Genomic DNA, 103,847 nt, shown 5'->3' with positions numbered 1-103,847 from the left:
CTGGTCCTGCTCAGAGAAGCAAGAAATTAATGGGGACCTTCCTTTCCCTTTCTCTGTTAAAACTCTGATACAAATTTCAACTTTTTTTTTTTTTTTTTCTTTTTTAAAGTGCAGTCCTGACAGCTGTGCAAACATGATGTGCTTACTTTCAGCTCAAGAGGAGAGAGCTCTAGACGGGCTTTCCAACATTCATAGCCGGTCTGCATCAAACTTCTCTCTGAAGAGCAGCGCTGTCTCCAGACGTGTTTGCAGGGAGGTCTCTGCTGAGACATCTCCTGAAGGTTGCACTTATTATCTGCAGTGTTGGTAGGTGTGTGTTTGGCAGGTAGCGGACTGCATCCACTGACTCCCTAAACAGCTTTCAGCATGACAGCAGCTTCAGGTTACTTCTACCTCAGCTTCTTAGAAAAGAGACTTCATTTCTTGGAAAATACCTAAAAACAATCACAACAGCTTTAATAGAAAAATTGTTAAAATGTGTAAGAAAGGTGTTGTGGTGTTTTGTTTTGTCTAAAATTATAGTTTTAAACCTGTATTCCTGCAAATGGCTAACATATAGAAGAATTGTTCATGAGCTGAAGCAGTCCAAAAATCCTGGTAGCCGCTGGTATGGTCCTGTAGCCTCTCCAGTGCTCTCCTTATGCACCACAACATTATGCTACCAGACTTACCAGGAGCAGGCTCAAGACACCCCTTTGGTCACTCTGGGCAAAGGTATAGGACCTTTATAACCCACAAGGTAACTAAGGGGGCTTCTGGGATGCATTCCACATTGGGAGTTGAGGGCATAACACCTTCTTACAGCCGCTGTCCTAAGTGCTCACAATAGCAAACCCCAACCTCTTGGCTCTATTATAGGGTGCAACACGTGACGCACTTGGCTCATGTTCTGAGCTTGTATTTGGTATGTTAACAGTAGAAATGGATAACCCACAGAAATACACTGGAGAAACCCCAGGAAGAGAGCTTCTTGTGTTGCACCAGTGAAATAGTGCCCAGGTCTTTAAGGGAACTGGCCAAACAAGCTGAATTTGCATGTGCTTACAGCAGGCAGAAAAGAGGTGCTGAACACATGCTGCCTGCTATCAGCAGCCCTGTGGTTGCCAAGAATTGCAGCTACACCATTACGTAAACCATCACACAGTACACATTGTGCAGACAGACATCTTGTTTGTGTGTGAATGGATCTGCGTAGGTATGTGGGGAAGTTCACACATTTTAACAGGTTCATGATTTAAATTTAGTACGAAAAGTTAGGCTCTTTTATAGCTGAAGTTGTCACCGACAGACAGTATTCACTTGTTTTGAAATGGAGGAAGAGAAATGGAGACACCATGCAGCATGAAATAGCAAATTCATCTTGTTAAGAGGAGGCTCAAGTACATCTTGTCTTTTTGACATACTCTGTGCTAACAAGGCCAAAGAGCAGCTCTGGTTCTCCTACCACACTAGCAGGCATTTCACTCATTTAACCCTTAAGAACACTGGCTGGTTCAGGAAAATTATATCTTTCCAAACCATAATAAGCTCTGCAAATGTGATAATTTAGTTTAAACAGAGTAAGGCAATTATACTGTATAAAGAACTTAAAAAACACCAAGTTGCCTTTTTTTTTTAAGCAGCTACTTCTAGTTTATTAAGCAGAAGAACCCTTTACACTCAGCCTTTTGACTGTACTCCTTCAACTCAGCCCAATCAACCGAGATTTTCTCAATCTAGAAATAAAGTGAAATAAAGCAAGAGAAATGAAACAGTAAGTAGATTGGTCATTTCTGCTCATCTTTTATATATATATACACTGGGGTTTTTTTCTATACTGTTTTTTTTTTTTTTCAGTTATAACATGCTGAAAACAATAAGCCACCTGAAAACTCTGGCTGTGATTTTAACAGATGAATTATTTTCAAGAAAACTGGAAATTCTGTTATAAAATGAAACTTTCTCAGACTCTTTTGTGTGTATATATCTTCAGACCTAACATGATATTCTGCTCATAATTGGTAAAAAAAAAAAAAAGGGTTCATTATTCGATTAAAAAAAGAGGCAGCCCTCCCAGCATTGAGCCATCCTCAATTGGCTGAGGAATAGCCTGGCACATTGTAGTCAGCACAAAAGACTAAAACACCTGCTCGCAGTCATTCCACAGTGTTTATTTCATTATCTATTATTTGAGATAAAGTATATGCTCCTACTGACCCTGGGGGTACATTAAAATATTTCATTGTTATGGCTATTTCGCCACATATCTTTTTTAATAGTGCTGAGCAGTGCTAAGGTGGTTGGACTCTAAGAGCAGGCAGGATGGATGAAATGAAATATATTACCCCCCATATGTCTTTAAGCAAATGGATGGATTTCCTTTGTTGTGGGCAAAGTGCACTTTCTGCATGGCTGGGGACAGTGGCAGATTTTTTTAATTAACATTTGAATCTATTATTTATGAGTGCATTCCCTGATGTCTAAATCCAAGGACAAGCCCTGCCATGCTTGAGTCGGTGTCTCAGGAGAGGACTTGAACTACTCCGCGGCAAGCAGGGAGAGCCAAGACTTTCTGCTTGATTGCTCCTGCCTGTCAGGCAAGGACAAGCATTTGGGGCCTAAAGAATTGCCAATTCTAAATGTCCTTGCCCCAAACATCATTTTCTAAGAAGAGAACCATGTGTTAGCTCACTGCTCTGTTGTGACTCGTTATCCAAAATCTGCAGATATTAACAAAAGACCTTGTTAAGGCAGGCCTTTTTGACACCACATACGGCCTAAAGCAATGAATTTCCAACAAGCTGCATTGTACTTAGGGTAACAAGCACGTTGAGCCGAGGACTGTGAAAACCACTCTGGAGTTGTTCACCTTCCTCCACGACAGACCTGTCACCAGCAGCAGTACTTCTGACTGCGTGGTGCTAATAGGGCTTGAAAGTCTAGTGATCCAGTTGGCCAGAAGGCAGCTCTCTCCACACCCTGCTTTCCTTCTACACAGTAAAGGAGGAAACAATTACAGCTGTTTGCACCTTAATTTTATCCTGAGTGAGTATGAGAACTCAGGCATACATTAAGCATGCCAAATGGCCTATGTTTTCTGTGGACAGAAGACTTTTAAATTTACAACTCAGAAAAGGTGTTTTGTGTGGTGAGTGTTTAAAAATGTTTTAAAGAAGTACAGCTAATGTCACAGGCTTTATATTTTAAAAGTCTCTCTGTAATTTATTTGAATTTCTGTTCTCTTGTCCTGTTTTCTACAGCGTAGTTGCGTCTTTGTACATCTGAGATATTATTATGGTGTTTTACCATCATTTAAGAACTGTATGAAAATGGTAACATCTGGCTTTTAGGCATGGAAGTCAAAAACTAAGTCATTGTGTGAGACTGACATCTTTTAGCAATGAATGTGACCACTGTATAACAGCAAGCTACGGAAATGGCATAATAGTTTCACACAGCCACAAGAAAGATCAAAGGGCTTACAAAAATACTTTACTGAATATATTATTTTTCAAGCGGTACCATTAAATTGAATGTAAACATGAAAAGGGAAGGGATTGGTTAACATTAATAAACTAGAACAGTTGATTAGTAACTTATTTTTGGTAGGAGATATACTGCTTTCTTCCGAACCTTAAGAATTAGATGCAGTCTTCTCAATAAACAGTTATTTTGCACAGTCCTCAAGCAGGCAGTGCAATCTGCACACTGCAGTTTGTTACAGACAAGTGGACTGGCACTGGATGTTTCAAAGTATATGCATGTTGGCATTCAAGGTCATTTGAACTATTTCTATTCAAATTTCAGAAATTTCTAGGAAGAACTGCAGTTTCCCATAGGCTTTACATGTTACATGGGTGACCAAATACTTTGGCCTTTTCAAAGTGACTTCTGAAAAACACATGGGGAGCTTCACCCATCAAATGTGCTCGCTGTTCAAGGTTTGCAGCCAAACTCAATACCCTTTTTCACCTCTGAAGACCAGTTTTTCATCAATTTATGAATGATGATGATTCAAGGTAATTTGGGGTAATTGTTTAGTTGAGAAAAGTGACTTGAAGAGGCACAGGTCTGTTTCCTTCATATTAGTCTCAGTTTGGTTTTTTTTTAATAAAAAATAAAAGCTATTAAACACCCCCAAATGTTTGCAAAAGCTTGTCTGAGCACTTTATCAAATTTACAGAAGTGGTTATAATTATTCTATCAATAATCAATGAAAGTGTAACTCCTGGGTTTCACATAATCATTGCATATGTAATTTTGACTGCTGGATTAATAACCAGTGTTTTGGTGTTCATGTACTTTTTATTGTGTTGAATGATAAAGTATACCTACGATTATAAAATAAATTCACTTTTCTCAAAACCAGTTATTGATTCTTTTGTCCTGTAGGCAAAAAAGACTGCTGAAGAGAAGTACAAAGGGAAGAGAAGTAAGCAATTATGGAGATAAAAAAAGAACTGTTCAGAGAAGTAACATTTGTAAAGTCACAACTGTTCCATATCCAAATAGCTGATTTCCAGTAGTTCTTTACTTAGGGTAAACCATTCTGTTCAGAGTAACTCTTGCTGATAAGTTGTCTTACAAATTCTTAATTCAGGAAATAGGGTTTGTTCTTTTCTACTGACTGTCTTTCTGATCAGCTTTAGTGACCCTGAAATTAAAGAGCTCAAGGACTATTTACACTTGTATTCAGCTACAGGGCACTAAATTACCCTGCACAGATCCTCAAAACTGAGCTCAGAGTTTTCATTTGCACACAACACATAGTATTAAGGCTGAGTCCACCCAGATTCCAGGATGTGGCTTTATTCATGGACTGGTTTTGATATCAAGTACTTCTACATGTGAAAGCTTCTTAGATGAATGTAAGAATACTTGGAATTGTTCCTGTCCAAGAAGGTCAGCTAGATATACAGTGTTATGTCCTTCTGGTAACTAAAAGAGCTTGTGTTTTTGTTCTTTGTGTTTGTGCTAGTGGAGATGTGATGGTATGAAGATAAAGCTGGAATGTTTCATTTGATGAACTGTTGGAATACGAACAGGAGGAATCAAAACATCACATCTGAATCTGGTTTCTTTTGGCCCATACTTGGAAAGGTTTGTACTCTAACAATCCAGAGGTAAATTTGCCTTGTGTTCATTAGGCATCTCTTACACCTTCGGTCCTTCACTTTAATCTCTCATGTCCTTGTAGCAGTTCAGTCATGTCACCTAAATCCAGAATAACTCACAACAGTTGGTCCTAAAATTTAATTTACACTACTGTTAAGGCCGTCGGTCAAGAGTCTGTGCACAGCAAAAGACAGTTACTGCTGTCTTCAAACTATTTAATGATTATGGTCATAAGCATCATAAATGACTAGTGGGTAGATATTTCGAGAGCTTCTCTGTCCTAGATTTTTGTTAAAACAGAGTAGAGACTTGCATTCCTCAAGCAAGTCTGAACTAATCAAAGCTGAACAAGCTTTCATAAAGCTTGTTTAAAATAAATACTTTTTATTAACAAAATATAAACAAATAGAATGCAATTCTGTCATGTTTGCTCACTGATTGCCTTTTGCAGTCCTGAAAACAGTGGTACTCTGGAATGGGTTGCCCAGGGAGGTTGTGGATGCTCCATCCCTGGCGGTGTTCAAGGCCAGGTTGGACAGAGCCTTGGACCACATGGTTTAAGGCAAGGTGTCTCTGCCCATGGCAGGGGGGTTGGAACTAGATGATCTTAAGGTCCTTTCCAACCCTTACTATTCTATGATTCTATGATTCTATGATTCTTAATTAAATACAGTGCTCCCTAGTCATATAAAGGTTGCCCATTTGCTAAGTTCAAGTACTTATTTAGAGAGGATGTAGTTTTTGTAAAAGATTGAATCATTGGTGTCAGTAATGTTTTAAAGATAGGTAAAATGGTCACATCCTTGAACTAAAATTTTAACAAATGAAATATGAAGAATACTTAAATGATTTTATTAAGAAATATGTTTTATTTAACATGTTACGGCATAAGATTAAACTCAAAATTAATAAAGTATATGCTTTTGCAGATATAAGACGACCAAAAAAATAGTATTTTAAAAGTACCAAAAGCCCCTCAACAAGTTGTTATGTTCTCTGTGCTTTCATTATTATTCTTTCAAACATGGTGTTTATTCACTGTATTTCATCTGTAATGCTTCTGCTTTCACCTCCGGCTCACTTAAGAATCTATTATTATTTCCTTTAAAACATGCAAAAAATATGACTTCCAAGAAGAACTGCCACATAGCCATAGAGCTACAGAACTCGCTGCAAGAATACAGATAAATAAGATACCAGTTAACATCAGTCAGTTTAAGGCTAGATCCTCGGCTGGTGGAAATGGGCAGACACTGATTGCAACAGAACCCAGATGCAGCAGTCAACTGCCAGCTTCCAAGTTCCAAGTCATGGCAAGTCACTTTGTCTCTCCATAAAGCAGAGTATTGTGTATCTCCATAATGTTTCATTATAATTCTTACACATCTCTAGGACAGTTACATTTTCAAAGGCAATATGTTGATTTTGAGTCCACTCCAATACATACATTTGAAAATAGGTTTCTTTGAACAGTTAAAGGAAACCTTGGGTCTAATTCTTGCATTACATGAAAAAAAAAAACCCACAAAAGTGCATATACATATGTATGTATACATGCAGAAGGAAGCCACATTGCCACTTGCAGCATGGCCAGCTGCAGCTATCTGCCATTTACTGCTTCGGACATGGGCCTGTGTGACAGAGTACATATACATGAATGTAAACTTTATTCCTTGGTTCAAAAGACCCTACTAAGGGAAGTCTTCCTGTTAGGGAAAGGACTAAGTCCAGGGACTGTCTGGAAGTGGAGTTTTATTTCAGGCATCTGTATGTGGACCTGCTTCACTGAAGTTGCAGCGTGAAAGCTTTATTGCAAAAAGAACAGACTATTTTACACCAAACTGTAACTAAGTATATCAACTTTATGGACTTTTGTAGAAAAGATATTAAATGATTTTTCCATTTCCCACCAAGTAGATCTGGTAGAAACACCACCATACTTTCCATTAGCATCTATAATTTTGAAGTGGCCAAGCTTAGAATGGCAACTGACCACACTAGAAGGCATCAGCACTGGGAGTGAAATGCTAACTCCCAGCTCCTAGAAGTAGCTCTCAATGACACTTCTTCAGCAGATGAAGAGTAATATTTTTAACTGCAAGCATGGTCTCTGTGCAGGTTGGTTTGATCAGCGTCTCAGGAAGTAAGAATCCAAAATGGCCAGTGTCACGCAGCTCAAATGCAAACGCATAGGGGATGCCATTTTTGTAGGCCCAGTCCATAGAGCTACCCGAACTCACATCTGAGAGAGGGAATTGAGAGAAGATTAAAAGAAAAAGATTAAATGCAGGTCATGTTGAAAGCACCAGAGGGTTCATGTGGCGTTTTTTCTCCGGGACTCAGTGAATATACTTGCAACTCCAGCTGTTGCTTGCCCTGATCCTGAACACCCTTCAGAGAAGGGCATGGGTACCCAGCACCTGGTGAAAGGTACTCAGCACAATATGGATTAGACCCTTGATTTTCACAGGAAAAAAATTAATAACTGGCTTTTTTTGTGTGTAAAGCAAAACTTTAATAAAAAAGAACATATAGAATAAAACCTCAAACTGTTCTTGTTCCCAGGTGAATACAGTCTAAAGCTTTGCTTCCACAAAGATCTTCCAGCTGGATGGGAGCTCTGCATACTGCTAGGTTTAACCTGGGGTTTTTAGGCAATTCCTTTGCAGGGAGAAAGGAGAAAGCTGATAAAGTAATCTACATTCTCCTTTTCAAAGTGCTTTTCAAATTATTTTCTCTTCATTTCTGTCTTGTTTTCTCACTGTTTCTTTACAGCATAAGAGCATTTGCATAGGTGGTGTCTAATATTAACAAACCTTCCCGAGGAAGTGTGCTTCTTATGCTTTCCTTATCTCCATATGTTGATTACCCAAGACACTTATATTTATATAAAGATCCATCTTTCATGTGGCCTGCTGTCTTCCGTGCAATTCTGGCATTAATTCACACTGCTCTTGCTTTGACATAGTGACTGACTGCACTGTAATGAACACAAGATAACGACCGTGCTGTGAGATGGAGGCCCAGAATAAAGTGGAGCTCTAGCCAAAACACAGCAACAGCAGAGGAGATGCAAGAGATTACTTTGAAAAATCTTGCTATTTACTGAATGTCTGTTATCATCACTGAGTGCACTCAGGCCTCATACATTCAGTAAAAAAAAAAAAAAGTGTCTTGCTGAAACCTGTTGAACTTCTGTTTCTCTTACCTGTCTATATGGCGAGCTTGACTGACAAATGTTACATATTTAAAACAAATATTTTAAAGATACTTTGTTATAGGCAAAAATGCACTTGAAATTGCTCTCTGAAAAATGGAAGATGTCCAAATAAAGATACTGTTGTTATCACTTATCATCATCTAGACACAGAGACATCTGAAACTTAGCTTTTAAAGACATCACCCTAAATTTCAGAATTAGTTCTATGAATAGCTGTATCTATCACAATTGCATAGAAGAAAGGTAAATAATAGTGAAAAATTAAACCTACTTTGACTTATTTCCTCCTGTCGTGGTTTAAACCCAGCTGGCAAATAAGCACCACCCTGCTGCTTGGTCCCTTCCCCCATCCACAGTGGGATGAGGGAAAGAATTGGAAGAATAAAAGTGAGAAAACTCATGGGTTGAAATAAAGACAGTTTAATGGACAGAAAAGGAAGAAAATAATGGTAATAATCATAGAATCATAGAATAGTTAGGGTTGGAAAGGACCTTAAGATCATCTAGTTCCAACTCCCTGTTGGAGCAAGTCCAGAGGAGGGCCGTAAGGATGATGAGGGGGCTGGAGCACCTCCCGTATGAAGACAGGCTGAGGAAGTTGGGGCTATTCAGCCTGGAGAAGAGAAGGCTGCATGGAGACCTCAGAGCAGCCGTCCAGTATCTGAAGGGGGCCTGCAAGGATGCTGGGGAGGGACTCTTCATTAGGGACTATAATGATAGGGCAAGGGGTGATGGGTTCAAACTTAAACAGGGGAAGTTCAGGTTAGATATAAGGAAGAAGTTCTTTACTGTGAGGGTGGTGAGGCACTGGAATGGGTTGCCCAAAAAAGAATTGGAATATACAAAACAAGTGATGCACAATTGCGCACCACTTACTGACTGATGCCCAGCAGTTCCTGAGCAGCAGCCCTCGGCCGGCTTTCGCCTAGTTTATATACTGAGTATGATGTCATATGGTATGGAATATCCCTGTGGTCAGTTGGGGTCAGCTGTGTCCCCTCCCAACAACTTGTGCCCCTCCAGCCTTCTCACTGAATGAATTAATGAATTCAGCATGAGAAACTGAAAAGTCCTTGACTTAGTATAAACACTACTTAGCCACAACTAAAACATCGGTGTGTTATCAACATTATTCTCATACTAAATCCAAAACACAGCACTGTACCAGCTAAGAAGAAAATTAACTCTATCCCAGCCAAAACCAGGACACCTCCCAAATATTTTATAAATTAGTACATTTACAATATCTGTTAAAGATATGCTTTTTAACATCTTGTTTTGTCTATTTTTATTTTTTTTATATCTGGTATTATATGTTCTGAACATGTTATTTGCTGGCTTTCACCTTTCAAATGCATTGCTTTTAGATCTCTTTTATTGCACCAATTTAATCTTACTGCAATCAACTGACTGAATCAGTTATAGAACTTCATCTTCCGCCTTCCTCACCATTCACAAGTGGAACAAAGTTCACTTTCAACAGTTTTGCTTTCTTTGTTATAATAAGGGTAATTTCCTTCTTACTATAGGTAGGTCAAAGTCACAAACCTGTGCCAGAGGAAAACTTACACAAAGTGCTAGATGCAGGACCATATCTGTATCTTATACCATAGGCTGACTGAAGAGCGTTAACAGCATTATAGGCGGCTGATTCCTGTGTGGGGGAGAAAAACAAATACATAAATTAGACTTTGAATTAAATACTGTAATAGGATGGGAACCTGATCATTGACTTCTGGCTCGGTGCTGTGTTCCGTGGCAGCTAATGTAAAATTATTTCAAAGGATAAATGCATTATTTATTTTTATTGACAGCAATTCCCTAATTCCCTGAAAAACTTGGTTCAGTATTTTCATGGCATGAAGAAGCTTACTGCACTGTGAATGGTCAGCCATTAAGTGTTTGTAATTGTATGTCTGTATACCAGATTGTTTGCATATATATAAACAACAAAATGAGGCAATACGTGAGATCATGAGATGAAATAATCTCTTTTTTATGCAGTTTAAAAGCCATACATGCATTTTCTGCCAATACGTTGGATGCATTTCCAAGTCCACTAAACCTCATCTCTGCTGGGCTTGTGAAGAAGAAATGATCTCTTGGTGATACTCCACAGTGGTTCAGTGAGCAAGAGTGGGAAGAAGGAAGGAGGCAAATTTCGCTCCTGAATCTGTGATGGACAGGTGAATGTTCACTGCTGGTCTGACTTTCGCTGGGGACAGATGATGTAGGCTTGGAGAAATCTTTCCACTATTGCAGAAATGTGATTTCAGTACTGTATGGGGAAAATCAGCATCTACAGTTCAACATCCACATGCATGCAGTCTGTTTAGGAGATTCATGATATCCTGTGAGGTGGGGTGAGAAAGGCCTGGCCCATGGCAAATTCTGAGGGTCACATGTAGCTAGTGCATCCAAACAGAGAGAAAGGACACGTGTATTCAAAAGAAAAAGGAATATTATGATCCTAAAGAAATGGATTGTGGAGAGTATACAGCGAAGGCTTGGAATATCTAGGAAAGCACAGAACCATCTCCCTATAGAGAGTAGGAAATGCCTATCTTAGGAGCTGGAAACTTATGGACTTTGAGCCACTGAGTAAAGCTGCAATGGTTGTTTTAGTTGTTTCAATTCTGTGAACTGAAGAGCTGTAGGTTTCAGTTTATGCAAGTCTTCATGCGCTTGGTCCTTACCTTGTTATCATGAGGCACTAGATGAATGCACTGGGGAAGGATTACTCTATACGTGCCTTCCCATTTATACATTTTCACTAATCTTCCACTTGTTTGCCATTGTCAGAAACTGTGATTCTGGCTTAATCCTTGGTCTGACCCCATTCCTGCTGTGGGTCTTTGCCCAGGTAGAGAAGCCAGAGAAAACTGCTTTAAAATGTCATTCCAGGAAAAAAAAATATTTTCACTTACAACAAGTACAGCTTTGGAGAGTTTATTTTATACTGAGAACAGCTCTTAGCAAATGGAAGGACACTTTTAAACTCCATTATATAAATCCATTAGGCACAACTAGAGTTTTTGTTACTCAGCACAGTGATGACAGTGCTGGAGACTGACATCTTCAGCTTGCCCCTTCTCTTCCTCTTGCCATCTCTGTGAGAGAGTGCATGGCGGCAGGGACCGCTGAAGTCAGTGCTGCTGGGAACTTCTGCTGGGTTGGGATGTGGTGACCAGATGGTGTGAGGGTTAACCTCTGAATTACCTAACACCAAAGATGAGGAGGTCGGAGGAGGTCTGAGGACAGGGGAAGTGCTGTCACTTGGGACTGTTCCTCCTATAACAGATGCCTCAACTTCTGCGAGTCATGACACACAAGACCCATAATGGAGTCAGTGTTGGGTGTTGGTGGTGGGGTGGTCACCGCTGTGAACAAGGGAGCAGGAGACAGGGCTCAGCTGAGGGAGCTGAGATGGGTGGAGAGCAATGTCCTGGTAAATGCACCATGGAAAAGAGAACATAGCCACAAAGGAGAAGACTCCCCATGCATGGGTTATGTATTGTACAGCAATGAGACAACAGAAGCAAGCCCTGTTGAAATCTTACTGATGAAATAGTTTGACAATGCCCATTTAAAACCAGCACAACAGTTCTGTGCAGAGGCAGCAAACATCTAGCGGTCAGACTGGAAGTGTCCCAAGTCCATGTCGACCTTGTAGGCAGATGTCCTTGGGCACTGTGAACTTGATGCTCTTAGCCTTGACAGGTACTACTTGTTTCCATTGTTGGAGTTATGTACCCAAACAAGGGGACAGTTTTCAACTGCATCATACTGTGCAGGCTGGACACTGAATAAGTCCAGGTAACCAGTCTTTGAACACCTTTCAGGAGAAAGCTTCACATAAAATTACCAGATTTTTGCAAAGACATATACAAACTTAGTCATGCCATGCAAGTTCACTGCAAACACTAAGGCAAACGAGTGTACAGGAAGAAAAGGGATAAAAGGTAGGTGAAATTTAAAACTCTTGAGATGGATGAATGTTTCCGCTGTTTGTTTTTTCGGTTTTTGTTTTCAATTTAAAAGTGCACTTTCATTTTGATTATCTTAAAAGAACAGATTTCAGGAGAGTGTTAATAAGAGAGTTGTGCCTAAATTAGAACAGAATATGCATGTTGTGATCAGTACACAGCTCTCCAGTTTCAAAGCAGCTCTGAATAATTGAACACTTTAATCGAAATGGTAACTGACAGCTCACTAGAAAGATATGACCCAGACAGAAACATCCTTTCTTCTGCTCAGGATTAATTGTGGCCCCCTGTTAGCACCAAATGTTATTTATCTGCTATGCAAGTGGAGGCCTACAGTTGTCCAGTGTACACAGTCTGTTTAGACCAACAAAGCTTGTTCCATCAGCAGGAGGAAAGAGAGATCTGCTGCTTTCCAGCTCCCTGTAATATCTAAGAGAACTGGAGAATCTGAAACCTCAGCCTAAGTCACCATTTTAGACACTTCAAATATTAAAGGCTATTCATTTAGGAGCCATCAGATGATGGAGCCTTTGGCTGTAGGCAAATATTAAAGCACACAAATAAATAACCACCAATATTCCATTCATTTTCACTATGATCCCCATAATGAGCCTTCTAAATAACAGGAAATTACTTCAGTTTTTTATTCCAACCTCCCTGTTCTTTTTGACCCACTCCAATAAAAAGTAGCATAGAGTCCAAATACTGGCAAAATATTTAGAATTGGGATTTGGCTTCTGTTTGTCCAGGGCTGTTGTCTAAAACAGTGTCCTTCTTTGTCCCTTTAGGTCTGTGCTCCACTCTGAAGAGAAGCCTGATCCAAGGTCTCCCAATCCTGGGGAACGCCTACCACACATCAAAAACTCAAATTCCTTTGGTCTAAAAGCTGTGCGTGGAAACATAAGAGTGTGTGTGCTGAGGGCCAGCTACTCCCTGTCTCAGAATGGAAATAACCCTTGAGCAACAAGAACAACATGTACTGAAGATTTACTGGCATGTGTGAAAACTCTCAGTTAGAGACTTCTTTTCCTTACAATGACAGTGTCTGCTGTTGCCTTACATTACTCTGGGTATTTTCATCAGATACTTGATAATCATCGGCTTGCAGAGGAGATGCTGATTCTTCCTAACACCATGTCTTTACCTTCTGCTGTGTTGTCTGTTCTTAAAACTATATTCTTGCACCTGCTGGTGCAAGGAATGAGATCCTGTGGTTTTAAATTCCCAGTCGATGTTTTCTGGTAAGTGATAGTTACCAATTAACTCGGGGACCTCCTTTTTCTTTGCCACTCCCCAAAAGAGGGTGAAGATAGAATAAAAAGAAGATTCATGGATTTGTTCGCAGTCAATGCAGGGCTGGTTAGTCAGTCCCCACAAGTCTTGTATTTTTAGCTCCTTCCTTTGGCTGCTTAGTTAACTTCTAATTTGCTGTGTCACAGGAATGACATCAGACAGGAGAATTTTTAGTAGCTGTTGAAATTAAGTGTCTTAACAGAAATAAACCCACAAAGAGAGTTTAGTTTGTGGTGTGCTGGCTGCTCCTTGAGAGGGCAGCCGAGTGAAGCTTCAGTGAAGCTCCAGGGACTGACAACATCATTCATCCCACACAGGATAAATCTAAGGTGCAGCTAAGCTCCTTTGGAGTAAACTAGCTCAAACTGGGAAGTTAAAAGTCACTGCAACTTTCAAGGCCTAAAAGGAAGATACCTGGACAACGTAAATTTACTGGGATCTGGGAGAAAGAGGCTCACAACTGGTTGGTGCAATGTGTATCTGCGAGCAGGAGCAAACAGAAAGTAAAGCTTAGCCATGTTTCCCTAGGAGAACAAACCATAGAGACGGTTTTATGCACAGAAGACTGGCTAAAAACAGATGTCAGCCTGTGAGCAGAGGGAATAGTTCTGCATTTGGATGAGCATGAAATGTACATATCTGTAAATCAATAGGCTTGCATAATGGCCCTGTATTCTCATTAATTTATTTTTCTAATAGACAAAAGCTCCGGATGTTAATTAACTGCTTGTCTTAAAAGGTTAAAAATACTGTGTCTGAGCAGGATCATATATAAAGCAATCCAAGCTTTACTTTTGGTAAAATCTACGACATTTCTTCTCTAACTGATAAACATAAACCATTTCAATTTTATTTTGGTTCTAACAGTGAAGATGATCTTTGTGCTCCCGGTGCTTAAGTTCTGAGCACAGAGGGACAGAAATTTCAGCTAGATGCCCAAGAACTTAACTACATAATTCCCATTACAGTTAATTAAATAAAATGATAATAACTATAATTAAAACCCAGGGATTTATCCTATAAAGTAATTTAAAGGGACTGATGGGTGGAAGGCACTACACCATTTTAATCAAATTACCGCTGACTCACTATGACTGAAGGTTATATAACCAGAAATGTGATTGCAAGCAGATGCAGAATAAATACTGCTCAATATTAAATATGTGCAAAGTATTGAAGAAACAAGTCTCCTCTCAAAACAAAAGAATATTATATAGGGAAGCATATTCTCTCAAGTTTTAATGTACTTACCACACAGCTGAAGTTTGGAATAGTTGCATATTTGTAAGAGTAAGGGTACAGCAGCATCTGTGCGTAAGCATGGAAGGACAAATAGGCTTTTATTTGTTTCCGATGTTTGCGGAGAAAATGAGCAACAGCCTTTACTTCAGGCTCAGACTCAGGAAAGGGACCACAGTAGGTGTCATCACATGGGTGAAATGAAGCACCTTCATCTAGAGATCGAAAGAGAAAGTTGATGGAGAATGGTTACAGAGAGTTTCCCAAGGGTCAGCTTCTGGCTCACCCTGTGTGGGCCCCTGTGCACAAGTGTGAAAAGCAATAAACAAATTCCTTTCTCGTGACTGATGGGCATGAGCCAGTGGTACCTCAGTACAGCAAATCTGCTTGTTCATGTAGTACACATACCAAATTGCCAATTGGCCAGCTACATGCAGTTCTTCCCAGAGGACATATTTTTAACCCAAAGGAAAAAGAGAGCCTGACTTCACTGTATTTTCTTCTCTGGCTTTCCATATGAGTGGCACATTTTATGGTGGCATTCCAGCATTAAAACTATTGAAAGGTCTCAGTGGGTCTATTTGAAATCAGAAAGGTATATCTCTTTCACTAGTCACTGCCAAGACTTTAAGAGCATTTTAATGTACTAGCTATTACAGTAGTGGTTACAATGCTAGGTAGATAACCACAAAAGGCATTAACTTAGAGACTGGTTTAAAACATGAGAATAGTTCCTGACTGCTGCCTAGTTTTACTCTTGCAAATCTTATGGGAAAAAAATGACAGGACAATGAGATGATTGCTCAGTTAGCTAAAATAGAAATAATTTCAGTTTGTACAGGGCTTAATTTTCCTTCAAGTTTGGGGCTGGGTTTCAGTTGTGAGGGTATCTTTCACTATGTCAACCTGCTTATGTGGCAGTAAGCTACAGAAGTGTAGCTTGCCTGTAATATCCCATGAGGTACTGAAAGATGAAACTCAGAAAAGGAGATGTGGCAGTGGCTGCTTTATCATTCAGCAATTCTGGATGTAAGCCACCATCTCATTTACAGCTTAGGGCCTGAGCCTAAAAGGACAATATCTATGTAAATCTACTCCAATCTTTCATCCACTGTGATTTTAAAATGCCATATGTTTTACACTGACCCACAGAATAATAATAGTTTGTTTGTGACATTCCCTGGTGTCATCAGGGACTTACAAAAGCAGTGTTTTATTAGCTTTCCTTTGTATATAAAGTACTGCCATCTTCAAATAAGAAGAGCAGTGTGTGAGAAGGCATAATAATATGAACTACAACAGGTTTATGCAATCAATGTAATGCCAAAAAATTCAAAAGTGGAAGAATTTAATGCTGCAGCTTCATTTGTAATAAGAAAATTGAGGCTACCATTCAATGGCCACAGGTGGGGATTTCAAAAGGTATTAGTGCTTAGATTGCAGTGCATATGGAGGGGTTATATAGAGGGCAGATGGTCTCCTCCCTACAGAACAGATGGCCACCAAGGCGTCTAGATCCCAAGAGCACTCTGCCTTGATATCTTGTCAGTTATGATTGCTAAAGAAGAGCTATTTAACAGACCCTCCGGAGCCTTTGCATTTTTTAATGGATACTTCATCTCCTGTAGCAGGGTTATATACTGATTCATGAAAATGGACGTCACTGTTAATAAACAGCAGAATCCTACAAGCTAATGGTAAAGTGACCCAATGGTAAAATATGACTCAGTTTAATGACTTTCAGTGAAGAAAAAACTCTCTAAACTGTCCAGCCTACTGTTGTGAGCCATTTGCAATCCTAGCTGGTAGTAAAAAGAGAGGTCTTCCATGATGGCCTTGGATAATGTAAGGATATCCTCAATTTTCGTACTGCAAGTTCTTTTAAAGTAACACAAGAAAGAAAAAAACCAATACAGTACATACCAACTTCTGTGAAATTTCTGAGTTACAGTCATGAGAAGAAAATGGAATTGCATAAAATGATACCATGCTGCTTTGTTTTTGTACCTGATTGATAGCATATCGGGGGAGGATAAGTATCCTCCAACATCCATCATGAGATCAAATGTACAAAGGAAGTGTGTGCAGAGACTGATAAAACCAGTGCTTTGGTACAGAAGGAAGACAGGGAGGGTGATTCTCAAACTTCCTTGCAGCCCCTTCTTCTGCCAATATGGGGTAGTGTCCTCAGTGAGTAATGGGGTACACTGGAAATTGGGATGAACTGGAAATTTTAACTCCCACTGCTGCTTTCCTGGGGGCTTTGGATGCAACCCCTTTAACTCAGTTTGCCCCATGACATGATTTAGTTCTAAGTACCTCATTATTGGCTGTAAAGTTGCTATTTATTTCATGAACATTAAACCATTGTGCTAGTTATTGCACATATATATGTATATATATATTGCAAGGAGCATTTCTACTCAGAGATCTTGCTGTCATTATTCACCTGGGCTGTGTACAATTTCTGTGCACTATTTCGAGTGCAGGGCACTGCAAGGTGAAATCTACCACAATCAGTGATATCGCCTTTTCTTAGTCCCTAGAAAATACAGAAGCAACATCATAAAGCTTACATCAAAGTCAAGTCCTACACTAGAAGGGAAGAGGAAAGCAGAAAGGATGCTGTGTCTTTACCAACTAGCGCACTGCTGCTAGCATTCAGCGGCTTTGCTGGGGCTGGATTCTGCCAAAACACACCAGCCTGGAAGCCCCACAGTGAAGTTCAAGCCTGTCTGCAAACTCTAAGTGTGACTGAACTGAATTAAAAGGTTTTTACAAGCATGTGCAGTATTAAATGTTAAACACACCATAATTATACAAGCCTCAAAGTGTGATATGATCCAGATTATTCTCTGCCTCATTTAGTGTCAGATTAATGAGAACATGGGGCGCTGGGTGAGGATCTTCTGAGCACCAGTCAGCTCAGTTCATGAAAGAGCTCTTTATTCTCTGGCAAAATAGAGAATCAGACAGAGTTTGGAGTCTGGTGAGGGAAGCAGAGCATGTGCTTGGTGGGATTATGAGCAACCTTGGAGGAATTTTTATTTTTTTAAACCTGGGGCGGGGACTTGTCTTTCATGTTCGGTGCAGGGGAGAAATGCAGCAAGTGATGTATTGCAACGCGCAACATGTGTGTGTGTGTTGTTATACTTTCACTCAGCCTAGAAAAAATGTTTTTTTCCTGGAAACTAAGCAAACATTTTCAGGACTGAGTAATAAGTGTGCTTTGTACAGCGGTTAGTGAGCACAAGGAGCAAGGAGCAGAGTGATTTGAACCCAAGAAAGATCAATTAGGACTAGAAAGAAAATGTCCTGTGTCAGTAGTATTATTGCACTGATAGGTACCTGCAAAAGGGCTCTGAAGACTTTGTAAGAGAACTGTTCGTTCCAGCTATGCTGGTGGCTATCTTGTGAACAGTAAATGTATTAACCCCAAACACCTGCAGCCCTGACTTACACACGTAAGTAAAAGATGGTAACAGCGATGCAGGACTTTGGTTCATTTTTACATTATTTTTGCAGCATAAAATTGCCTTAAAGATCATGTTAGCAGCCCTGGGACTGTCTTCTGTAGTGGAGGGGTTCTCAGCTAACATAGGCTTTCTGTAATTGCTTCTGTGCCAGTCCTCTCCTAACTGCAAGTAGAGCCGAAAAAACCTGGAAGCATATTTCACAGGTCCATACTATATTGAATGTATGCTTTTGTTCACTCTCACCTCATTTGTAATCTCCCCTGGCAGATTATTCACACTCACTTTTATCCTTACAGTCCTACTTAAAGAATCCAGTCGTTGCAAGCCAGACCGTACAGTGCAAGTAATCAGAGTATTGCGGAAACATCTAGAGACTTCCAGTGGAAGAGGGATGGGCTGAAGGGAGTGCTAGCTTTATGCAAACACTATTTCTGTCTTTACAAGTTTATAATATAAATAAGGAAGGTGGATGAATGCTGGAGGAGAAAACAGCTGCACAGAGAGTTGGACAAAGTTGCTCAAGATGGGAGAGCAGATCAACAGAAGAACCAGGTATGTATATCAACATAGTTCACAACAAACTGCTATTACTTTCTGCTGCACCAGAACTCGTATGTCTGCTTACTCCTGTGTAAGTTGCACTGGCTTGCTGTAAGATTTAATAAAAACCCCTTTCCTATTCAGTGGACCCATTCCAAATCTTCTGCTAGTATTTCATTACTGCTGAATTCTCTATGCAAAATTGAGGTCAATTTTTACGAAAGTACTTACAGAAGAGCTGGGAGTTTTAAATTGGATCTTCATGCATTTAGAAGCACCTTCTTTCTTTAGGAAATCACTAATAATAATGGTCTTAAGATATTCTCAGACATTTCTCTGTGAGGCAAACAAAGCAAGTCTGACATTTCCAAAGCTAAACCCATTTCAGAGAAATGACTAATTAAAATAAAATCAACTTTGAAATGTTTCCTAAAACTGTAAGTCAGTTAAATCCTGAAATATGATGGGCCAGGCTCAATACTGTGCTTCAAGTTATTTACATGATTGCAGAAATACAGAACAGCTGTATGTCTGGTTTTATACATTTGTCACACTCACCATGAAAACCTTTTACTTGTGATGAGAGGTGTTTTTCAAAAGTTCAGGACATTTATTTTTCTAGAAGCTGGAAGGAAGATTTGAGTCCTGGCTTGTGGTTTTATGGGAAACTACCTCCAACTTTAACTATGGAAAAGAGAACACTTCATGACAGATGTGACCTAACCTACTTACTCTGTTGGATAATTAAATACAGGGTAATCTGAACTGGTGGACCAAAGTATCTCCAGACTTACCACACCATTTCACTTTCCAGTTGCGATTAGCATCAACACCATGACACCGAAACCTGGTGTTCTTTGATCTTGTTTTTCTCCAAAATCGATCCTAACGTAAGGTATAAAATAGTTAAATAGCAATATCACTATCTTTTGGCAAGAATCTATTTGTACACACAACAAACCAACCCTGCTAAACATATTCAGTACTGTATTTTAACTGGAGTAATTTACTTCCATTTTGTGTGCCACAAGGTGATAGACCAGATTATACAGAAAGTCCCCTCTGAATGATGCAACAACCATTCCATCTTTCCAGAAAAATTTTTTCAGTAATACTACTGATACTACTCACATTTGTCCAGCTAAAATGATATCCATCCACATTAAACACAGGCATGATGTAGAAATACAGCTGAGTTAGCATCTTTCTCATGGCAGGATCAGTCTGGTATGTCTGAAGAGCCTAAAGCAAAAAAGCCAAAGAAAGTAGTTTCTATAATAGAAATAATTTCCCGATTAAATGCTGTGACAGGCTAAGACAGTCATGTGGCCTTTGGCAGTAGAGAGACCTGAACTCTCTATGGCACCACTGACATCCTTAGAGCTGTACTTGAAAGGCTGATATCTTCCTGCAAATGTGGTTAAAGGCAGAATGTGAACATGTGAAAAAGGTGTTTAAAAGACCCTATTCTCTCTGCTTCTCTTTTCTATCAATAGCCAAGAAAATACAACTGACATTAAAGAGAAGCAAATACATGCAAAGTGTTTCTTGACATAGGAGCTGAAAGTCAATGGATAGATTCCTAGTTGAGGAAATGACTTTAGCTCCTGTAAGACAATGGACTGCTATTGTTTCTACCAGGTGGTGATTTGGTGAGGTCAGAGCAAGTCTTGAAGTGTTTAAGGCTCACATTACGCAAGCTTTTTTTGTATTCAAAGTAATTTACTATATGCACAATCATCAATACAGGCAACTTTTTCCTTTATAAGTTAGAATACCCTCTACTTTTGGAGAACCTCAAGTATAAAGATTAGTAGAGGAAGTCTAGGTAGGGAAAGTATTTTCTTTTACATTCTATATCTTAGAAAAACACAGCAAACCAGAGGCTTCTCAGCAATTCTGTTTGTTAGTATCAATCAGAGATGCTCTTTTACCAGTTTCAGGAAGCTTGGACACCACATGCTGTAGAAAAAACTGTCCTTCGTCATAACTGGGCATCAAATCTGCAACCTTCAAAGTTTAAGTCTTGATTCTGTACGAGGAGGAATCAAGTGCTTCACCTGGCAGGCAGAGAATATATCACACTGACACTGGGTTCAGAGGGATGCCTTAGGCTGGCTCCTCTCCTCCTATTGCTGTGATTACAGCTTCTGCTCTGTAGTGTTTCTGGCCCTTCAGATCCAAGAAGTAACATATGTTTGAGAGGACAAAGGGAAATGTTTGCTCTGAAATAAACTAAGCTAAAAGCTTTTCAATTGAGAAATGCCAGGGATCAGTGTGAAGTACAGGAATTCGATACTTCTGGGCTCTTAAGCATGCAGCTGTTTGAATTACTAAAGCTGCCACAGGGGCTCACAAATCCTTTTTGTAGAATACCGGTAAGAAACACCCATACAATTGGACATGTCTGGGGCTGAAATTTACTCATGGAGGAGTCTGAACACTTTTTCTTTACTGAGGGCCTAGTGAGACTTCTAAATACTTTTTCTAAGCTGTTCATTAACTACCTCTGTCATGCAATGCTTTCCCCTCACGCATCCTCAGCTTCCCTCCCAGCAGTGCTCTGCACATACAGGTCCTTCATCAGATCCAAAGCATCATGTCATCCCTGTGCAAAGCCACTGAGCTGCCCAGTGCTGCTACTCCACGCTGAGCTCCTCTTCTGTTTCAGCCAGGCAAGAGGAGGGGAAGGTGAGCAATAGAGTGCAAAGGGGGAACAGCACAGAATGAAATGAGGCTGGGGCAGAAGCTGGGACAGCACAGAGTGGAGCACCGAAAGGCGGGATGAGATGCTGAAACAGGGTAGGATTATCACAGGGGAGAAGAGGATGACAGTGGAGTTTTGAGGGGAAGCTTGGTGAAGCCATGAGCTGCCTGGGAGAAAGTCACTGGCCGATGCAGAAGTCCCAGGTCTCCTGGCCCACGTGCCAGAAATTCCCCAAGGATTCTTAGCTGGAATGGTATTGCATTTAAATTTGATTTACTTGTATTAGGAGGCCACATCAAGGCTACAAATATATTTGGATAAAAGTGTTGGTATTCAGGGAACTGCAGCTATAGTAAAAAGTAATTTTGTCAAAACAGAAAGGAATGGTTACTCAAAAATAATGATTGTGACAACAAGGGCTCTGTTTCATTGATGTTCCATGTGCAGAAAACACATACTTGAAGTAAGTAAGGCTACTCTGTGCATTAAGATAGCCCTGCACTTAAATCTGCACAGGATTAAGAGCCTATATGGTAAGTATGGATGTTAAATCTGTAAAACTGTTCTTACAGTGGAAACAAAACAAAAAGTCATCCTCCAAAATATGAGTCAAGGAAAAATAACATTTTTATTATGCTTATTTCAGGGAGGAGTAATTTGGCTGGGGAAGAAATAATGCACCACACACCACTTCATTGAGTTTTTAATGCTTTTCTCTTTTTAGACAGTTTCAACAAATTAAGCTCAGGCTGTGTCTCCATAGTGGGTATTTCCATATCAGTGATAATGAAACTGGCCTATTTGATTTTATCTGTATTTATGTATGCCATTCTATTGCTGTCAGTTACATCTGTAATTATGCATTTTGTTACCCCGTAGTGTTATATTCTGTATATATATTTTATTTTGTATATATATTTTATCTGTATATATATTTTATACTGCAATGCTGTAAGATTAAATTCTTTAAAACACTTTAAAAATTATCTCCTTAAAATAATTACAGATAAGTAACTAAAGTAATACCCTTCTTAAAAATTGCATGGATGAGCTTTGCAAATTTTTCAGAACCTTTCAGAATTTGCAAAAAGTGATGTAATGAAAATATTTGAATTAAGATTTTTTAATGTTCAATATGTTTTAAATCCTACGAAGAATATATTTTTCTTTCTAGGTAAAAGCACCACCATTTAAAAACAGAAATAAAACATACACTGAAAAATGCCAAGTACCCTTTCATTTTTTAAAGCTACTCTCTGTTATTTTAATATCTGCTGTCATTGACAAAATAGTAAGAGAGACTTTAGAAAGCATTGTAGTCCCCAGTAATACTCTTCAAAATTTTAAGTTGACTTAGAGCCAAATATAGAATCATGGAATCATAGAAGGGTTTAAGTTGGAAGGGACCTTAAAGATCATCTAGTTCCAACCCCTCTGCCACAGGCAGGGACACCCTCCACTAGACCCAGTTGCTCTATCATTCAGTTCTGTTCTTTAAAGCATCTATGTTTTTTCTTAATAATTTGGTTACTCTTTTAAAGTAGCATTTCATTAAAATGTAATGGACCTGGTGTGATCTTCTTCTTGAAGGAAAGCCAGAGTGCAGATGGTATAACCTGGCATAAGTGAGATCATATTCACTCTTTCTGCTGAAAATATTCTGCCCTTCCTACTGTTTTTTATCTGATGCTTTTATTTGATATATGTAATCAGAAAACACAGACTGCATAATCATACCTCCCTTAACAGGGAGGTCTTTGGCAATGTGCCTTACAGTTACTAAGGTGTGTCCTTGCTGGAGCAAAGCCCACAACTTGCCTTTTGTGACGTGACTCTCAAATCCTCCGAAAAATGATCATGCAAACCACCCACCCCCGCAGTGCTGAAACATTTTCTCTTCACTATGACACAAGCAAGATGAATATAAACTATTAGTGAATTAACTGCCATGTTGTTTGCACAGAGCTCTCAGAATACAAAGTAATGTGACTTTATATGGCTTGATTCTGCTTCCTCGTCACGCAATCAATAGCAGCTTCACTGCTGAATTTGCAGAGAGCTAGACTAGCCCAATAAATGCTGAATAGTGTTATTAGTGAATGAACAGATGATACAGGAACCCTGCCAACACCATGCAAGCAATCTGCCTGGGGGATGGGGGAAAGAACCAATGATTAATAGGAGGGGGCTCGATGATCTGGATCAGCAGAGTGATGGTTGTTGATAGCACTACACCAGCTTAGGCTGGCTGAGGATCTGGTCCATAGGAAATTTAATTTGGGGGATGAAGTGAACTAAAGAGCTATATTGTACACTGACAAGGCAATAAAAGGCAAGAGTTTAAAACGGATTTAGGATGCAGTTGGGCTTTTTATAAAATAAGGGGATTGACTGAGAAGGACAAAGCAAGGAGACAGAGTTGAGAGAAACTGGAATTGAAGTTGAGCTTAAGAAGGATTTGCTGTCCCTCAATTAATTATTATTAAGTTAAAGGTAACAATCAGCTTTTGCTGCTTCTGGTTTAGAATTAAGCAATCACACTGAGTTAAGCAGTTACCATTATAGCACAGGGAATTGACTGCACTGCTGTTCTATCAGAAATCGCATAAAGGTGCTTCCAACAAAACAGGATTAACTCTTCCATGCCATTATCAAGATATCAGTTAAAACATACTTTCTGACAGTAACATACAATATTTTACTATTGTCTGTACATCTTACACTTTAGCAGGGTGGCACTATGATCTGCCATTCAGGCCTTCATTGCTACTTTATCAGTTTGGCAAGCTAGTGGTTAGCTCTGTCGCTGTACTTGGAAGAAGTACATCTTTTTATCACCATTTTCCCTTTTACTGCTAGTGTCCTGCTTTGGCATTCGAACCACAACCCGAATGGTAAGCCCATTATTAAGGCTAAGATACAACTGTGTGTCTAGAAACAAATGGCTTAAAATAAAGGGTCAAATTTTCACAGCTGAAGCTTGAACTGTATATGGTTTATTTATTATTATTTTTTAACACCAAGCAAAATCTTCCTTCCTCTTTGGGATCATTTCCCACAGGAGGAATCCAGAAACAGCAACTGAGAAAAATGAGTGTGCTGCAACTACTCTGCAGCATTCAGAGGAGAGCTCATAAAAAGATTCCAAAAAGAAGGACTTGTAGGATCCCAAAGGCTTGCTTATGCTACCTCTAAAGGATGCGTAAGGAGAAGATGCTGCAGCAGAGAAGAGGTGGGGAGACAATGGCACGATTGACATGTTAGAGAAGCAAACAGCAGTTCCAGCAAGCTTGGGCAAGGCCTGGACCACCAAAGCAAATGCAGGATCTTGTGGGGAAGAAGCTGTATAGTTACACAAATCTTAGTGGAAAAAGGAGACAGAACTTCTTGGTTCTACTCTGAGAGGTAGTACATTAAAAAAATGCCTCATGGTTCCCAAATAAGTCAAGGACTGCCTAGCATGGAAAGCGAAGGCCGGCGTTATTCTGAAGCACTGTGAGTGCTCTGAATGGGGCAACACAAACTCCTCTACTAGTAATTGTACGACAATAGTGGCCACCTACTTTGTGGAGACTCACCAAGAGTATACCTCTGAAAAATGTAATTCTTCAATTTTATGTCCTAGTTATGTTGGTTCAAGGTAGTACATATTGAGGGCAACCCAACAGAACTCTCTTGAATACACTGTTTAATTAAGTCGTTGAGGCACAGTTAAATAATTAAAATGAAAATTACTGCTTGGAATTCAGTTTCTGGAACAACTATATGGTCCAACACACAGAATTTTCTTTCATAGTTCTTTCTCATGCTCCATAGTATTTCTGAATATCAGTAGTTTTACTGAGGCCCTAACTACTCAAGATCATCACACAGGAGTTGACTGCTAAAATATAAAGCTGAATTTCTTCCGTAGGGCAAGCAATACTTTGGAACAACAATGAGAATTCTCTTCATGCCTTGAAGAAGAACATACTCAGCAGCTTAAAAGCCTTCACAGGGTAGAATTTGAATGTCCTAGTGGTTAATACTTAACATAGGAGATTGCACTAACAAGTGTCATTGAAGAATTCCTACTACAGGCACAACACAGCTGCAGGGTTACCTTTATTTTATCACGATGTATTCACATTGTGAAAAACGAATAGCTACAAACAAAATGAAAGTATTTTTTATCTTCTTAAGATCATGGGTAGGCAAGAGGATGCATCTGAGTAGTTGAAAGTGCACAAGAGAAATAATGCAGTACTTACTTCCTTTTGGAAAACTGGAAACCATTTTAACAGTTGGGTTTTTTTCTTTTGCCATTGCAAAGATGTCACAGCAAAGGAAAGCACCCTCTCTAAACTGTCTTGTGTTGAATAGAATCTGGGGAAATCCATCATGTATCAAAAGAGAAAGAAATCCTCCACAGTATAAAAATGGTTTGCCACAGCTGCTTTTAAAACAATGCATCACATGCCTCGTTGTGGTAATACCATGGTACTGCACTCCATCTTTTTGGCATTGGCTTAGATTTTATCCATTAAAAAAAAAAAAAAGAATCACAGCTGAGGGCCCAGTCTCGGAAACTCTTGTTGGAAGTGTTCACTGCTACTTTATTTTCCTTCCGCTCAAAAGTGGCGCACATTAGTAACCTCTGCTTTCAGTAGCAAGGATGTGCTGGAGAGATGCAGATACTTAGAGAGAAGTGGGGTATAAAATGGCTGCAGGAATAGCTGAACTCATTCAGAACTGAGCCAAATGTGGAGCGGCAGGGGGAAAGTTGAGTAGAAGCAGAAGCAACATACAGGACATACATATAGGTGTAATTACTGTACAGAAACTTCAAATGGCTGGAACAGCATTTGGAGCATTAAAAAAAATCATGAGGATAAAACAGATTTTGCATTTGTACCAGTGCCTCTTGCTGTTGAAAAGCTGATGAATTAAGTACTGAGTGAAGAGGCTGGAGGAGGTGATCTCTCTGATGGAGACAAAACAAATAGTTTTTCAGGCAGAAGCTCCTGACAGAGAAGAATGAGTTAGCTAAAGATAAGGAAGGGTGAGTGTTTCAAATATAGATGAAACAGATGGATTTTTCCTCCAGAGAATGGATATATAGGGAGCACTCAGAGAAGTCAATTTTTTTCTGAGGTCAGGCAGCTAAAAAGACAGCTGGGGAGACAAGAGCTTGGCAAACAATAAAAATTAAGCTCCAATGATTGTACTGCATTTATGAAAGAGCCGCAGAGCATTTGTGGAGAGATCTGTCACCAGGTGACTGTCTCTCAAGGTGAAAAAAGCCCAGTTTTTACAGCGCTATCATTGCTGGCAGCTGTGAAAGAGGCTGCAGGGGGGCAAGATATATCCCTTATAAGCTTCTGGCCTTCCTAAAACAAGGGTGAACTAAGAACTGATGAACAGGAGGGAAACCCAGATAGGAAGATTTCAAAGAGCAAGAAGATGCAATGGTTTAAAGACCAACAAAAAATTTCAAGTCAAATCAAGATCAGCTGAAGAGCTCTATCTGAAGGGAATGGACCTCAGAAATAAGAAATGCATCCAACTAAACAGTGAAAGGAAAAAGCTATGGGTACAAAGTGTGTATTTTGGCCTTGCATGCCTCTGATTCACTTTGGAATTTCAAATTATTTCAAAAGCTCTTCAGGTTTCTGAGAGCCACCACTTAAAGATATGGTAAGAACAGTGGTGTATTTGTCATCAGGATAGGAGTGGCATAAATGTATGGCTTACAGGGAGAGGCAGTTATGTCCTTGCCTCTTTCCTCTATGGTTCAAAACTTCTGCTTGGAAAATACCCAAAAATGGAGACAGAAAGCCTAACATGGGGGTGAACTAAATACATTGCCTCAAAGAATAACTAAATACAGCTGTAATGAGCATCTTTTAATATTAGTCTGAAATCCTGGATTGTGGGAACATGACATTTCAGCTGTACTTCTTCAAAAGACTTAAATCTGTTGACAAGTGATAGGTCAAGCATATAATCTTTAACAAACATTACTGTGTTGCTTCACATAACCATCATACACACCCCCAAAATCAGACTACTTCTGAAGTGGGTGAAAAACAGGTGTCTGAATTTCATAATCAGCCAGTATTTTGAGGCTCTGGTAGGGGACATAAATTTTCTGACTCCTAAAAGGTTACCAGTTTTGACGGACCTCAGCAAGACCCAGAAATGATCCAGAATGTGAAGCTGTTTTCCTGACAGTGTGGACTTCAGCACTGGAATGAATGACTGAGTGCTGCTCTGACTGTTGATGCAGCATATTGCAGATGTTTTGTCCATCAGGACATGGTCTGTGGAATTTTGCAGAATGAGTATAAATGCTACACTGGCTTTCAGCACATCTTAAAGTAGGAATACTTATAGCTTTATGGCCTTCTGACCACACGGCCTGCATAGTGCAGAAGAAGAGCCAACCCTTGTTAACACTGACACTGTCTGGGTCTGCTCCTTGGACCTGTATATGATCATACTGTTGTCTTTATTCAGTTCTGTAGATGTTTATGTATGTTCTCTTATTTTAGGTATCCTGCCTTTACAGTCAAGCACTTCATAAACATTCCTGAGGAAGAATCTCAGGTCTCGAACCCTGCAAAATTCCTGGTGAAGACTGGTCTCTGGGGCCTGGTCCACAAGCCTGATGGCTGGCCAATTGGCATTATGCATCCCATATGCATCCCACAAGGTGACTCATAAATCAGTCTCAAGCTGAGACTAGTGGGGGCAGGTGTTGCCATTTTGCATCTTGGACAGTCTGTGTGTCTCTCTTAACTCATTATTATGGATTGAAAAGATGAGATTCAAGCCTGGTTTTGGCAGCAATCAATACCAACGTCAGCATTCAAAATAAAAAAAATTAAAAATCTGCCTTCAACCTTTAAATTCTTTGTGTGGAGTTACCTGTCTGCTCCCTCAGTGCGTGAGAAAGCACAAACACATCATCTTGAATAATTTGGAAACTCATATAACTGCAGAAAGCTCAGAAGTAGTTTTGAACATTGTTCCAGCAAAGACCTTAGATATTGTTAGGTTCTGTCCCAGAAGAAGCAGAAGGTAGCACTGTTTATCCAGGAGAAAAATCCCCAACAGTCTCACATCAAAGAAAAGTAGCTTTTCTACGTGCAATGCAATGTTAAGCTGACTCACATTCAAAGAATTATAATATTATTTTGAGGAAAGTCTTCAAGATTTAAATATTTGAAAAATATAAGAGCCTAGGTAGTCTATGGAAGAGCATGCCTCAGTTTACACTTGAGATGCAAGATATACTGAAGTCGGTCAAGATACACTAGTTTTCCTTTTTTCCTAAAAAGGCCCACTTTTGAGGACGCGAGAATAAAGTGATGGTGGAGGTTACTGCATTTCCAAAGTGTGAGGCTATTTGCACCTTAATCTGAGGCTCTGATGAGGTTATTCCCTTAGGCAAATACACTTAATCTTAGTGGATGTTTCCCTTATAGTTGCCACTGGATTCTTAGAACATTATGTCAAGAAGTAGTACAATCAGTGCTTGCTTCTTGGAGGTTTTTAATGACATTTCTTGAATTTTCTAATCTTGAAATACAAACTCCTGTATCAGAAACAAAGAATACTGCATCTTTAAGTCACATCCCTTGTATGTTTTCTGAAAATATATGAATGACATTTCAAGCTTATACATCATTGACATGGATCAAATGGCAGCATTTATTAGAGGGAAGAAAGTCAAACCAGCTGTAATGGGAATCCTCATCTGCTTCCACTAAAACTGAAACCGAATCTAGTTTTGATGTTAATTTGAATAGCTGCCTGTGAACCATATTTCAGATTTTTAAAACAATGGTAAAATCCTAAATTTGAGGTCTGGATAATTTGATATCTGAATTCTGCTTCTCCTCTCACAACCACACATCCAGTGAAGAGGAGTTAATGTCCTTATTTGACACATAAGTCTATAGGGTTTACTTCTTTGTTTCTATGATGGCTATTTAATTTGGAAAAAAAACCATGTCTGATGATACACAAATTTTGTTTCTAAAGTCTCCTGCTTTCTACAAAGTAGTAACACATAATATAGTCCCTTTCTTTCCAGTTTGTAGTATTTACTAACACATTTTAATGTATGATTTTAACATTTTTTCCTTCCCCCCTCCCCAAAATCTTTTGCTGTGGACACAAATTCTGGATTACATTAGATTAATTTATCTTTGCAGGTTGCCTTCAAAGTAAGTCCACATGTAATCTGTTCCATTCCTTTTTACAGTTCCTCTTGCTTCCCTACTCTAACTACTCCAGGTCTCTTAATATTTCCCTGTCAGGGCCTTTATTGCGCCCTTTTCCAGCTGAGTCATCATTGAAGTTGAATGGGACTCTACTGTGACATAACTGGTATTCTACTACAATACACACATGGACACTTCTCTGTGGCTCATTAGCTGGTGCCTAAAGATCTGATCCTGTGCATGCAGGGCACCCCCTTTCTTGACTTGAAATTCAATGACCATGAGGTACGGTTTGTCAGAGGCCACCAGTATTGCTAATCCTGGTACAACATCTGATTAGCTGAGAGACTAGAGGCATTCGGGGCACCTTCTGCAGAAACAAACAGTGATGTTATTAACACCAGACCTGTGGAACACAGAGCCAAAGCTGGAGCTAATGCTGGAGTAGATTAGACTAAAAAAACACACAGAAAAGCAAACAAAAAAATCAACCCCCCAAACCAAACAATAGTCCTTGCTTTCCTTTTGTTTGTTTCAAAATGCAAGTAGGCTGGTTTGGTACTTTAAATTATATTATTACACAATGCAAAACTCTTTCCTGTGCATTCTCTTTCTCTTTTTAATCTTTAACTTCTATATCTTTTTCCCTTTTTCTCTAGTTCATCTGTTCTTTTTCTCTAACTATTGTGTTTGCCTGCATACAGAACAAGCCTGCATAGCAGGCAGTCTCTTGCCTTCCCACAATCTAACCTCACATCCTCACTTCCCAGGTCTGCTGTACCTTAGTTAGCTTTGTATTTCTAGATAGATTGGAGCTGGGTCCTGCCCAGCTGAACAATTCCAGATGCTTTGTAGAAAGTGGGAAGTTGCTGCCCATACCCTGGTAAGCCATACTAGCAGCCAGCTGCTCACTGGCACCTCCACCCTGCTGGAGATGCTGTCTCCCACTGCTTACAGCAAATTCACTGGCACTCAGAAGCTTCCATTTCCAGAAGTGCAAGCAAGACCCTGAAGGTTCCCAAGCTCAATGGGAATATCTGGTCAAGTTTATAGCACACAGTCTTGAGCCTGAATATTAAGTGACATTCATACATAGAGGTTGTTTTCTAAGCTAAATAAGTTGAAAAGCCTCGTTGTACATAGGAGTATGGATACTTCAAGAAAAACAAGTGACAGAAATCACAGGGTGAAGTGAAAGCTCAATAAAATATTTCAGGCTGCCTGCACGGTGAAGGGACGCATGTATGCTGTTCCTGCTAGAAAAGAATCTAACATCACATAAATCCAACATTTCCTTTTGCTTGCCTTAAATCAAAAGGCTTGTGGTGCTATTCCTTAGAGTCAACAAACATGCCAGGAAAAATCTGTTTCCAAGCTGACTGCTCTTTCTCAGAACTGCCCATAAGTGCTAGGGGGGATGGAAAGTGGGCTGCTGGGCTGCAGAGGTGCTTAAGGGAGGAGTTTGCCAGCCAAAGAGAATTGTGGAGTTGGAAGCATGGAGGGCCTTCAGCTTTCAGTTTTTCCAGAGTTCTTACTGAAAATGTCTAATTCATTTAATGAGAAAAGCAATATCCTAAACCAAACAATCTAATAATCTTGTCTCTCCTCCTCTCCCAGTCTTTTTTAATACAGTGATGGAGACTGTGAGCATAATGTGTTCTTATCCTAATGCTTTTTGCTTTAATGCTGGATTGATATATTGCTCTAAGGAAAGAAGAAAATATATGTCATTTGTGAATAAAGGCAATGCATAACCGAGATGGGCAGACAAAGGTGGTACATTCTTGTAGTCTCAAGGCACTCTGCAGAAACTCTCTTTCATCTAGGAAAATGCTTCTACATAGTTAGCAAAGCAGTCTTACTAGCAAGCTACTCTTCAAGGATCTCAAATAACAACCAGAAGGTTTTTATATACACATAGACAGCCTATATTCTGCCATAAGGTCTACAGAGAAACCTTACGATTTTTACCTTCCTGCCACATTGTAGTGCTTTATGGGAAAACCTCAGTAAGGAATATGTGTTTGAGCAATAAGGCTTTCCCACCAGTGCCTGTCTGTGCCAAACATCTTCCTTCGTTTACTACAGCCTGTTCTCCTGGATAGGATAGCTGCTCAGAAGCTTCTCTTCTTCCCCAGGCTGGGAAGAAGACCACCTGGTTGAACGGAGAGCTTTGGCCGGAACTCAGGAAAAAAGAGAGTTTATGACCTTTGGAAGAAGGGGCAGGCAACTCACTAGGACCACAAGGATGTCATGAGGTTACACAGGGAGAAAATTAGAGGGGCCAAAGCTCAATTAGAAATTAATCTGTCTACTGCTATTAAAGACCATAAAAATTGTTTCATAAATACATTAGCAACAAAAGGAGGACTAAGGAGAATCTCCATCCTTTATTGAATTCAGGGAGGAAAGTAGTGACAAAGGATGAGGAAAAGGCTGAGGTAACTAATGCCTTCTTTGTCTCTGCCTTTAATAGTAAGACCAGTTGTTTTCAGGGTACCCAGCTCCCTGAGCTGGAAGACAGGGACAGGGAGCTGATTGAGGACCCCATAGTCCAAGGGGAATTGGCCAGTGACCCACTACATCAGTCAGACACACATAAGTCTATGGGGCTGGATGGAATCCACCCAAGAGTACTGAGGGATCTGTCAGAAGTGCTCACTGAGCTCCTTTCAATCATTTATCAGCAGTCCTGGCTAACTGGGGAGCTCCCAGTTGACTAGAGGATAGCAGGATCTGGGGCACTAAAGGCCTGTCAGTCTGACCTTGGTGCTGGGGAAGGTGAATGCTGATCACCTTGAGTGCCACAACGTGGCACATAAAACAACACCTGTTTATCAGGCCCAGCCAGTATGCATTTATGAAAGGCAGGTTCTCCTTAACTAACCTGATCTCCTATGACAAGGTGACCTGCTTAGTGGATGAGGGAAAGGCTGTGGATGTTGCCTACCTAGACTTCAGTGAAGCCTTTGACATCATTTCCCACAGCATTCTCCTGGAGAAACTGACTGCTCATGGCCTGGATGGGTGCCCTTTTCGCTGGGTAAAAACTGGCTGGATGGCCAAGCCCAAAGTGGTGGTGAATGGAATTAAACCCAGTTGGCAGCCAGTAAGTGGTGTTCCCCAGGGCTCACTACTGGGGCCAGTTCTGTTTTATATCTTCACTGATGATCCGGACGAGGGCATCAAGTGCACCCTCAGTAAGTTTGCAATTCCCAATTTGGCTGGGGGTGTTGATCTGCTGGAGGAAAGCTCTGCAGAGTGATCTGCACAGGCTGAATCAATGGGCTGAGGCCAATTGTACGAAGTTCAACAAGGCTCAGTGCCAGGTCCTGCACTTGGGCCACAACAACCCCACACAATGCTATAAGCTTGGGGAAGAGTGGCTGGAAATCTGCCCAGTGGAAAAGGACCTGGGAGTGCTGATTGATGGCTGCTGAATATAAGCCAGCTTGTGCCCAGGTAGCCAGGAAGGCCAACAGCACCCTGGCCTGTATCAGCAACAGTGTGGCCAGCAGGGCCAGGGAAGTGATTGCCGCCCTGTACTTGGTACTGGTGAGGCTGCACCTCAAATACTGTGTTCAGTTCTGGGCCCCTCACTACAGGATTAGTATTGAGGTGCTGGAGCAGGTCCAAAGAAAGACAATGAAGCTGGAGAAGGGCCTAGGGAGCAAGTCCTGTGAGGAATAGCTGAGGGATCTGTGATTGTTTATCCTGAAGAAAAGGAGGATCAGGGGAGACCTTATCACTCTCTACAATCTACATGAACGGAGGTTGTAGCAAGGAGGATATTGGTCTCTTTACCCAAGCAACAAGTGATAGGATAAGAGGAACCAGCCTCAAGTTGCACCAGGTAAAGACTAGATTGGATGTTAGGAAAAGATTTTTCACCAAAATGGTTGTCAAGCATTGGAACAGGCTGCCCAGGGAAGTGGTTGAGTCACCATCCCTGGAGGTATTTAAAAGACGTGCAGATGTGGCACTTAGAGACGTGGTTTAAAGGTGGACTTGGCAGTGCTAGGTTAACAGTTGGACTCGATGACCTTAAAGGTCTTTTCCAACCTTAACAATTTTATCATTCTTTTGTATGATTCTATGATTTTAGCTTCTTATTCCTATGGAATTACAGAAAAGAGAACTGTCTTTCTTGATCTAAGTCCTTAAAGCAAAGATGTTGCTGAACTGATCTGAAGCAGTACACAGTGGCACTGATTTACCTGGATCATTACCAGAATTACAATCTCACATTTTTAGGTCTTGGAATAAAATCCTACTTCATACGTCTGCCAATATGTGTCTGGCATATTTCTGTCCTGTGCCTAGCTGTGTCTGGCAGTTGCTATCAGCTTCATTTATCAAGCACTTAAGTGTTCTACAAGTAAAAAAAAAATTTAAAAAAAAAAAAAGGTGATATAATAGCTATTTATTTTTCTTATCAATAATATGTTAGATCAGTTATAGCAAAAATGGAAGTTTATTGAACTGAAGGAACTGCATGACTGTAAATCATTAAACACTTACTTCTTTCACAAACCACTGGCAAAAGGCAGGGCCAATCCACTCTCTTGCATGAATCCCACAGTCTATCCAGACAGCTTTCTTGTAGGGCCGTGATCTTTTACCTAACTTCAAGTGTGAATATTCATAGAAATATCAATAGATCTCACATCATTAGTGAAACACAAGAATAAGAAAATCACAGAATATTAGAAACACTAAACCATTTTGAATTTCCTCATATAAAGGAACACAAATATATTGTTTTCAAAGGTATGGCCACGATCATGATAGGCACGTATGCCAACATAATGAAGATGCTCTACGGAAAAAAAAAAAAACCAGTAAAAGTGAGATCTGTCGTTTTCTTTTTTATGAGAAATGATATCCTTAAGTATCACATAGAGCATGGTGAGGAAAAACAATGCTACAGAAATAGCCTGATACAGAATCAAATTTTCAGAACTCTGCAACAGCAGATGAAAAAAAGTACATTGAAAGTAATTTTTTTTTTTTTTTTTTTTTGTAACTTGCTGACACCCTCTAATTTGTGGTCCTAATAATGTGAGTTGAGAGCACACAGCCGTGAAATTGTGTCAGTAGCTAAAGAGGAGACCTATGTGGCACATATTGAGAAGGGCTCCAGAGCCCTCTGGGGTCCCTCTCCAGCATAACGGCTTTTCAAATTGTCTATAAACACAAAACTTTCCAATTCCCTTAAATCCAAATCCTGCTAATTGAACTTGTCCTGTAATCTGTCTCCATGCATATCCAATACAAGTAAATAGGATTCGGCTTTTATTTTTCCAGCTTTTTTTATGTTGTTCCTTAAAGATGACATTCAGAGAGATACCTGGTTCTTAGCAACCTATCCTTACAAAACACTGTTAACCTGCATCTCTAGTGTACATTCTGTAACATAAGTAACAAAGTGTCTGTCCCTGATTACAGGTTTTAGTCTGGTTAATAACTGTTTAATCTTTACCTTGAGTACAAACAGTGGTCTCCCTTCATAGGATTTTCCAACAGAGAACATGTGAACAAGGTCTGAATGAGTTTTATTCAGGTGATACATCCAATCCTGGATCTGCAAATACAGAAATGAAAGTGTTGCTTCAATTTTTGCATTTCATGGGAAGCAACTGTAACACATTTATTAATCTCAGCTCTCAGTCCTCTGTATGGTTTTGGGTTTTCCTATAGTTTTTCTTTTTGTCCTTGTTTGTTTGGTTTTGTTTTCACAATTGAAGTACTACTGGACTTTCATAGCTCTATAGCCAGAGGCTGGATACAGCCTTCAGTTACATGGGATTTTTTTCCCCATTTTTTTGTTGGAAATATTTTATTGTTGAAATGCACTAGTTGTCTGTGAAAAATCTGGGGATGGGGCTGATCTGCCATTCGCAATAAATATTAATGGAATGAAGGAAGAAGGTCCTTGAGTTTGTCTGTCAGAACACAGAATGGCAAAGAGATTGACCTGCAGGATTTAATACTACCTGCAATATTTGATTCACAGGGTCCACATCTCATTTTGCTGCAGCATCCTCCATGCTCTGCCTAGTGACTTTGTTTTGATGCAGACTGAAACTGTGTATGTGAGCAGTCTGAAATCAACAGAAATTATTTGCCCAGCTATCATCCAGGATGGTATCCCTTATACTTAAGTGTGTAATCTAAGTGTTTTTAAGTCTTTGGGCCTCTTGCGCAAATACTTTAGCACTTGCTCATATGTCTTAGTTAAATGACTCGGTGAGACTAATCACTCAATGAAACCTCTTATTCCATCAGAGTAAAAGGCCTACTTTAAAAACAAAACTTAGAAGCTGTCAAAGATAGTTACATGTAAATATAAGCCTTAAATACAAATATTAAAAAATATATATATTTTCAAGATAGTGCTTATTTTTGAAGAATAAACATTTAGAACATTTCTGAAGATGAACAGGTAACCATAATTTGCAGAGAGTGAAATCTTAGCCTTATTAAAAACAATATTGTAGTGGATAAGAGGAACAATATGAATTTTCACGTACTTCTTCCAGGGAGTGATACACTTCATAATTATGCTCAGAGAGGGACCTTCGATTCCTGTATGACCTCAGTCCAGTTTGGTTTTCTACTGCTTCTTGTAAGTCTGATATGAGAATCCTAGGTAAAAAAGACAGTGGCATTACTGAAAAGCTAGTAGAACACACAGGCTAAAGCAGAACAACAACCACATTTAGAAGAAATATAGGAGGAGTTAAAGCATTCTGACATTACTTCATCTGTTATATTTTGACAATAGAGTGCTTCAGGCTTATTTTAATATATGCTGCTACATAAATACTCCAGCTGCTTTGAAATGTAACAATGCCTTCAAAAACCACAATGAGCTTGTTAAGTGAATAAAACAGAATGATGTAAATAAAGTAGCCAACGCAAAGGAGAAGTCGCTTTCGTTTGTTTATGGAGCAGCATTTGCTCTCTTCTTTTATAATCCAGTTATACCAAGTAATCATGGATCTTCAAAAATTGATTTCAAAACCATTAAAAAAAATCTTTTTAGGCTTAGAAAAACATGCACATACTCTCTCTTGGGAGTTATTGTACTGGCATGGAACATTACATATACCTACAAGTTGTAGAGGCGCAACAAAAAAATGAAGAACTTGTCAGTATTATTATTCTGTCCGAAACACAACAAACAGCAAAGAAAAAATCTTAAGTGTGGTTTGTTGTTTACACTATCTGCTCTGCAGTAGTTGCTTGCCAGTTATCTTCAAATAACTCAGGAAAAACATGAAACAATACTAGTGAAAATTAAATCTGCTTGCAATAAGAAGTGAGAGGTTCTTCGCATTAAGAGCAAAATGCAGACAGTGGTGTAAGCTGAAAACTTTCCAGTTTTATGATAAAAATTTTAAATAAAAGCATAAAAAAATAATTATATTGAAGAAGTTGGAACATCTATCTTTTCCATTATACACTGGCAGGAGCTGGGAATATTGTCACTGACATCAGTAACAACATCACTGTACAACATCACTGTAAAACTGCGACTCATCCTTGCATACCACCTTCTCCTAAAGCATGGCAAGGTGTAATCACCATACCATCATTCCTGCAAAATGATGGTCACATTCAACCTTTTAAAGTTTTGTAGGCATTAGCTGCAATGATTGGAAAAAGACAGAAAGAAACTGTATTCACTCTGATCCTAACTCAGCTTATCAGGTATCAGCAGCAGATACCTCAAATAGGTCTACCTATATGTAATATCAAAGTAAAGGTTATGCCCAGCTTCAAACATATTAGTGAAGTAATTGTATAATTAGGAATTATATTGTTCTACATCTACCAGTTTCATTAATCAAGCTAAGGGCTTATAGTCTTGAATTGCTATACACTCTAAGACCAGTACTGTAAAGCATTTAAGCCTGTAGTTAAGTTAAAGCAGTGGTTTTATTCAAGTCATTAAGGTATTTAATATGTTAAAAAAATACTTGCCTGCGTTATTGAATTCTGATTAATATAAGTACCTACCAGGATCAAGCTCTGTTTGTTCACTTTTACAATAATAGTTTTAATTTTACAACTCCTGATTGTTTATGTGCCTGTACACCAAATGAGATTTGATAATCTTTCTTTAATCTTAAATGACTGTGTACTGTTTGTGCTTATAACACAAAGGCTCTTAAGTCACTCAGGCCCGAATACAACCTAAGCGGCTTCATTGCCAGAGAACTTACAACTGAGGCAACTTGGTGGAGTAAGAGCTCATCTGGTGCCTGGCTTGTTTTCATGACCGTCTTCTTGTCATAAAGTCAAACACTGGGACAGATAAGCCTGTCTTACAGGCAAGGGCTGGTGGCCTTGTTCAGTATTCAGGCTGCTTAATGTTCCCTGTCTTTATAAATTCGTCACAATTTAGGTGTCGGCCTGAAGTTTTACGTGGTGTGTGCCTCACCTTTTCCAGCTCCCAAAGGGATGTAGCAATTAAACTCATTTGCAAATACTGTGTGAAAAATAAAATAAATTTTTTAAACATGTGAAAAACAGCCATGAGAAAAGGAGCTGTGTGAAGCCTTGCCCAGCATCTCAGCCCCTTGGCTGTGGAGCTGCACTCCAGCTCAGGGCTGCGGTCCCCATCCTGGCTGCTCTGGGGGCATGGCTGTGCACAGCTGTCGCAGCAGCCCCACTCCTGCCATTCCCTGGCTATAGCTATTGCTGCTCTCATGGCAAATCCTCCCTGCTCTTGTGGAGTTACAGATCTGAGGAGGCTTATCAGGCAAGCATATGCTCATCCAAGGCTTTGCAGGGTTTTGCTCCTGGTAGCTGGGACCCAGCATACAAGGAATCTGAAATGGGCAGTGAGGAGATGAAGGAGAGCAAAAAACAGTGTGGAGCTGACAAAATGCTGCCCGGCTTCCTTCTAAGCACAAACATCTTGTGCAGCAAATGTCAGAGAGGAAATTTTCCCTGTGGAAAATAAATGTAATGTTCTTGTATTTGTAGTGCTCTGTTTCAGGTAAACTGCAGAGATCCCTTGCTCTCACAGTTCTTGCCCTTGCACACGCTGCTCTGCAACCTAAGTAAAGGTCTTCAAGTACAGGGAGTGTTTGTCATTTCATTAAAGGTGATTACTGCGAGCAGGAACAGCAGCAGACGTGACTACAAATGCTGGGGCACAGCAATTAAGGGACACTTTTTGTACAAGCACAGGAATACAATTACAGAAATTCCCGTCTTATTTTTAAACACAAATAAAACTGAAGCAGTTTTTCACCCACATGAAATTCCCTCTGAATTTCAGCTACTGGGCATGCATAATTAATTTCCTTATGTCTGTTTTTGTACTTTTAGAATGAAGAATTAATAAGAGACCATTGTCACAATAAAAATGGAATTCTGATAATACATATAATATACAATATGATTCATGCTATCGTTTCCTCACTGAGAAATAAGTATATATAGCCTTACATAGGGCTTTATTCAGCAAATGTTTGAGAATTCAAATAACTCATCAGTTGATTATTCAGATGCTTAGGCATTTCATTGAAAAGGCTTTAACGACAAGATCATTACTCTTGTCTAGTATATCATATTGAAAAATATGAGATCATAAGTATACTCCAAAACTGTCTTGAAAGCTTTTAAGAAATGCTACAAATTATATGTGATCCTTAGAGTGTATTTGTTCTGAATGACTTGTGTTGCGTCACGAGGAACGGAGATTTTTAAAAGAGAACTAGTACATTCCTTTATAATTCATGAAGAAGGCTTGCCTCTGCGTTTGCAGCAGCACACTTGTAAACAAACCTTGCTCCTGTTAAATACAGAGAGAGGCAAAGCAGGCTGTAGAGTTAGTAATTACCATCCCTCTCTTAACATATGTGATTTCATATACATTGAAAACACTTCAGCTTGACTCCAAAGGAGGACATTTAATTAAAACTGCCTGCTTGTGGGAGATTTTCTGCTTTCCCATTAAAATGGTTGTTTTCTTGGCAATGTCTAGCAGTCTGCCAGTCTAATTGCTATGATGTGGAACATATTCGCAAGTGCACTTGGTATAGTAGTTGCAGACCTGCCTTGGAGGCCAGATCTCTGGTGCAAGGCACAATAAGCAAAGCACAGGCTTACGTGTACTGGATGTTTGCTTGCTGGAGGTAGGGCAGTAGACTTCGGGATGTGTTCTGAGGTACTCGCACATCGGTGACCGTACCTTCGACGATGTGGAAGGGGCTGCTGGGCTGCCACAAGTCCACCTGTAGTGCAGGAACCAACCTGTAATTCATATGCATTCAGTGTAGGTGGGGAAATCCAGGAGATGGCATGCTTGAAGCTGTGTAGGCAAACACTCTGGGCATAGTATAGACAATAAAACTGTATTGGCTGGTCCAGCTCGACGTCTATGCTAATGGAGCAGATTTTGAGAAATGATTGTGTCCAGCTTACCACAACTCTAGTGGGAGATTTGCCAATGGGAAGAGAGAATGGTCTCAAGAATGTGCCTCCTCAAACAGCATGAAACAAAAACTACCTCCAGCTTCATGCATCTCCTCAGACTACTATACATTCCTTATGTATTAGCTCCTATGGATTCCATGAGTCTTTTTATTTCACAAGGCATTTTCTATCTTCACTAGGGCAGTGAAACAAAAGAACACTAAAGAGAGGTAGTGCAGCATATATCGGTGCTGTTTGCAAAGTCTACCCAAATTTTATTCTTGATAATAAAGAAAGAGATCAAAAGTCAGTAACAGAAGGAGGTGATCCTGCCCCTCTACTCTGCTCTCGTGAGACCTCACTTGGAGTATTGCGTACAGTTCTGGTGTCCCCAACATAAAAAGGACATGGAGCTGTTGGAGCAAGTCCAGAGGAGGGCCACAAGGATGATAAGGGGGCTGGAGCACCTCCCGTATGAAGACAGGCTGAGAAAGTTGGGGCTATTCAGCCTGGAGAAGAGAAGGCTGCATGGAGACTTCTTAGCAGCCTTCCAGTTTGTGAAAGGGGCCTACAAGGATACTGGGGAGAGACTCTTCATCAGTGACTGTAGTGGTAGGACAAGGGGTAATGAGTTCAAATTTAAACAGGGGAAGTTTAGATTAGATATAAGGAAAAAGTTCTTCACTGTGAGGGTGGTGAAGCACTGGAATGGGTTGCCCAAGGAAGTTGTGAATGCTCCACCCATGACGGTGTTCGAGGACAGGTTGGATGGAGTCTTGGGCGACATGGTTTAGTGTGTGGTGTCCCTGCCCATGGCAGGGGGTTGGAACTAGATGATCTTTAGGTCCTTTCCAACCCTAACTATTCTATGATTCTAAGGTCACCAGTACTGTGACCTACACAATGATTTTACATAAAATGTCAAAATAACAGGATTAAGATAATAAAATTGTTATAATCTTGTAAAAAAAAAAAGAAGCTATTAAATGATGCCACAATTATTAGTGTGCTACCTACATCTGTGCATACCTAAGGGATGCTTCTTGTCCATTTTTACTTTCTTTTGTTGCCAAATCTGAAATACACTTGGAATTTTCAGCCCAAAATATGAATTTTCAAGAAAGGAAGAAAGTTTGCAGGCAGGGACTTGAAACTCTGTGTTCTGCACCGTGTAGCAAAATAATGTTGTAGTGCTCAGCTGTACCAACAACAGATGCACACAGTGTTCATCAGAGGTGAGAACAGTTCATCCTCAGCCAGTGTGAGGACAGTGGGGAGAACACAAGTTAACAAACCTCTTCCCATAGCTGCTGGATAGTCTCAGGGAATGATAGAAATGAGTCTCAGCAACAACCTGTGTGTCAATGTGACAAATATGCACGTCAAGATCCACAGGCCTTAAAAATATGTAAGTTTGTGAGCTGAATACAAAGAGGGGAATTGAGAGGGACTACCATGTCCCCATATTTCTTAAAGAGAATTTAAAAAAGAATTAATACTTGATAAATATCTTTGGAAGTTTATTGCAATCAACTGTGCTAGGCTGCATTGATGAAAGTCATGGAAACACCTCATGAGCGTCCCTTCCTTCCTCGCTTGCTTTCCAGATTTCTGGTTTTTATCATCTATATTTTAACAGCTCCTGGCTTCTTCTTTGCCCTACAAGCTATTTTGAAAATATCTAATGCATTTCGCCTGGTCTTGCTATGAACCTTATTTGACGAGAGTACAATCTTGCAGCAAGGGCTTAGCTCCCACTATTTCTCAAATGGCTCTGAGTAATAATATTCTGATTACCCAGAAACCATCTGACGCTGAACTTGATGCTACCTCTTCAAGCAGTAGTGACTTCAATCTAGTTAATCCAATTAAATGCCTGCTACTTTGGAAGGCCAACCCCCCTGAAATGCAGGGGCAGCCTCTTCCTGCCAAAAGCCCTCTTTGTTTCATGCTGCCACAATATGGTCTGTGGATCCGTTCGACAGTGGTGGGTGGGCGCAGCGTTTTTTGAAGTCTAACACCAGGACTGGCAAAGTTCACAAGGCTTGTGAAGCTGATACCAGCTATGACAGATGGTCAGTAGAAACTGAACTAATGAATTAAATGGTGCTAAATGCTGCTTATAAATAAATATCCTCTCACTGTGCTAACACCTTGTTTGTTTGTTAGTTTATCTATCATCTTCTGTATTTTGAATAATTACAGGCATCCAGTAACATTCCCCTCTAATTCAACATGTTTGATTTCACACATGGTTAATTAGAAATGTGCATTTGACTTCCAAGATTTATTCCTAAAAATACACATCACAGAGGGTATATTTGTTGCTCTTGGAGTAACGGCATATCAATCAGCTGAGCTTGAGCCATCTTTATAAAAATAACAGCAAAATGTTATATACAAGCTAAGAGCAACTAAAGTGTTTCCTGGGCAATGGCAATATCTAATCACACAAAATTGGAAATAGAAGTTACAAAAATGAAAAAATAAAAAGAAAAAAAATCATGATTGAGATACACCTGAAACTTGTCTTTGTTCTTGAGAACTATTCAGGATTAATTTTGGCAAACTGGAGGGGGTAAACCAACCAATATTCACTCTATTGGTCACTAGATCACAAGCTTTTTAATTTCTGCAGTATTCTAATTGCCCCTCACATTACTGTCTGCAAGGGAATACCAAAAGCAGAAGAAATCTTTTAATGAAGTCAGCAGTATATTGCACACCGCTACTGTCTGTTGGCAAAAATGCAACATTTCGCTTCTGACATTGTCCTGGAAGTGAGACAAAAAAAAAAATCCCATTTTTAGAAGGCAAATTGCTCCTCTTAGCTCAGTTTCCTATTTGGGTAATTTGGTTTTATTTGACTCCCACTTCTCATCCTCTGCAATGTAAACGAAGCGCTCAGTGCTCCTCTGGCAGATGTTACCTGTGCTGTCCAGAGCACCACTTCAATTGCTGAGTTAATTCTGCTTTATAAAGCATATAACAAGAAACACATTTCTCCAGCAGACATGTTATTTATATTGCAGCTTTCAGCTTGTCCTTGGTGTGACATAGAGACGGTGCTTGAAAACTGACAAAAGGAAGATGGATTTCAGAGCAGGCATGTTTGGACTGAGCAAGTCCAACTATCCTTTACTCACTGCCAGCTTTAGGAAACTTCATCACTGCATCTCCCATAGGTACTGAGGGCTCCATGGGAGTCATCACTCTTTCAGCATCATTCCTCTGGCAAGCATGCCTTGCATTTCCATCTTGGGCTCCATTGGCTAGCTACTGGTAGTGATATGAATTGTTGTCCTATCCTCTTTATGATGGGGTGTTGTTATAGCCACACATTACACATTAGCTGCTAAATAGTAGTATGGATGGTGTACCAGTCAGTGCCAAATGACATTATGTGCAGTGTGGGTGGTGGAATTTGCTAGGTGGGAGGAAGATTCTCCAGCTACAAAAGGAACCGATGCAGAAATCCTACAGAATCCCCTGAACACACAGCCAAACATTTCAACCTCAAAATTCACCTAGTATCTCAAGGCTAGAGGAGAAACTATGCTTTAGAGTATTTCTGCAAACCTAAATACACTCATCTCCTTTTCAGAACTGGCTCCTTTGCATGTCTTTTCTTATCTGTTAGGCAGCAGGTTGCCTTTAGAGGGTCTTGGGCTGTTTCAAGCCTCTGGACAGTAAGCAGAAGTCCAGGCAGGATTTTTCAGCAGGCTCACACTTGGGATCTGGAGACCGATTACTCAGCGCCTGCTGTTGCACTCTGGTGTGACTCCACGTACCGATTCTCAGGGACAGTGGTGGATACGCAGATGCCCAGTGAACGCTCTTTCCCAGAATCTCACTGGAGGCATGAGCATCCTAACTTGCTTTCTATGAGAAGAAATGGTATGTAAAAGCATACAGACAGACGCTTTTCCCTAGAGGATTTAAGCACATTATTGCTTTATTTAACAAAAAGGGTGTAATTAATAATTGTGACTACATAATAAGCATTCTTTTTTAACTGTACATTCTTTTTTCAACCTCACTCGTCCCATAAAAGTCCCTGGGATTCAATCTGTGCTTAGGAAAGCAAACCCAAAGGACTGTTTTCCTTGTAGGCAGTTTCTTTTTAAACTGCGGTGTTAAAGACAGCTCAAGAATATAAATGTATCAGCTCTTACCTGGACACCTTCCAAGCTACAGAAACCCTGAACTCATTAGTTATGTCTCTAGCTTTTGGTCAGTATGGTGATGAAATGTCAGCACAGGGCAAAGGGACAAATATTTTTGAAAGATTCTAGTGTGGAGCTAAAAGAATTCCGAATTTCTTCCTAAATTAAAAGTGATGCAGATAATTTTGCAAGAATACAAACATTTCATTGCTATAAGCTTACATATCACAAAAGATGTACACAAAGCTCTGTTGCCTTGCCAAGACAGAAACCAGACCAGGGAGTTTTTTTCTTCACTAGTTCCAAGTTTTCCTTCAGTTTGTTCTGTGCCTGTGGAAAGCGAGCCTTGGAAGAAAGTCATCTCCTTGTTTTTTCCCAAGGAATACATCCATGGCTGCATAAATCCTATAGTTCTTTTTTTTTTCATTCAAATCACTGAAAGAAACCCCCAGCTTTTTTAGACCACCGGGCTTAGTCCAGCTTATACTTTGTAATTAAAGTTATTTTCTTGGGCAGTAGCCTCCAGTTGTTCCTCACTACTCTTTCGTAAACAGGTGTTTAATTTCTTCTTCCATTTAGCCTGAAAGGAAGATGCTTAGCCCTCTCATCAGGCCTGTGATTGTGTATCTATCAAAAGTGATGATTGACGCTTGTCATTGAAAATAACTAGAATAACTCCGCAGTGATTTACATTTAGTATCTGGACAAAATTGTTTATATTATTTATCTGTGTTATAGCCCATGAAGACAGCAATTTTGTTATGCTTTACTACCTAGCAATTCCAGTTTTTATACTTACTGACTTGTATACAGCAATACGTGTGCCAAAGCTGGCCTTGTCCTTAACATCACTATGAATGGATTTCTTTGAGAAATTCTGACAATTGTAAAGTTCAGAATATAATTATTGTTATGATGCCATCAGTTGAAATGGCTTGGCATTTCTGAGGGTCTTTTAAAAGGGAAGGCACAGCCAGTAATGCAAGTGGTGATCCTCTTTGCTCATGGGCTCTATCAGCATGTCATAGGCTCTCTCAGGATATATGGGGTTTCCATTTACATCCATATGTTTGTGAAACATGAGAAACATAGTCACGTATATGTATGTACACAAATATTCCTCATATGCCCATATATAGCGTGCAACAGAATTTTAGGCTTCTATTGGTACATTTGCAAAGAAAGAATGAAGGAAGAATGATTCCTGTTGGCTCTGACACTGGTGTCTAATTATAACTGTGATGTAGTACCTGGAAAGAGTAGAATAGCTCCTCTCTAATGTCTTCACTCTTGCAAATGTTTTCAGGATCAGGCCTGATTTCATCCTCACTTGCCCCTTCCCATTAAGTTCCTTAATTGGCAGTCGTGACTGCAAATCTCCTTCAGCTGCCCTTTATGTGCAGCAAAACGGCCCAGTGGCAATTAAGTGTGGGATTCCCTGTACTTTCTAGAAGGACTTACAAGTTGCTGGTGCAAAGTAATTTAAGTTTCTTATTGAGCACACTAGACATTTAATTGGCTCTAACTTTTCAGTATTTATTTGCTTTTCAGTGGGCTGGTAAAAATAATTGTGCCAATAAATCAGGATTGATTCATAGGATTGCAGCAGCCGTAACACTGGCAGGAACAGAATGCAAACAATGCACAGCTTGAAGTTTTGAGTTTTGCAGATCTTTGTGGAACTATAACACGGTAATGGTCTTGCCACTCTACTTACATCGGTATAATTTTACACAGGTCTCTACACTGCAGAAAAGAAGTCATAGGCTATCCTCAAGAGAGTCACTGAGGAAAAACTCATGCACTATTATACGGTAATTGAATATCTGTTCTTACAAATACAGATGCCACTGGAATGAGTATATTTGACAGACATGAAACAGTCTTTAACAGACTCATTAAAAAGACCCAACCAAACCCCTATTTTGTTTCTTATTAAACTACTTATGGCTTGGTTCATTTTGTAGTTGTTGCCGCACTGCACAAGAAATAGAATAGTAATCCCATGGTCTAATCCTGCTCCCACTGGGGCTGTGCTGGTGACTTTGTTGAACTCAGGCTTCCCCACCAGTAAAAGAGGAAGCAGATTCCTCCCATCCCAGAAAGTTCAGGCTTTCTCTGTCTTGTGAGAACAATACACTCACTACATGGGCTCTCCTGTTCTATCTATCTTGCATCTTCCTCTCAAGTCTTCCTGGAACATTTTCCTTCTGAGCCTGGCAAGTGGTTTATAAACGTATTTAGATATACTGGTGAATAACCTCTGTTGTTGCCTGTGTATCTGAAATATTATACGCATATCTGACTGGAAGCCTAACTATGAGTTAGGGTAAAATCTGGACTGATGACTAAAGAATCTGAGTATATACATACATTTGCTGTATGTACAAAGTAAAATGCATATAGTCCTGGCTACTGAGCTAATTCTTTCCATCCGTAAAGTAAGAATAGCTCCATTTGGGCAGACAGGCTTTCTTACTGCATTTTCAGACGGGCTTTTGTTCTCTGAAGCCTTTTTTCAGCATTTGCCTATGGAGCTGTAAACTACCAGATTTATAGCCAAGGGATTCTTTTCCCCTATGAGATATTTTTCTGATTCCCTGAACTGCAATGACAGGATCAATTCAGGGATTACAATGGATAAGCAGCTGCTGCAGGGGCTAGAAAACAAACAAAAGGAAATGGAGTTGTGGCTTCAAGGCCTGCTAGGCTGGCTCCTCACAAAGTTAAAGAAGTGCCTGGCTGTGCCCAGGAATTTCTTTTGTAAAAGCTACTGAAGAATGAGTGGCGTAACTCTATTATGCCAGGAATGTTCACAGAGGAGTAGCTTCTTTGCTACCTACACAAACAGCCTCCATCCCAGTCAGGCATATGTGATAAAAAGTGCTTGTAGACCACCGATCAAGTAGAAGTTATCAGTCCAGGCTCAAATGAAGTAGTGCTTCAAAAATGACGCTTACAAAGGAGAATTCCAGAGCAGATAAACAGAATCTGCTGGGTCTGAGGACCTGAGCAAATCCTGGTTTCATTGCAAAGTACTTGGGAATGTAACATTTGTTTCTGTCAGTCAGGTCCAACAGAATTAAAACCATTAAAGGGCTCATAAATCAGTAACAGGCTCCTCAAATTGTCTCCTAAACAAGAATGAGTAGCAGACAATAGCCAATCATTGGAGAAGTGTATGAAGCAGAGGGACAACGGATGAACAAGAGGAGCCCGAGGGACAGAGAATAGGCTGTTCTGTAATACTCAGGGCACTGTTGTACTATCATTCTAAATATTTCTCTTTCGCTTGTTGATTACTGCAATAATTTGCAAGTTATTAGTGTGAACCAGTGAGCTTGCAAAAATGTATTTCTGGTCTTCAGCACTGGGTCAGGAACAAAGATCTGTAATGTATCTATAAAAAAGAGACAGTATTTATAAGACCAAAGAACACTGCAGGACTGCAGCAGAACATCTAAGACCGGTGGCTGTAATTGCGTTAGAGCAGCAGCCAGTCCAAAAACTGTGACAGTGATCTACAGCTAGGAAAATAAATAACTCCATGAGTTTGTACTCGAATTGCTAAAGAATTTGCTGCATTTTAATCTATCACAACCACATGAAAATGTTCCTTAACACTCTTATGCAACATACTTGTATTCTTTCATGAAAGTTGGAGGAGGAGCTCCACCGTCATTCACCCCTGTCATACTCACTCATATCTGCTCTAGTGGTCTTTGGCACAGGGACTGTGGAAAAGGTGTTCAAGGTTCTGGGGTGGTTTGCTGAGCACAATTACCAGGCTTTTATTTTTCTTCCCTGCACAAACTGAAACTTGATGTAGGAACTGACGGCATCTCCCAGCTGCTACTACCTTTGTCACTTTGTGAAAAACAGAAACTGGTGTGTCCTGCCTCAAAAAGACCATGATGCTCTGTTCCACGCCTGCCTCATTTCTTACTACCTCAGACACCCCTACTGCCCTAAGAAGTAGTTCCATACATGCCAGTGCACAATGCCTAGGAGCTTTTGAGCCCCTGCTGTTCCTGACTGGAACAAGAGCGGTAGTGGCCAGAGCCAACTGCAGCTGCTCTGCAGGCTGGGATGGTGGCCAATCAGACTCAGTACATTCAGGCTTCTTTTTGCTTCATTACTGCGAATGAGTTTATTGGTTGAATACATGCAAGTTTAAGCAACTTTTCAGAACTCATAGCAGACAAATTTTAATCTGTGGGGCTGGCTATTTTTACTGCCATTGCAGGTCTACATGCTATGTCCACCCCATCAGTGAAAAAAGCAGTATTTTGTCACCTACAAGTTAATACAACCAACCGATGAAGGAATCAATTTATAATAATGATTAATAACAAAGCACTGTAAGCAATGGAGCTACAGACCAGAACTAATTTGTGGAAATTACTCAGCAAGTGATTATGACTAATGTGATTTGCCTTTGGGCAATTCATGAACCAAAAGTTAAATGTGTGGAATGAAACATTCATTATCCATTATTCACTCAGTATAGGCAATGGCATTTGTACTGTAGCAGAGCCTACATACTTCAGGCAGGTTTCAGGGGTTTATTACACTAAACATTATATGGACTTTTTTTTTTCTTAAAAAAAGGTGGGGCAAAAATCCCTCCTAAGTAGCTCCAGATGCTAAGTTTAAAAAGTCTAAAGGGACTACACCTTCTGTAAAAGTGTATGAGTTAACATTACAGCTCAGATATTGGTAGAAGAGCAGTCCTGTTTGAGATCAAAAGGTTTCCATGTGGATTAAAGCCTCTGAGTAGTCATCCAGCTTCTTCTGTGAGTTTTGTTGTTTACGCTGTGGCTAGACTGCCAAGTTAATTACTGGAAGCATATTCTAAGATACTTCAAACACATCAGGACATACAGCCAATTCCAAGATGATCTTTCAAGGATGTCTCAAGTGTAGGTTTCTGTAAATGCACATTCAAGAAAGGACTCATTTTGTGGCTGATCCTCTTCCCAAAAGGGATGGACCTTGCAACCTGTTGACTTTTACAGCATTGGCTTCATAGTGGAAGAAGGCAAAGCTCTCCCCACTTCTTTCCCCACTGCCCTGGTGTTTCTTTAAGAAAGAAAGCAACTAGAGCAGACTGTAAATGACAAAGTCTACTCAGGAAAAAAGAACAGTGTTTACCACAGGCATTAAGAAAGAGGCAGATAAAACAAGTGAAAGATACACTGCTATTCTTTTCAGTGCCCATGTATTTTCTTCCTCAACTTTTTCCCTTTGTCCAGATTAGTGAGTGATAAGAAGGGGTATCTCTGCCAGACACCAAAATACACTGTTTTGCAATAGGACCATCAGGTTAATTTTTTCAAACTTCCTTGTAATAAAGCCTTTCAGAAGGATACACTCATTTGAACTGGACAGAGGTGAGTTTGCCTTTTAATTCTTTGGATTGTGAAAGATAGGCCAGAGGCAAAGGCAAAGTGACTCTGCCTTATAAATGTAGATTTTAAAGGCAGAAGGAAATAGCTGGAATTAACACAGACCACTATGAGCCTATAGTAAAACTCCCTCCACTAGACACAGTGGGGAGGGAGCATAGGACAGGAGGTATTGTCTTCTCTCTCGTTACCAGCATAGATGGTCCGTTGCATGTAAGGAAAATCCTGCAACAAGAATACAATCCATTTGTGCAGAATCTACTCCGTGTTTGCACTGTCCTGGCACTTAATTCAAAACATTTATGTTGCGCATGGACCACACTAGGGCAACCCCAAGCCTGACTTTTGCACTGCAATTTCTGTGTTTCTTCGGGTTGACTAATGGAGACTAATCCTGACATCACTAGACAGCATAACTTTTGGTACCTTTGAAAGATACCTCATCTCTATAGACCAGCTTGCCAGGGTAGAGAAACATATGTCTGAATTTAAACCCAAGTGCAGGCATCCTTCTCACTTTGAGAATAAAAGTAATGTAACTTATTTTCACTGGCTTTTCTTGTTCTTCTAACAATGGTGGAGAATACTGTCAGGCCGTATAATAACTGAGGTTGAAGTCTTCAAATGGCTTTAAATAAAACATTAACATTCTTCAATAGACCAATTACTTGCAGTTAATCCCAAAATACTTTCTCTAGAAAAAAAGTGAAATTGGTGCTACTTGATGGTTATTCTGGTACAAAACTGCTGTGTCTTGGAAGGACACTAGTTCCAGCTTTATTTTTCCCTCAAGGAACAGAGCATGTGAGTAATATGACAGGTTGGTATTATTTTACTGCTCAAACCAAAATGGATTCAAAGGAGATGTGTCTTAAACTAATTCTGGTTTTCTGATTCTAATACGTAAAAATCCAAAGCACAGTCCTTGTAATTATAGCAATCTGTGTATTTTTGTTGACCCCTCTGTTCATATCTCTGTCGTTTGTCAGGCATCCTGCGTTAAGACAGCAACGGGACTATATCTGGGCTTTGTTTGTAGCACATTTTGCACTTTTAGGTTTTGGGGTTTTTTTTGGTTCACTGTCTTCTATTTCCTCCTGAGCACATTTATCAGCATTGCACTTAAAGACTCATGTTTAAAAAATTGAACATGAGTCCACTGTCAGTTGAGTTTCCAACTCTGGAAGCCTGGGGATGGAGGAAAGACAGGGGAGACTGACATGAAGACTCAAAAAAATTGACATACTCTAACTACACAGCTCTTCATAGGAGCTGATGACTTGCAGCTACTACTGAGTGTTGCTGGCATTGTGAATACTTGGCACTCCTAATAAGTGTCATTGTTGATCCTATCCTTCGTAAGTGAATTAAAGAAAATTCTAAAATGAATTTTTTTTGGGGAGAGGTAAGATAATGATAAATTAATGTTAAACATATCCATTCCATGTTACCCCTCCAGATGTCTCTTTCTGTCTGACCCAATGTAGATGGAAGAGCTCCAAGACCCAAAATGCAGCTAAATCCATCCTATTTTCATGAAATTGGGTGTCAATACCCTCTCTCTATTTTGAATCTTCCTTTCAACCTCCTCAGCTTACTACCTCATCAGAATCAATCACTTTCTAATGAGCTAGTCGGATTCCAATGCAGTTTGCCAAAATTTTATTATCCTGCTCTCAGTTATAGCATGCAATTATTTATCCAAGTTTCTACTGCTCCCACTTTGATGGAATTGGGTGAAGGGATCTCTTTCTGGGAGCCTAAGGGAGTTCTGTAATGAGAAACAGTTGCAAGAAGGTGACTAACCCTTTTGCTTTGCAGGGTTTGCAATATGAGGAGAAAGGAAAAAGCACATGTGGTCCCTCTTTATGTTCCAGCATCAGAGGGAAGAAATTAATGCAAATACCAGCTTCCACATGTACTTCTTGGGTTTATGGATAGATTTTTTTTTTTTTTTTCCCCTAATTGGGAGTAAAACAATTATCCTTTTTGGGGTATTACAGTAACATTCACAGCTGAGGGCCAGGCCCTTAGTAAGCACCGCAGAAACAAAAATACGACAATATTCTCTAGGAGAGTTGGGTGTTACAGAAGAAAGTGCTATAATACATAGAATTGCAACACTGTCTCTGTTGAACATTAAAATTCCTCATGCAATGTGCACAGGTTGGATGTCTTGAGAATGGGATTTACAAAAGATAGATAGCATCTTGAGTGGGGAACTCACTGAATATGTCATTAAGAAGCACAGAGGTGATGAAGACAGCCTTAGCCTTCCTATGAAAGCTAGCAAGGCATCCATGTCTTGACTGCATTAAGCCTTCTCCTGGGCTGAGGTACCTCAGGTAGCTCTGTCCGCTTTCTTAAAACATGGTAGCAAGAAGGCTTTGTCAGAACTGAAAGATGGAATGCTTTTCAGGAGGTGTGAGTGCTCTTCTAAGATCTTCATTTTGTTCGATTTGATATGTGGACTGAGATTTGATTTAGTTGTACCCCAGATGTTAACTATCAGACTAGAAAATTATATGCACCTTCATTCTTTGCCTCAGTGAGAACACAGTCGCTTACATGAGGTTTCAACAACAAAGACAGAGATACATCACAGGCTGCCTAATAGTTTGCTGGCCTTGAAGACAGTGAGCAATCCAGAGGTTTTTTGTGCATGCTCCCAGAACTTTGGTACCACTGGTGCTCTGCTGTGACCCAAAACTGCACGTCACAGGACTGCCAAAGTTACAGCGTTCCTTTGTCTATGCCCATAGAACTCTTTTCAGCCAGACACAGATGAAGGCTTGAATTTGCTGCACCAAATGACTTTAGCTTGTGCCCATGCTGCCTGTAAGTCTGCCCATCAAACTCATTTACCTTCATAGATACAGGGAGAAGTCAACTGTTGCCTGTCGGGCTCAAGAAGACTGTGAACTAACACAGGGGAAAAGGCAGAGCCTGGAACTCGTGTTCAACTCCTGGAACAAACTCAACATAGTCATCAAGCTGTTACTTCCCTGGATCTGCTCTGGTTAGGCTGTGTTTTGGAGACTATTAATGAGGCTTGTACCTCCCCCAGTGCCTGAGGACAGCGCATGTACATGGTGTGGTCTTTCCCATGATGTCCCAGGAGCCAGAGACATATATTACAGATACTCCCCATCCTCCTCTGACATAATGGGCCACATGCTGTGGAAAGATGGCCTAGGCCTTCATTAGCTCTGCCAGCAAAGGAGCATACTTCAGAGTGCTCTTATGCTGTGCTGCTACAGTGGCGCCATTGCTTTTCATTTATATCTGCAGGAAAAGGCCACGGAAGAAAGTTTCTGGCTTGCTAGTGAGACTTGTAGACACTCTTGACTGCCCCTAGAAAATTATTCTACCAGAGAGATTCTAAAACTGAAGCCACTTCCTTTTTCCTACTCCCATGTGTGTTCGCATCTTGAATTAACTCAGTGTTTTAAATAAAACCATCAGCCAGATAATGAAGCATGCAACTATGTATGCTAGCAAGAAGTGGAAGACCAAAAAAAGCAAATTTGTAAGTATGGCACCTATATTATTTTAAAGCAATAAGTGTTTCTTGTTAAAACTGTTAGGCATGATGAATCCAATTCCTATGCTATTTTATTGGGAAATTAGGAATTTAACGGGCAAAGGCTGCTTTTCAGTATATAAAATAGCTTGAAGTAAAGTGCAAAATGAAAGGCATGTCAGTTAACCCACTGTAGTCTTCAACAAAGATCAGAAAAAGAAGATGAAAATAATGATACTCACCTTAAGCCTGCTAAATGCAGCTCTCAGGATCTGCGTTTCCCTCTTGCTCTCAGGAACAACTCGTATAACTTTATCACTGCCAATAACAGAACATTGAATTGACACTTTAATGCTCTTTGCGGCAGCACAATGCAACAGTAAATAGGTTCAGATAGATACTGTACTTGTACTCTTTTTCAATATCTGCAAAATGTTGGGTGAACTGGAGCTCTGCTTCTAAAATTGTTCCCTGGTTATGCAGTTACGTAGAGATGATTTGCTCTTTACAGATTAGGGTGTCAGCTTGGCCCTATATTTCTGCGTAAATGCTTTTGTTCATTCCTTCTAATTTAAAACATTCAGGCTGACATCTTCCATACTGAATGTCTGTTTCAGATCAAAACAATTTTGTTCTTTTCCAAAACAAATAATCTGTTTCTGAGGACAAGATTAGGTAAGGTACATTGCTTTTGTATGTTTAAACATTTAATGGGCTTTGAAGAGCCCACTGTTCCCACGCATTAAAGAGGGGACTTGACTTTAGAAGAGAGGTGACCTTCATATCAGGGACATGCCTTTTGCTTTATCCATTAAAGCTTGCACAAATTTTGTGAAGAAAATAGCTGTTCATACACGCTCAGAAGGTTCTAGATAATAGCAGCTCATTTTATGTACTTTCTTTAGCGGATCTCAATGAACATAACTTTGCAAAGATGACACAATAAACCAAATAGCTGTCCTTCCAATGACCATCATCCATGTCATGAACAATGGGAAGCTGGAAACCATAGAAAATATACGGGGTAATCATGCACCTAAGACATCATCATCATATTCCATACACAAAAGGAATGAAATAAATTTTCCCGGCCAGTGCTAATTCCAGCATTTTCCTACGTTTTTTAATTTGTACTGTTGATAATCACTGCTTCTCCTCTTCCAAGAGATCCTGGAGGTTGCTCATTTCTTTATTTCTACAGTTCCATCCACTAGCCAGAACGCCCTTTAAAAAAATTTCTTTATTTCCAGCTTCCTCCTTATCTGGTAATTTTATGCAGTAGAATTTCCCTTGTCACTAAGAGGAGTTTGTCCCTTAAATGTATTGTTAACTCTCCTACCTTCCTGAAGCTTCTAAGTCTGATCAGAAGATATATGGTCAATTAGAACCAACACTGGCGAGTGTGCATGTGCCAGCCTTACTGTTTTAGGAAGGCTCCCAAACTGCTGCTGTCCTCAGTGAGCAGCCACCTGGTCTTACTTTTGGTGTACTGCAGCTATAGCTCTGGTAGGACTCACTTTTGCTGCAAGAGTCCTTAATGAATATATAAGTAACCATTAAATACTGTCAGTAAGTGGTTCAGAAGAATGCACTGGTTGTTGGGTTTAGTAGTACTAATAAATACTGAATTCTGAAATGGTTTACTCTGCCTCTTTCTGGTACTCGTTTTCCCTTCTCCCACTCTTCTTTAGTCTTTCTCTCCAGTCAACATCTGCTCCACTTATGTAGCCTTTGATCCTTATTTCTGTCTGAGCCCTTCAGTTTTGGTTTTCACTCCTGTTGAGTTTTTCCTGTAGACAGGTCCCAGGACTCCTAAGTCTTCCAAAAGCCTCATAGCCTGAAAGTTTTCGGTCCAGTTAGACTCCAGGTTATGGCCGCAATAACACTGATGTACCCAGAGATGTGGACCTCAGTCCATTCTGCTTGGCTGCTGTTGACCTTACTTGACAAACAGTCTATGCCTAAGCAGGAAGATTTCTGAAAGCACTCTTGGTATGATCTGGCAGCTCTAAAATGTTAGGGGAAATTACTATGCTTCCAAGCCAGTTTAACCTCCTGTATAGAAACTTAGAGAGGAAGGAATAAGTCTCTTAGAGTACTACAACTGCTGCATCTTTATGAGAAAAATAGATGCTTTTAATTTATCATGCATGCAACAGAAATATTCTTTCCCATTATTCATTTCTTTCAGAGTGATAAATTGCTGTTAAGAAGGAAATGGGTAAAAAGAAGTAATGATTGCCCAGGACATGTGAAGGTGAAGTAACTAATAAAGATTCATTGGACATTTCTGGAAGGATTGGGACAATTGACATACAAAAACCAGATTTTAATGAAATAAGTAGCTAAGCATGTGTTACGCAGCTGTAATGGAAATTTGAAGGAACAGATATCACTTAGGTACAATCTTGAATTAATACACATCACTCCAAACTATCTTGGATTAGCTCAGCAACTCTTGTCATTTCCAATATGATGAAAGACCTGCCTTAAAGAGAAAAATATTGGTGCTGTGACAGATTGATCGTTTGACACATTGTTGGGAAATGCCTCAAGCTGTGTCTGGGTCTGCTGCTGGAGAACTCATAGGAAGCAGTTCAGCATACCTGGTACTGTTAGAATTTTATGAAAAGGCGGTTAAGCCGTTATGACAAGACAGTTAATTTTTTTTTTCTTGTGCATAGAAAATGCAGGAATACACCGAATTCCTGAGAACTATATGCTAACACCCACTTCTGTAGCTAGCCAGCCAGTGGATAATCATTATACATTCTTCAAAAAAGCAGATACCAAATCTGGATTTACTCTTGACATCTACCAGTTAAAGAACATAGTTGTAAGGTTATTTTTTAGCTTTATATTATTCCTATTTACATTTCACACTAAAGAAATTAAACTATTACCTTGAACACTATGCAATACCCATTGAAGTCAGTGTAGAAATCCAACAGCCTACCTAGTGTTTAAAAGCCAACAATAAAATCTACCAGATCATGGACTGTGGCTGACAAATGGCAGCTGCACCTCAAACACTCAGAACCACCCCCTGGTGAAGTCCTCTGCTATCCCTCATGTCTAGCTGCTGAGGAGAAAGAAGTAAGAGATCATTTATACATCCAGGAAAATGTATGTATACACGCAGATCTATGTCAGCCCTCTCCTGATTTATGCAGATAAGGTTATTTTTATAACCATAACATTGCTAAACTTTTTTTCTATTTAAAGTCTATGTTTTAAATTTTCTAAACAAACAGTAAGATGGGATATATTTTGTAGAAATTAATATAGAACTTTACATCTAGCAGGACAAACATTCAATTTACCCCTAGCAACTAGGCTAATGGAATTTAAAGCTAGGACTTAGTGAGATCATTTGAATTTTGTGTAAACACAGTTGAAAGCCTTTGCAAAGGGCAATACACAAGCTTTATGAAATGAACTGGCCAGATGAGAGTGGTAAGCAAAGAGTAGAAGCCAGACTGTTGGTGTCCCCAGGGACAGCCTTGTCTCTGAGCAAAACAGGTGATCAGCTGTTGGCTAGCACTGACATGCAATGGCTTTTTTTAACCCTTCATTACACAGCTGCTTTTGAAAGACAAAATATGCTACATGGGCTTGGGAAGGGTGATCTTCCCTGCCACCAACGGGGTCTAAAACCTATTGGTTTATTTCTTTGGCTCTTTTCATTTACATTCTTTTTTCCATCTACTTCATGGTTTTGTCTATGAACAGACCAGATGGATTCAATGAAACCAGTCTGCAGCATGTATACAACTTCTTTACTGATGGAATTAGTAGTTCTCTCTCATGCAGCTTTCCTGCTGAAGTCACATAGAATGGACTGCATTTATGTAAATTCTTCATTTCCTTCAGGAAAATCTTTCTTATTGTTTTATTTTCCTGGCTAATGTGAACCTTAATCAGATCTCTCCTCTCCCATGGAATTCAATAAAAGTATGTTTACAAAGGCTTTGCAAGTATTTTAAACACAATTTGAGGAATGATATATTATAAATCAAATATCTATAGAAAAAAATGGAAAGAAAACAAATCTCCATTTACAAGCAACCATTCCTAATGTTAAAGAAGGGATTATAGTGCTCAAGAACAAGCTGCCATAGCTACTGCACTTTAATGGTTCAGTACGGCTTGGGAACTAGTTACACACTGAAAGACACATGTGAAAAAAGCTACAGCATGAAAGCGTCTCATCAGATCCCAATATGCCATCAGATATCATTTGTGATGAAAGATCAATTGCCTTATTCCCTTTTCTCTGCCAAACACTTCTGCTAGTCAGAATGTTAAGAAATATTCAAATGTTTATTTTTTTAACTCTTTTTGTTACTGGGATGAAGAGTTCCAACTGGGGGCTCAATACTGTTGAAAAAACTACTCACTTAAATTAAGGTTGGGCTTCTTCCTGAGAATTGATGGAGGCATCTGGAAAGGGAACTTTACAAATCTTCTGAGCCCTTCTTTATGGTTTTCTGTGTTACAGCAGATGCTGATCCAAACAGAAGAGAGCACCATTTGTATTTTCTACATAGCATTACATATTTTTTTCTGCCCTTTAGTTATTAAGGCAGGAAAACTGATTTTATTCCTGGTATAAGGAAGATCTAGATAATCTATAAATTTGAATTAAATAGATTTGCTTGGGAAATGGAGGCAGAAATGCTGAGGAGGCAAAATATGTTATTGCATGATATTTATCAGTATAGCACAGATGAGTTCTCTGAAAACTGAATTTATATGCAAGTTGCCCACTAATTCCCAGGCATGGGAAGATCTGAGTTTCAAAGAAAGACATCTTTCAGGTGAAAAAAAGAGTTTCCTACTTTACCCAAGCAGGAAATTTTAGGGACTAAACCAATGCTATATTACTAGCAGTCTACTTTTAAACAGCTTCATTCCAGAGACAGATGGTCTGGAAAGGTGAATGTCTGCAGAAATTCCAGGTTTTGTTCCAACTAAGGAGCAATTCCTTTCCAAGCAAAGCTGGCCTCCAATGACTTGGGAATATTGCAACATACAGCCACCTAGCTCAAACAGAAAGTAGGAATCAGTTGCTTCAGTGCATGTCTCTGTTTCGGACAAACAAAAATTGTATGGCAACGGATACCATCTTGCCCCCCCAAGTGTCATCTAGTTGTATTCAAATATAAAAGAGAAAGAAAGAAGTTACTAAGGGCAGAAAATAAAATCAGAAGTAACAAGACAAATATGCACTGAAGAGAAACAAAGAAAGCAAGAAAGTAAACAACAAGGAGATAAGATAGGACAAGAGATAACAGCCTCAAGCTGCTCCAGGGGAGGTTTAGATGGGATATTAGGAAAAATTTCTTCACAGGGAGGATGATCAGGCACTGGAACAGGCTGCCCAGGGAAGTGGTGGAATCACTGTCCCTGGAAGTGTTCAAAATATGTGTGGATGAGGCCCTCAGTGACATGGTTTAGTGGCAGACTTGGCAGTTCTGGGGTAAAGGTTGGACTTGATGATCCTAAAGGTCTTTTCCAACCTAGTTGATTCTATGATTCTATGAATCTATGAACTGTGCAGGATTAAGATATGCAAAAACTTGGGAGATGCCCATTTTGTCTCAAGGGGGAGGCTGCAGTAGTCTACTTGTGGAGATTGACGGCACGGACTCCAATAGCTTTCTCTACCAAAGACCTTTGTTACTCCAACAAAGCTGCTTTTATAGTCTCAGTATATGTTCACGCACTATCAGATTACTTCTGATAGGGTACAGCCTTTTGTTCACGCGCTTACTTCTAGCTAACAGTTGGTTATTGCTCTGTGGTCACACGCACAGCTGTTGCAACCCAGATACTGATTTTCTTGCTGACACTTCCCTTTTTTGAGGCCAACATGTCCAAACTTGTTTATCTAACTTTCTCAAGGGCACAGGGCCCCATCACCAAGGTCGAATACTCCTATTCTGTTACCGTCCAAGTCAGAGTCTCCTACTACATCTACTTAAATGAAACAGAATGCATACTCACTTGAATTCACTTCCTAAAAAACACATTATAATAACACGTTTGCATGGAACAGCTGATGATTGTTTAGCTTGGATATAATCCTTCCCGTGACACATTATATCAAGCATAGTTACTTTCAGAGAAAGGACTATCATCATTCCAGTAAAAGATTATTGAAAGGAGCTTCTGCTATAACCCCATCTGCTTATTTATTCCCAAGGCTCATATATTTCTCCAGTGTGTTGCTCTGTGCATTGTAAGGAAGTGATGAGTAGATGGTGATGCTGTTAGGCCTGGTATGGTCCTGAAGGTACCACAATGCTTATGTGTCTGTCTGAGTGCTCCTCTGCCCAAACAGGAAGGCTTCTCCCCACCCTCCCTCTTCATCGTGACTGCAGAGGCATGTTGGACTTGTGTGGTGTGGCCACACAAGCTTGGTTTACTGTCCTGATTAGGTTGTGGCAATCACGACAGTGGCCCTGGACAGACTTGATTACATCAATTGCATATATCTTTATCCCCTTTCCTGTTCTTGACCCTCCCTTTCACCATGCTTGTACCTTGCTTTCTCTGTCCGTCTCCTCTCCTATAAACAACTCAGCCCGAATTACTTTTTCCCAATTGGTCCTAGCTTTGCTACATCTATATGCAAATTTGGTATTTCTAGATAATCTCAGCCTCATATGGTACTACTGATAGGGTTACCTAGGCATGGTTGCCTGCAAAATGTCCCCAGTACCTCACTAATTACCTGTGAGATTCAACCATTTCTCACATAACTCCTTCTTTACCTCCTGCAAGATCCAGCTGTCCTTTACAGCGCTATCTGAAATTTTGTCAGCTTCTCACATTGTCATATCCAGCAATTTCTCATGTCATGTCCCATAGTTTATCCACATCCTAATCAGTTATCATAACCTCAGACCAGGGTCTGGTCCAGAGCCTGCATGTGCCTTCAGCCCCTGCTGTCCTCCACACTGAAAGTCCACACAGAAGCTGATATGCTTTTCTGAACTTAAAAACTTCAGTTCATTCTAAGCCCCACACACACCTTCATACAACTGCAGCAGCTATTTACAAATTAAGTATCTTGGGACTCTGCATCAGAGATTTGCACTTGACCTCAGTGAAATCAAACAAAGAACACCAAATCTGAACAAGGGTTGTTACACAATTTATATATCAAGAGCAGAAGTCTGAAGAGGTAAATGGTTCAGTATTAGAGGTCTGCATTCGACTTCTTGCACAGCAATTTCCTTTATGACCTTGAGCAAACCATCACAGGTCATCTACAAGTGAGGTTAGGTGCTGGCTTGCTTGCAGGTTTCTTATACTGAGCTCCATATGCTTAACATCCACATTCTTGGCTGCCATTCAGTTGTAAAAACCACACACTTGTGTGGTTAGAGATATTTGCTGCTGGACAGGTTTGTTTGGTCCCTCTCTGCCCCATCTGTTTTAATGGTCTGAGCAAGAGTCTGGGCTCTGTCCTGGTGGGTGTGCTTGAAGCATAGGTACTTGCAAAGCACGGCATTCAGCCTGACTCTGCAGCTGAGGGAACACTCGCCTGTAAAGGATGATGGACAAGCTTAGGCTTAAAGCTGTGTTTAGCTGACAGTGTAAACATGGCTAAGGTCCCCACCCCTATAAATGGGGATGACAGCATCTTTTAAACTTGTGGGGGTATTGAGCCAATAAATAAATTCATGACTTTAAGCTTCCAGATGGCTATGGTAATGGGACCAATGGAGGGACCACAGATGGAAAGCAGTACATACACATTTTACAGAAGCTGAAGAACAAAATTCTGCAACTCTTTTAAGTCTTGAAGCATTGTTCATTTAGACCATAAGCTTCAGTGGTGTCACAAGCACTGTAAGAGATCATCTCTAAACCTAGAAAGATATCAAACCTCCAATGGCCCACAAGTTTGACTTGTTATGTGGTTCTCAGTTTCCTCTGCTTGCCTTTGATCTTAACAGAGAGAAACAGATACGCTCAGACAAGTACAATGCTGAGAAATGGGCCTGCCTTCTTCAAACCCTGTTTTCTATTACAGACACACACACACAAGGTAGAAGAGCAATTTATTTGTTCTAATGGTTATATTTTCCCCACGAGTTATCAAAGACTGCACTGCGTGAAACTGGACAAAGGCATCAGTTGCCCAGCAGGTCCTGAAAGGCATCAGAAAGACAATAAATGCCATTGCTCATGATGCACTCACTCATGGTGGGAAAATAAAAATCTTAATTTCTGCCTGGTCACCTGAAAACTACACTCTTTCTCAGAAATTTAAACCCCACCATTCCTTGACAGCTTTCCTTTTATTAAAGCAAAAACACCATCGCATCATGTGCACATGGCTTTGGCTTTTCTAATAAATCTCGAGACCTAAAAAATCAAGACTTAGAAAGTAAGTGCACTTAGAAGGTAAGTGATGTTAAGCTACAATTTACATCTTCTAAAAACATAATAAGGATGCTTTATTATATGGTGCTGCTCCTTTGCATCTTTTTTTCAACTTCATACAATGTCTAGGACCTTCCTTAAATAAATAACTTCAGAAAAAAAAAAATTGAGGTAAAGAAGAAAATCTTTGTGTTTTTGTAAAGCATATAGAATGAAGGATAAAAGCATGAACCGATTTCTGCTGCTGAATGGGACAAAGTCTAGAAGTATTTGGTTATTCCTGATAAGCAATCTCTTGAGCTCAATTTAAGACCTTGATCCTCAAGCTTTCATGAATGTATAAAGGATTTCAGCATTAGCAGGAGGAAGTCTGTACTCATTACTGTACTTGGCACAGAAACACAAATAACTGGTGAGTGTATGAGTTTGTAAGTATATAAAAATGAGATCAGAGGAATTGCCTCATACATATTTTAAAAAGTAAATGTCAAGATGGTGAGCTTAGTTTTAATTTAGGACTTATCATTAGTGGTTTCTATGTATTTATTCATTTATGCAAGTTACAGCAAGAAAGATGAAAATACTTCTGGAATGAAAAAACGTTACGGCATGAAATACTATTGCATCGAGATGTCTGTAGCATGTTAAGTTTCCCCAAACTATTCAGTCATGACATACTAGCTAGTTTCCTTCCACAGAGTGATTTTGTATTTTAATTCGTGGAAAGATGATCTTTAATGTCACCATATAAATAAAGGACAAACAGGACATGGCTCTCCACAGTTTTGCAGGAGAACAGGATCCATAGGTTTCAAAGTTGCGGAAGGATGCAAGGTGCAAGACACTGATGGGAGTACACACTGGAAGCAACCTACATCGTTGGGGGACATTGTTGAGTATACACAAATCCCACCAAATGGGCTTTTCATTTAGCATTGTCAGGTTTTGTGCAATGAAATGTTTTGGAAAATTTGGAAATGTTTTTGGATGCTTAACTATGTAATGGGTTTTCTTTAAATCAACTTTCAAAAATATTTATTGAAATAAATATGAAAAAAAAAGAAAAGTTTAATGACATTTTCAGCGAACATGGAAACCAAATGTGTGAGGCAGGAGGAGAGAGAAGTAATTTTCATGAAAAAATCTGGTTCCTAATCAGTCATGTCACAGAAATCTGGTGTTTTTAAGAATTATACACTGAAAAGTGCAGCTCCAATTTTGTACTACCTATACTTCAAATTACAGGGTATTTACTGAACCATCATTCCTTACTGAAATCAGTCCAATTACCTGTGATGGCAAATGAAGTATGCATGTGCCTGCAGCATGAAGTGTTATTTTATTAACTGTAATAGATTTTTAATGTCCACATTTTTATAATTTTCAGATAAGTTCAAGGTTTTTTTTAATGTGAGAGTTCAAAACGACATTTTGGATCTAAATTCAGTACTACAAAGAGAAGCCTCATGACTCACAGCATGTCTTCTCTTAAGGACCACTTTTCCATGATGATGAATTTATAGACAAGGTTCAGAAACCCTCCACAGTGGGACATTTTTAGCACATAAACAAGAAAACACTTATCCAGCTGCTCCACACAGCTATATGGATGTATATAGTCTTTTTGCTTATACATACAATTAGGCTAGGTTCACGCTCTGCAACTTATTGTCTGAGCCTTTTTGTTTGGAAATATGGGTTTTAAATCCTGTTATACCTTATCCCATGTGTTTCTCATATTATAGGAATTATGCGATAATCTGCCCAAAGGGAAGAACTGGCCACTCTAGAGAACCAGTGCTTGCCAGCCTGGTACGTGCAGGCAGCCCTCTCTGCCACACTCACTGCTCGCAGGCCAGCAGCTATTCAGTTTGCTGTCTGCAGCACTTCTATCGACATTTCATCAAAAGCATAAATAAGATAAGAATAAAGACAGAAAATGTTTGTTGATATTTCACTGGAATCAAATCTAGGTCCTGCATGTAAATATACATGTTGTCTTACACAGCCTTATAACTAATAGTACACCTAATTTCTTGCAGGATCTGAACATTAAGAGGCATTTGTCTATGAACAGACCAGATGGATTCAATGAAACCAGTCTGCAGCATGTATACAACTTCTTTACTGATGGAATTAGTAGTTCTCTCTCATGCAGCTTTCCTGCTGAAGTCACATAGAATGGACTGCATTTATGTAAATTCAACAAAACAACAGGCAAAAAGTGTGTTTAATATGATCGTCATAAATACCTTCATTACTTATTTTATAGGCTGTGAAAATCAGCACAATAGCCATGTAGAAGTGTCCTTGCTTTCATAACCTCCATTTTGAACATACTGGATTTTGCTGGGTTATTTTTAGGAAAGGGGAAAGTGGGGGTTTTTTGTTGGTTTTTATTTTTAATTTTTTGTTTTCTTTTAAAGGTAAAGTGGTTTTAACTATCAGTAAGAGCCACACAGATGCACCCATGGAAAGCCTGAGGTCAGCTGTATTTAGGAGTTGAGGGCTGGAAGCCAACCAGGCTCACTTTGCTGGACATGGGTCTCCCTTCAGAAAGGCTGTGCAAGATTCCCAACACCTTTGCCTTTGTCTAGCCCATCAGGATACTACATTTTATTCATGCATTTTTATAACCATAAATTTAGGTTCCAACCTGGAAGGTTTCTCAGGTGCAGACTACCCATGAAATATTGTAATGACTAGGACTGATATTCATACTGGCCAATTACTTGTTAAGGTGGGCTGCCACACATTTTATTGTTCATTCGGCTGGATCCAGCCTATTTTGTTTTTTAGCATCACAAGTGAAAGCTTAAACAAACAAACAAACAAAACTAGTAAGTATTGTAGAGTAAGTGGTGGGAAGAATTAGAGGGGAGGGCGTCCTGGCCAGGCTCCTCAAAATATGAAAGGTGACCCAAGAGAGCTCTGCTCATGATGTGACTGCAGCTGCTTCTCAGGGCAGTGCATTTCTTCAAGTGGTATTTAGTGTGTTCTTGTGAGAGGCCCTGTGCAGGCATTTAAGACAGTCTTAAGCCCCAGTGATGCTGTAATACATACATCACAGTTCTTGCACATACTTAACCATGTGTCTTGATAAAAAAGACTCAGGATGCTAAATTTAAACATGTTTATAGTAGTTTGCAAGTTTGCAGTCTCACTTAACAGCAGGCGACGGATGGGAAGGAAGTGTGTAACACAGTCACACATATAAACAAGATAGCAATGCATAATTTGATGGGTCTGACTCTTTGAACTCAGTCTTGATATGCATATATGCAATCTGACTCTCCTTTGATCTGGATTTTCTAAAACTAATTCTTTCCTTCTTTTTCCTCATAACACAACACAAACAAGTCCTGAGTATCTCACACAAACTGACCTGCTACCCTATCACTGAAAAATGGAACCTATAGTGCTGAAGAAAACCAAAGCACACCAAATGCAGAATACTATTTAAAAAAAAAAATCAAACTGAAAGCTTGGGGAGGGAAATAAATATTTTAGTGGCAATGAAATTATTTATTCTCTGAAGGCAGTTCCTGTAAGGCAGCTGCACCGGCCATTAAGGCAATTATATTTTCCCATTTTCATAAGCTGCTTGAGAAATAATTTTTCTCCACTATTTTAACGCTGTGTCAGTTCTCTACAAAATCACTTCTGACTTAAGGGAATATTGGAGATATGCGTTGCATAAATATGGAGGTAAAATCCTGGGATTTACTTCTTTCTTGTATTAGTAGTTGCTTGGGTGGGGTGACTTGGAATCTTACAGAAACTTCTGTGCCTCTTAGTTTGCTAATACCCTGACCTTAGAGGATGCCATAGTAAGATTTCCCTAAGCAAAAGAGCCGTATGTCTGCTTCTGGTTAAGGTAATAATGTTTAGCTTAATTGTGCCTATCCAGGTTGTTGCAATTTCAAATACAATTGAAAATGAGGCCAACCCCATGTGTTCTTCCTGAGCACTACTGTAACACTCCTGCAACTTCTAGCAGAGAGCTGTCAACAGAGAGAGTTATTTTGTTATGTCATGACAGTCTGAAGATACATGGGAGATGATGTTTGTAGGTATCTAATGAAATGCCTCCCCTTCCTGCCAACACAAGTTCATGAATAGACCAGCCACAAACCGAAATTCTGAATTGCTGAGAGGAAGCACTTTGTAAACAGAATGGCCTTGGGCAGGTATCTTGGCAAAGCACCTCTCAAACAGCTGCATTTCAGCATGCGTTCGCAGCACCAGTGTTACAGGCCCATTCTACATCATGCTAGGCCACCCAACCCTCCATAGCCTATAATGAATGACAGATGGGCATCTCAAGCCTATTCAGACTGAGAAAGATACGAATCATCCCCTGGAAGTCACCTCTCCATCATCTACACAGTGAAATATTTGCAGAAGAACCAATAGAGCACAATGTATTTAAGCTATTTTATATTCTTTTCCTTTGGTGGCCTTTTCCCCCCCTTTAAGGAACCTAAACCTGCTGATCTCTGGTTCCAGGGATATGATTGCTTTGAGCATTTTATTTTGAGCTTTGCACACTAATCTAACCACTCTGCACATCCTGACACACTTTCTTGACTCAGCTGAGAATGGCTTTTATTCCTGTTCCTCGCTAGTATGAGATAAATGTATATTTTTAAAATAAGGGTGACAAATAAGGATTAACAGGCAATGAGTCAATTAACAATTAATAACCTTGGTAAGGTTATTCACCTAACCAAAGCGGGCTAAAATACTTCACCAAGGAATAAATGCAGTCTGTGTATTATAGCTGTGTTATGAGGTTGATTTTTAACTTCTTGGCAATCTGTGCTTATACCTGTTAGGAGAAAGATTTATATTGCATATTTAAATAATAAGCCATGTCTTAGAATATCTTCCAAAAGAACTTGGTGTTCATTTGTTTTTTTATTGGTGTTAATATACATTGTTTTATTCAAGTCAATGGAGTTATGCCTGTTGCATAAACTGAGAATCTGGTCCTGGGTTTTCATGTCTGCCGACATCTGTGATGTGCAGATGTTAGGTCAAAATGTTTATTGCAGGGTATTTATTGCCCTGCAATTCGTAAGTTCATTATTGGTACTCATTTAAAAGATACCTACCTTGCAGGGGCAAATAAATGTCTCTGCAGTACCGCCTCACAGCAACATTTTCATTCCTGATGTTTTTCCTTTTTTTTTTTCCCTGTTTAAAAACATCCTGATGGTAGAATGAGTTAGATATAATGCCCAAAACAGCTGCTAACACCGAGGCTCTCTCCATGATACTGGACAGCTTCCTGAGCTGAAGCACATTGGAATAGTTGTCTACACCTGAAAGACCATTTGACAATGATGACAATTTTGGGGGAGCAGGAAATCATGGGAGATTTCAGAAACTTTCCCATTCTGCATCGAGAGAAAATTAACACTTTTCTATTTTAAATCCAACAGAAAGATTCAGTAGCTCAGAATAGCATGGATATAAAACAGGCAGCATGTGAAAACTCCTGTTTAGGTACCTGGTCTTGATGACATAGTGAAGGAAGCTTACCATGTCACAGGAATATTCTAAACACAGTGCATTTTAGGGGGTTTTTGGGGATTTGTTTTCACTGTTCAGTTTTAATTTTAAGCTTCTCACAGGCTGTTCTCTTCCTCTGTGGCAGAAAGGGGCTCTAGAATGGGGAATCATCCATACTAATGCAGTCTGGGTGAAATAAGGAGTATCAGTCTTCAGATTTCTTATAAAAGAGGTTGTAGCAAGATCAGTGGTGACTTTGTAGCCTGTTCCTAACAGATCCATATAGCTATGCTTAACATGGCAATTATGTTATTTATATGGTCTGTTAATAAAGACATAAACTGCTTGTAGTGAGCACTACGACAAAGCTGTTCAGATCTGCCCGTTTGCTGGAGAATAGAAGTCTACTTTTAGACCTCATTGTTCACATTTAGCTCGTCTATCATGGTGAGCATTTTGATTTTGTGAAAATGGTGAAAACTCAAGCCAGACTTTTCTAAATCCTTTTCTGGTAAGAACAAACCTTTGCAAGCTGTACAGGAAAATAAATTACAGAAAGATGTTACGTCACCTGCTTTTTATCTCCTTTTTACAGGAACTGCAAAGATTATGTTATTAAATCTTATTAATATTGTAAATCGAGGAAACATAAATATTAAATTTAATAAATATTAATACTTTTTTTAGTAGTAGATTTCCAAACTTTATAATACCACTCAACTGGGAAATAGTGCACATTAAAAGTGAGCAGTACAAGGAAATACCAGATTAAAAAGTTCACACTAGAAGCGGCATGGTAAGGTAGGGTAAGGCAGTTTCATCACAACAACAAGGAAGGGCTGAAAAATGTGAAAGAAAAAGAAGAAAAGCAGTGAATATTTTTGTTTGCTTCTGTAAACTGGAAACTCTGAGGTAGAATTTTACTTCAAGGAGTACAGTCTTGAGCATTAAGAAACACATAGTGAATGACTGAATGTACAAAGAAGTGTTAAACAAAAGACTACCACACTACGGATCTAGAGAGGTGTCCAGTGTCCCTCAATGAAGGACCATACTGCAGGAGCCTCATACCCACAGTAATCCCACTTCCCAGTTTCCTGCCTCCGGGAACTGTTCCTGCCACAATGCCTACAGCAGGACAGTTTCCTTTTCCTTTCCTTAATGCCTCAAATACCTTAATTACCTTATATACCTCTTGATGTGATTTTTTTGTTAGCATGGGTCAAAAGGTGGTTATCTTTATCAAAGCATCGCAAGGAGAGCTCTCTATTTTGGACCAGTCTTTTAGCCCAGAGTCAGCAGGACATACCTGTGGTAGGTGACAGCCAGCTGGATGCTCGATTGTAAAGTGTCACCTCAAAGTGTCACCTCACAAGGAACAGCAGTGCGATGCTGAGGCACTTTGAAGTGCCCTTGCAGAATCTGCTTGCTCTTTTTCAGTAAACCATAAAACCGAACTACTGTGGAGAATAACACTATGTGGTTGTAAGGGGAGGTTTTCCCCTTCTGCCCTCAAGCCAGAAGCTGTGAACAGTTGTGCTCAGTTTACTACAAGGGAAATTGCCAACGCCAGACAAATTTGTGTCTTTTAAATCTCCAGCCCAGCCTGTCTCTCTCCAGGGCTGTTGGGACTTGCCCTGCATTTCTGAAGCCCACTCATGGTAATATGACTCCATTTATAGTAACTTCAAAAGTGAAAGCCTGGTATTAACCACTTTTGTTATTGGAGAATTTGTATTTCTTGTTACTGATGCCTTGGTTTCCATAAAGGAGAGGTTCAAAAGACACCTTTTGCAAGTGAATTCAAGGAAAAAAAATACAGCATGAGAGTTCATGCTTTGCTGGTTTTGTGTTGGGTGTGGTGTATAGCTAACATATGTGGGACTGGTTATGGTGATGCACATCTCTCATGGGAATAGCTGAGAAGACAGAGAGCACCAGCAAGACAGTGCCAGCTCTCCCCAGTCACACAAGACCTGCCACCCAGGCCAAGGCGATGGGATGTTTCTCCAAGTCCGCTCAGATGGGTGGCTCAGGCACACACAGGTAAACATTCTGCTCCCCCGATATAATTTTTTACTGAAGGACAAATACTGTTTACTAAATATGACTCACTTCCGTGCTCAGCTAACAAAAGAAATGGTATGAATGAATGATCCTGAACTGCTTCAGTAGTTAGTCAGATAAATGATTTCTAATCTCTGAGGACAGTGATTTGAGGTGATCCAGATAATTACAGACACAATATCCTTCAGCATACAGGTCCCAACAAACAGATAATTTATGTCAATGGTTTATGTTAACCACATTTGCTTCTGCAGTTATCATGTCTGGGCCACAAACGAAAGGAGACGAAAAATTTGCTACTTCAAATACATTCCTGGTACAGAGCAGGCAATGATTTCATTTTTAGGCAATATAAATCTGATTACAGTGGGAGAGTGTTCTTCAGAAAAAGGAGCCAATGGCTGACTAAAGCTTTTAGAAAATACACAAGTAAAGGAATTGTGGATTGCTCTGGACAGAAGCTACTCCCTATTATACCCACAAATTACAAAAACAACTAATCAAAAATACAACAATTTTGTGTCCTTCTCAAAGACACCTCAGAGATTTCAGTCTCTCTATCAATGATTGATAGGTGATGGACATTAGGAAGAAACCTTTGCTGCAGGCACACTATTTAACAGCTGCAGTGTTTTAGACACCCTATTCTTTAGCTGTTAGTGCTGGGAGAGGGACAGAAGCTACATAAACATTTTAATTCAGATCAGGAGTGCACTTCCAATGTGAACCTGAGTGTCCCTCCCTACCAACATGAGGTTCACACTACCAGTCTCATCAGTGTGTCTACATAGCACTACATGCTTACATAGACATAACCTGAAAGGGTGGTTATTTTGACTCAATATGCCAAGACTTACAAGTAGATCTTTGCTTAGGTTTGAACTTAACCAGAAGTCATACTTTAAATATACCAAAGAGAGCCGCATCCTGGGCTGCATCAAAAGAAGCGTGACCAGCAGGTCGAAGGAGGTGATCCTGCCCCTCTACTCTGCTCTTGTGAGACCCCACTTGGAGTACTGCGTACAGTTCTGGTGTCCTCAACATAAAAAGGACATGGAGCTGTTGGAGCGAGTCCAGAGGAGGGCCACAAGGATGATAAGAGGGCTGGAGCACCTCCCATATGAAGACAGGCTGAGAGAGTTGGGGCTGTTCAGCCTGGAGAAGAGAAGGCTGCGTGGAGACCTCATAGCAGCCTTCCAGTATCTGAAGGGGGTCTACAAGGATGCTGGGGAGGGACTCTTCCTTAGGGACTGTAGTGGTAGGACAAGGGGTAATGGGTTCAAACTTAAACAGAGGAAGTTTAGATTAGATATAAGGAAGAAGTTCTTTACAGTGAGGGTGATGAAGCACTGGAATGGGTTGCCCAGGGAGGTTGTGGATGCTCCATCCCTGGCGGTGTTCAAGGCCAGGTTGGACAGAGCCTTGAGCCACGTGGTTTAGGGCAAGGTGTCCCTGCCCATGGCAGGGGGGTTGGAACTAGATGATCTTAAGGTCCTTTCCAACCCTTACAATTCTATGATTCTATGATTCTATAACTACTGGAGGGCATTTTTTCCTACAGAAGACCACCATGTTTGAGAGTGTGGATGCATATCCTACACTACTGCTTGAGGAAAACCTTTTCCCGCACTCAAATCTATGCCACCAACACGTAGCTACAAGTCATCCTGCCTTCTGGTGAGAGAACTTTCACCCTTAGACTTTTGTCAGATTTGAGGTACATCCTGATTTGCCAGTAACTACTCAGGAAACTTATTTATTTCCAAAGAAATAATAGTAAGGAAGTTAATCTATTTAGCTTCCAGAAGATTTTTATCAAAATATATTTTTAATACCTCTGCTGCCTCTTTTTGAGGGCCAGTGAAAGCACTGAAAATCTGTCATAGAAGTTTCTATTCTGTTGAAGGCCAATTTCATCAAAACACATCCAGAGTAACTTTTGTTTTTACCTGCTCTACCTGACAGATGTTTTCTGCCTACAAGGACACTACATTACACAAGTGTTGATTTCTGAATGCTAACAAAGTTGGTACATACTTAAATTATAAAATAAGCTTTCTCAGTTCCACATCAGACTCTTACGTAAAATATTACAGTTTTAAGCAAGTGCCAATGAAACCAAAGCACTCTTCTTCAAAACTTCTCCATAAAATACTTTAATGATCCAGCTACGCATGAATATAGCTTTCTAAAGGTCTTTTGCAACACCATAAATTCTCTGTTCTTACAGATTTTAGAATCTCTTGCCGTCAGCCTAAGTTTTAAAATTAAGTGCTGTAAAAGTTTAACTACTAATTCTGATGCTTCTAGCTTCTTTCCTCTTTTCAGTATTCATGTTTAGCTATTTTTGAGTAACACATAAATGTCAGCCTTAAATTAGGAAGTACTTTGAGCCAAAAGTGATGAATTTTACTAAGTGATTTGATTGATAGATTTTAGGGGCTCTTTATATGCTCCAAGGTTTGCATTTCACATTTATTCTGAAGGTCAATTGCTGAGAGAATGAACTGTGTAACAAAGGGGCTATCAGTTTGGTAGATAGAGTGAACAGATGCCTAATTCCCTGGGTAGATGAGTATTTGGGTGCTATTTGTCCACAGGAAGCCTGTTAATCTGCCAGAGCTTGATACAGTTTTCCACAGCAGTAAGTGGCATCCTGGTGCTATGTTATCACTATTGTAAATCACCACACTATCAGGCATGACCAGATAAATGCAGTGTAATACAGAAACGCACCAGATCCATGGCTGTCTTAGGGAGTAGAGCAGGGTGGCTGCTACCTTGCCATTTGCTGTGATTTTGGATGTGAAAGTGGAGAGATTCCTGATGTTCTAAGTCTCCTTAATGCTCACACTTAATGAGCAGCACTTAGGACTTGCCTTTCGGCATCCTCTGACGAGCAGAATAGCTGCTGACTTCTCTTGTCCCACTGTTGTTCACAGTGAAAACAAAGGAAGAAACAGAAGTCCTTTTATTTATGCTTCCTCTGATACCAGTACTATAACGGAAACTATTGTAATGGTTTCAGATCAGTTTAACAGCATGCTTAGTAATACCACACAACAATTTTTTTTATATCAGATTATGAAAGATTCATAATCCATTGTGTGGCCATCACTGGTCTAAGGTTTGGCTGCAGTAGCAATTTCTAAATGAGCACTAAATTGGAAGAGAAGTGGGAGCATCATTATCACAAGAACAGGGAAGGCACTGAAGAATATAGAGGCAGCAAGGGGAAAGGCTGGGGGCACAGCTCAGCAGGAACAGACCTCAAGAAGTAGAAAACGGGAATCTGGAGATTAAGAGGTGGGCAGTCAGAGGGATTGGCATAAAGACAAAAGGTTTTACATCTCTAAAGCAAATACAATTGGGGAGAAGGTCTGTCTGTAGAGGTTAGAAAGCATTTGTACGGAAAAGCTTGACTGTCACTCAGCATAACATACTGGTGTTTAATAATTTTCTGGGGTGCAGAAGTCAGTGATGCCTGTGATAAATAGCGCACAGAGCTAAAGAGGAGTGCCTGCAGCAATCCTCTGTCCTGATGCTTTTCTGCGTCCCCAGTCATTGCCAACTTTGAGTATTGAAACACTTTGTGCAGAATATAAGAGAAGTTTAAAAAATTTTGAGTACAGGAAAACAAGCATTAGGCTATTTACCTGCTGGTTATAGGTTCACAGTGGAGACTAATTTTCCATGAGTTTTCAGATTACTAGGTATTCTTGACTGCATCATCCATGCAGAAGAGAAAAATAAAAGTAATTCTTAAGATCAGTATGAATATAATCACCTCCATGGCTCTAGAAGGCCTGATAATAAAATGGCCCTAGACCATTCAGCAGAGCAGGTATATTACATACAATCTGGAGTGTCAGATGTAGCAGCAAGAGTACTAGGGTGCTGTAATCAACACACAAATTTAATAGACTAAGAATGAACTATCTAAATCCCTCTGTTTTCTAGCTCATTTCATTTGGAAATTATTGATGCTTCTTTTAAGCAATTTAATGTTTTTATTAGGGTTTAATATCCAAGAGATAACAATCAGAATTCTTTGTCTCCCTAACAGCCGCTCCTATCTAATTCTAAAAGCAGTAAAGGGCTTCCTTGCAGAATACGTTAAATCAACATATACATAAATGGCACCACCTACAATCTGTGTTTCAGCTGACATGCTCTGTTTGATCCTACACTAATCTTCACAACTGACAAATAGAATTCCTCCAGCTGACTTCCTTTAGTAATAGATTTCTGACAACAGAGCCCTAAACCAAGGTAGAAGCTATTATAAAAACTTCAGACTCAGCTTAGTAATGTAAGCCCTTGAGAAGTTTCTGACTAGTCAACGGATGTATTAATGGTCTTGTACAGATGGGAAATCTTCTAATTGCTTCTTTTGAATGTCTGCAACTGTAGAATTTCGGGTAATGCACAGGAGTATTCAGGATCATAATTCCTGCAGTACTGTAAATTTGTCCCAGCCCTTAGAAACCATTTAGAAATGCATATTTAGAGGCTTGGAAGAGCAAGGTTGTAAGCCCTAAATACTAGGGCTGAGTGCAACATTTTACTTGTGTGGAGATCCTCTCAAGAAAGAGAAGGGATGGGAATAAGCCTAAACATCAAATGTTAAAGCAATCACAACCAGGAACACATGGCAGTCCAGACAGCCCATTGCCAGTGAAAGCATGTGTCAAACTCAAAGGCCCAATTTAAAGCTGGCAATATAAAGTCTGCATAGGCTGCCAAAGAACCAGATGTTTCATGCCTGGAAGACTCTCTCTCTCTTTCCTTCACTGACTCTTTACTTATGGGTCCTGTGATTGATATCCCAAAAGAACAGCATAAAACATTCACGATCTCATGTGAGGTACTGTGATCACTGGCATACGTAAGAGCTTTTAATTTTTTCTTTCTTTCTTTTTCTTTTTTTAAACAAAAGGTTGAAAATCTTTCTTAGCAATTTAAAACAAGAAAAATGACCTTTTAAATAGTTCATCTTACTACTTCAAGTGCTTTGGGCTCAAAATCTGCTACCAATATGACTTCATTTATGGAGTAATATTTGTAAAATGGAGCATAGTATCTTATTTAATTTAACAAAGTCAGTTTATGGCTGATAATACAACTATTTGTGTAAAAATGTGGGGTGAGGTTGAGAAATTCTGGTCACAGCATGGATTAAAATGCATTACAGTTTCATTCACTTTGAGAAATTTGTAACTTTTGGGGAAAGCAGCTTGTTTACTTTCAACTGTCCAACGTGCAAACTTCTGAAGCAAATAGTCCTGAGAATTGTTCAGGTTCCTGAATCAATGTCTGCATTTTCCCCCAGCAATTCAACACATAAATAAAATATAAGGTGTCAGTGTTAGTTATTTTATCGAAAGGAACAACAAAGCTATAAGCTTGAAGGAAAAGTGTGACTTGAAAAACATTCCTTGAGCAGAGAATTAATGCACTAAGGTTTAGGAGTCCCTTGTGTTACCAAGAGAAGCAACATAATCTACTTTTTGGGAGCGCTGCTAAACAAAGAAGTCAGAGCTCTTATTAGATGATATGGTTTTTGCTTTCAACCAGGCAAAAAAAAGGCTCAATGCTTTGACCTGGAACTTGTGAAAATCTCACCTATGCGCCTGGTAATCACTTTTTCCTCAAATTAAGGAGTGTTGATTTTTGGCTGGATTCTGATTTCGTTCCATCAAAACCACCCTGCGTACCTTGGCTGCTCTCCCAAAACTCTAACTGGTGAAGCAGCGACTCTGTGGGTGTTTTCAAAGTTCAAGATGTGGTTACAACTGAGCTATGGCTTGGACTATTCATGCTGAATGTGATGTGATGAGTTTGGCTCGTCTGCTGGGAGAAAGTATGGAAGACGGTGAAGGGGCTACTTCGAAAGACTCAGCTCACCGACAAAGCAAAGCAAATCCCAGTAGTACCAATTCTCTGTTCTGGAGCTGTGTACCATCTGTGGTAGTAAGCAGATATTATATGCACTCTTCTAACAACCTACAACTGATTTCCTGAGACATGCCTTTAGATTTGTTTAGTACTTGATTGTTAAAAAGCATTTACTGCACTGATTATTTGTTAAACATCAATCTGAAATACAGTTTGCTGAAGTAAGGAAAACCACAAATGCAGAGATCTTTAAGTATTGTGTCTTTGTCACTGAAATACCAAACTGTCCATTTGAGATTTTATGTCATTCATTTTGTTTAGACAACTCACTGCTGTGCTCTTAGAAGAAAATACTCCATGCTGCAGAAGTTGGATTTATGAAACATGGTGCAAGCATGTTCTGCCTAACAGCAGGCAGACAGAAAATGCCTAGGGTGTTCTGTAATTGTCCTGGGAATACGGTTTCTAAAACATCTCAGATTTATTACTGTAACTTTCATCAGATACCTGATACAGCAAATGTTTCTAAAGTTTTTATAGTTTTTATCTAAAAAAGATGGATTGTTTAGTCTACCTTTCTGGCTGACATCATGCTATTCATACTTTCTGTATGAAAGACTGTTACCTCTGTGTGTGTTGCTTTGACTTAACAGGTTTGGAGATATTATGGATGCCTTTCCCATTTCAGAAATGTTGATGCAGATATTTGTGTGAATGTATAAAAACATACACGGAATTTTTAGTGAAAAAGACATTGCTATGAAATTCATCCAGGATGTGAGTTAGCTTGAACTGAAATGAATAGGGTAGATAATGTCTCTTAGAGCAATTGTTTATAACCTCCTGCTTACTCGCCTCTCTATCGATAACAATTTCCAATTCTCACATCTAAAAAAGTAGTAAAGCCAAGCAAATAAACCAAGAAAATCCAAACGATTCAAGAGAACAAGGTACCAAGTTCAGAGGCTGTCAGAAGAGTCTTGAACTCAGGTATCAACTCTTTCTCAGCCTTGCTCACATCAACTCAACATGTTAAGAAACGGAGCTTTTTCTGTTGATACCTGATGGAAACTATCAGTTTACAGAATCATAGAATCATTTAGGTTGAAAAAGACCGTTAAGCTCATCAAGTCCAACTGTTAACCTAGCACTGCCAAGTCCACCACTAAACCATGTCCCTATGTGCCACATCTACACATCTGTTGAACACCTCCTTGGATGGTGACTCAACCGCTTCCCTGGGCAGCCTGCTCCTGTGCTTGACAACCATTTTGGTGAAGAAATTTTTCCTAATATCCAATCTAAACCTCCCCTGGCACAACTTGAGGCCATTTCCTCTTGTTCTATCACTGGTTACTTGGGAAAAGAGACCAACCCCCACTTCGCTACAACCTTTCAGGTAGGGGTAGAGAGTGATGAGGTCTTCCCTCAGCCTCCTACTCATTTCCTAGGCCCAGTTCATAAATGCAATTTAGGTTCTTTCCTGTTACAATAACTCACAAAAAATAATGAAATCCTGAAGAGAACTGCTAGCTCCTTAAACAAATCATCTCATCAGCATTTACTGCCTTTTGTCCAACTGAAAACAAATCCCTAAATTGAAAGCATTCAAATCAATAAAAACCAGTTAAGCTTATTTTCGCCTGTATAAGACTGCAATTCATCACACTGCCTGGATTCACTGTCCAAAATACCTGTGTTAGAGCTGAAACTACTATTACTTGATTATACTGCAGATACAAGACAACAAAGACCTGGAGTTATCTGCTGATCCAGCAGGTGGTAGAATGCCAGTCCCTACCCAGAACAGTTCTGCAGGCTGTTTACAAGACCTGAGGACAGTGAAGTAGAAGGGGGGTGACAGCTGAGAGGCAGGTACAAGGAAAAGGAGCTGGTTTTTACACAGCAGGCTGTAATCTCAGCTCAGCACCTGCACAGACAGCAAAAGGAAAGGTCCTTTGAAAACAGCAACTAAAAAACTATGTATGCCTTCTGCAAAAGAACTTTTGATGACAAATGCTATTTCCACCAGGGAGCTGTTGCTTGCCAAGGTATGTCCCCCAAGCAGCATTTTCACTAAAAATCTGCTTCTGCTGCTGTAGCACCCAGTGATTTTATCAGATAGAGCCTCGAACAACTTGCTCACCATCAAAGGTGAAATGCTGGAACGAGGGAAGGAACAATTTGGCTCGTCTATTTAATTTTGCTGAGGTTTTTGGTAGATAAATAGGATGTAGCTCAATTTGACTGAAATGGACGAGAAGAACCAGATCACATTTTGTGTGAATAAATACATGTTTGCATTGTCTTATGCTACCTTGAGTGCACAAATTTTGAAACCTCAATCAATATTGAATCATGATCAATATTGATCCTCAGCCTTGCTCTGTATTTTTCTTCGGAGAGCTACTTTGATATGGCTGATTGAGCAAAATTATAACCTGAAGATTTGGGGTTTTTTTTTGAACTGGCAGCAACAGTACATGTCCACTAAACACTAAAATCACAACCCAAATACACAACTGTGTTTATTTGTGTTGTTAGGTAACTTTAAAAAATCCAGATAAACCCACATTCTCTGCTTTTATATGAATATAAAATTTAAATTGTCTTTTTTACATTGTACACTGACTTAAACTGAATTCATTTTCATTTGCAATTATTTCAGTCTATAAAGCTGTGATGTGCAAAATATGTGCGCACTGAGCTATGCTTGATGCATTATGTGGATTACTACCACAAATGTACAGTTGTACAAAACTATTAAATTGTCAGCTCCATATTTCTGCAGCTTCTTTCTTGTTACATTCATCTTGTGCCCAGTTATCCTTACATAAAGTTTCATGGAAAATGGAGTTGGCATACGACATGGCTAGGAATAAGCTGCCAAAACCTTACATTATGCAAAAAGCAGCAAAATATATGAGGTGATACTTTGCTTTTATATCAGAATGTTGGTATTTCCATCTCAAATGAAAAATACATCTTTTTGTTGTACTTCCATTTTTCTTTTGTAAAATACAGAGTGTAATGGCCTAAGCCATACATCAAGACAACACGTGGCCAAAACACCAAAGGCATCTCAGCTTTGGCTGCCATGCTCATCCAAGAGACAGTGTTTCCTTTGGTTAATCCCTGCTGTAACATAGGACAACTCTTACTTCTTCCACCATAAACTCTAATTTTAAACTCCCCCTTCCCTGTTTCGCATGAGTAATAATTAAGCTTAAAACAACAAACCCCCACAGGCAATGCAGAAACAAGTCTTGAATGCAGTGAAGAGTGCTTGGTGTCCTTGCACTGAAAGCAAACTTTCTTGTTTTATGAGCATAATGTCACTGCTAAAAGCAAGCATCTGCCTTTTCCTCATAGACAATGGATTCCAGTCTTCTTCTGACATTACTTCATTGTACAACATCTGGTGTTTTATAGCCATGCAGTTTAAAAATAAATACTCTGCATGCAATTTTATCAAATCACTTAAAAAATATTACCTTGAATTTGCCCATTTATACCAGCAAAGTTCTTTATACAACAATTAATTTTAAAATTCCTTCTTTGTTTGCTTTAAGTTTGTGTTACTTTTTGTGTCATGTTTTCCAGTAGGGCAAAGAGATTGTCAGTTGCTAAATACACCCTAACAAACAATTATGTTTTCCATTGGCTGCTGTGAAACTGGTCCTCCCAATGAGATCCCTGTGTTTTCCTCCTGCATAAAGTCCTTTTTTTTTTTTCTGTTCATTTTATATGTTTTAACAGAATGATTATTTTGCATTTTTATTGGCCAGCTATTAGCTACTCCATCATTAAGACTGTGTTTCATCAGTACTAACAAGATAACTGAAATCGTGTAGATTACCTGTAGAATAAACCTTTAAATATTGTATCTCGCTTCCCTCGGTTAATGTCACTACACAGTAAACACACCTCAATATTAGAAATCTCTTCCCTCAGATCTCATAGTTTTCACAGACCTGTCTTTAACCATCCAGGAGAATGTTTTTTGTCTCCTGTTTGCTTCTTTTTTTCCCAGTATAACTCTGCTGCCTGCAGCCAGAGTGACTTGTTACGGGCTCTGCGAGCAAATGCCCTCTAATTCAAAGACCACCCCCAGTGCAGTTCCCACACATAAAAGCTCACGTGTATTTTTTTCAGCAGAGATAATGGATGCTGGATTAAAGAAAAACAATGCAGAATGATCAGATTTCACAGAGCACAATGTGGATCCCTTGTTCTCTGTAATTCTGTCACCTGAACTGTTTCATGGCATTGTCTCACTGTCTGCAGATTGGTAGGACTGATCTGGTCTGATTAGGTAAAATCTGCAGGTTTTCTCCCCACTCTTACAGTTTCATTCAGCAGAAGCAAAAAATTAGGTTTTCCTGGTCCCTGGACCCCTCCACCCACCATTTTTCAGTGGAGCTTTTACAGCATTTGGAGAGGTCGCCCCTCATAAGAAGGAGACATAAGGCTTAACTCATCCAGAGCACTAGTCTATACTGACTCCTTACCATGTAGGAGACTGACTTTACTTCACTTTTCCATCATCTCCTAGAGGCTTAAGCAGATGAATCTTTCTATGGTTTTGTACTATTTTCCCATCTGTTTGTGGGTGACACGTGCTAATAATTACAAATCCTTCTCCACTTTGGTCAGGCAAGGCAACCTGTGCTAACTACTTTTCACTCACCATATAGCCAAAAAATGACAGTTACCTTATGGAAAAGAGATGATAGGTCCAAGGAAAGAGGGAAGGACACAGGAAAAATAACACACTGGTGGGTTGCATGGTGCCCTCTGGCTAAGAACTAAGCATACATGGAGGGCGTGGATGCTAGGGTGAGACATTGATGGTCCTCAAGCCTCCAGGTCTGTGACACCTACTAACCTGCTTCTGAACCGCAAAAGCACTTGAATTCACTGGACACTTATTTCCTAATTTGATAGACATTTTTGGCAGGTGAGGCTAGATGCAAGGCCTTGAAAGACATAACTGCTCCATGTGATGAACAGCATACATTGTAGAAGGGAGGAAAGGCTGAAGCCCCTGAATCCTCTTTTATCAAATTTGAGCCTGAAATACCCACACTTCTATCACCATGTTGGCACAGAACTGTCCGGCAAGAGCAGATCAGTGTCTTTGTCACATGTCTGTTTGACAGAGGTTGATGATGTTGACCAGGTGATGTTTATTTGCCTGAGGCCTCTGAGAGATACGATACACCAGATGTGCTCAGACACTGAATAGCCCATGCCAAGCAGACAAGGTACGCCACAATTTGTGGTCGCCCTTCTGCTGAGAACAGAAGCCCTTGGTGCCTGTGCTTCCCACTCCTTGCAGCTACTTCGGAAGGAGAACCACCAATCTCTCTAAGGAAAACTTAGCATTGAACAGAAACAACTCTTGCAGTAGGAATCAAAACCTGCATAATTATATATTTCACTGCAGTTACAATTCTAGGCTAGGCCACAGAAAATGCATCGGGAATTCTCTTTTGCTGTTGGATAGTGAACATAAAAGCTTTTACCATTTATACTCCAATGCTTTGATTTCCTCTCAGGCTTTTCTGAATAGGCCATGATTTTAAGACTATATCAAAACTAAGATAACTGCTTTTGGTAAAAGCAAAATAAAAGAACCTCAGCTGAACAGACTGAAGGTGAAACTAATTTTTCACAAAGAAAGCAAATTACTTAGACTGTGTGTTCTATTAAAAATCTCCATATGCATTTTCATTGGAATGCATTTTCATTTCATTTCATCCCTCATAGCATTGTCGCTACCATAGGCAGATGGATCAGGGGTCCAGTCTGTTGATAACAGACTAGGATAAAGACATGACGTGCTGTCTTTGTGTCATAGGGTATGTTTACACTGTGTACTGCCGGCAATGACACGAGCTCATTCCACTGAGACACTTGGCTTACTAGCCCAGACTTGGCAGTGTGCTTACATGGTGACTCTTATTTTTTGGTACAGATTTTAGGCAGAGTATGTTCTTGGCTGCCTGTCCTACACAGTTCAAGGTTTATTTCCCTGTTGAAACTGCACTGAGACAAAAAAAAGGCAGATGTCATAATAAAACATCCTTATTTAAACGTCTTCCCCGTTTTCTTGACAAATACAGCTATTGCTTGCTTAACAACAACCTATTCAATAAATATAGTGGTTATTTTTCTGCAGACACTATCACGTTAGTCTTGCCTATTTCATAAAGAAGGACTCACATCTTCTTCAGACATTAGCCTCATCTAGTTGATGATGTCCCTGCTCATTCCAGGTAGGTTGGACTAGGTGATCTTTGAAAGCCCCTTCCAACCCAAACTATTGTATGGTTAGGAGTGATGTCTCTTTGCTTCGAAACCCCAAGTGTGATGATGGCTAGTACCAAGGTTAACATTTTCTTTGATTTTGCACTTTCAGGAAGGCACTTACTTGAAAATAAGCATCCCACTATTCTCCCTGTGAGCATGAAACACTCATCTGGAATTGCTCCACTGACATCAGTTTGGAGAGGAGTCTGGCAATTGGGGCTGGTCAGGAAGCCAAATTCTGCTGAGGTAAAACCATGGTGTACTCCTTGGAGTTCATATCTGGAATTTAACTGGTTTCAGTCAACTGTCTCCAGTGCATATGTGCATAGGGAGACTGAGAGGCTTGAGGTATGCAGGCAGGTCCTGAAATACCAGCCACTCCCGCCCCTTCCCTGTGCCAACACGAACACCCCAGAGGCTCTGCAGCAGCCAAATCCCAGCTTGACAAGCTGACAGTTAGTCCAGGAAAGAGAAAAAAAAAAAGGGGGGAAATTGCTTTTTTGCTCACCCTGCTCCTAGAATTGGCTCACTGTAGGCAGAGGAGTGCCAGTCTCTGAGCAGGGGCTGCACATCTGGAACAGTGGGAGCACAAGTGCCTGCCCTGGCCACAGCCGGCCATTAGCAGGGGTTCATGGGTTTTGGCAGTGTCACTGCATTGCAGCCTTAGAGTAGCATCTGGTGGTAATCTTGGTAGGAGTACAGGGGAGTAAATCAAAGAGTGCACCAGGTTTTCATCAGGCCTGCTAAAGCAATTTCTCATGTCTGTCCTTGAGGCCTGACTTTCTTTCAGGGTCCTATCCCATACTTATATAATCCAATGCATGACTGCTATGGATGAATCTGTTCATTTATTTCAACGAAGTTAGCACCTTCAGTGTTTTGGGAGAAAAAAAAAAAAAGGCAAAAACATTCACATTTAAAAATCCATCCACAGACCACAGTTTTATCATGTATGCTACCTGCACCTCAAAAAAAAAAAAAAAGTTTCCTAGTCTTCTGGCCTAACAAGCTGTTGTTTTATAATTAAGATGTACCACCTTTTATGCTGCTTACCTGAGACTTTCAAACCTGTAGGATACTGTAATCATGAGTTATTATCCAAATGCAACACAAAAATCATAGAATCATAGAGTCGAATCATAGTTTAGGTTGGAAGGAACCTTGAAAGGTCATCTAGTCCAAACCCCTGCAATGAGAAGGACACCTTCAACCAGATCAGGTTGCTCAGAGCCCTATACAACTTGGCCTTGAATGCTTCCTGGGGTGGGGCATCTAACATCTCTCTGGGCAACCTATGCCAGTGTCTCACCATCCTCATTGTAAAAAATCTCTTCCTTGTATCTAACCTAAATCTCCCCTCTTTCAGTTTAAAACCATTAGCCCTTGTCCTATTGCAACAGGCGCTGCTGAAAATTTTGTCTCTATCTTTCTTGTAGCCCCCATTTAGGTACTGGAAGGCTGCTAAAAGGTTTCCCCAAAACCTTCTCTTCTGGATGAACCACCCCACCTCTCTCTATCTTTCCTCATAGGAGAGGTGCTCCAACCTTCTGAACATTTTTGTGGCCCTCCTCTGGACCCTCTGCAACAGGTCCATATTTTTCCTGTGCTGAGGGCTTCAGAGCTGAATGCAGTACTCCAGGAGGGGTCTCACCATGGAGAAGTAGAGGGGCAGAATCACCTCCCTTGACCTGCTGGTCATGCTTCTGTTTATGCAGCCCAGGATACGGTTGGCTTTCTGGGCTGACACCACCCACAATTTATTTTTAATCTAAATTAAAAATAAAAAGACACTCTTTTTGTCTCTCTGAGTCAACCATGAAGTGCTGCAAACTGCAGCATTAGTCTCATGAAGGAATGTGAAATATGGTATGATATATGAAAGAGTAAGTTTTTCTTCGAATAACCTTACCATAATAAGCCCCCTACAAATTCATTTTCAAGGTCATGCTTTGGTAGTTTCCCCTGTATAGAAGCCTTAACTGAGCTGCAGATCATAAAGAAAAGAAAAAAATGTTTTGATTTGATGAGATAATTCTGTTTGTTTCATGGGTGTATTTAACCAGTCTAAAACATCTTAGCAAGTGCTGTTCTGTGTATTGCTTTGCCTTGTAACTTTATGGCTTGGCTTCTCTCTAAAAAAGCACGCTTGCAAGTCTCATCATTCCCCAGTGGAAGAGGGGCTTGGTAGAACTTTATTCTCCCAAGCATCCAGCCTGCACAGAGCAGACACAGGCAGAAGGAATAGGTTTGTGCTCCCTGCCTGCTGCTGTATGCCAGCCTGTGTCAGCACCCACCCCAAAGACCAGGCATCCTTGCTCCTCCTGGGTGATGCACAATGCCTCGCTTTTAGTTTCACAAGAAAGCAGTAAGGTCCTTGGCCTTCCTCCTCATTTGGCCAGCTCAAAATGTACAAAGCATTAGAAAAAAATGGAATATATTATCCCCATCCATTTGCTGGTCTGAATATCTTTAATTCAGAGTACTTTGGCTGACCTATGCTCAGGTGTCTTGCACAAAAAGCAGTTTTAGAGTTTTACTTGCAGATGCTTTCCTTAAATTCAGTGTCTATTTAAGGTCTGATTCTGATCTGACATACTGAGGTGTAGATTTGTAGCGCCCTTAAAATCCACGTCTGCTTTGCTGTAACACCAATATCAAATCAGAACCACATCTTTGTACTCAACCATGTGAACAAAGCCTTCAAATCAGAATCAAAATTTACAGAAAAAATATAAATTGAGATTGGGCCCAATTGTCTCAGAAGTTTGCTGACTGTAGGTTCCTGCAAATCTGAGACCAGCAAAAGTCCTGTAAATTTCTGCAAGGAGTTTTGCCTGCAGCAGGGTTTTCAGAGACAGGTTTAATGTATAATTGTAATTATTGGTTCTCATTTTGCAACCAAACCTGCTTATCACTGTAAGTAGAACGGAGGGTACAGGATTCACTGAAAGTTGTTTTCTGCATGAAAAGTAATACCGATAGCATAAATATGTAAGCTAGGTGGGCAGGGGACAGTAGCATTGCTGTTTATTTTAATACTTTTTTGGTGTAGATGGTCAAACTGCAGGAATATTCTCCTTATCTCCTGCCTGGGAGCAAAACAAATCATGTTGCTTGTACTGTAAATATACAGAATGATGAAATACACTGCCTGATTTCAGTTTTTACTATATGCATACTCACAGCAGGTTTTTCTTACAGACTACTGAACAGACACCCAATATACGATCAACATGTCTGTTTCTTTCTCGACTTTTGCCTGAATATTACACACACAGAACACTGTTAAATACGATGTTCTACAATAGAAGAGGGAGTACAATTTCTGTTATGTATTCAGAGTTAAAGTTGAGGAGAAAAGATAAGTGAAGGACAGTTCTGCAAAACAGAGATGACAGAGTTTACCTCCTGGAGATAGGGAGAAATGATTAATGGTGGCCATTCACCTTCAACTAGATGGAGCAATAAACGTTTCCTATGACATTTTGACCAAGTAAGGCTGTTTCAGACATATGGATGACATTTTTACAGATACTAGAATTTCAGGAGACCTTGGGAACCTGTTTATTGTGCAGTGTGGGATACAGCTCTATGCAGTGCGTGAAACTAGGGTTCCCCACAAATTATAAGCAATGTATTCAAGGAAAGCAGATTTTTGGCCTCCCTTTTTCAAATTTGCTCCTACCAGAACCATAATTTTCCTTCTGGACTACAAGTAAGTTCCACTGTCTTTCATGTGAATTGCTCACATATTTTAGATTCCAATTTTCTTTATTAAAAAAAAAAAAAAAAATCAGTATGTACGTGATTTGTATAGTATCTGTCGCCTGTTAAATGCTTGTTAAAGTCCTGTACAAAGCATTCAGAGTTGAGAACTTCATTTTAAGAAGCCCCTGAGAGACTCTGGGAGAGTGAATTCACAGCAGCAGCAGATGAAGTGGGTATAGCGTAGAAGTGGGAGCTTTGGAGTTCACTGCAACTAGTACCAGAAGCTCTAGGAAAAGCTGTATCTCTTTGCTGGCTTATTTCCATGAGACAGAGAAACTGGTGGATATAAAGTGGATACTTTAGTCTGCGGGTCCAGATAGATTTGATATGTGAATTCTCTTTTTTTATATGTATCTCTGTTTAAGTTCACCTTCAAGGTATCCTGTTTTTTGCAGAACATAATTGTATGGACCAAGCCTGGACATGAATTTTCTTTAATACTATACTACATTCCCATTTGTAACATATATACTTATAAAAACAAGGAAAGTGTAAATGTTTACTGGAATTGATTTTACACTTCTCAAAGAATTATTCTTACTGGAAGACCATATGTTGCATCTAATGTAGGAAACCCTAGGAAAAGTTCAGAGCTCCCAAGCATGGGTGCAAGCTTTGCCCATGTCCTGATTTTTTATGATGTCTTCCCTTACTCCCCATGTTTTCTGCCACTTTCTTCCACCTGCAGAGGCCAGACAGGAACCACACCACCACCCATTGGGGTCCCAGTTTGGACAAGTATGGGACCATGCTCACATGGACATGAACCTGGAGATCAATTTGGACGCAGCCATAATGAATCAGGACCCTCCTCGCCTGGCATTCACTTCACCTGGGTAATGTGGATGTGCATTGTGGTTCCAATTATTTAAAAAAAGTAAAGTAAAAAAACAAAAAAGGGAAAGAGCAACTGAAACACTTCATATTTCTCATTTATAAAGAGGAGGGCAGAGAGGCTTTAAAAGGTAAATTCATTATGCCTGGACTTAGATGAGAAAAAGAATGAAAACTTGGCAGTATCTTTTTTCCCCCCTCTAAGAGAACATAAAGGATATTGTACAAGGGGAATATCAGGTGATGAGAAAGTTTAAAATTAGAGTTGTGGTGTTAGGACAAGAATGGGTAACAGGGGTCCCAGAGCTCTTGTGGATTCCACTGATGTGTGCTCTTTTTAGGAATCAGTGGTGCTTTGATTAGAGAATTATTGGTTAATCAAAAAGAGGATACTTCAAATTGTTTGTGCTAGAGAGCTCCCAGCTTTTCACCTTTTAGAAGCTCCCCAACACCACCTAGAGAAGCACTAAGTGTTGTTTTCATCTGAATTAATACTATTAACTTCCATCTAAGGCTGGTGGTGTGCTTTCCAAGTACTTTTTTTGCCAGTTGTGTGTATGACATTTTACTTTGACTTGGGGGTGGGGAAGGAGAGCTGAGCAGCAGAAAGAGCGAGCCATTTTTACACAGCAAAGCAGATTTTTTAGTCCCTGATTAAAACATTTGGAAAAAATCTGCAGAGGGGAATAGCACAGAAGCAGTTCCTTTCCACTTCTCAATTCCCTCAGCAACTCACTTTCATTACACTCCCATGTGTTTTTTCCATAAGACAGAACAATTGCCAGCTATTGTGTGTAAGGTATTGTGAGGATCAGAGGCACTTAGCTATGGTATGTAGGGATATTAATGAGCATTAAAATACTCGAAATTTGCCACATGCTCTCAGATTTGATATCTGTGCTTATCTACATGAATAGTTGTTTTATGCAGTTTTCAGGATGTGACGTACCAGTAGCTGCAGCATATTGTATCTTGGATTGCAGAACATTACTGACTTCAGTCTCCTTGTTACCCATCTCAACATCATGCCCAGCTTATTTTACATGGTTGTTACACAACCTTTACCATAGCCTTTACCTGACCAAGAGAAATGACAATTATCTGCAGCACTGCAACCCACAGAACAACAACCTGGGGTAACAGTTGGACTTGATGATCTTCAAGGTCTTTTCCAACCTAGTTGATTGCATGATTTTGGAGGAGGTAACATCTTGATCCAATATTTAAAAAGACTCCAAAAAGTCCAGTAAAAAACTTAAAGAGGGTCTGGTCAAGATTTTTGCCTGCATTTGGTTATTTGAGGTGAGAGAAGAGGTGCGATAAGGCACAATTCTGAAAAGGCTTTGGAAGAACAGGAAGTGGGGTAGAAAATGGAGGGAACATGCACAACTGCCATATAAAGGTGGAGGTAGGTGAGCTGGAGTAAAAAGATCTTAGTAGCATTTTTTAAAGAATAAATGAGAGAGATGCTTTTTGTCCTAAGAAACCTTGACCTGTTAATGGGTAGCCACCTCCTTCATAGCATTCCTAAGAGAGGAAGACTGCTGCATTTGCTCAAAAACAACCACCGAAAGTCCATCTGTTCCAGTACCCTACTCTGGAAAATTGTCAAAAGTATTACCGCTGAGTACTCTCCCAGCCTACAGTTACTTTCAATGCAGTGACCTCCTGAGCTGGATGTCCTTTCAGTAGCACACCTGGTAACTCTCCCTTCCACAGACCAGTCAGGCCCCTTTGAATCCCTGTAAACATTTCACATCCGTCAGCAAGGATTTCCAAAGGATTCACACCTGTGGGGTAAAGAAGTTTCTTTTCAACCTGGTTCCTACTAGATTAGTTTTATATCTCCTACTTGTAACTGGAAGAAACAGTGCACAACTTATCTCTATCTGCTACCTCCATGTCCCTCAATGGTTGTAGATATCTGTTAGGCCCTACATTATTTCTATTAGAGACCAGAGTCCTAGCACTCAAACCATTCCATACATTTGGTTATCCTTGTTGCCCCTGTCTGAACCTCTGGTAATGGCCTCCTGCAAAATCCACTTGACTATATCACATATATTCTGCCCAAACCCTGATGTGTCCCCTCCCATTGCCTATGTCCCCTGGAACCTTTAGGCAGAGCATGCAAGTGAGAGAAGGAAAAATGTGTGAGTATAGTTTTGAATTTGCTGCAGGGTAGCTGGTTAGCAGGGTCTTTTAGAGGTGAAGACAGTAGCTCTCAGCTGCTCTTGAGTTCCTGCAGGCACAAGAGCACAGAGGCTGGTTGAACTCCTGCATGTTCTGCGAGGCAGCCAAAGGCAAATACACCTACTCCACAGTGAACTCAGTGAGCATGAGTGATCCTGGCTCCTTGCTGAGATGTCCCAACTATATGTTGGCTTCCTGAAGGTATCTGGAATGCATTTGCTTAAAGATCTGTCCATATGGCACCTGCGCTGACAGGTGGACATACGGACATATGTCCATATGTCCACCTGGCCTGCTCTGAACACAGTTTGGAGAGGTTGGTTTGGAGAAACATGTGCAATACCAATTAATTGTCTTGGGTTGGAGTCCTCAGCTAAAGAGCTGCAATTGCTCTGTGCCTCCTAATGCTGGCCTCAGTTTGTGAGAAATATTTTCCATTGCTTTTTTTGTTTGGTGTTTTTTTTTTTCCTTCTCTCATCCTTTTTGCCCTAATTCTATTTATGCCTTTACCCTATATGTTACAGCCTCATAGAAGTGACTAGGATTGACACACATTTCTTAGCACAAAATGAAGTCAGGTGGTAGGGACACCCCTTTTATTGCCTTTCTCAAAAAAAACCCAAAACCCTACCAAAATATTTTTCCCTTTGGGTGATGAGACCAGGTTCAGGAGTGATGGCAATACCCGCTCAACTGTTTCTAATCAATTGCACACAGAGAGGGAATTAAATGATTCCGCCCAACACATTGGGCTGATGACAGATGTCTCAGAAGGACAAGATGTATTCATAGCTCTGAAGGAATCATCATCCCGGTACAAAAAACTTTTTTCATCATCTCTTATTGACACAAATAATGCCAGGATAGTAGGAATGGAAAAGATTAGTAGAGTGGGAAAAAGGTCAGGTTATTTTCCAGTTTGTGTTACACATGTGGTACACATTCTGGTTTCTGTTACAAATGTGACCACATTTTCAGCAAGGCTTGTAAATGTATGTTGGCCCCCTACTACAATTGCCTATTGACCAAGAGTTTTTATAATGAACTCTAGTCTTTTATTTTTTATTATTATTTTCTTTTTTAGTAGTGATTTTTGTTGTGCTTGCCTAAATTCTGGAAACTGATGAGACACCTCATTTTTCTGGACTTGACTCTATGCAAAATCTTCTAGGACAGGGTTTGGGTGGGTCCTTCAGACGTCACTTGGGGTACGTAAAATGATTCAACAAGAAAATTATTTTTAAAACTTGTAACAGAATTGGTGAATCACATACTTGAGCAGAGGTCAAATACATGAATCTGCATGCATTGTTTTTCTATTTTAAGCAACTGGATTATAGATAGACAATCTCACTTCAATGCAGAGGATATTAAAATGTGTATTTTGACATCTCATCCGTTGATCAATAGATAGCTCACGTAACTAACATTCAGAAAAAGTTACGTACCACCACTGGGAATGTGTTATTCATCTCAATGTCATCTACAAATAAACTCAACGCAATCTTGACTTTAAAACAATTGGGTCTTATCAGGACCATGACTGTGCAATGGGCTCCAGACAGAGCGAACAGTGGTGCTGCACAAACCTTATGACAGGACCCTGGTTTTAAAGAACAGTTTAGTGTTCTGCCCTGTTCCTTTCTGGCACTGCCAGGAGAGCTCCTGACTGTGGTGGTCGGTTTGGTGTCACACAGTGAGGACAGATACCGGGACAGAGGAACTAACTGGACATTGTGAAACAGCTGTCAATTGTTTAACTACTTTCTGTCACTAATTGTGACCTAAGGGTGAATGGCTTCATATCACATTACTATGTCCTTGAAGCTCAAGGAATGTTTTGGGTTTTTTTAAGCTTCATTTTAGTAGTGGAGTTTCCATGCCTGGCTTGGCTACTTTAATATAATAAAAAGAATACTACAGTTCTAACTTCCACAGGGAGGTGTGCTTCTCCGGAAGAATTTGCTGGTTAGTTTGAATGAATTTTATAGTGTCTGTGAAAAGATGCCACTGGCTTCTAATGCCCTGATGTATGACTGTCTTTTCATTTGCATCACAAAGCTCTCTATTTTGTTAAATACTTGCTAAAACCGGAGTCTTTAAACCAGGCAAAAAGAACATACACTTTGGAGGCAAAGCCTAGCACTGATACCACAGTTTGCCTTTTATCACTGCTTAGTTCCGTCTTTCTAACACACATTTGAACTTCAAATGAAAACAAAAGTTAAAAAAAGGCTAATTTGAAACACATGTAAAAGTCTTCACTTGCTTACAGTAAGGTTAATCAGGTTCCCTTATTGGTTGCGCTATTTATGCATTAAGACCGCACATTGTTCAGCTTTAAAAAAAACCCACACTAAAATTGTCCCCTAAAGGAAAATACAAACCTTCATTTATCTCATAGCATGGTGAAACCTCTGCACTGTACAACTGCAATTTCTCTTTCTACATGGACACTAAAACTTTCCTCCCCCAATGTAGCATCCTTCCGATTGCTACAGGAGAATTAAGCACCTTTTGCAAGAAAGCGCCGGAGCATGCCACAGCTGCATGGAAAGAAGCAAACCAACCGCTCAGCAGAACCCGTCTGTACAAGCCGGTTCTTGGGGCAGATCAGCAGAAGGAGCGCGGCCGCGGAGCTACTGCCACCCCACCGGGGCGGTGAGGGGCGGCGGGCGGACGGACGGACTTACCCGGCGTATCGGCCGCGGTGGCCGCGGAGCGGTAGCGCAGCCTGGAGGCAGAGCAGACAAAGGGGCAGGAGCACGGCGGGGCGTCCGCGGAGTGGCATCGTGCGGGGACGCGCTGCCACCGAGACCGATACCGCCAACACCGGTGCCGCCGCACCCGGCCCAGGTGGCGGGTGCCGCTTACACAAAGCCTGCTCGGAGGCGGGGGCCGGGAGGAGCGGGGCGGTCGGAGGTGTCGCTGGTGCCAGCGGCGAGGGGAGAGAGTCGGGGGGGGGACGGGGACGGTGGCGGGACGGGGCGGGGAGGGAGGGCGGACTGGAAGTGCGGAGGGTGCGCGGCCCCCCAGCCACCGCCTGCCCCGGGGGGCCGGGGGCGGGCAAGGGGGGTGCGGCTGCCAGCAGCCCCCCGCGCGCACGGCGGCTGCGGGAACAGGGGTGCGAGGGGTGGGCTGCACCCGCAGGTGCTGCGACCAGTGAGCGGCGTCGGGGGATTATCTCCGTGATTTTCTCAGTTGGGCGAAAGAGATGGGTCCGGTGAGACGTCTATAAAAACATAAGCGTTGGAGAGTTCCATTAGGAACCACGAAGGAAGGAGAAAGTGGGATTTCAAGTTACCAGTGTTGCAAAAAGTCGTGGGCCCGGGTGATGGGATAGAGGAGGAGAGACTGATTAAAATAAAACACAAACTCAGCTTTTTTTTTTTTCTTTTTTCTTTTTTTCTTCCCCGCTCTCCCCCTCCAGCAGAGGGTTTGCTGCCTCTTTTCTACACTGGTGAAAGTGCCACATAAAGATAAGTCACTGGAGCACTGGGAATAGCAAGGAAAATGGGGAGAGTTTTGTTGCAAATAATTGTAGTTTATGGAAAACACCTGGAGTACTTGTTAAAGTAGATAAAATACGCCAATATGGCATAAACTGATAGCCCCTTCGATACTCTTAGATTGACCTTCATTACTAGGAGCAAAAAGTGCTTAAACCCAACTGATTCTCAGGCTCTCAGAGTGGAAATAACGAGTGGCTGTAGACAGATAAAACCGCTGACATTTGAACGTGTGTGAGAACTACTGTAAATCCCTGTTAATGCTTCCGAAACACAGGGAGCTTTTCAAAAAGGACTGTATTAAACCTTACACGCTTCATATTCTACGGCTGAAAGGCAAATGAACATTTTCCTTTGTCTCTTTTTTCCATACCGGCACTAAATCTGACACTAGTTTTGTGATAAGAGTCTGGAGATGGAAAAGACTTGATCCAGGGTGGGATTATTTCCTTCTGTTTGGTTACTGGCACTCTCACCCTTGAGCTGCCTGTCCCCCTGTAACATTCCCTGCTTAAAATCTTGAATTCATTTCTGGTGAGGCTATGCAGAGGTGAATTTGTATGTGTGCTTACACACAGATATGCATTCAGCATGAGGTGTTGTGCATCTCTTGTTGAAAACACTTCCCATTTACTACAGGCAACACCCAAAGCCTTTTTTGCAAATCTTCAGTCTTGTAACAAATGCAACTTTAACTTTACAGTCGCTTATTTAATAGAAGCTCTACTGTTTGTTCAGAGGTGATTTCAAAGGTAAAACCAGCTGTTCTGAAAAGAAGTAAGTGACTTTTGGAGGGCATGAGTGTGGTACTGGAACAGAAACCAGTGTTTTATTTCACATGCTGTTTCTGGTTACTTTTCTTACTATGTGTCCTTGCTACACCTGAAATGCATCAGATAATACATCAATTATTAAAAAGTTTGCGAATGTAGTTTGGCTATTATTCTAAAATATTTGCTTTGAGGATGAAAACCGGGCTTTACTGGAGTTAGGAAGAATTTTACTATTGGCTTCTGTTTGCAAAATAGTTTGGCTACTATTCCAGAATTTTTTCTTTCAAGAGGGAAAAAAAAGTTTTCCTCTTAGAGTTAGGGAGAATTTTATTATGGGCTTCTGTGGCTCTAGATGCCAGTCTTAAATCCTACTTTTCTGAAACATTCCCTGAAAGTAAAATGCAAGAAGACATGACAAAGAAATGGGAGTTCAAGCACCAAAACTAAACAGTGAAGATAAGTAACAGAATGTGGAATAAGCACTCAAAGAAATGTCTTGCTATCTTTGCTAATATGTCCTACTTCTGCCTGTTTAAAATAAGTTTTAAAATAATTAAAAATCACACCTTTAGAGCTGTGGAGAATCTGGAGAAATAGCTCAAAAACATCAAAAAAGGCCTTAATGGGGGTAGGGTTAGTGGGGCGGGGTACAGATCCCTCATTCTCTCTCTAATCCATCAGCAGGTGATGGGGCAGACTGAACAGAGGGCTAGAACTCTGACGTGCTGGCAGCTAGGAAGGGATTAAAACGCTGTAGTTCAACTTGACGTTACACATGTGGTAAGTCTACTTTCCTGACAAGATGTGGCTATGAAACTTGCACCCAGCTAAGCAAAGGATTTGTGAGGAAGAAAGTAGGAGTTTCTTTTGCTTCACTTCTTGCAGCTGAAAAGAGGAATTGCCAACATCAAGGATTTTGATGTGCAGCTTTGACTTGAAGGTGATGAGAGCGTGTGAAGGAACAGGAGAAAAACCGAGATATGGTTTCTCCCTTAATAAAACAAGATGTGGGGTTTATCACAGCATCCCACACTTTACAAGGAACACAAGCTGCTGAAACAGAGGCAATTCTACATGGCCTGGAAACAAGAAAGGCTTCGTGTAAAGTGAGTGGGCAGGCAGCCTACATTTGCCACATGAACTTGAGAACATGCCATTTATTGAGAAGTCTGTAGTTACACAGAAGAGTAGAAAAAAGGAAATAGTTTAAGTGTATTTTATACCTTTGAGCTGTCCTAACTCTCACCTTATCACAGAGTCATAGAAAAGTTTGAGTTGGAAGGAACCTTCAAAGGTCATCTAATCCACCCCCCACTCCCACCCCCCTGCAATGAACAGGGACATCTTCAACTAGATCAGGTTGCTCAGAACCACATCCAGCCTGGCCTTGAATGTCTCCAGGGATGGTGCATCCACCACCTCTCTGGGCAACCTGTTCTGACCTTCATGAGAAGGGTACATCAGCTTGAATAAACAATCCTTGGTGTACGTTTGTTAGAGCCATAATGGTTCAGAAACAGGAGTTGAAACAAGGTTCATGTTGTTCTAGTTTAAATCATGCTGGTTAAAAATAAATTGGAATAAGTGTGTTCGTATTGGGATTTGCACTGCTATATCTAGTTTAAAAAGATTGAAGTTAATTGAGTGCAATGTCCTTTTCCAGATCTGCTTTCCGTTTCTTAACTCAAACAGCGACCTTGACAGGTGAAGGACAGTAAAAGTGGCCCTGCTGATTCTGTGTTAGCTTAGGTTGAGGGTCTAAAAGAACATGAAAGCAACATAATCCATGCATGAGTGCCAAAGTCTCATTTATAACTTTAACCACTCCATGTAGTCAGGAGTGTTCATGTAGCAACAGAGAGCTGATAACTTGAGGATTTACCCCTAGGCTGTGCTGAGCTTTGTACTGTCAGGGACAAGCTGCTGTTGGTACCTGAGCTAGTCTAAACTTAGTTGGGGTATCAGGCTTCTACAGACGTGCCTGTGCTTCTCTATGTATGTTTGCTACCTTTCCTTACATCCTTCCCTGTCCCTGCTCCCATCTCCTTTAAGTTTCTTCAACCTCACATTCAGCCTGCTAACACAGCTATGTGGTCGTAGAATCACAGAATGGTTTGGAAGGGACATTAAAGTTCATCTACTTCCAACCCCCTGCCATGGGCAGGGACACTTTCCACTAGACCAGGTTGCTCAAAACCCCATCCAGCCTGGCCTTGAACACTGCCAGGGATGGAGCAGCCACAGCTTCTCTGGGCAGCCTGTTCCAGTGTCTCACCACCCTCACAGTGAAGAATTTCTTCCTTATATCTAATCTAAATCTACCCTTTTTCAGTTTCAAGCCATTACCCTTTGTCCTATCACTACTTGCTCTTCTAAAAAGTCCGCCTCCAGCTTTCAGAAGGTACTTCTTCCTGGGTCTCCTAATAACTGGCACTTGGGAAGGTGTCACCATCACCCTGCTCTCACTGGGGCTAAGACATGGCAGCACCAGAAAGAGTAAATGATAGCTAGTTTTGTAACAGTGAACCAGTTCTGAACATTGCCTCGCAGGGTATTAAGATGTAATTAGCTTTCTCAAGTGAATTACACATGTCTTCAAAAGGGATGAGTTTTGCAATTAAGAACTTTGACATTCTATCATCAGCTTACTTGGGGATGCTTCATTACTATAACTGAGTCATTTTATTTGGACTTGTGTCAATGGCACTGAACTGTTATACAATGTTTCAATTAAGTGAAAGAATGGAACTCTTGAAGTATTTCTGTCTTCTGCTATTACCCTGTTATTCTGCAGGAGGATAGGAACACAGGTTAAATATTCTTTCCTATTTTGTAGAAATGAGAGACATTTAAATATGTGTATGCTTTAAAAGGAGCTAAAGGAAATCAGATGTGTAACAGACAAATCATCAACACATCAACCCCCCCAGGAGTCTTTAGAAACCATATTGATAGATAACCTCACATGACAGTATTACAAACCTGATGAGTTCTGTTCCTTAGCATGGTTTTAATCTTGGAAAGACTGTTATGCTTGTGTTCATGCTTTTCTTTATACATATAGAATTTCTAATTAAAGCTAACCATGGGAGGAAAAAAAAATATTCTTTGAAGGATTCTGGCAGGCAATATTGTGAAGAAAAGCTTGTTCTGTCTTCAGATTCTGCCTTAAGATATGCGTGGCCACTTGGTTTTAAACTTTTGGCCAAGAGTTGTGAAATAAAGCATTGCTCATGACAATTCCCTAAACCTTTTTTTCCTTTTTCTAAGTGTATATAAGTGGATAAACAAATTGCAGTGTGACTATATGTAGACTTTGTCTCTGATGTTTCTTTACCCCTGCTAGCACTTACAGAGAAACATAAAAAAAGGTTTCCTATATCTGAACCTACAGGATTTTTATTTGAGTCAAAATACAGCCTTTCATTAGGCAAGAGATTTCTCTAGCTTTTCTGTTCTGGTGAAAATTTCAGACTGGGAAATAGGAGGATGGCAATTTAGAAACTTCTTGCACCTCCTACACAAATCATGTGTGTTTACTTTCTGTACAAATGATTTGTGTCTAGTAACACATTCAACTTGTATTGCACATTCCTCCAGCCCTCTCTCAATTTCTGTGCTTTGCAGTAATCAAAGATCTCAGCCTTCCTCTAACTTCATGTAATCAGTATTTTGGAGTTGTTTCACACATGGGGATAATAAGACATGGGGAGGCTGCACATTCGTCCCAGGAAGAAGAGCAAGTCCTTGGCAACTGTAAGTCTAGCATTTGGGTCTCCTGACAATAACCGCTGGAACACACGCCATTAGTGAATTTGTATTAGATTGTATTTTTAATCTAACAGGCAAATACATTAATTCCTGGAGCCTCAAACTTGCCTGAGCATACTCAGGATTTGATACAGTTTGTTTCACTTCTTTTGCTCTAAGGGGAGCAGCGTATTCACAATGAAAGGTTATGTTCTAGTTTTAATATACACATTATTTGCAATCATTGGATACCCAGTAATGACTTTTCATAATGTTGGGAAGAAAGAACAAACAATAACATTATTTATTTGGAAACACGGTGAGAAATCTAAGTGACTTCTGAACCATTGAACTGTTTATAATTGCTCTATAGTAGCTACTGCACACAAAAGATGACAGGTGCTGAGCTTTTATTTATACCAACTACCATTTACCATATGTACACATATGAAAATATTTAGGAGGAAAAGATACTTTTGAAAGAATAAGTTCAGTACAATAGCGTGCTGTGCAACTCCTCAGGCAGCTCCCAGTTGCAGACGTTCTGCAGTGGTCTATCGTTACATCTTCTGGGAAGAAAGGGAACATTATGTAGAATACCATTCTGGAGGTAGGTGAAACAGGAACGACTGAGTTGTTAATTTATCTGTCAGCTGCACTGGCATGAAAAGCGTCTTTCCTCCTCCTCCCTTTCTCACCCTTAACATTGCCTGATAATTATCAGGTCATTTTACCATCTGTGCCTGGAATGATATTTTGATTGTCCTCCTTCAAATTTGGATGCCTTAATAGCCTGAAACTGTATATAATTAGGTAGCATGTACTTCAGAGATGTATGCAACTTGAATACTGAAAAATGCTGAAAAGACTGGAAAATGAAAATGGTAAAAATACTGGTATTGCAGGATTCTGTCATTCCAGTTGTGAAATGTTAAAAAGCCAGGGAATAAAGTCTAGATCTGGTGAAATATGTCAGAAAAGAGAACAGAACAGAGGAGGAAAAGCATATTTAATGCAAACATCCTTGCATCTTACAAGCAGGCAGCATTAGAGCGAAACAATACCACCTGTCAGCAGCTTTTCAAACAAACTGGATGCACGCGAGCTTGGCCATGAGAGGAAATTTTTTCAGTTAGGAGATAGAGAACTGCCAGTGCCCCGAAGGCACTGCCAACCCTGCCTGCCTCTGCCCACAGCCCAGGTCCCCATAGCAGCCCCAGTGGCGCTGCAGCAGGATTGGTCTCCAGCTCCCCACAGCCCTGCCCTGTCCAGTCATGGGCCCCACCAACTGAGCCCACCTATAGGACCACATCCCAGCTGGGCTTGGGGCTGTCCCTGTCCTCATGGAGGTGCCCAATACCTGGGGCTAGGGCTGCTCCCAGTGCCCCTGGTTGCCCTGTGGTGCCACGCTGGGGAGCCCCTAATGCTCCCTCACCTGCAGGGAGCTGCCAGCTTTTGCTGCTCCCTAACATTAACTTGATGTTTATCTATCTTCTCCATCTTGGTAGTGCAGTTCAAATCAGAAGCAAGTGGTTACAAAACCAGAAAAGGCAGGGAGGCAGAAGCTTGTAGGTACCAGCAGTTGCAGCATAATCATAAATATGAAAATCTGATGCCAAAAAGATAAAATCTGAACTCAACCCCCCATGTTTCTGATTATCACTCTACTTGACCTTACAGCAATTGAGTCAATTTGACAAATATTCTACTGGCTTAAAAAGACCTGACTTTACATCATTTTTGGTTCAGGAAAGAATATAATAATGAGAATTTAATCATTTCATCATTTGGTGGAAGTTGTGGGATCCAGAAATTTGCACTGAAAGACTGGAATATGCATAAAAGTTGTTATCTGTAGTGATCTCTTGTTGGGGGACCCGTCCTTTAAAAGTGAACTATTAGGTACTCCTTTAATTCCAAAAATTTAAAGGACATCCTGTAAAACTGTTTCTAACTCTTTACTAAGAGAAATTAATAAAAAAGGTTTGTAGAAAGAAATAAAAAGTTGCTAAACACTCATTAGTATTTTCCTCCAGTGCAGATCAAGCGTTATTTTCACCTGACACCCATGTCGGTAATGCTGTTTCACACAGCATTACAGTACAGGAAGGACACATGATATAGTTGAAGAACATTTTAGATCACATTTTAACTTTTTCTCTTTGCTGTTGATAGGGAGAGTTATCTTAGGGTGACATCTAAGCTAGTCATTATAGTACATGATCTGAATGCAGTATATCTGTTTTTCTTCATTAGATAAAGTACCTACTGTTTGGTAGCTTGGATAGCAAGTAGTCTTTATCACTTATTGCTCTCTTAAACATAGTTTCAGGCATGACGGAAAGTGGCTGGGACACAGGAGTGCAGGTTTCTTTCACTTTATTTTTACTTGGATTGATGAAACTTCCCTGCACAAGCAAAGACACCCCCCGTCCACCGCCCCACAAATGTAAAGTTGTACTTTTTTTTTGATAGGCTGTTTCACTGTAGGAGGAACAAGAAAAAAAACTGCAAGCAATTATTTTCAGCTGCTGTGTTACTGTCCACAAATGTAAACACATAAAGACATTGGGCATTAACAGCCAAGCAGAGCAGAAGATACCTTTACTCCTTAGGAGCCTGTTAAACCGTCTTTCACCTCTCTGAGTAGTCAGTCAGTGGCTGGCAACTTATAACCTCTGTAAGTGAAGCCTTTCTCCGCTGTTTCTCAACACTGTTAAAAGTGTTCCACATGTCATCCTTCAATCTCTGTGTAACTCTAGAAGTGGTGTAATTCTTTATGATAACATTTAACCCAGGTTAAGTTTAATTATGTATAGTAGATAAACTCAATTCAGATTCAATTATCAGTTCAATTATTCAATTTTCAATTCAACTACCTTGCTAAACTTTAAAAGTTGTGTTTGCTTCTTTTTTTCCTTCCAGCTCAGCTGGCATCCTGCTTTCCTGCCCACAATGTGCACCTGACATACCAGACAAGCAATGAATATTTTAGGACCCGGGCTCCACAGAGTGAAAACTTTCCACATTCTAAGGCACCAAGTAAGAAGAGCTGTGGGACCTTTTCCCTGGGAATGAATTACAGTTTGCTGCCCTTAATTAGTGCAAAGCTCAGTTGTGAAGATCCTTATGAACGGTCGGGGTAGTCTATTCAAGTAATGTCTTCATTAATATGGAAGTATTTTGGCAGAACCCCTATTTGCTTCCAGTGACACAGGTATCACTGGGGATAAACAATGACTGCAGCTGAGATTACTGTTGTTTCCAAGAAAATGGCAAGTAAGTCTGTATATACTTTGGCCAAATTTTGTCAAATTGGTTGATACATCTGATAGAATTAGACTATCCATGCACCATGGAAACTGTTTCCATAGCAAAAATCTCTCGGCTCAGAGACAGTTATCTCTGGATTAAATCCAAGGATTCAGAATGATAATCTAGAGCTTTCTCTAACAGCTGGGAAGGACCACACTTAAAAGGAAATTGCTATACAACTAACTGAAGGTTGTACCATCCCATTGTTGGAATATATTCTTACCTTTCGGAGCAAGAGAAGTGCCATGATCTTTCCTTCCATTCCACGCATCTTTGGTGTTCAAAATGCCCTTGGGTGGTTTAGAGGCAGTTGCACATTCTGTCAGTATTCTCAATTACCTGCCAGAAATAGAGATAATTGATGGCACCCCTTTGTAGAACAGCTGTAATACAGTCGTCTTCTGTAACACCTCAAAAAGACCAGTTACTCTACAGTAAAGAAACTACTTTTAACCAATGTAGGGAGGGTGCGGAGAGTAAAAAGCATGTCATGGGAAGGTCTTTCACATTAAATACACCATTACCTGTTTAAAATCTGATTAAGAAAGAATTGTGGGATCTTGATACTTGTGGATCAACATATTAACAAAGCCCTGGAAGGGTACTGGTTGGGATTTGTTAAAGGCTAAATGGAAAAGATGTATTATTTCCTACACACTGCTCTAATATACAGAAATAAAACTTATATTGAATTGAAATGTTCTTTGAGAAGACCTTATTTTATGGCCTGAAGACGCAATTCAACAATTTCTATTTCCCAGGAAACAGGACAGCACTGGCTAAAAGCCCATCCTGGTTCAGCATTGAGATAGGTGCAGCAATTAAATAAAAAAAAGCAATATGTAACAAGAAAAAAGGAGAAATATATAGCAGTGGATACACATATTCTACACTTTATAAATTCTGAATTATAAGAGGATCTAAAACCACCAGGACGAAATTAATGACTGGCAAGCCTAAGAACAAAAGGGTTTAAATACATTTGGTACAGTGTAAGTCCTAGCAGTGGCAAAGAGCCACTGCTTGATGGGTAAATTGTTAATAATAATGCAGAAATAGCAGCAGGAAAATCTGTTCTGTATTTGGGAAGAAGCAAGAAACAACATTATATCCTTATACCACAAGAGAATCGGGAAGTTGTTTCAGCAGTAATCAAGGAGGAACATGAACAATATCTAACAAGTGATATAAAAAAATAAAATTAATCAGAATAGCAAGAGAAGCTGTATCCTGGTCCCTCATGATTTTAAATAAATACCAGATTTCTGAAAAGTTTATGGAAAAGTCAAATACTGTTCCATGTTATATATTACAAAGGCACAGTGGCTGATCCAGGTAAGCATAAGCTTGTTGTTCTGACACAAGTCCTAGGGAAGAGAGAGGAGTGGTTTATACATGATGCAATCAGAAAAAAGTCTGAGGGTTGGAGTAGAAGTAATGCTAGTCAGTATGGTTTGTGAAAAAAAAATTTGAATCAAGTATGCTTGACACCTGTTTCAAAAGCATAAGTTACCCCTCTGGAAGTTGGTTTGATTGCTGTATAAGTGCAACATTTTCAGACCTTGGAGAAGTACAATACATGATTCATATTGCCTGATGTTCTGATTAGCACAAATCAAGAATAGCTCTATGGAATATCAGTGAAGAGCAAATTCACAGTTTAAGAACTGATGGATAAACCGCAGAAAGTAGTGGTTATTAGAAAATTGTAATTAATGGGAACCATCTGAAAAAGGCTCCATAGATACAAGTATTAAGCCTGATGTAGGACTTTCAGTTGTGATTTGGAAGTAAATGTAAATGCATTACTGGAAGGCATTTACTTGCAAACCACATTCAACTAGTGCAATCTGCAGAGGAGCAATGATGTACAGAGGATCACCTGGGTGGCTTAAGTTCTGTTTGATGTGCTTTTCCTATTTGTAAATGGATAATTTGTAACATCTGAGACAATTATCCTGTGTTTGATAGGATCCACTATAAATGTGGAAGTGACCATCAGCTGAAGTTGTTTAGTAGGAGATTGGGACTAGTCCAGTTTTGATTACTAGGGGATAGTTGACCTCCTAAGCACTCACTACATATAAAACATCAATATGAAAGCAAAATTAGAGATGACAAAAGAAAACAAGATTAATTTATGGGTATTTAACATGCTGTTGGGAAACAGTGGTTAAAATCTGGGACCAGGATTCTGAGGGACTTTTAAATTTTTGACTGGGCCTTGCTGCTAGCCTGCTGATGGCTGCACGTATTACATCATCTTCCTCAGCTTATGTTTCCCTGTCTTGAAAAGAGGTACAATGATACTCATGATTTTCAAAAAGCACTTAATGAAGAGTGAAAAGTGACAGCTGGTCTTTCTGGCCCTGTATTATCTTAACTACAGCCTTGTGTGATGGATGTAGCTAGTAACTACTGTAAAATATACTTGTGATAAAGAAACAGACTGACGAAATTCTTAATGAATGCGAAAGTGAGGATGTCTTGGAGTCTTGTATCCTTCCAAGCATTTAGTGATATTCAAAGTTCAAAGAATCAGAACGACAATATATCACTGCAACTCACTGTGCTGTTTTTGCAGAGTAGCCTCATATAGCTGTACAGACATACTTGGTCTTTCTAGCTAGTGCAGATCACTTGTGGCATGAGATAGGTAATTGCAGGCAGCTTCAGGGTTTTCTTTTGGTAGCTGAGCTAAAACTACTTACTTTGACCACTGAAACTTCTCAGTAAAAATGCCTTCTTTACAATCTCTTTCATGCTAATGTGTGGATATGGACCTCTCCTGCTTGTCCTGAGGTTTGCCTGGAAGTGACAGCAAAACCTCTTGAAAATTGTGAACAGTGACAAAACTAATCCTATCAAGAATTACTATTTTTTAAAAATAAACCCACAAAAAAAGATCTCCTACCCATATGGCACACCTGATATTTCTCATTTTCCAGCTTTCCTGCAGCACATCAGCCTCATGGCCTTGAAGAGCTGGAGACACTTGCCTATTTGCAAGTCCAGTGCTAAAGCAAGAACTGCTGTAGGGGGTGAGTGGCTCCCTGCAGCCCAAAGAACTTACCAGCTCTGCAGGAAGGCAGTTGTAGTACCTCTATCCCTCTCAGACAACATAACACTGTGTGACAAACCACTGGGATTACTTGTAAGAATTAAATTAAGAAGCCCCTTTGCACTGATAACATTGAAGATTCCTATCCAAAACTAATGAAGGTTTAAGCCAGAGACTATGAAGAATAAACTTATAGAAGGGAGCAAAGGGTGAATGTGAACCTATCTAAAGTGCTTATCAGAACCTCAGTCCCTCTAGTCTGGCTTCTTTCCTCTAGCTGTGCCAAGTAGCACTTTAGTAGAAGATACAAAAAGCCTTTACTTGGTGTGGATTAGTCTGTCTCTCTGATTAGGTTTCATCCTGATCTCTCTTTCTAACAAACGTATACTCTGAAGTTTGATGTTTCACAACTTTCTTACATGCAGTTCAGTTTCTAAATACAGCACTGGCTTCTAATCATATCTGGGAAAACTTCACTGGGCTTTGAAATCTGCAGAATCGGTGCCATCATTTTTTTAACCCATGATAAACTCCATCTAATTACTGTGATTATATGTGTGTATTTGAACACGGTCATTCTCTAAGAAACATATTAGCTTTAAAAACATAAAAATCTGTTCTGCTTTATTTCAGAGCCCTCGCTGTATCTTTCAGTTTGATTTTATTACCCGATTTATAAAATGGCAGGCATTTGGTTTTTAAGCTGACTTATTAAGAAGGCTACTATGACCTACTAGAAATAATTTACGTCAGTCTCCTGCCATCTAGTGTCAGAAATAACACATTTCCACCTCCTACAGCTGACATGCTCTTGCAACTTCAAACTGTGCATGACAAAAACTAAAAAATGCCGTGGAGTTACTTCTTTGTTAGTGTTTAGCACTTTAGTCCATTGTTAAATGCAGATGTTTTTGCAGGTATGCCCACACCTTGGTTTCCATTATAAATGGAGTTGGTGAGAATATGTGAGATTAAAAAAAATAATTGTTGGTGTACTCAAGAAACAGGTACTCTGGAAAGTATGGTTACTCAAATTATCCTTTGATCTTAGCAAATGAAGGTTAGGACTCACTGCTTTTAAAATGTCATATCTTAATGTCCCATGCCTCAGTGATTACTGGCAATTCAACAGCCTTAATCCTTTCTTATTA

At 40.0% G+C, this 103,847-nt stretch overlaps 1 protein-coding gene across 1 annotated transcript; it reads right to left on the bottom strand.

Moving 5' to 3' along the window:
• Nucleotides 1–6,728: 6,728 nt before the first annotated feature.
• CPA6 (carboxypeptidase A6) lies at nucleotides 6,729–99,906 on the bottom strand. Its single transcript, XM_030511078.1, has 12 exons — nucleotides 99,859–99,906; nucleotides 90,982–91,520; nucleotides 53,539–53,614; nucleotides 39,894–40,018; nucleotides 36,299–36,413; nucleotides 35,248–35,349; nucleotides 34,287–34,391; nucleotides 19,980–20,090; nucleotides 19,643–19,733; nucleotides 14,845–15,047; nucleotides 9,884–9,968; nucleotides 6,729–7,336 (listed from the first exon to the last, which is right to left on the bottom strand). The coding sequence occupies exons 1-12, from the start codon at nucleotides 99,904–99,906 to the stop codon at nucleotides 7,149–7,151; spliced, it is 1,788 nt and encodes a 595-aa protein (XP_030366938.1). The 3' UTR covers nucleotides 6,729–7,148.
• Between the last annotated feature and the right edge of the window lie 3,941 nt (nucleotides 99,907–103,847).

The sequence above is a fragment of the Strigops habroptila genome, chromosome 1 (genome assembly GCF_004027225.2).
Source record: "Strigops habroptila isolate Jane chromosome 1, bStrHab1.2.pri, whole genome shotgun sequence".
In the NCBI taxonomy this organism is placed as follows: domain Eukaryota; kingdom Metazoa; phylum Chordata; class Aves; order Psittaciformes; family Psittacidae; genus Strigops; species Strigops habroptila.
Note: the sequence above shows the minus strand (reverse complement) of the source record. Positions and strands in the feature narration are given on the sequence as shown.

Excerpts from the sequence above, each read along its gene's own strand:
- CPA6 (XM_030511078.1), bottom strand. The coding sequence starts at position 99,906 with ATGCGTGGAATGGAAGGAAAGATCATGGCACTTCTCTTGCTCCGAAAG. Across the intron at positions 91,521-99,858 it reads CACTTCTCTTGCTCCGAAAG|ACGTCTCACCGGACCCATCT; the intron begins GTAAGAATATAT and ends ATGTTTTTATAG. Across the intron at positions 40,019-53,538 it reads CTGCATTTAGCAGGCTTAAG|GTGGACTTGTGGCAGCCCAG; the intron begins GTGAGTATCATT and ends CCTGCACTACAG.